This window comes from Taudactylus pleione, unplaced genomic scaffold, assembly GCF_031769625.1.
Source record: "Taudactylus pleione unplaced genomic scaffold, aTauple2 ptg000345l, whole genome shotgun sequence".
Taxonomy (NCBI): Eukaryota; Metazoa; Chordata; class Amphibia; order Anura; family Myobatrachidae; genus Taudactylus; species Taudactylus pleione.
Genome location: NW_028284746.1, coordinates 222,665 through 366,843, shown reverse-complemented (window position 1 = coordinate 366,843; position 144,179 = coordinate 222,665). Strand labels below are relative to the sequence as shown.

At 45.1% G+C, this 144,179-nt stretch overlaps 2 protein-coding genes and 1 pseudogene across 2 annotated transcripts; 1 reads left to right on the top strand and 2 right to left on the bottom strand.

Annotated features, from left to right (window-relative positions):
- The first annotated feature begins 11,514 nt into the window (after positions 1 to 11,514).
- LOC148508765 (uncharacterized) lies at positions 11,515 to 12,900 on the top strand (annotated as a pseudogene).
- Positions 12,901 to 22,295: 9,395 nt separating this feature from the next.
- LOC148508764 (G2/mitotic-specific cyclin-B1-like) lies at positions 22,296 to 31,512 on the bottom strand. Its single transcript, XM_088444020.1, has 9 exons — positions 31,423 to 31,512; positions 28,516 to 28,656; positions 28,362 to 28,436; positions 27,770 to 27,949; positions 27,247 to 27,405; positions 26,259 to 26,495; positions 24,916 to 25,056; positions 23,172 to 23,282; positions 22,296 to 22,475 (listed from the first exon to the last, which is right to left on the bottom strand). Exons 1-9 carry the CDS (start codon positions 31,441 to 31,443, stop codon positions 22,371 to 22,373), a joined length of 1,170 nt encoding a protein of 389 aa, XP_088300146.1. The 5' UTR covers positions 31,444 to 31,512; the 3' UTR covers positions 22,296 to 22,370.
- Positions 31,513 to 46,393: 14,881 nt separating this feature from the next.
- Positions 46,394 to 82,034, bottom strand: SLC30A5 (solute carrier family 30 member 5). The gene is made up of 16 exons (XM_088444038.1): positions 81,410 to 82,034; positions 75,532 to 75,654; positions 72,500 to 72,566; positions 69,065 to 69,150; positions 65,730 to 65,817; positions 65,314 to 65,401; positions 64,629 to 64,705; positions 61,670 to 61,840; positions 58,169 to 58,457; positions 55,754 to 55,962; positions 55,093 to 55,250; positions 52,861 to 52,990; positions 51,265 to 51,496; positions 50,912 to 51,138; positions 48,239 to 48,367; positions 46,394 to 47,482 (listed from the first exon to the last, which is right to left on the bottom strand). Exons 1-16 carry the CDS (start codon positions 81,478 to 81,480, stop codon positions 47,312 to 47,314), a joined length of 2,316 nt encoding a protein of 771 aa, XP_088300164.1. The 5' UTR covers positions 81,481 to 82,034; the 3' UTR covers positions 46,394 to 47,311.
- Between the last annotated feature and the right edge of the window lie 62,145 nt (positions 82,035 to 144,179).

Below are 144,179 nucleotides of genomic sequence, written 5' to 3'. Positions count from 1 at the left end.
AGAGAAAGGTGCCCATTGATTCGGGATAGGGTCCTTCATGTTTCCTCGTTGGTACCCCTAGGGGCGCCTGGGGCTGAAGGGATGTTACATGTTATTCATCTGTGTAGCATGCCAGAAGGATTAGAACACTGGGTCATAATCTGTGGGAGTGTTATAGAGACATTGGGAATACTGTATTGTCTTTTTAAGGACAGGGATAACAGGTCTCCAGAGTCTGATATATGAACCACATATAACTAAAGTTTGAGGGGTGTACTTGTGTAGTGGTATTACAGAAAACCAGATCATTTATAAGTCTTGATCTAATAGCTGTAATAAATCAGAGGATCCCTGTGGTATATAGGGTGTTAACATATTTGGCTACCAGGATAGATAAGGACTGGGCTGGACTAATAAATTAGCTAGCCAGTAATTTGTGCAGGGATAGTTCAGTAGTAGCCTGTCTAGTTATTAGGGGGTTGTCAGCTGATAGGTATTTGAAGCTGATAAGACAGGTACTGTTGTATGGTTACCCAGTAGGAACGCAGAATAAGTAGCGACTGTTCTTTTGAATAAAATAAAGATTCCTCAGGGGATTCAGACTAGGAGCTTAAAAAACCCACAATGGGGGCTCAGGGCAGTAAAGGCATGGTAAAAGAATTACCATGTGCTCCTGTGGATCTAGTCGAATCCAGGGAGGGGAAAAGTGCACTTAAAGATATTCAAAAGATACTACAGAAAGCAGGGATGCCCAGTGTGGGTTCCCTAGATCCTGTAAGATGGGAAACCTTTGCAAAAGAAAACAAGGCTTGGATAGAGTGTAAGAAAGTAGGCAAGCAAGTACAGGCTTGGTTAAAGGTAGCCAAAGAAATACATAAAGAACAGGAGGTAACACAAGACACCGAGTTTATGGAAGATTGTGGTCCAAATATTGCGAGGCCTGTCCCAGTGATCCCTTTTGTAAATCAACAGGCATCACCAACAGCCCCTGATTTAAGCCCAAAGTACCCAAGTTTGGCTCCATTTACCACACCAGTAAGGGATGGCAGGAAATGCCCAGGATGTGGTAAATGTGTACCTAATGCTAACACTAATTGTCCATTTTGTGGGAATCAAGTGCCCTGGCCAGGGGAACCCTGTGATCAACAAGGCTTAACCAGATCACCTCATTATCCATCACCTCCACACTTATCACCCGTTACACCACCAGCTCCTCCACTGCCTTATGCAGGAGGAAATTTCAGCCCCATTCCCATACAAGGGTGGGCAGGTACCTTAATGCCTTGGATGTTTAATAAAAACAGACACAGGACACGGGTGTGCAAGAAGCAAGCCACAGGCAATAATGATGAACCTTGCGGCTGTGAACACTGTGGGGGTGAACAGATGTATTTTCAGAAAGGGACAGGTCCACCCCCATACCAAAACACATTTGTAGAGGCTTATCCTGTAACTACAAATGAGTTGTTTGAACCAAATCCCCAGAATGCAGCAGTTATGATAAGAGTGAGAACCCAAAATCAGTATAGACCCTGGACAGCAGCAGAGATGAATGATATTGTAATTAAAGCCCCAGACACCAGAAAGAATCCAATGGCCCTCCACAGATATGTGGAGAGATTAGTAGCTATTTGGGGAGCTACTTGGGCAGATTTGGAGGAAATATGTAGGATGACAGTGGGAGCAGGCAGCCTGACAGAAATACTAGCTCTGCCAATAGGTGAAGCAGGAGTAGTGGGAGTCCCAGGTGCAGATAACAGAAAAACTCCTGAGTCAGGGACACTTTGTTACTAGGTTAAGGAGGTGGTGTGAGCAGCAACAGCAGCGTATGCCTGCTGTGCCTGAAGGCAGGCAGAGAATGGGACAGTCAGTAAAGGATTATTATGATCAAACACACCAGTCACACTTAGATAGGGGATTCCAAGATAATAATCCTACCCATGAGTGGTTGCTTAGAACTGCTTTTTTGGGAGGCTTACTTGAAAATTTGAGGGTGGAACTATACCAAAAGAGACCAGAAGCAGGTACTATGACACTTCCAGCTGTACTGGATGTATTAAGAGCTATAGAAGATCAGGAAGAAGAAAAGAAAAGGAAAGTAAGAGAGAGAGGTCAGGTTCCAAGAGTGATAGTTCATTTGATGCAGGATGGTCCCTATAATGAACCAAAGCCTAGACAGACTAGAGAAAATAGGAAAGTATCACCTGAAGAAGCAAAAAGGAGAGGGTTATGTTTCTTCTGTCATAAAGCAGGGCACATGAAAAGGGATTGTCAGAAATATAAAGAATGGGCAGAGAAAAGGGAGCAATTGGAGTAAGGGTTCAAACCGTGCACAGCCCATAGGAAATAGGCTGTCCAGTGTCAGGTCCCCCACAATCCATTATTAATACCTGGGGGGGGGAACAAATTGACTGTATAATAGACACTGGCGCAAGCCGTACCATTTTAAGGGCAGAAGATGTTCCCAAGAAATATGTAACAAATCAGACAATTCCTGGAACAGGACTAACAGGACATACTGTATCCTTACATGTTAGTAAGCTCATAAAAGTTGCAGTGGGGTCAGCAGAAATTAAAGTGCCTGTAGAATTCCTGACCTCCACATCCTGTCCAGTTAATTTGTTAGGAGCAGATATCCTTAATGAATTACAAGCTACCATTGAGTACAGGGATGGCAATGTAACACTGAAAGGAAGTACAGGGCAGGATCTTCAATGTCAGCTAGCAGCAGCAATATATTTGCTGCAACACCAGACACAGATAGAAGTGATGATCCCTGACTGGCTTTCAGGAGTTCCTGAAAAATTATGGTCTAAGGGTAAAACAGATGTGGGATTACTGGATGTACAACCGGTTACACTTACCTTAAAACCAGGTGTAGTGCCAGTAAAGATTAAACAATACCCACTGACCAGAGATCAGGAAAAGGCCATACAGCAGCAGATTGCTGCATATCAGAAAACAGGGATTATAAGAGAATGCAGGTCCCCATGGAGCACCCCTTTATTTCCAGTGAAAAAGAAGGTGGGGGCAGATGGTAAACAGGAATACTGGATGGTGCATGATCTAAGAGGCATGATCTAAGAGAGGTAAACAAACGGTTGGTGGTGGACGTACCTACAGTGCCTAATCCACACACCTTGCTAAACCAAATACCAGCAACAGCAACTCATTTCACAGTAATAGACTTAGCTAATGCATTTTTTTCTGTACCTCTTACATCAGAGTGTCAGCTCTACTTAGCTTTTACAAGTATGGGTAAACAGTATTGCTGGACAAGATTACCCCAAGGAGGGGCAACCTCTTCATCTGCATTTACAGAGGCTATGTCCATCATATTGCAAGGGTGGAAACCACAGTTTGAGACCACCCAGTTGTTGCAGTACGTGGATGATTTGCTCCTATGTGCAGATACAGAGGGACAGTGTCAAAGTGAAACTAAATCATTACTTATTTTTCTGTGTGAACAAAATTGCAGAGTGTCAAAAGTAAAATTGCAAACGGCTCAAACACAGGTTACCTTTTTAGGACATTGTATTTCTCAAGGTACAAGACATTTGACACAAGATAGGATATCAGCTATACAGAAAGTGCCAGAGCCCACTACCACACGGCAACTCAGAGCATTTCTAGGACTAACAGGGTATTGCAGGGAATGGATTGCCAATGCATTCCTCATAATGCAGCCCCTCTATGATGCGTTGACAGATACAAAAGACAAAACAGTAACGTTAACATCAGAACAGAAGAAAGCTTTTATGCAGATAAAAACTGCAGTTACCCAAGCACCAGCACTAGGATTACCCAGATATGACAGGCCTTTTATGTTATTCTGTCATGAAACACAAGGACATGCTCAAGGGGTATTAGTGCAGGAACATGGTGGTAAACAAAGGCCCCTGGCATATTATTCATTGCAGCTTGATAGTGTAATCAAAGGAGCACCCTCTTGTATAAAGGCAGTAGGAGCTGCAGCTATGCTTAAAGACAAGGCAGCAGATTTAGTTCAGGACCACTCATTGATAATACAGGTTCCCCACTCAGTAACAGAAATACTTAACCAGGCCAGAACTAAGCATCTTTCTGCAGCCAGGTTAACCAAGTATGAGGTAGCCCTACTAAGCCCTACCAATGTGACAATTAAGAGGTGCACAGTGTTGAATCCTGCTACATTGCTTCCAACACAGGATTCAAAAGAGGGGAATAGTGAGGGAGGCATACATACACCTGTTGATAACATATCAGGTAATGGCAATAAGGAACACAACAGTGAGAATGATGAGGGGGATAATGTACTGCAAATACAGTCACATAAAAATACAAATCAAAATTTTTCTGTCCATGATTGTCTTGAACTTATGAAAATGGAAATGAAGGAACTAGAGAATGTAACAGATGTTCCCTTATCTAATCCAGACTGGGAATTGTTTGTAGATGGCTCTAGATATTATCATGAAGGGTCCCCAAGAACAGGGTATGCAGTCACCACCTTAGATGAGGTATTGATTCAGCAACCACTCCCACCTTCCTGCTCAGCACAGGAAGCAGAGTTGAGGGCACTCACTGAGGCATGTATAATGGCTGAAAATCAGACAGCAAACATTTACACTGACTCCAGGTATGCCTGGGGTGTGGCCCATGATTTTGGGCCTATTTGGAAGAGTAGGGATTTTATGGGCTCGGCTGGTAAAACCATTAAGCATGCTGAGCTCATTAGATCGTTGTTTGCAGCCTTACAGCTTCCAAGTAGAGTAGCCATTTTAAAGGTGCAAGCACACACCAAGGAGAAAACAGCTGAGGCCAAGGGGAATGCCAAAGCAGATGCTGCGGCTAAGCAAGCTGCCCTGTTATCTATCCCAGGCCTCTATGGTATAGAAACAGACACAAAGAAAGACCCCTTGGACATACAGGCTTTACACCAGTTTCAAGAACAAGCCACCGAAGGCGAAAAGAGAGGCTGGGAAAAAGAGGGAGACACCTGTGTTAATATTAGGGGTGTGCACCGGCCACTTTTCGTGTTTTGGTTTTGGATCTGGATCTTTCTTCGTGTTTTGGATCTGGATTGGTTTTACCAAAACCACCCTTCCGTGTTTTGGGTTCTGGGTTTTGTGTTTTGGATCTGTATTTTTTTGAAAAAAAGCATAAAAACAGCTAAAATCACAGAATTTGTAGATTTTTCTGCTCCTATGCTATTATTAACCTCAATAACCTTAATTTCCACTAATTTCCAGTCTATTCTGAACACCTCACACCTCACAATAGTGTTTTTATGTCCAAAAGGTTGCACCGAGGTAGCTGGATGACTATGCTAAGCGACACGAGTGGGCGGCACAAACACGTGACCCATCTAGGCGTGATACTGCAGTGGCAGACAGGATGGCAGTTTGAAAAACTAGGCCCCAAACTGTACATAATGCAAAGAAAAAAAAAGAGGTGCAAGATGGAATTGTCCTTGGGCCCTCCCACCCACCCTTATGTTGTATAAACAGGACATGCACACTTTAACAAACCAATCATTTCAGCGCCAGGGTCTGCCACACAACTGTGGCTGAAATGATTGGTTCGTTTGGGCCCCCACAAAACAAGCTGGCAATTAATCTGTCCCTGCACAAACTGGCTCTACGGAGGCAAGATGTCATCCTTACCCTCTTCAGTGTGTACATCCTCATCCTCACAAAGTATTAACTCGTCCCCACTTGAATCCACCACCACAGGTCCCTCTGTACGTTCTGGAGGCTGGTCTCCCTGGAAGAGCTGATAATTCATTTTGATGAACATCATCTTCTCCACATTCTGTGGAAGCAACCTCCTACGCCTTTCGCTGACAAGGTTCCCGGCTGCACTAAACACTCTTTCGGAGTACACACTGGAGGGGGGGCAACTCAGGTAAAATAGAGCCAGTTTGTACAGGGGCCTCCAAATTGCCTCTTTTTCCTGCCAGTACAGGTATGGACTGTCTGACATGCCTACTTGGATGCTGTCACCGATGTAATCCTCCACCATTCTGTCAATGGTGACAGTATCATATGCAGTGACAGTAGACATGTCAGAAATTGTTGCCAGGTCCTTCAGTCCGGACCAGATGTCCAAACTTGGTCCTGCCTGCCCTGCATCACCGCCAGCGGGTTGCTTAGGATAGCTAAGTTTTTTCCTGGCAGCCCCAGTTGCGGGAGAAAATGAAGAAGGAGCTGTTGACGTGTCACGTTCCGCTTCAGCTGACAGTGTGTTCACCAGCAGGTCTTTGCACCTCTGCAGGCTTGTGTCGGCCGGAAAGAGAGACACCACATAGGCTTTAAACCTAGGATCGAGCACGGTGGCCAAAATGTAGTGGTCTGATTTCAACAGATTGACCACCCTGGAATCCTGGCAAAGCGAATGAAGGGCTTCATCCACAAGTCCCACATGCCGAGCGGAATCGCTCCGTCTTAGCTCCTCCTTCACTTTCTCCAACTGCTTCTGCAAAAGCCTGATGAGGGGAATGACCTGACTCAAGCTGGCAGTGTCTGAACTGACTTCAAGTGTGGCAAGTTCGAAGGGCTGGAGAACCTTGTACAACACGGAAATCATTCTCCACTGCGCTTGAGTCAGGTGCGTACCCCCTCCTTTGCCTATGTCATAGGTGGATGTATAGGCTTGAATGGCCTTTTGCTGCTCCTCCATCCTCTGAAGCATATAGAGGGTTGAGTTCCACCGCATCACAACCTCTTGCTTCAGGTGATGGCGGGGCAGGTTCAAGAGTGTTTGCTGGCGCTCCAGTCTTCGGCACGCAGTCGCTGAATGGCGAAAGTGGCCTGAAATTTTTCGGGCCACCCAAAGCGTCTCCTGCACGCCCCTGTCGCTTTTCAGAAAATTCTGCACCACCAAGTTTATTGTGTGAGCAAAACATGGGACGTGCTGGAATTTGCCCAGATGTAATGCCCGCACAATATTGGTGGCGTTGTCAGATATCACAAATCCCCAGGAGAGTCTAAGTGGGGTAAGCCACTGGGCGATGATTTCCCTCAGTTTCTCTAAGAGGTTGTCGGCGGTGTGCCTCTTACTGAAACCGGTGATACACAGCGTAGCCTGCCTTGGAACGAGCTGGCGTTTCTGAGATGCTGCGACTGGTGACACTGCTGCTGTTGCTGCGTAAGGTGATACATCTACCCAGTGGGCTGTCACAGTCATATAGTCCTTAGTCTGCCCTGTTCCACTTGTCCACATGTCCGTGGTTAAGTGGACATTGGGTACAACGGCATTTTTCAGGACACTGAGGACACTTTTTCTGACGTTTCTGTACAGTCTCGGTATCGCCTGCCTAGTGAAGTGGAATCTAGACGGGATTTGGAACTGGGGGACACACTACCTCCATCAATTGTCTAAATCCCACTGCACTAATGGCGGATACCGGACGCACGTCTAACACCAACATAGCAGTCAAGGCCTCAGTTATACGTTTTGCTTCAGGATGACTGCTGTCGTACTTCATCCTCCTCGCTAAGGACTGTTGGAGGGTCAATTGTTTAGTAAAAGTAGTGGTGTTCCTACTTCCTCTCTGGGATGATGAACGACTCCCAGCAGCAGCAACAGCAGCAGCGGCAGCAGGAGGCGTAGCAATGCAGGATCCTCCGGAGGAATCCCCGATAGGAGAGTCAGTCATGCCAGTGACATGGCCTGCAGGACTACTTCCGATCCTGACTAAGGAGGAAATTGACGAGGAGGGAGTTGACGGTGTGGTTTGCAGGCGCTTGGATACAACAGGACAACGGGATTTAGGTGTCCCTGGACTGCTTACGGTCTTAGCCAAAGTTTCTGAACTTGACAGTAACTTATTATGAACGCGCTGCAGGTGCCGTATAAGGGAGGATGTTCCTAGGTGGTTAACGTCCCTACCCCTACTTATTCCACCTTTACATAAGGTACATATGGCAAGACAGTTGTTGTCCGGATTTGGATAGAAATATTGCCAGACCAAAGAGGTGGAATGTTTGGTCTTCTGCCCAGGCATGACCGTGATGGGCTTTTTCATCCCACGGACAACTGTCTCCCCCGGAGCCTGATTTAAACATACCACATCACCATCAGAATCCTCCTCGCCAACTTCCTCCTCAGCGCCAGCTACACCAGTATCCTCATCCTGTTGTACTTCAACAGTGACATCTTCAATTTGCATATCAGCAAGTAGACTGTGGTTGCTCCTTTCAGCACTTGCAGGGGGCGTGCAAATGGTGGAAAGAGCCACCTCTTCCCGTCCAGTGCTGGGAAGGTCAGGCATCGCAACCACAACCACACTTGGACTCTCCTTGGGGATTTGTGATATCTTCTTAGAAAGCACAGTTCTTCGCTGTGCTTTTGCCAGCTTAACTCTTTTGATTTTTTTAGTGGGAGGAGGGCTTCCATCGTCATGTGAAGCTGAACCACTAGTCATGAACATACTAGGGATCGACCTTAGCCATTCCTTGCCACTCCGTGTCGTAAATGGCATATTGGCAAGTTTACGTTTCTCTTCAGCTGATTTAAATGTTTTTTCAAGGTCATTTTCCTGAATTTTGTCATTTGGGATTGTATGTGCCCTCTATTATGACATTGGGCATCGGCCTTGGCAGACGACGTTGATGGCATGTTATCGTCTATGTCATGACTAGTGGCAGCAGCTTCAGCACTAGAAGGAAGTGGTTCTTGATCTTTATCTATTTTATTTTTATCGGAGAAAGTTTGGTCCTCCATTTATGTTATATCGATTTGATATATACGTGCGGCTAAACACAGAAAATATTTTTTTATTTTTGCTGGAGAGTAGTGCACTTTGTGGGTTACACCACCCTTTAAGAAATGAGCCAGCCGGCTCTTTACTTATGGGACACAGGCGCACGCTTGGCGCTGCTCCTTTGTTAATGCACGTGCGGCTACTGCGCACACAATTCAAAACACAGAAAATAATTTTTTTTTTGGTTTGGACTGGAGTGTACTTTGGGGGTTACAGCACCCTTTAACGGTCAAGCCAGCTGGCCCTTTACTTATGACACAGGTGCACGCTTGGCACTACTTTGTTGATGCACGTGCGGCTACTGCGCACACAATTCACAAACACAGAAAATATATATTTTTTTGGTTTGGAGTGTACTTTGGGGGTTACAGCACCCTTTAACGGTCAAGCCAGCCGGCCCTTTACTTATGACACAGGCGCACGTTTGGCACTACTTTGTTGATGCACGTGCAGCTACTGCGCACACAATTCACAAACACAGAAAATATATATTTTTTTGGTTTGGACTGGAGTGTACTTTGGGGGTTACAGCACCCTTTAACGGTCAAGCCAGCCTGCCCTTTGCTTATGACACAGGCGCACGCTTGGCACTACTTTGTTGATGCACGTGCGGCTACTGCGCACACAATTCACAAACACAGAAAATATTATTTTTTTGGTTTGGAGTGTACTTTGGGGGTTACAGCACCCTTTAACGGTCAAGCCAGCCGGCCCTTTACTTATGACACAGGCGCACGCTTGGCACTACTTTGTTGATGCACGTGCGGCTACTGCGCACACAATTCACAAACACACAAAAAATATTATTTTTTTAGAACTTGGGGGGAGCACCCCTGATGGACAGAGCACCCCCTGGACAACACTACAGCACCCCTTTAGGACTGGGACACTGCACAGGACTTTGGAGTGGACACAGCCCCTATGGAGAACTGACTGCACAACACAGTCCAGCCAGCCCCTATGGACTTTGAAGTAGTGGACACAGCCCCTATTAACAACAGCAGCACAGCACAACACAGCCAGCCCCTATGGACTTTGAAGTAGTGGACAACAGCAGCACAGCATAGCACAACACTACTCTGCACTACACTACACAGCCCAGCCAGCCCTAACTCCCACCCTCCCTCTTCACTGTCCACATCCGAGTGAGAAAATGGCGCCGACGCGGGTACCTTATATAGGATCCAAAACCTGCGAGACTCGGAAGGCGGGATGATGACGTTTTGCCTCGATTTCAGATCCGAGTCAGGCGGGAAAAGTCGAGCCTGACTCGGATCTGCCTCGGATCGGGGAGGCTCGGGGGGGTTCGGATTTCAGAAATCCGAACCCGCTCACCCCTAGTTAATATGCATTGGGCTAAAGCCACCAGGTGGTGCCTCCCCAGGGCCTTATATCCCCTGATGACCCAGCTGGCCCACGGTCTAGTGCATAATTCAAAGGAGGCCATGGTAAACACGGTCCTCCAGCACTGGATAGCACCAGGCTTTAATGCAGCAGCTACAGCGTACGTAGCATCATGCCAGGTGTGTGGGAAACACAATCCAGGACAGACAGTAAAAGTACCACAGAAACATACACCAAAGCCATTATACCCATTTCAGAGACTGCAGATAGACTATATTCAGTTGCCTAGGGTGGGGACATATGAGTACGCCCTCGTTTGTACAGACCTCTTCTCTAATTGGCCAGAGGCCTGGCCAGTTGCTAAAGCCACTGCAAAAACAACAGCTAAGAAATTAATAAGTGAATTAATTTGCAGATATGGTATACCAGAAACTATAGAGTCTGATAGAGGGTCACACTTTACAGGAGAAATTATGCAGCATATCATGAAGGATATGGGCATTGAACAAGCCTTTCACACCCCTTATAGGCCTCAGGCCAGTGGGCATGTAGAGAGACTAAATGGTACCCTCAAACTAAAGATACAAAAGATGATGGCACAGACAGGCAAGACATAGGGGGACTTTATATTCAGTAAGAACCACCCCCAATAAGAAACATAAGTTGTCACCTTATGAGATATTATTCTTAGGACCTCCTAACACAGGGTGTTATTTCCCCCAACAGTTGCAGCACAATCATGCAGATTTAACAGACTATGTAGCTACTCTTTGTAGTCAAGTGAATAACATACATTCTTTAGTTTTCTCCTCCCTTCCAGACCCAGAAGCAGTACCTGGTGTAGATTCATTGGAACCGGGCGATTGGGTATACACTAAGAGACACGTCAGAAAGTCCCTGGAGCCAAGATTTGATGGTCCATATCAGGTTCTGTTGACTACTCCAACTTCAGTGAAAATTGGAGGAAAGAGCACGTGGATACACGCCTCACATTGCAAGAAGTTGACAGTCAAGATTGAACCACCATCATAAATCCTTTTTGTGTGATAATGTTGGCTATACTTATATTGCACACACACCAGGGGACAACAGGACAAATAGAGTACTCTAGGGTAGTCTATGGTAACCAGACTTACCAGTTACACAGATTTAATGTAACCTAGTCAGGAGGTTCGATATATGTAAAAAGTTTGGGACAATATAATATAAGGCATCTCTATTGGGCACCAAGGGAGCATGATAATATTACTATCATAAGTGGAATAAAAATTGTGTTGTACTGATTAGTTTATGGGCTATAAAGGATTTAAGAAAATGTGGGCACAGGGTATTCAATGTGTCAATAGTACGGACCTTGGTATACCCATAGGAAGCCCAACAACTATAGAAAGAGGTGTAGTGCTAAAACCATGCAATTACCAAATAATTCAGTAATAATGACAAGGATGTATGTCCTAAATAGCAAGCCCACTATAAGGAATGACTCACTAGTTAAAGTTCCCTCCACTTGTGTAAATGTGGGTACCCAAAGACAAACCACTATATTAAGATTTAATATCGCTTTCCCCCCAGATCCAAAATGCTATAGCAGAAAAAAGAGAGAATGGTATGATACATTGCTAGGAGCATCCGGTACAGGTATAGGGTTGCTTAATAGTATAGATATAGAAACTTTAGCCAGCAAAATGAGTAATGCAGGAGAAGATATGAGAAGATTAGTTACAATGCAAGCTACATGGATGCCTACAGTCTTTACCCCATTACAGGCCAGTATATCTTGGGATAATGAATATTTACAGGTGTTCAATAGCACATTGTTTAACACACTTTACCTGTCAACAAATGTTTCTGAACTGTTTAATTGGACTGAATGTTCCCTTAGTACCATGCATCAAAATATGTAAAAGGGTAAAGCACAAACACAGTTAATGACAGGTAACGAACAAGTATACAGAAGGATGTTTAATATATCTTCTTTGTTATGGATACAAGTTCAGGGAAAGAAGATGTTGTGTACTGACAACTTTTGCACGGGTGAAATTCATGTGTATAATGTCACACAGAAACAGGTTATGTGTAAGTACTTCATCTTACCAGTCCCCTTGTGGACAACTACTGGAGGGACTCAGTTGTGGACTCCCCAGATGAGAGGTACACACTTAGACACCAGTAATAGGACACATGACTTATCCCTATGTACTGATACTGATGATGGATTAGTATGTCCTCAACAGACACAGCTATATGAGCTTTGTAAGTTAGAACACCCAACCAGTGTATGCAACTGTGAATTGCATGATAAAAAGGTGGATATGTTTACAGAGGTAGAGCCTCAGGTTGTATGCCTAGTCATATATGATATGAATACAACTTCCCTCTATAATTTACCAAATCCTTTTTCTGGATGCTTATTTAACGTTACACACCTCAGGTGGAAGAACACTACTTATGTGTTCTATGCGAAGAGACAAGAAGATGTACAGTTTGAATTTCAGGTGACTGAGATACCTTCCCATAACCTTACAGTTAATCTCCAAAGTATCATTAATGCCATTAATAATACAGAAAAACTTGCTCACCACTTACAGAAAGTAAACTATTCTGCCCATCATGCACAAATGCAGACAATTGTAGAAGCAGAGAAATTGGTGGAAGTAGCCACACAATTAAAAGATAATTTACAATACCATTGGTGGGATGTGTTCACAGGTAACTCACCTTCAGTCAAAAGGATGTTTAGGGGTCTCATTCCTCCAGTAATTGTTATAATCATTGTATTAATTTTGCTCATTTTGTGGAATTGCTATCTTATAATTTTAGGAAAATGGTAAATAAAGCATCTGCACCGGTAGGGACTCTCTGTCACACATAAGAAGAGTGCCTCCGAGTGGGAAAAGTGTTCAGCGTGTGAAAGAATTACATTGATCACACCTGAGAACAAATGTGTTTTCTGTAGTACTGATGCTGGAAGAAACCCCTCTTTCTAGGGAAAGATGTGCTGGGATTCTTGGTATTCAGGTGATGAATGATGCTTGCATCTACTTGCATAGGGTGCCTATGGAAGTAATATAGTTACTATGAAAGCCATGACTCCAGTAAGGGAAAGATAGTATGTTTTAATAAAAAGAGGGGATTGTGAGAGTCTATAATAATTTATAGTGTTTATTTAAAACATACTGTATGATTTATCAGAAAAAGCCATTTTCCTTTACACAAATATCATGAGATTAAGCCAGCATTATACTGAACGAGCATGTTACAAGACAACAACAGCTGAAGGATCCCAGAATAGGATACCAAGTCTGGACACTGTGAAAAAAAAGACATACTGAAGATGCATTGATACATCCTATGTACTTGTGAAATCAATCATATGTATTCTTTTCTGTCAAACCATTTTTGGCAAATGTTTGAGACAGCAGTTTTCTGAACTTATAAAAGACAGCTCAAACGGGAGGTGCCTCTGAGAGCTGAGTGAATTCATCACAAGTGTATGTTGAGTTTTCATCATCTCCCCAGCCGGCTGGAAGGAAAATTAAGAACAGGAGTAGTGTTTTGCATACCGTGATCCAGGGGTAGGAAGCCTCATCACCCTAACAAATTCATCCTGCCATGTCACTGCCCCCACACTGTCAGGTACTGACCACAGTGATCGGGACATAGCAACAGCCGGAAGGAGGAGGTGGGGTGCCGCCAGCTGGGGGTTTGCTTCCAGCGGCTCCTGCTTTCATGGGGGTTAACGGTTGCCCTGTAGCAGCAGTGGGTGGGGGGGGTGGGGGGTGATGCCAGCTTCCCGATCACTGCTGGCCACAGCGATCAGGACACAACAGCAGCCGCGGCTACCAGGAGCCATGGCTGCTGCAACTTTTGAATTCATGGCTGCTCTGCAGCTGTGCTGGAAGAGGGGAGTGCTTCCGGCTTGTCAATCACTGTTGATTGAGGGGAGTGCTACCGACTGTCAGTCACGCTGTGAATAAATAGTAGCTGCGGGCGACTACGGTGATGGTCTGTGATGCATGCGCAGTGTGACTCTGAAGCATGCGTGGTTTACTGATCGCTCAACTGCGAAAAACATTGGCTTAGTGTACAACTCTGAATCAGGCCCTAAATACCCTATGGGGTGTGACATGTTATGTGACAGGATATGCTCTCTGGTAAGTGGCAGTCACGGTTCTATGTATATACTAGGGATGAGCTGGTTCAGATTTTCGAAATCCGAACCCCCCCGATCCGAGCCGGGAACCGAGTCCAGCTCGGGTATTCCCACCAGACTCGGTTCCCAAAACGAGGCAAAACATCATCATCCCGCTGTCAGTTTCTATAAAGGTCTTGTGATCGCCGCCATTTTTCTTTCTGGCTGTGGAGCATGCAGAGGGAGGGAGCTGGGAGCTGTTGGCTACTGTTGTGTCACTGTGTTAAACAAACTTAGAATAAAGAACTTATATTATATACATTACATGCTGGGCTGGCTGGCTACTGTGAAGATGGAGGGAGCTGGGAGCTGTTGCTGATGCTGACCATAGGGGCTGGCTGGCTACTGTTGTCCATATACATAGGGGCTGGCTGGCTACTGTTGCCCTTCATCCAAATAATTTTGGATGCCCTTTTACACTGCCCTTCATCCAAATAATTTTTACAGGGGCTGTTCTGTGTGGTGTAGGGGTACGCTGCCCTTCATCCAAATAATTTTTACAGGGGTTATTCACTCCATAAAAAGAATGCACTGCATAAACATAATGGAGGACAAAATAGGGAAAGATCAAGAACCACTTCCTCCTAGTGCTGAAGCTGCTGCCACTAGTCATGACATAGACGATGAAATGCCATCAACGTCGTCTGCCAAGACCGATGCCCACTGTCATAGTAGAGGGTATGTAAAATCCAAAAACCCAAAGTTCAGTAAAATGAGCCAATAAAATAAATTTAAATCATCTGAGGAGAAATGTAAATTTGCCAATATGCGATTTATGGCACGGAGTGGCAAGGAACGGGTAAGGTCCTGGCCTATGTTCATGACTAGTGGTTCAGCTTCACATGACAAGGAAGTCCTCCTTCTCCCGCTAGAAAAATGAAAAGATTTAAGCTGGCAAAAGCACAGCAAAGAACTGTGCATTCTAAGAAGATATCACAAATCCCCAAGAAGAGTCCAAGTGTGGCGGTGCTTGCGATGCCTGACCTTCCCAACACTGGACGGGAAGAGGTGGCTCATGCCACCATTTGCACGCCCTCTGCAAGTGCTGGAAGGAGCACCCACAGTCCAGTTGCTGATATTCAAATTGAAGATGTCAATGTCGAAGTACAACAGGAAGAGGATATTGATGTAGCTGGTGCTGAGGAAGTTGATGAGGAGGATTCTGATGGTGATGTGGTTTGTTTAAATCAGGCACCAAGGGAAAGAATTGTTGTCCATGGGATGAAAAAGCTCATCGACATGACTGCGCAGAAGACCAAGTCCTGTTGTATCCAAGTGCCTGTAAACCACCCAGTCAACTCCCTCCTCGTCAATTTCCTCCTCAATTAGGATCTGAAGTAGTCCTGCAGGCCTAGTCACTGGCATGACTGACTCCTCTCCTATCCGGGATTCCTCCGGAGGATCCTGCATTGCTACGCCTACTGCTGCCGCTGCTGCTGTTGGGAGTCGTTCATCATCCCAGAGAGGAAGTTGGAAAACCACTACTTCTTTTACTAAGCAATTGACCTTCCAACAGTCCTTAGCAAGGAGGATGAAGTACAACAACAGTCATCCTGTTGCAAAGCGGATAACTGAGGCCTTGACAGCTATGTTGGTGTTAGACGTGCGTCTGTTATTAGTGCAGTGGGATTTAGATAATTGATGGAAGTAGTGTGTCCCCGGTACCAAATCCCATCTAGATTCCACTTCACTAGGCAGGCGATACCAATCTTGTACAGAGACATGAGAAAAAGTGTCCTCACTGTCCTAAAAAATGCGGTTGTACCCAATGTCCACTTAACCACAGACATGTGGACAAGTAGAACAGGGCAGACTAAGGACTATATAACTGTGACAGCAGCATCACCAGTAGCAGCATCTCAGAAACTCTCAGAAACTCCAGCTCGTTCCAAGGCAGGCTACACTGTGTATCACCAGTTTCAGTAAGAGGCACACCGCTGACAACCCAATGTCTTACCCCACTTAGACTCTCCTGGGGATTTGTGATATCTGATAACTCCACCAATACTGTTCAGGCATTACATCTGGGCAAATTCCAGCACGTCCCATGATTTGCTCACACAATAAATTTGGTGGTGCAGAATTTTTTGAAAAACGTTAGGGGTGTGTAGGAGACTCTTTGGGTGGCCCGAAAAATGTTGGGCCACTGTCGCCATTCAGCGTCTGCATGCCGAAGACTGGAGCACCATGCGCTGCCATCACCTGAAGCAAGAGGTTGTAACGCGGTGGAACTCAATCGTCTATATGCTTCAGAGGATGGAGGAGCAGCAGAAGGCCATTCAAGCCTATACATCCACCTATGACATAGGCAAAGGAAGGGGTATGCACCTGACTCAAGAGCAGTGGAGATTGATTTCTGTGTTGTGCAAGGTTCTCCAGCCCTTCAAACTTGCCACATGTGAAGTCAGTTCAGACACTGCCAGCTTGAGTTCATTCCTCTCATCAACCTTTTGGCCTAAAAACAATATTGTGAGGTGTTTAGAATAGACTGGAAATTAGTGGAAATTAATGTTATTAAGAGCATAGAAACACACACAAAAAAAAAAATTCTGTGATTTTAGCTGTTTTTATGCTTTTTTCCCAAAAAAATACAGATCCAAAACCAAAACCCGGAAGGGTGGTTTTGGCAAAACCAATCCAGATTCAAAACACGAAGAAAGATCCAGATCCAAAACACGAAAAGTGGCCGGTGCACACCCCTAATTAAAACATTATTATTGTACAGTCGTTCCTTTTACCCTGCAGTGCCTACACTGAACGATATGTCATTCAGTGTAGGCATCCTCCCTCATCCCTGAATATGGTCAATCTGTCGTTATCGGCAGATTGACCAGCATGTTCAGGTGATGATTGATGTTGAAACGACCTGCAGGAGCGCGCATCGCTGGTCGTCTTCTACATTTTCATGCCCGATTCATGCACGATTAATGAGCGATTATGATATCGTTCAATCGCTCATTTTTTTCTGCAAGTGGATACGCGACTTTAAACAATGGAAAACAGACAAAAACAAATGTTGAAATTGGTTACATTCGTTAGATTTAACCAATTTGTCTGAACAACCATTTTGCCTGTTTTCTAGTGTTTGTGAGCAAATGGGCGATTGTCATTTGCTCCCATACATTACCAGAATTTCATTCCAATCAGCCAGATTGGACAGCTATCTGATAGATAATTATATAGTGTATGCCCAGTATAAGTAATGTGAATTGAGGACCTGATATAGCATAACTGAGTTACTAATGATTAAATCAGGGTCGTATTAAGAGAGGAGGGGACCCATGTTCACTCCCCGTCCGGGGCCTCCTCCTATCTCCCCGGCTGCTGTCAGCGAACTGACAGCAGTGGTAGACTCTGGGCACAGGTGTGTGCTCGGAGTCCACTGCGCATATCACTGGCAAAATGGCTGCGGTGGCCATTTTTCAGGTGTTTTCTGTAGCGCTACTCCATGGGACATCGGTAAAGTAAAAACAAAAAAAAGTATGGGTGCAGGGTGTGCGGTGCTGGTCCTCCCTGGACCCATCTGCACTGCACACCCTGTACCCATTATAATACACCCGTGGATCAAAGCTCTATCAGCTGGAGAGCTCAGTACACAATCAGCCAATCAGAAGTGACTAGCTGGTGCTGCTGGTTGTCACCATCATTGTGTATGGTTGTACCAGCACTCCGGCCACTGCAAGAGATACATCTCCAGGCAGGTGTATCTTCCTTCAGGTCTGAATCAGTCATAATTATGAGAACACGCCCCCTTTCCTTCCCTTCCTCATGTCACTACTCCACGGCCTAATAAATCATAAGTGTAAGAGGTGCAAAACTGTGAATACGGACATACTGTTTATGGTATGTAGATGCAATATGAAAAATGTGCATCTGACTCAAAACAATAAATGTACATCCAACACTACATGAGCCTCACTCTGTATATGTTTCCACAGATATGTTTAATACCTTAAATATAAATGTCTTTGGAACACCTATCTTGATATGGGAGTAGAAGTAATGGATAAGTCTGCCATCATCAAATCAGCATCAGACAGTTGGTATAACAAATCGGAACATTTAAAAGGTGAGCTTATGTTTACAGTGCCAGCCCAAGAGAAACTCTTATATTGCTGCACAGAGGAGGGTGTTGTACGTAGTAGAGCCATCCAGCTGGAAGCTCCATGAGTGTGGTGCCCTACTGGGTATGGAATGCACTGCAGATGCACTCATTATAATGGGCATTCCCAGGAGTCAACTGGGATGTAACAGGGCGCTAGCAAAACCGACGCATGTTACTGTTGCATATTATGGGAGTGTCACTGAAAGTGTCTGCGTGCAGAGACACATAGCAACCCACATAGGTGTGACAAAACGAGATCCCTTATCGCAAAACCATGCTGTACAAGGTTTAGCACAAGAATGAGCGACCATACTATTTATCCCTGGTCCCCATTACAGACTTTGATATACAGTAAATTAGAGTGTTTTATTGTATTCATTATATTTGGAAAATGTAGTTTATTTGGCTATACTGTGTTCAGTGTAAAATTGTTAATAGGAATAATTCTAGGCCAGAGGGTTTAACAGACAGGAAGTAAATAACAGCTGAAATCCATTGCACATCACAAGTGTGTAAGGGATTAAGGGGCCTATTCATCAACACTAAATTAATGTTTTTAAGGACATTTTTCTTAAATAACGTTATTTTAGTATTCATGAAGCCACTTAGCACAGGAGATATCAGTGATATCTCCTGTGCTAAGTCCCCCTGCATTAATTTCCACACTCCCCATCCATTAGTAGAACACAATAAAGATTAGAGGAAAAAAAAAAAAACTTTTTTTTTTTTTTCTAATTTGTACTGTAGTCTGCTGGGAGACCATGTGACAGACCATCAAGACGGAGCCAGAGGCTGCTGCGCGGACAGGTAAGTGCTGAAGGGGGGAGGGGGGGCAGGTGAGCGGAGGGGGGACACACAAACTTACCGCATGTGTAGGCAGTGCTGCGCATGCGCTGGGTTAACGAATTTAACAGCGCATGCGCAGCACTGTTTCCAGCTCTGGTAAGTTAGTGTAGAGAGGGATAACTATCTATTTCCTGAAAAGCTGTCATCGCAAAAATGACAGCTTTACGGAATAGATAGTTATAGGGAGGAGGAATGATGAATTCCTCTGGTAATTAGGTAGAACTCCATGCGAGTTCTAAACCTAATTACCTCCAGGGAAAGTTTAGTAATGATGAATAGGCCCCTAATTCTGGGTGTGACTGGGCACTACTCACTGCCACCATCTGGATGACCTAACCATCAGTGCCTATTGTTCTCCCCTAGGGGAAGCAGTCAGGAAGCCGGCGGTCGGGGAGGGTTAGGGGCTCCCGGGGGAGACTTAGGCTGTGGGGAAAGGGGGTGGGGGGGTTAGGTTTAGGTACTTAGAGGAAGGTTAGGCATCCCTAAGGGAGGGTTAGGGGGAATTAGGTTAGTTATACTTACCCTAAGGACGACTGGGATTTCCTCCTCTGTCGGGCTTAGAAACGCTGGCCATGCGTATGGCAGTAGATCATACTGATTCCACCCCTAGGACTGTACTAGACTTTGTGGCAGATGATCGTCAGGTGGGAACCTGGCCTCCCTCCTATTGCCATCACCTAGTCCCAGATCAGGCCCACTATAGCCTATACTCCTCCAAAAAGAAGAGTTCTAATTCATTGATTTTATTCGGAGGTCTCCTCTTATACCTTTTCTACTGCCACTTTTACACCGCTTCATTCCCTCTAACCTCTCCATCCCCATTTTCAGCAGTTTAGCCCAGTTTCCATTGTACAATCTGTTGCCCACTGCTTCAAAATTCATACCCCCAGTCCCTAGTTTAAAATCTCTTCCAGCCATCTCTCTCAGAACCATCCCCATTAAGTTGCAGCCTATGCTACTAGAGAGCATCATGAGAGGCAAGTCAGCCCTGTTTTACAAACAGCCCAGACCCTCCTGCCTACACCAGCTTCTCAGCAACTCACTAACCTCCCACTGAGCTTCAGGTGTAGAATGTGGCACAAGTCGTACATTTAAGGAAATAGTACATTGATTAAGTCAGTAAATAAGTTTTTGCACTTATTCTACCTCTAAGTGTTCCTTTTTTACCAATACATACCATGACTGCTGGGTCCTCCCTAGCCACTCTCAATGTCTTATCACCCCAATCAGTGCCTGCTTTTTTTTTTTTTTTTAAAAAGCCACCATTCATACCTTACACCTCAGTATTCACCCTCCCCCTAATAACGAGAAGTGCTATGCAGGCATACTAAACATTTGTGGTCCAGGGCTTTTTATTTTGGATGTTCCATTACAGCACCTTAAAGCAAATCATTACTCTGGAAAAAAAAAAGTCCATATATGGAAGCACATTGTATACATACCCCTTGTGCATTAACATGCAGCGTGTTGTAGATTTCCTCTTCACAGATATGACCAATGCACATCAATGCATTGCCATGGAGAGAAATGGAGCTCCCGAACACTGGTTTTTTTTTTTTTCTTCTGTTTCCTAGCTACAATGTGATTGCTGGAGTCAAAGTGTAAATGGTTGAAGGGATGGTACAATTTAGTTAACTATTATTCAGCTTCATGGCTGTAAGTGGAGTAGTTCACAGTGGCATTGGAGTAAAAGACATTCTGGATTACAAATAAACCCCCTATAACATCCTCCCCTTTTCTCTGTCAGGGTACCCCAAGCTTTGGTTTTTGTCCCTCGCTTCTCAGTAAAATGCTAAACAGCCTCACTTGGCAAACTCCAAACATAGTACTGTACAGGCCATACCACCTCTATGCAGACAGCGTTCAAACCCACCTTTTATCCCCTCAACTTCTCTCCCTCCTTCATATCACTTGTCCAACTGCTTCTCTGTCCAAACCTTACCCATTCTCTCCCGCCCCCTGAGGTCACTACCCCTTCCCATCTCTTCACTGTGTGCCACCCACCACTCCCTTCTCATCTTCACTTCAGTCAATACAAAACACCCACTCCTTTTACACCACTTGGAGCAGCGTTACCACCGTGTCAACCCAGGCCGTGGCTCAGTGTAAAAGGTGCCAGGGTTGGAGGCCCTGTTCAAGTGACCCAGCAATCCAAACCAGGTAGTTTGCAGTGTTTAACACGGGAACGACCCATGTAACCCTGCAGTGTAAATACATAACCCAGATCCCATTTACGGCATGGTGAGATCCAGATTTCCCAGTGCTTGGAGCAGTGATCTCCAAGCATTGGCAGGAGAACACAACTGCACCCATGTGCAGTGTAACAGAACCACTCTGGAAATAATCTGGGTCAGTGCCGCAGTGTGAAAGGGGTCTGTCCTGGTTTGGAACAATTTACCAAATCCTGGTCAGACCTGGGACTTTAGTTTAAAAGGGGTATTCCCTACAAGGCTCTTGCTCATACCCCCTTTTTTTACTGTTCCAAACCTGGGACAGATCCTTTTGCACTGCAGCACTCTGTATACAGAGAACATGACCCAGGTCACCCATTTACACTGCCCCACAACCCAGCTCCAACCCTTCTTGGCACCCATGTTGGAATCCCAGGACACTGGATCCGGGTTAACACGGCAATTACCTGGGTTTTTGCTGCAGTGTAAAAGGGTATAAATTTCCCCTATGAATAAATAGGACCTCATGAGATAACCCACTCCCGTTCTGCCTCTGACACCTGCATAAAGACATACCCTGCATCACTCCCTACCTTTGCTACTCCTTACCAGACTCTGACCTACAATCCTTCAAACAATAAATGGAGATGCTACTTTCCCTACATCCACCTTCACTTCACACCCAGTTATCCCCATAATCTAGTCACCCTCCCCCAATTTTTTTTTTTACACCTTGGTCTCTAACATTGTAAAAAAAAAATAAAAACAAAAAAAATGTCAAAGACTAAGTTTGGGCCATCATGCGAGGGAGAGGAGTCTGCTGGAATGTAGGCCAACACTGATTTACACTAGGGGACACTACATGGACAAATACATACATGCTGAAGAGTTGACTAGTTCAGACAATTGTGGTAAAACATTAAAAAAAAACTTTATTAAAAACAAATTTAAATTTAACTGAAGTCTGTAAGAGACTAAATTGGGAGATCAGTTCAAGACAGCACTAGCCAGCTTTAAGACGGTCTCCGACATCAGTTTTGGTTGACAGCTTATCTTCATGTATTGTCTGCTGGCGTACTTGTTCCTTACTGACTGCACAGAACACACAAGAGCAGACAAGATATAAAGGTCTATAATATTCATAAAAATAGGTTTCCAGTTTCTAGCTCTAACAAAATAAAAAGCAGAATTTTCAAAGTTGTACTTTATGGCCCTTAGACAATTAGGCTCTCATGTGAGGGCATTTATACAGCGCTTAAAAAATTGCCTTTGCTTTGCACACAGTAGATCATAGGTGGGGGCACCACAGTGTGCAAATAAAAAAAAAAAAAAAAAAAAAAAAAAAAACACCTCGACTGGAGAAAATACATTATGCAAACATTTACAAATCCAGCCTAACATGTTAAAGCTTCCCAATCCCATTAAAAATAGAATAAGGCCCAGATTTATCAATGAGTTACATTCTGGTTATCACCCGTTACTAATCTCAAACACATGACACAGTCAGTAGCTGATTAGTTGGAGCACCATTTAAGATTAGTCATGAGTGATAAGAATATAACTAGTTGATAAATCTGGGCCCAAATTCTGCTCCGTAGATGTACAGTACATAGTGATGGAAGTGTACTTTGCACAGCAACCAGTATTGTCTGTGCTGCCTTGTATGTGACCTCCAGGAGCTTCCAGGCAGAGAGACCAATTACAATTTAACTGTAGTGATTTAAAGCGTATACAATATAGTCTAGTAGCAGCATAGAAAAGTACAGTAATTTTTTATCATCTACTTACCATTTGCACAGTAAGTCTTTTATTCACCTTCACCACATTCTTAGCTATATGCTGCATAACTGGGAGAATGGAATCCGCTGTGTAAGCCGTGTAATATTGGAGAGTTGGAGTCTGAGGGACATCAGGGTGATAAGAGTCAACATTTGCTTTAAGAAAATTACTTCTGATATTTAGCTTGTTGGTAGTCCAGAAAAAGTTAACTAAAAAAAAAAAAAAAAAACACACACCCCTAAAACAAAACCAGAACCCAGTGTCTCAATGTACCTACAAATACCTACATGTGTGCTGTATAGATATTAGGTGGGAGAACATGTGCCATCCTGTCCCAATGCAGATATTTACATAGATTAGCCACTAGTTTTGCACAAACAATTGCTCAAATGCTTGCGCAGTGACAGAGGATTCAATCGCAGAGTGAGTGTTTGGGGGATATAACGGTTCAAGGCAAATGCAGGAGTGTCTGACCATTGACTGTTACATGGGCGTGCATATATTAGCCATTGCAATAACCTTCGCAGCATGAGAGCTCTCTGTATGTCAGGAGACAGTGTATTTAAGACAGGTCAGACTTGCCATATATGCTGCCCAATCTGCATAGTTACTGCTGGTGCATGAGAAGGCAGCAGTGGGAGTCCCTATGCTCAAGTAAGCTTTGGAAACATTAGCCAGAGACATGCAGTCAGGGTAGGCAGAGCCTCCCCTGTCATACTCAGATTGCAGAGTTTGACTATAAAAATTATTAGAATACCAAATAAGACATTTATAACTTATAAATATCTTTGTATTATGCTTTTTATAGGCAAAACTCACCAAAATTGCAGCACTCCCTGGAAATAGAAGGTGATACTGCCTCATCTCTAGTAAGAGCTCAGCCTCACCTCTGATAGCTCAGACAATGCCTGAAGTTGCCAATATAACAAAGGAAAAAAAAAAACCTAATAGAGGCATGCCTCCCTGTGAAGGGGTGTGCCTTGAGCTCTGATGGGCACCTCTGATGTTCAGGTGACCAGTCCAGGAAGTACTCAGGCATCAGAGCTCAGGAGCAGCACTGAGAGAAGGAAACTGAAATATGCAGACTGAGGAAACACAAAGGAGAAAGGTGAGGAGGGTCAGCTGCTAGGGGCAGATCTGAGTGTGTGAGGGAAATCTTGCGCTAGTGGGAGATGTGCGAGAGGGATCTGTGCTACAGGGAATCTGTTTGTGTGCAGGGAATCCGTGTGAGGGGGAAGATCTGTGGAAGTGTGGCAGGTTCATATAGCCAGTGCCTCCCCATCCATTGACCTCACTGCATGTCTGACATTAGCATAGCTTTGCAATTGCAAACCATGTGAAATTGCATTAGTGTACATCTCTGAATCAGCCCCTCAGTTTCTACTTAGGCAGCAGACCCCTAATTGAAAGTGGTTATGCGGAATGCTAGCAGACAAACCTAACTAGTTTAAGATGATGAAATCAGGGTGACAAGATCCCTGCTCCATTGCTGCCTCTGGCCTGGGGCGGGGTCATGTGGTATTCCCATAATCTGGGACAGGCTACAATTGATGGAAATTTCATAAACATAACATGACAGGCTGTATGGCAGCTCTCACCCAGGCTGGATTAATATCACTGTAAGTGTTCACATTATGTGTCACTATTCATCAAGTTAGCACTGGTGTGTGTAACATTATGGGTTTATGAAGCATGACCTGTGCATCAAGGGACACCTGCTACCTTGTCTCATTATTGGAAGAGTGACACTCACCCACTTCCCATCACCGAGAAGTTTCTGGGATAGGCAGAAGGCTGCCGCTGCCACCTGCGAGGGCGGATAGTGAACCATGTCATAGTCCACCATGACCAGCTCTATCAGGTACTTTGCCAAGGTATGCTGTGCAGAGTCAGCCTAATCCAGGTGAAGGAAACAAAAGTTTACTTTATAAACAAAACTTTGGCAATACAAATCACAGGATACAGAGGAGTATTCACTTTTGGGGGCACAGGATAACAAAAAAAAAAAAAAAAAAAAAAGACCAGCCAGTGGGACAGCTACTAATCTAATCAAAATCAAGAACTGTTCTAATGAGAAAACTAGATGAGATTCCTCAAGTGATTTCAGTAAATGCTTGAAGCATTAATCCCCATTTTTTCCTCTAAATCGCAAATACAGAACATTAAGCATGAATGTCTTAGCTGTACTTCTACAAGTCATCTTCTTTTCAAAGGCTCTCTGGAAAGGCATCCAGTATGGCTGCAAGGTAGACACACTGATCTCAGCATGTCACTTGAAGGCAGAGGGGGAAAGCTTATAATGCAGACAGATTTCAGAGGGGCTTTCTAAAGATGCTGCTCACATCAAGACTGTTGCCAGAATGGTCACTGCCATAACTTGCTTGCTCTCCCAGGATTTCCAGGAGACTCACAAGTTTGGGTGGGTTTTCCTGGGAGAGTAGATAACCCTCCTATATCAGATCAGTCTCCAGTGAAGTGTAGGCAAATCACATCATGGAAACAGCCCACACAGCACCACATCCCCGCCCCTCAAAAAAAACAAAAAAACACAACCATGCTTTACACTGTAGGATTATTAAACAGATATTTTTTTTTTAACCAGGATTACTGCTTTAAATATTTGATGGAGAAGGCTTGATCTTGGTAGTAGTGCATCCAAGACAGTAACAGGAGGAGATAGTTGCAGGTAATTGAGTGCAGTCCTACACTGCCTGAGGCCCATACTTATGAATTAGGTCAGTTCCAAAGATGGCCACTGATATCTTCTGCACATGCGGTGCACTCTCCTGTCCACTGTATGAGCACCACAGTACCGCACAACTGAGTACTGCTACCCATATACAGTCACTGACTGATTACCTGTATACCTCTCAAGTTCCGCTCCATGTGTGAACAGTGTATATGCATAACAGAGTATGGATGTACCAAACGCATTGCTGCTGAATCAACAACCACAATGGTTAAGTACTGAGATGTCTACTGACTAAGGGCATCCGCTTGTGTGTACAACTATCCTGCCATACCACTGCCAACAGACATACAAAGGTTATTGTAAATGCCACCCTCATTAACAAGCAAGTATATAATGTTCATTACCTCTCCAACTTTTGATACTCTCCTTAAGAAATGCAGGGGTAAGGGCCTCCCAATGTTAAATTTCAGTACAGTGAGGATCTGCATTTCCATGTTCCTGATCTGGGCCGTGGTGTATGCATTATCGGTCACATAAACAAAATCACATATCTCTGGTGGAAACAGCTCTTCATATTTACATGCAATAAACATGGACGTCACACCGACCAGTTGCAGGAGCTTCTTGGACACAGGGTTCACCTTGTAAAAGCACAGTGCATAATAGTCAGACAAAATGGTGAGAACATAAGGGAAGGACTTGCTGGAGATAGTGCTTCATATAATACTTTTAGTGGGACCCATTTTTCACCTCCATGGTGCACTTTGGCCGAAAAATGCTTTTCCTGGTACCCTATAAGGAATGTATTAAAAGACACACACACACGATGTCCCCTTTTCTCCCACTCTAAACAAATAAAAAAAAAAGCAAGCAGTATTAATAGTGGGTGGGGGGAAATCAAAGAGATTATATTTGAGTAGGGGGTTTGAGCTTTATGCCTTTGCGATTATGAAGCTTTTGTCTTCTCTGCATGTCGTAGTGGACTTTGCTCACATTGGTAGCTTCTGAGTGGACAGCAGGCATGTACCTGTACCCTCACATGTGCTGGATGGTGTGTCCCAGCACATTTCAAGCTACATACTTACTTGTTCACCGTCAGTGCAGTGAAACATCAGGGAGTATTGCAGTGTACATCAGGTGGTTTTGGTAAAGGACCTTCAGCACAACCACTGGGGATGTGTCTTCTTTAGGTGGAGCAGCACAGTCAGCAGTTAGTATAGCATAGCTTCCTCAATGCACTGGAGCCATAGATAACCATTTGTTACCAGAACATTACAAACCCATCCACTGTGCACTTTACCAATGATTCAGTTCATCCACACTTACAATAGAACTGCAGTTTGATGCTACTTTCGAGGCTTTCCAACTCAGTATTTAGAGACATTCACTTACTTGCAGGAACTGATCCATAAGAGCCACAGTCATGAACATTGTCTCCTGGAGAAGTTTGAACTTTAGATGGACCTGAACCAGCCAGTCTACCAAGACGGCCCTCATTTTCCCTGATATTGCTTGGCCTTTCAAGTAGTGTGGACTGATTGTTTGTTCTGCCTGCAAAAGGATATGGAGCATGCATTAAATTCAATATATACAATTGGAAAAGCAATTGTAGTTTTATACCCAACAGCAGAAGTTCCCAAATGTGGTAATCAAGGCACCCCAACAGTTCAGGTTTTAGAGATATCTATGGTTGATCACAGGTGGTTAAAGTAATTTGACTGAGGTACTTATTAAGCCACTGGTCAAGCATGGATATCCTAAAAACTTGGACTGTTAGGGTGCCTTGAGGACCGACCTTGGGAACCTCTGGCCTATGAGATTCGAACTCAGCACTGGCCTGTCCAAAACCAATGGTTCAGACCCACTAACCAGACGATTTTTCAGAGGCACAGAGATGGTCAATTCATATACTTACCTCCAATGTCCTCAGATAGGAGTAAATGTCAGTCACATAATCACTACACAGTATGGGATTATCAGCATCATCTGCATCCATATCCTTGACTGAAATAAGTACACTGGAAAACCCGAGGGCCAGTCCAACCTCTTGGGAGCAGACTGAGATCTCCATAGGGCTTAGCGACTCTTCTACAGGCTACAGGAGTAAGACACACGATAATGAATAGAACTGCCAGCATTCCAAACTACTGACATACTAGAAATGCAAACACCAAAATTCAACCAGTCGTCTAGAACTCTAAAGCCAGGTACACACTGAGTGATGTGTACCGGTACGATATGTCAGGCCGACATAGTACCTCGGGTACACATTAGACTGAGGTAATATGAACGATCCCTCATTCTGTCCTTTACCTGCAATGGGACCGCATGCGATATAGTCCGGTTGAACATGCAGTGCAGCAGACCGGACGATACCACATGCGACCGCGGGAGCACGCATATTGGCCTTACACACTGAGCAATGCGGAAGATGTGTCTTTCCGATCAGCCTGAAACATAGTGCAGACAGTCTCAGCAGTATTTAAGAAATCAGATTTCGACTTTACCTCTTTTGGTTCATGAACTTCATTCTTAACCAGTTTCTTTGTTCTTCCAGAGGGTTGCAGTGTAGGTTTCTTTTCCTAGGCAAAAAAAGTTTACTTAACAAGTTTAATAAAAAAAAAAAAAAAAAAAGCTAAATTACATTTTTTTTTTTAATACCTTTAGAGGAATTTCTGGTTTCTCTACTTTGTTCCCAATATCACCTAAAGCTCGTCGAGGTCTTAAATCAGGTCTTGACACAAAGCCATTCTTTCCAGCCATGGGCGGCACCATGTCGTTCTCAGAGCTCCTCATCTTACTCTGGTAAGAGTAGAAGATAAATAATAAAAAAATAAATAAATAAGAGTCCCCTCTGCAGTGGCACAGCATTACAGGTAACAGGGACAGAAAGTGCTGGTAGTCCCAGCTGTGACTGCTATACACTACACAGGTTCAGAGTAGATAAGGAGGGGGCACGAAGTCAAGCAAGAGAAGTACCCAGAAAGGCTGGATAGATATGGGGAGGTGGGAGTAGGGTACAGACGGCATTTTGCATGCTGTGGCCACTAAGTTCCCAAAATTTTGTCTAAAACTTATGCCACAGAAGAAAGAATGTGATTCAATTAAACAAATATTGGCCAGTGACTCCATGCTGTAGTATGAAGCATTTCCATCTTCACATATCACAGAAAACAGTTTTGTCTCATGTGGTGCATTTGCCAAGACATTTTTCCCGTATCAGTTTGGCAGGAGCCTCAGTCACCACTAAGCTGCTAGAGGACCAGGATCCATCTAGTTCCCCGGTCTGTGGCTTCTATCTTGCATATATTGCGCTCCTCACATACTGGTCCTCACTAATTATCAAAGTGGTGTTACTAATGTGGTCAGGAGATGACTGCACAGCACCGACTGCCATTATAGTCACACAAGAAATCCATCCCTCCAGTTTCAGAGTGTACATTGTATAAATAGTTAAGAGTTTGCATTCCTTTATGTACTCTTGGTCTCAGATCTGGCCAGGTCACCAGTGATATAACCTGAAAGACTTATGCCTGAAAACACACTAGACCTGCCTCTAATGGAATTGGTATGAAATACAGACTGCTGAATAGCTGCCGATTCTCATACCAATGCCGGAAGCCCGAAGGGAGGACATCCCAATAGCGGCTTGTAAGTATGCTAACCCTACCCTGTCCCCCCCCCTGGTGGTGCCTAGCCCTGAAACTTGGTGGTGCCTAAACCCCCTCTCTCCCCCGTAGCTACAACCCAACTTTCATCGGCTTTCCTTGTTCGGGATGCCGACCGTCAGGATTTCGCTGTGGGGCTAGAGATAAGTGTAGGCATTTAGACACCCATCTATAGTCCCGGGTCGGCCTTCCAAAGGCCGACATTCCGGGCGGTGGTAAATTAACCGCATCCCCCTCTAACACCAAGCCAATAAAACCCAAAAGGAGTCTTGTTACATTATTTGCAAACATAAGGGTTTAGGGGATTATGTGGGCGAAGACAAAACTTAGCTCCCTAAAAGAACATGGACACATCTTAAAAAAAAAAAAAAAAAAGTCTCATATTGTGCCGATAGAAGAATGCAATGGTGTATGCAGTGTATCACAGAATTATTGGCATCTACAGTATACTATACTGTTCTAACTCAATTTCCAGGAGTTTTCCATTTGATGATGTATATTCTGAATACCAGGTAACCAGTCTTTTGATACTATTTTAATAAAGATATTACAAAGCTTGAAGTTTATACTTAGAATTAATTTTAGGCCATTACTACAAGTAGTAGTTTTAGCCTATTCACTACACGATGAATGGACGATTGAACGATAACGACATAGTGATCGTTCATTATACTGTGCAGTGGATAATGTGCCCACACTGAATGATAGGTTGTTCAGTGCAGGCACTATCCCTCATCCCCCAACATGCAGAACCTGATGAGATAGTCAGGTTGGGCAGTATGTTCAGGCGACGACAGATGGCAACAACGGCCAACGGGAGCTCGCATCGCTGGCCGCTGCCGGCATATTCACTGCACGATTGCAATGTCGTTATAGTTCAATCGTCCATTTATATTGTGTAGTGGATATGCGCCACTACTTGGAGGTTGAGAGGGAAGAAGGGGGAAACACCCCCCCCCCCCCTTAAGCTGGTTACACAACTAGAGATCATATTTCCAACTAGCCAGCTGCCTGGACTGAAAATCTGGCTATGAATGGGAGCAAACAATAGCCCAGAGGTTCCCAAATGCAGTCCTCAAGGCACCCCAACAGTTCAGGTTTTCAAGAGATCCATGGTTGAGAATAGGTGGTTAAAAAAAAAATTGACTGAGGTACTAATTTATTCACCTGTGGTCAAGCATGGATATCCTTAAAACCTGGACTGTTAGGGTGCCTTGTGGACAGAGTTTGGAAAACTCTGCAATAGACAGTTTGTTTGCAAGATCTGGAAAATAGACAAAACAAGCTTTCAGACAAATTGGTTAAATCAAGTGGATTTAACCAACTTGTCTGAACAACTGGTTTCCAGTGTTTGGGAGCAAAAAAGACAGATCATTTACTCCCAGATTTTTATTCCAACCAGCCAACTAGTTGGAAAGAATCTTTAGGTGTATGGCCAGCTAACAAAGACATAGCAACAAACTTCTTTTAAAAGGAATTCAAACCAGGTAAATGAAACAGCAAATTAAAAAGGAGTAGTTTGAGAGCAGAACTCTGGATCTTGTTAGAATATCTGCTCTATAGAGGTCTATCTGCAAACCTACAACCAGGACAAGGTGATTGGAGAAAGTTCACATTGAGAATTGCTCATGAATCACGAAAATAAAACCGTGCCAGTTTTCATCCATTCTAAGATATTGATAAACCTGGTTAAAAGCTAACTATTATCATAATTTACACAAGAAAAAATAAGTAATCATAATACACTAAGGAAGGTTGTAGGATACTAATAAAACAATAACCCCCAACATAATTGTATGGTTTGTAATATATATGCCTGAATTAGGATAACCTCATATATACAATGGTGTTTCCCAGCCAGTATAAATCAAACCACTCCAAATATATAAGCAGACACTACCCTGGTCACATAAGACGCCATCACTGCTGTACTGTATCCCAAATTTCATATAAAGCTAACACCCTAGAAATTCTCTGGTTTAAATACCCACTCATCACTTTGATTGACCAGCATGCACTGCAGCAGTTTACCAATAATTAATTAACTGATCATCTCCTTTCAAGAATCCAGCAATTAATTAAACACAGTTTGGAAACACTGGTTTATAGGAACTGTGGTATTTACTGTACCTTGCAGAAAGAATGCAGCATCTTGAAGGTGAATTATGCTATAATACAGTCAGAATGTTTTCTGTGGCATACACTGGTTATCAATTAATAATATAGCATCAGCTGCCTTAAGGTGGCCATACATCTGCGACGGATCGTCGCGATGCAGGGATGCGATCGGAAATTTCTGATCACCCACCATCGATGTTTTGCGATCCGTCGCCGGATCACAGACATTTGCCATGTTAAATGTCATCAATTTGACAATAGCGATCATTTTTTGATCGCGATCGTCAAAATCCAACATGTTGGATTTCTGCGATCCCGCAGTGCCGGGTTGCAGTATCGCGGGATCACGGCAATCCTTCGCAGATGGATGGGGCCCATAATACATACCCTCCAACATGACCCCTTCCACCAGGTACAAAATGCTCTGCTCCTGGACTTCCCACTTGATTTATGATTGCAGACACCTGTGTTTAACTAGGTCATTGATGAGACAGGTGTTTCAACCCAGGTGGCTGCAATCATACATTAGGTGGGAAGTCCAGGAGCAGAGGATTATGTACCTGGTGGAACGGGTCATGTTGGAGGGTCTGCTTATATATTGTATAGCAATTAGTGAAATTTACAAGATATTCGCAAAGTTTTCAGGATTAGGGAAAGACATACACTACATTAAAGGGAAACTCCACTTTCATGGAGTTTTAGCAGTATTTTGCAAGTACAATCCACACTGGTAGCTTGTGTAAAGCACTCAATGTTTCAACCACCATAAGGGAGCCAGCCATTGTAAGTGATCTGTTTACAGCTCTTCCTTGTGCAGCAGTTTACAGCATACTTGCCAACTCTCCCTGATTGTAATGTATATAAAGAAGCATTCCTCACTTAACGACTGAGTTCCATTCCTACAATTCGGCCGTTAAATGAGGACATGAAGCAGCAGGACCCAGGCTGAGGGTGACACATACCTCTGTGTGCCCCACCTCCCCCGAGAGCGCACCGCATCCCTGTCCGTCCTTTCCCTCATGGCAGGCAATGTCTCCTGTGTGTCCCGCGCCGCCACAGCCATGGCCTCCTCGCAGACAGAGTTGTCTTTTTTTTTTTTTTTTTTTAGTTATCAGTGAAAGACACAGTTAGCTGGTTGGAGCACCGGTCGTAAGTCCGAACGGTCGCTAAACAGGTAGGTCGCTAAGTGAGGAATCTGGCCCTGATTCAGAGCCGGACGCTCTGACAGAGCGCTCGCTCTGAATCAGGGCCGTCCTTCCTGATTTTAGAGCGGCCTCCTGGCCGCTCGCATAGCTGTGGGTGACCACCGACAGCTATAGCGAGCGGCCAAAAAGATGGTCGCGATGGTCAAGACCATTGCGACCATCGGGCTTGCGACGAGACCCTTGTGGTAGGGTCTCGTCTGCCGCAAGCCCTGGAGTGCTTTTGGCTCTATCAGAGCCAAAAGCACTCCCACTGACATCACTTGTGATGTCAGTGGGACCGGCCCCAGACGGTAGGCGTTCCCATGGGAATGCCGCCGTCTGGCCAGCCACGCCCCCGGCACGCCAGAGCAAAGGGGGCGTGCTGTCACTCACCATCGACAGCATGCCCCCTTTGTAGCGAGACCGATAGCCCGTCGCTATCCGGGTCACGCGCATGCGCACAATGGAGCCGGCTCCCTCATGCGCATGCGCACTGGGCCAACATCGACCCGCTTGCAAGCACTCAGCGCTCGCGAGCGGGTCTGAATCAGGCCCTCTGTATCTGTTTGTTTTATATCGTTTTATTTTATATCCCTGATTGCACCATAATGGGGGGTAAGGTGCAATCAGGGAGATTACTAGACTCTTCAGGGGGTCAAGGTATACATTTCTGGAACAATGGGCCTGATTAAGCACGGATTGCGATTGCGATCGCTGCTGTGTAATCACACGTAATGCAGCTGTGAAAATATGCTAATGTCTGCCAGCGCTCAGCCAGCATAGAGACAACCACTACCGCTTTCTCATATCCGTAATACCTCGCAGTCCTGCGTATACATCGGTAACATCAAAGCACATCGGCCCTTTACGCACAATTACAGCAGCTCTGACCCATCGCAAAAACTGCAAGTCTCGTCACACGCAGTGAGTACTCAGGCTGCGTAGGCAATCGCAGTGGCTAATTATGCACGCCCATGTAACGGCATTCAAACAAACAGAAACACCTGCGTTTCTGCAACTACCCATCACCACCCTCAAATGTTCATGGACTGTCACTCACTCTGCAATGGATTCCTGTCTGCGTGTGTAATCGCAGTGCGATCGACACACACGTGCAGTGCGGCGCATATGTATGTGCAGTACGGAACAATTGGCTGATCTGCGTACGTGGTTGCAATTGCGATCCGTGCTGAATCAGGCCCTGTTACCGTTCCTTAACCTGGTAAATGGGTTCATTGTATAATAAAGTGGGTTCAGGTTCACAGTAACAGTGGTATTTGCAGGAGTTAACAGCAGTAATGGTATTGAGGTGTCAGCCTGGAGCACACAGGGGTTGCTGGGCATTGTGGTGCATCTGGTGAAGAATGCACCATCAGTTTCCTTTACTTATAGCTTGTGGAAGACAAGCTTGCACAGCAGCGCATACTGGAGGGGAGAGCTCCAAAGATAGCCGCAACAGGTTCTAGTGTGGGTAGACTAATACAAACAAGAGGGAGACAGACCAGAGTGCTGTTGATCTCCTTCCAACAATTCTCAAAGCCCAAGTAATATATTACAGATTGGGGCCCTCAGTTTTTTCATGTGCAACAGGAATATGAAAGCATTGACTTCATTTCCCCCAGCATATACTCATACAGGTAATAGGATGCAACCGATTTTGGTCTGAGGACCTGATTCAGAGCCGCTCGCTAGATGCATACTTTCGCACAATGTGTATACAAATTGCGTAGGCAGTGCTATCGCACAGCAATGCATTAGCACGCCCACTATTTCTTAGAGAGCGATCACATGGTGTATGTAGACACCCACCAGCCTGTTTTAAGACACCCACTTGTGCATGTATTGCCCAGGAATTGTATGCAACCATCGGAACATCGGATGCTATCGCAGCACTTGAGGTTGACCATACCCTGCCACAAACATTGCAAGCACTTCAGTGTAAAAACAAGCCAGGTGACGTGTACTATGATGCTGTCTTTTAATTATGCACACCTCTAAAACACAGTTGAGATGCTCAGGCACGACTGCATTTGCACCTCCACTCCCCCGTTTTTAATGGCCAGCCCCTGTTACCACCTACAAACGGCTTCCCCTGTCACTCACTCTGCTGGGCTGTCTATGCGCAGCGAGCGAATGCATTGTGAACTTTCACTAAGGTATGCGCACTGCAATGCATACACACTGCAAACCATCGGCAGCAGCGAGAGTATGCATCTTAGCGAGCGGGTCTGAATCAGGCCCTGAGGCCCTGATTCAGACCCACTCGCGAGCGGCTGTCCGCTCGTAAGTGGGTCGATGGTCTGCACTGCGCATGCGCACGACGGAGGGAGCTCCGTCGTGCGCATGCGCGAGACGCGACGAGCGAAGGACTTTCCTTCGCACGTAGTGTCTGATCAAAGGGGGCGTGCTGACGATGTTGATTGACAGCACGCCCCCTTTGGTGGGCGTGCCGGGGGCGTGCCCTGCCAGACAGAGGCGTTCCCAAGGAAACGCCTACCGTCAGAAGCCGGCCCCACTGACATCACTAGTGATGTCAGTGGGAGTGATTTTGGCTCTGATAGAGCCAAAATCACTCCTGGCCTTGCGGTTGAGAAACTCAACCGCAGGCTTCTGGCCCTCATTCAGAGCCGTATGCTCTGAGCAGAGCGCACGCTCTGAATGAGGGCCGCCCTCCATAAAAATGGAGCGTCCTCCTGGACGCTCGTATAGCTGTGGGTCACCACCCACAGCCTATACGAGCGTGCAGTTTGATGGCCGCGATGGTCGTGACCATCGCGACCATCGAAACTGCGAGCCGGAGCCTGCGGTTGAGGTTTTCAACCGCAAGCCCCGGAGTGATTTTGGCTCTATCAGAGCCAAAATCACTCCCACTGACATCACTAGTGATGTCAGTGGGCCGGCTTCTGACGGGAGGCGTTCCCGTGGGAACGCCCCCGTCAGGGAGGCACGCCCCCGGCACGCCCACCAAAGGGGGCGTGCTGTCAATCAACATCGACAGCACGCCCCCTTTGATCAGACACAACGAGCGAAGGAAAGTCCTTCGCTCGTTGCGTCTGGCGCATGCGCACGACGGAGCTCCCGCCGTCGTGCGCATGCGCAGAGCACAACATCGACCCACTTGCGAGCGGACATCCGCTTGCGAGTGGGTCTGAATCAGGCCCTCTGCTCGCAGTGGAGATGGTCGTGATGGTCAAGACCATCGCGACCATCATCCTGCACGCTCGTATATGCTGTGGGTGGTGACCCACAGCTATACGAGCGTCCAGGAGGACGCTCCATATTTATGGAGGTGGGCCCTGATTCAGAGCGAGCGCTCTGGTCAGAGCGTCCGGCTCTGAATCAGGGCCTGAGTTCCAAAGACCATTACAGAAACTAGCTGAATGCCTCAAAGCAGAAGCAGAATAGAGACAGTTACTGTATTTATCCACATAAAAATACCAGGCAAATCTGGAATTCATGAGATTGTAACTCTCTGGGTATAATACAAGTAGGATCTATGGCCATGTGTCTCAGCAATCTTGATTGTCCTGTCAAAGAACTTACTTTGTATCAAACACTGGCCCTCATTCAGAGCCGTACGCTCTGAGCAGAGCGCACGCTCTGAATGAGGGCCACCCTCCATGAAAATGGAGCGTCCTTCTGGACGCTCGTATAGCTGTGGGTCACCACCCACAGGCTATACGAGCGTGCAGTTTGATGGCCGCGATGGTCTTGACCATCGCGACCATCGAAACTGCGAGCCGGAGCCTGCGGTTGAGGTTTTCAACCGCAAGCTCCGGAGTGATTTTGGCTCTATCAGAGCCAAAATCACTCCCACTGACATCACTAGTGATGTCAGTGGGCCGGCTTCTGACGGGAGGCGTTCCCGTGGGAACGCCCCCGTCAGGGAGACACGTCCCCGGCACGCCTACCAAAGGGGGCGTGCTGTCAATCAACATCGACAGCACGCCCCCTTTGATCAGACACAACGAGCGAAGGACTTTCCTTCGCTCGTCGCGTCTGGCGCATGCGCACGACGGAGCTCCCTCCGTCGTGCGCATGCTCAGTGCACACCATCGACCCACTTGCGAGCGGACAGCCGCTTGCGAGTGGGTCTGAATCAGGCCCACTGTTCGCTACTGATCATGGGGCTGATTCACTACTGTATGCAACTGCGTATGCAATAACAATTACAAACACAGTTCAACTGTGATAGTATGCTAATCCATTGCGATCACAATGCCCTTGCAGCATAAAATAAGGACGCCCACTTTACTTAGCACACATCCATAATGTTTAGCAAGACTGTGAAACCATCGGTACAATCGAGTACCATCGCAGCCTCAAGCACAGTTGCACAAGCCCTGACCTTACTCTGGCCTCAGACTGCATAGGGTATTGCAGTGGATAATTTATGCACGCCCCTGCAACGGCGTTGAAACGCACTGGCACGCCTGCCTTCACCAGACCCCTCCCCCGTCACCAAATGGCACTTCCTGTCAATCACTCTGCGATGGGTCTGCGTAGTCATAATGATCGCAGTTCCTATCGCAATAGTTTGTTTGCACACGAGCAATGCGATGCACATGCATGCGCAGAACGCAACAATCGGCTGATTGCGTGTGTAATCGCAGTTGCGTACGGTAGTGAATTAGCTCCCATGTCATTAAAGGAGACCCCTCCTGGTTGGACAGATACTGAATGAGCCTTAATCTCTCCACCATCTTCTTATGCACTAAGCCCAGAGGTGAGCTATTAAACCTTGTAAGGCTCATCATACTATATCCACCATCAGCTCCTTGATAACCGTTTCCCATACAATGCTCCATTGCACATTATAGATTTTAGATTTCAATGCTTCTTCACTGGGACCAGGGCCGGACTGCGGGGACTGGAGTCCTGGGCCCGGAGAGGGGTGCCCGGGCTGCAGCAGGGCGGATTGCATCAGCAGCCAGGGAGAAAGTGAAACAGGGGCAGCGGCATTTCGTAATGGCCGCTCCTGCTTGGCTGCCCGTCCGCAAGCTGTGATTAGCTCCCGGCCAGCACCAAATTTGAAATACCGCTTGCGCTGTTACTCCATGCCTGTCTGGCTGCGCCAGCTGAAAAAAACAGGTATGTAGTTCCTGGGCCCCCCACCCCTAATCTAGCTAGCCTTCCCTGCCCTGTGCCCCTCCCACTAAATCCAGCCAGCCTTCCCTGCCATGTGCCCCCCCCCCAGGCCAGCCAGCCTTCCCTGTCCTGTGCCCCTGTCAGTCCAACCATCGCAGCCCTGTGCCCCCCCATTAATGTCCCGCCTTCCCTGCCCTGTGCCCCTCCCCCAAAATGTATAACCATCCATGTGCCCCAATAGATCCTGCTTTTTATGTAGGTCAGGCTTTTTCATTATATTTTATTTGGATCTGCCTATTTTAATGCATTTTATGTGGATGCAGCTTTTTCAGTGTTTTTCATGTGGATCCAGCAATTTCAGTGTGCTTTATGTGGATCCGGCTATTTCAATGTATTTTATGTGGATCTAGCTTTTCTTATACATATTTATGTAGAATCAACATTTATTTCCCTATATATTTAATATAGATTCTTGTTTTCTGTGTGTGTGTGTCTCCCTTGGTCAAAATTCTGCCCGGCGCACTCCACCGTGAGGTCTGACTGGGACCCCAACCAAGCAATAGACATCCCAGACCAATTGCCACCGCTCTGTGAAGTTTTTATCCAAACTATCCAGTGGAGGGCTCAGACCAGGCTCCCAGGGTCAAAGTTCTACCAGGCACACTCTGGCGTGAGGTCCGACCAGGGCCCCAACCACTCCTTTAGGCACCCCAGACTTATTGCCACCCTTCTGTGAAGTTTTCATCCAAATCCATCCAGTGGAAGGCCCAGAACTGGTTCCCCGGGTCAAAATCCTGCCTAGCATGCACCAACAGGATGTACGACCGGTTCCGGGACCTCAACCCCCTAGTAAGATTTCTGCGATCCAATGTTACCACTCTACAGGGACAGAACTATGGTAGACAATGGAGGCGTCTTCCACCCGGCTCCAGCTCTGAAGGGGCACCTCCTCCATTCTCCACAACATATTCGCTTAGGGCTGTAACTATATACCCGGAGTCACGGCCGTCCAATACATGGCACCCCTTCCCGGCACCAGAGAAGATACCATACATTAGTGGAGAACTCCATGCCAGACCATCAGCTGCTGCCTTTATCTATCTATAGCCTGTCTGCATGCAAATTGCTGACAGGGGGGGGGGGGGGCACCAAATGATAACTTGCCTCCGGGCATCTGGGGTGAACTTACACCACTGCAGAACAGGTTCCCCGGGTCAAAGTTCTACCCAGCGTACACCAAAAGGAGGTCCGACTGGGACCATAACCCCCCTTAAAACCTGGTCGGAATCCAACTCGACCACCTCGCATTGGTTTCATACCAATCGGTGGAGGATTGTCCGAATGCATAACCTGACAAACAAATAAACAAACAGACCAATGAATTTTATATATAAGATGATATACTGACATAATAACAACCACCTTCACAGACCAAACTTTGAGAATTTTTAAACTGGTTAACACACCAATTAATGCCCCACTCCGGATGTAGCTCTACCCATATTATCCACAGATCCGCCCCTTCCCCTGGGGGATATCCTGCCTATTTTGCCAATACCAGGGACCACAATTTCTGATGGCAGTCCTGGCTGGGAGAATGCTCACATGAGTCCTTAACTCTTCCCTGAAACCTGTTTACAATAAATCAGCCTCTATACCTAACCAACCAAGCCAGCATCCTGCTCAAATTCACCGGGCTAGTTGCTTTTGTGAGGCCCATTCATTGCCCAGCTTTCGGATCTTTCTCCCCACGCTCTAAACCTAAACCACATAAAGGCCTACATAAGGCAGGGTATTGCCTTTGTAAGATGCCCTGTAAAGATGTCATGTTCTGTACCAGCAGTTAGAAGCAAGTTTTTTTCTAGTATGAACCTTGTGCAAGTTTTGATCTTGTTTCCAGACCCTGGTGTTGTTCTCTGACCCTGAGGCATCATTATCTATGTATTCTTCCTGGAAATACAATGATACAGCTAACTAGATTTAGGGGGCAATTCAATGAGACGCGAAAACTTAACGTCGGAGAATAAATATTCGCACAATATTTTTGCGTCTTTTGTCTATAAGCATTCCTGTTTTTCTCACTATCCAATTACAAAAGACGCAAAAATTCATTTGCATGAAAACTGTTCTTGGAGTAATCAGTGGAAAGTACAGGTGAATTTGGGGAAAACTGTCTGTACCCCTTACGATAGGTACCTGACATAGGTAATTAATGTAGAAGTGTATTAGTGGCCCTAATAAAAGTATTTGGGGTTCTTAAATTGTGTCAAATGGCTGTATCATGCATATTTGCATAAGTGTGGAAAAATTATAAAAAGCTATTGCTTTTGGACAAAATAAATGCTGCAGTTAAATTGGGGGTACATTGAAATGGGTGTAAGTATATATATTTGAATAACATTTTAAAAATGTTAAAAATACACCTGGAGCAGCAACCTGCAATGTTTAAACACATGTCCCATCCATATAGCCCCAAAATACCTGACCCACTATTTTAAACCCATTTTCCACTACTTTAAATAAATTTTTCACCCCAAAATTCACATCATTATTGACCAAATGAAGGTAATTAATATTTTTTTTGCCTAATTTGTCATTAGGGGGGGAGGGGTGTCCAAGGGCTTCTGAACCTAGAGCCTGATCCAGCAACCGCGAATTTGCACGCACCTGGACGATGTTAGCGTTCTGCGCATGCATTGTGGGTGCACGAACCAGCTGCTGAGAACTTAGGGCCTGATTCAGACCCGGTCGCAAGCGCTGAGCGCTCGCAACCAGGTCGATGGTGGCCCAGAGCGCATGCGCGAGACCCAGATAGCGACGGGCAATCCGTCGCTCCGGGTCTCGTACCAAAGGGGGCGTGCTGTCGATGTTGAGTGACAGCACGCCCCCTTTGGTGGGTGGGCCGGGGGGGTGGCTGCCCAGACGGAGGCGTTCCCATGAGAACGCCTACCGTCTGGGGGCGGCCCCACTGACATCACAAGTGATGTCAGTGGAAAGATTCCGGCTGTTTGAGCAGAAAGCTCTCTGGGGCTTGCGGCCACGAGACCCTACCACAAGGGTCTCGTCGCAAGCCCGATGGTCGTGATGGTCTTGACCATCGCGAACATCATCATGGCCGCTAGCTATAGCTGTAGGTGGTCACCCACAGCTATGCGAGCGGCCAGGAGGCCTTTCTAAAAAAACAAAAACAAAAAAACAAAAAGACCGGTCCGGATTCAGAGCGAGCACTCTGTCAGGGCCTTAGAGCGATCGCAATGGGCACGCAGTCCCCTCATAAAGATTGACAGGAAGTGACCGTTTGGTGGTGGTGACGGGGGGTGGTCAGTGAAACGAACGCGTGCCAGTGCGTTTGAACACCGTTACAGGGGCGTGCATAATTAAGCCCCTGCGACGGAAGACGCAGCCAGAGCTCTAGATGCAGACAGGAAATGTCCCAAATCCTGAGTGAGTTCAGGTCAACCACTATTATGCTGATAGGTTTGATGGTTATTGTTGTTACCGATGTTTTCGCTGTCTAGCGAGGTATTGCGGATGTGACTAAAGGGAAGTGGGAGGCATTATGTAGTGGTGGGCGTCTGGATCTTGTGCTGAGGTGACATTGCGATTGGGTTCATTAGCATATTTTCACAGCGGCCGGGGGCTGCGTATGAACGACTTGAGTCCACACATTTTTAGCCACAAATAAGGATTTTGCACAATTTTTCACCTGCTCTGAGATGGTGAAAACAGTTTGCCCGTTTTTGTCTATGGAGAATTCTGCGAAAATTTCGACAATAGGATTGCACGATACGCATATTTGTGCAGAAGTTGGCATTGGCAAAAAAACTTTGACAAACTGGGTCTTTTCGTGGCTAATTGAATCCGGCCCTTACTATTAAAAACTAGGCTGGTTCAGCTTAAGTTCTTATGAATACAACAGCCAGAACCCCTGAGAAGGGTACCAGAACAGACAGTAGAAAGCAATAAACTTATTACACAACAAACAGTTTTAGAGCGTTGTGGGGGTGTGGTCTACACAGGGGGTGTGGTTGGCGCCTTCCTTCAATTGCACTCACCACTCTGTTTATATCAACAGCGTAATGTAATAGTCTACAAACAAAATTAAATACCCCTTGTTAACATGACAAAAAAAAAAGAAAAATGGCACTTAGTGATCACACGAATGTGGGTCAGTTAGTGATGTCATGAATGTGACAACTCTCTATATAAAAAGGAAATATTATTATTATTAATAGCTATACCAAGAATATATTAGATCTATACCCCATAGTGAGAGAAAAAAAAAAGTCACTAAGGGCCGTATTCAATACAACTCGCTGTTTGCCTTGTTGGGAATTGGTTAAGTCTGAGAATGACAATTCTCACGACTTAACCTGGGTGTTAAAGCGCGGTAACTGGCATTCTCTGACTAAAGTGCCAGGCGCGTGGCTGTTAGCGCCGTGCTAAGCCGGCAAACAGCTGCGCACCCGGCACTTTTGTCAGATCTCTCCTCGCATCCCCAGGGGGGTGCGAGAAGTCCTTTAGCCACCCAAACAGCGCAGTGTATTGAATAGCTGCAGGAGCTCCCTCCCGCAGCTATTCAACATCGCACTGAATTGAATTCGGCCCTAAGTGAAGCTTATACATGTATACATATATATGCACACACATACATTATGTGAAGATACTGCTATGGTACCGTCTTGTACTGGCCATCACTGTGCAGAGACTCCCTGCTACAGTCTTCTGACCGCAGCCCAGAACAAGTAAAATAAAAGAGAAACATAACTTAAACCTAAAGCAGCACTATAGAAGAGCCCCCACACTCATACAGTGTATCAGGAGGAGCAGCTAGAGAGGAGCTGGAATTTTATAGCTCATACTCCTCCAGCACCACTATTTGCAAGATTTGTTCCTAGTGTGCCCCAATTGGAGGACTAATACTGTACATCAAATTTACTGTGTGTTATATCACTGCAGCGCACTTGGTCATCCAATTATTGTGTATAGGTTTTTATTATTAAATAAATCACATACCCAATTTTGAACATATGCTGTATATAATAAATAAAATAATAAATAGGGATCGTTTATCATACTATAAACTGTAGAGAAATATATTAAATATCACTATATATCTATTATAGACAGTAATGCTGTTAGGTATATGTCTAACAGCTGCACAGTAAGGAGCTCTCACTAGCAGCAGCTCAGTCACCACAACCTCTCTCCCCCCCAGCTATCCGGCATCCCCCCACCTCATGGCTGTCAGACAGTGACTCCAGACAGAACACCCCCAGCCCCAAACCGTGATACACTGGCATTATGGATCCGAGACCAGACCAATAAATCAACTAGAACCAGTGCTCGAAGTGGAAATTTGGAGGTGGGGGTATGGAACTTTCAATCTTCAACCCCCCCCTCCCCCTCCATGTGTCAGCAGTGAGCGGTAAGCAGTGCACGTACTCACCCCACCTTGCACTGTCCCTGAAGCCTTATGTCACGCTGGGGGATTGAAAATCAGGCTTACCTATGTGAGCTGTGCGCTGACGCAGTCTAAGGAACAGCACTCGGCGACTCCCAACCGAGTGGAGGGAGATGTTTCCGCAGACAGAGCGGCATTTTAAAGCCGGCGCTGGCTGGCAGCCAATGAGAAGCTGCCACTTGGCAGCTTCTCATTGGCTGGCGGGCCGCGAGCCATGATTGGCTTGTGGCCGCCCCTTCTTTTAATCCGCGAACCAGGATTGGCTGGCGGCTGGAGCTAACTGATGTCAGTGTAGCTCCTGGCTGCCTCCATCCCAGCGCCGTCATCGAGATGTGTCCCCAGCGGGACACATCTCCATGCAATGCCGCTGCTGTTCCAGCATTGGGATCCCATATACGATCCCAATGCTGGTACCTTGTTTAATGTGGCAAAAAACTAAGCGGTGGCAGGAAGTGGCGGTATATCATACCGCCGTATACCGCCCCACTTCGAGCACTGACTAGAACCCAATATAGGGGAATCGGTATGACATATTGCCAGACTAAAGCCTGGCGGATGCAATACCGACGCCGGAAGGCAGAAGAATCAATATCCCGACAGGGTAAGTATTTAAGCTATTCCTAATCCTTCACCCCCCACCCCTAACCCTCACTCAGGGGTGCCTATCCCTAACCTCCCCCCCTGGTGCCTAACCCTAACCTCCCCCCCTAGTGCCTAAAACTAACTCTCTCGGGGGGGCCTAATCCCCCTTTCCCCTAGGCTAACCCTCCCGGGGGGTGCCTAACCCCAAGTCCCCCCAGGAGCCCCTAATACTGTAATACTAGCCCTCCTCCCGCTTACCTTTGTTCGGTATGCAGTGCGTCGGGATTTCGGCATATAGATGACAGGCGTCAGGATTTCAACACCTATCATTAGTCCCATGCCGGGATTTCACAGTCGGGAAACCTTCCTGACTGCATACCAATATAGGGCCTGATTCAGAGGTGTATGGAAACCCGATGGTTTGCGTACATCTCCGATGGCAGGAGAACTGCGCATCTGCAGAATGGGTCCTGTGTTGTTGCATGCAGTCCCCCTAAACCGTTTGGGGACAGGGTTATAGGGCAGCGCTGCCTGCATTTCCAGAAAAGGAGGCGCATCAGATCCGAGACGTCAGCAGAAGGCATAATTTTCCTTCGGACGCATCCAAAGACGCAGCTGCTGTGCAAAAGCGTCCATCTCTGAATCAGGCCAGAACTGATATATAGGGTTACATCGGAAAACGTACCACAGGTAAGATAGAATATAGAGTGGGAGGAGAGTGTAAAGAGATAGGGGGCAAGAGGAAGAGAGACATATGGAGGAACATGTGTACAAAGATAAAGAAAGGTGGAATGGGGGAAGAACCAGATAAGGCGCAGGATAGGAGGTGAGAGAGACACAGTGAGAGATGGGGGAAAAGGTGCCAGGCATGGGGCGTGTACAGAGAAAGGCTACCCCCCCTCCCCTCCCAAAGAAAAGAAAAAAATAAACGCTAGCCACAAGAAATTTATATAGATGTACTGAAGGAGTTAAACAAAAGCAAGAGAACAGGTAGTGTGGTGAGAACGAATATGAATATATATATATTTATATTTTAAAGGCGCAAAAAAAAACTAGCTGACACACCTATTACACAAGACAACCACCTAATTCTCAGTTGCATACAAATCAAATTTTTACCAAATCGTTGGCGCTTAGTCTGTTTCACATATACATACACACACACACACACATATATATATATATATATATATATATATATCTCTCCCCCAAATAAAAATAATAAAAGTCCATTAACTTAATTGTTTGTAGGTCTAGCTTCCATAGATCTCCAGCAATAATCCATATGTAAGAAAATAAAAATACAGACAATATATTGGTATTGTGTTGATATGCAAAATCTATATCACCCTTCGGTGTATTCCTGAGATTATGCTCCAAAAAATGTCTAGAGAAAATTCCTCCACCATACAAAATGACTTCTGACTCCCATGTATGCTTACATGTAACAAATGCATTATAAACCCATAAAGGTATCTTTAAACCATCACGGTGTCACCATGGAAAGATTCCACATCAAAAGAATGCTCACGTGTATGCCTACACAGGTAACGCTCGATGAAGCATAGAGGTTTCTTTATATCTCTAACGCTGGTGCAATTCTCATAAACCAAGTGACTTCTGTACTTAAGGATGCTTACACAAAGCTTACTTTTAACACTATTTCTACTAGCACATCAGGGTTTCTTTGTATGAGTGAATATAAGACCTCCAGAGCTGAAGCCAACTCCATATGTAAGAAAACATGAGTACAGAGCCGAAGGAGAACTACAATATCCCTGATCTGAATGGACATCCAATGGGTAACAGAAAGAACATACCCCTAATGGTGCATACACATGGTTAGATTTCCCTGGTCGATTTGAACGATAACGATATCCATATATCGTTATCGTTCAAATCGACCAGTTTCTGGCCCCTTCAAACGAACAAACGATGGTCAATGCATGGGCACGTAAGGTCGATATCGATATCCACCATCACCCGTGCATGCTGGCCAACCTGGTCGATATCAACCAGGTTAGCCTGGTTACTCTAGGGTCATCAAGGGTCGTTATCGTAGTTGAAGGGTTGGTGCATGTGCTGGATGTTCGATAACAATCATCCAGCACATGTAGGACAATCAGGCAACGATATCTGATCGTTGTCTGATCTGACCGTGTGTATGCACCATGAGTGGTAAGAGCAGACCACTGATTTTCTACCCCAGCTGCCGTCTTTCTCGAGGTCACCAATTGGTGTAGAAATGTGTTGGTCAGCGGATTAGATTAATGCTACGCTTAAATACAAGTGTTTATTTTTTTTGCTAATGTACCACAGTCAGTGCTTTATTGTAATCTGCAAATAGTATTTGATTAGACGTGAGCAGAGTATGCAACCTGCCGATCCATATTTGTAGCATCTAGTGAGATGAGAAAGATCTCTGGGAGAATAAATGATGCCGGTGTGTTTTATTGAACAATGATAGAAAAATAAAGCCTATTTTCTTGTGTCCTTTAAAGTCCAGCCTTATATATAAACAAGAACTCCAAAGTACGATATTGGTCCTTTCAACCTTCAAGAAGGTGTTTTATCACATGGTTATACTGGAGAATTGTCTAAGGAGTGACAGAAATAGGCCATTTTAATCTGTTTATTACAGACAATGCAAACTGGTAAAAATAGTTTCTTGTTCTTCCTATGTCCACACTTGCGTCGATAAATTTGTCACACTGTAAAAGGGAGTACACCTGGAGTAGGCAACCTGAAACGATGCTGAACCACAACTCCCAGCATGCTCCGGAAGCCATTGTGGATTGCAGTCCAAGAGAAGATTGACAGGTTTGAAAAAGTAAACCTGGCATAAACTATAGGTAGATTTGTGAATAATTTACAGATATTTACTGAAAGGCACAATGAAAAAAATAAAATATATTATATCCCATATATTAAACACATAAAATGTCCCAAATTCAGACCGGTCCTTTATATTAAAAATGTGTTCTCTAGTGTGCAATTCATAAGCACATACATTATCTGAGTGGCTCAATACAATGCATGTACACTTGCTATACATACAGTATACTTATACATGGAATGGTGGATTCAAGGTCAGCTCTTCTAGAACGACCAGTCACAATTTGTATATGATAACCGTAGAATACATCTTCTCCCCACGGTTACTCCAAGATAGGGAACTCATCGGTAAGTCGTCTTATAACATTGTATAAAAACTTCTTAATAGACAAGAATAAAGTTGATGTATAAAATCCAGATCTGTACATTTGATTTCTGTACAATTAGGTTCCAAGTCTTTGTTTTTTTTTCCCTTGCCGAACACGGGAAGAATACTGAGTGTAAAAGGCGATCACCGGTTACATGATGTAAGTCCCATCCTTGTAATATTTTATGGTGTCCGTGTGCTTGGTCATGACTAAGACATCATGGAAGCCTGTGCTAAGGCCAGACATGTGCTGGAAATAAGCCTCTTTTTCCACTTGTATCGTGAGATTATTAACTCCAGCATCTTTTAGTATTGATGTTACCTATAGAAAGAAGAGGCATGGTTAAAGCCAGGGGATATTGGATTAATAATAATAGGATGAACCATAGAACGATGAGCAAAACAGTAACAATGGGTTTCAATAACTAATATGTGCACCCAATTTATTTTTGTTAAGCTCTATCTTGGGGGTATTCAACCTGTGGCCGTCCAGCTGCATGCGGAACCACACATCTCCACATGCCCTGCTACAGTTGGCGCAGCTGTGGAGTGCCTCGGCTGGGCCTGCGCCCAGCGCAGCTGCAGAGGCCCTCGGCTGGGACCCGCGCCCGGCGCAGCTGCGGAGAGCCTCTGCTGGTACCCACGGCCGGCGCAGCTGCGGAGAGCCTCGGCTGGGACTCACGTCTGGCGCAGATGTGGAGAGCCTCTGCTGGGACTTGCGTCCGACGCAGCTGTGGAGGCCCTCAGCCGGGACTCGCGCCTGCCGCAGACTTGGAGGCTCAATTAACAACTTTATAATCCTCACATCTATCCCCTCTGCCTCCTCTTCAGCGAGAAACCCTGCTGGGGTAATACCACACATAAGCAACTGCATGCTTGACTCATGTTGTTAAAATGCCCACTCCTCTTATTTATATTAGAATAGGGAAGCAGAGAGCATTCACGACGCTGCAGGGTTTAGTTAAGAAAACAAGCCAACGAATCAATGGAGGGAATTGCCTAAAATCGTCCATCTCTCTCACCCACCAGCAGTTCTCTGCTCACAGTTAAACTTGAACAGGAGAATAATAAGAATTACCTGTTGGGTAATCCATTGTTCCACAACATCTGACATCACTTGAACATGTATAGTCCCTGCAATAACAGAGGCTGAGTGACGCCAAAAATGTGGGTCCCGATAAGAGATCAGGCCATCGATCTTAGAGATCTGTAAAGAGAAATATATACGAACATATATTATTCAACTTCATATAGATGTTTCCCAGGTAACGGTGTAGACATTAAATACAGATTTACATTGTGAGAGAGGGTCCTGAGCTACATTTGTGCACATTATATCTAGTACACACTCAGAAGTGGAAATGCAAATTCTCACCTTCCCATGTACTTAAAAATTATATTGTGCATAGTATAGGAACAGACGTTTAGAAGGGTATTTTATATAGACATTCAGAATGTTGACAAGCTGATAATGCTGACATGGTCATTATGTAGACATTGGGCATGTCGACACAGTGTTTGGGATCAGAGAACCTCTATTTACAACTTTTACTGTGTATTGAAGCAGTGGTTCCCAAAGTTTTTTGAATCACGGCGCCCTAGAGTATCAGCATTTTTTTCACGGCACCCCTAGGCCAAACGGTTGTTATTGAGAAATTCAGAAAAAAATGTAGTTAAGTAAATTGTGCTGACCTGTCATCTTTAGGCTCAGTTATGTGGTGCTGGACAGGTTTGCGCTTCTGTTTGTCCACATATTTACATTACATTGCCCATAAATAATTTTATTTTGTGCTAGACCACCAACCTGAGGCACCTCTGCAAGTGTCCTGAGGCACCCCAGGGTGCCACAGCGCACAGTTTGGGAACCACTGTATTGAAGTGTAACTGCTGCCATCTAGTGTCACATATAGAGATCAGGTATTGTACACATGTAAAGTGTAGTATCACCACCTAATGACTTATAATGGTCTATGATTATCTGCAGAAAAAGACAACTGGGTAAACTGGTTTAATTTGGAACCTCTACAGTGGCCTTAGACATGTGCCTTGATACACTTCTGGAACGCTGTGTATTGCCTGGGGTGACCTGCACTTGTACCCATTTCATAACCTGGAATGGGAGTAAACATTCTACTTCTTTAATCATAAAATAAAATTTATATATAGAATTTAGCTTATTGTCTCCCTGTTTTAATGAGAATCAGCCCTGGCTGTCTAGCACTGGGACTGACTGAGGAATGGCATGGTCGGACGTATTAATTCATTATTAAATAGTGTCATTTCAATAGAGTTCCTACAGGCTGGAAAACACACTGAAGTTAATTGGATATTGAATTGGGTGGCAAAAAGCTCTGTACTGCTTTAGTCCTGGGGGTATTCACAGACGTCCCCAGCGCATATGATCCGTATATAAGGTGCATGCACATCTAAGGCAGTTTGCAGTTGCATTTTCTTATTCAAACACAACTGTAGAGTGAAAATGATCCTTATAGAAAAAGTGACCACTGCTACCATAACTTCTGCACCCTCATCAGCGCACAACGATATCAGCTATTGGGTGATCTCACTCTGTAGTATGTTTGTTGGACACTTGGGGGTAAATCTACTAAGATGGGAGTTCTATTAAGAAGTGATGTTGCCCATAGCGACCAATCAGATTCCAGGTATCATCTTCTAGAAGGTGCTAGATAAATGAGAAGTAGAATCTGATTGGTTGCTATAGGCAACATCACTTCTTAATAGAACTCCCATCTTAGTAAATTTACCCCTAAATATAGAGAGGTGGATCAAACCAGGAAAATGCAGTGTGGTCTTTCTATTGTAGAGTACAGAAAGTAAAAAAAGAAAAAAAATATATGTACTGTATTAGATCAACAAATAGGTGAATTCTTTTTAAACAGCCACTGAATAAAAAACCCAACAAAATGTAAAAATAATTCTGCCATTAACCAACCCATGAATATTTTCAAATCATTGAAGGCACAAGGCCCATTGAAAAAAAAAATAGGTTATACAGTACGACAGGGGTGGGAAAAAAAACAAACAAAAAACCCCAACTTTTTTTTATTTACATTTTTTTTTTTTTTTTGCATCAATGTTTTAATAAAAAAAATGGAATCCTGCATATTATATTAATACTGTGAAACATTGCTATGTATTAGAAACCTTGATCAGCCATGGTTTAATGATTCCTAACCAGGATTGGAATTTTTTTATTTTTTCAATGTTTTTTCCAACCCTGCATCACAGAGTTCAACCAATGGAACAAGGCCAGATGCATCTGATGGTACCAAATGCCCAGCCACTACCCGTTACTAAATCTCATCACCAACACTAAATTACCTTTATCAGCACAACTCCGTCTTGCCAATCTCCATCATATAAATATATTCCCCATAACATCTGCTGTTAAGTGAATTCATGGCTCAATTACTAACAACGCTGCACCCCCCTCCCCAATCCGTATACTCTTCCAGGAAACATCAAAATAATCCCCTGCTCTCTAACTGTCACCCTTAGCAGCTCATCAATCTCTCTCCAGCAAGTAATGCATGTTCTCCTAATGAGCCTGCAGACAGCTTACACTTTACCCACATTATAAAATGTATCCTGCTGAACATACTGCAAAGTGCTGAGCCAGTGACGCATGCTGTGTATATGAAACATCAGTGCAAGAGAGGTCTGTAACACATAGCTCATATATATATATATATAACTATACAAAATAGATCCATAAACCCAGCAGCCTCACCTTCTCAAGGGCAATATTTATCCCCTTCTCTGTTTCAGGAGGCGTTCTCAGGAGGATCACCTGGTAGGCATCTTTCAGCAAGGGGATAACACTTCCAAAAATCAGTACGGCAATGAATAGGGAGCACAGAGGATCTGCTATGAGCCAGCCGAACTGCTGAATCAGTATGGTGGATACGATGACGCCCACGCTGCCCAGAGTGTCCGCCAGCACATGTAGAAACACACCTAGATGGACACGGAGTGGTCACTTCCATGTAGCACAAAGTCAGCTGCATCAGGAGAGGTTCGTGCACAATGGCGCAGGAGTTACACCATTATATCGCACTACTGGTCTCTTCCGCACACACTTACCGCGCATGTTTGCGTTCATCCCTCCTCCGCCGGACCCATGAGAGTGGCCATGAGCATGTCCATGGTCGCTGTGTGAATGGCCGTGACCATGTCCATGGCTGTGGCCATGTCCGTGGTGAGAGTGGCCGTGGTCATGAGATGGGCATCCTCCTCGTGAACCCCCGTGGGAGTGGGCATGACTAAAGGCACATATACCAACGAGGTTGACGAGAAGCCCTCCGACTGAGACCGGCTGGTACAAGAAAGAAGAAAACGGGAGTCAACACTGCAGGACATAAAGCACTTTACATGTAGTCACTGACAGCAGAGCGAAATATATATACACTATATATACCCCTGAGGAAGTCTGAGGGGTGAGACACTGCTGCATCTCGACAAAACACGTTGGGGGAACTTGCTGGATTCAGATAAGCAAATCTTTTTCTTTTACAATGTATGAGAAATCATGTTACTAGTATTTTATTCATTTAAATTGGGTTACACTATATATGTCTGTCTTTTATGGAGTCACAATAAATACGAAGACTTTCATTGCTTGGACCACGTGTGGAATAATTTCTCAAGCAAACCAGATAAGCCATATATTTATTCATCCCAGTACAGGTCCACTTATAGTCCCTTTATACACATAGGTGGACCTCATACAATATTACACTAGGAGGCGCTCTTCTTTTGAGAGATTACACTAATATATATATATATATATATATATATATATATATATATATATATATATACATATATACACACACACACACACACACACACACACACACACACGCACACCTAAATTGTCAGTGTTGCATAGCTGTGGACACCAGACAGAAGGAATCAGAGTCACTAATAGTAGTAGTGCACTGTAGAAAGGGATAATGCAGGCAGGGCACATAAGTGTGGAGGGCCCTGATCGTGAGAGCTTACAGACTAGGGGACAGTAAGATAAACTAGGACAATACAAAATCATTTATTACATACTTCATACTTACAGGTTTGTGAGCACCTCTACAAAAATTAATAATAGCAATTACAAATCATAAGTATTAAGTCATCTGGTTAAAGACTACAAAACAGGCACAAACAATACATATAATCGGGGCGTATTCAGGGAGCAGGATATATAACTTGAATGAATTTGGGATAATTATAGAATTATATTGCAGCACAAACAATATTTGACAGAATCATATTAATACATAAATAATCACATCATGCTTTATGAAATTAGCAGTGAGGCCTAATGGTATTTAATAATGGCGATATACAAGGGCATGTATTATACATAGACATTGCTTGTCCCCCCACGTCTGGTATCACAAACCATTTAATGATATCATTGTGAATTGGAACGGTTAATAAGGAGACCATGAATATTTCATCTCTAAAGTGGGACTGTGGGTGTTTATTAGTGCCATCACCCAAACACAAGACAGAAGTCAGTAAGAACTTGTTATAGCACATATTCAGATTCATCAGAACAAAACCGTGGGGTGGATTGAAATGATTTAGTACACCTCAGTCATAGCCATCGTGGGCACAAACCTGGTCTCATGTGTATCGGGTTCATTTCCACAATGATGAAATCACTTTTAAACTTACTGTTAACATATCGGTATTGATGTCTGGTGGATCAAATATTCTGGCCATAGCTTCTACAAACACGAAGAACGATATCACCATCAGGAAGAGCCCATTGATAAACCCAGACAGTATTTCCACTCGCCCATACCTACAATGATACATGACAAGAAACTGAAGACATTTCTTCCTCTTCCACCTTCATGTCCCATTTACAGTGAATTATTAATTCTTGTGAAAAATAAGTAATAGATTGGGGGCTCACATATATGGGAGATACACGGGGTATTCGCTCTGAGCTACTGTTTCTACGACATGAACGCGATGTCCGTTCACTTAGACGCTTAACCGAAATCTTGAAGGATCATGACCTCTGTCTGTTGCGTTACTGGTCTGTCAAACGCATGGGAACGTGTCTGCGTGTACCAATATCTCATCGCAATTCTTGGTGTACAATATAATGGGGACAGTCTCACTCAAATGTCATAACATCTCTTAAAATGGACCAAGTCATCATCCAACATAAAACTACACTTGAGCGTTCACAAATGTATAATATCCTATCAGCCATCAGATCTTGATTGGAGGTCATCACAGTTAAGCTAGGTACACACTATACAATTATCTGTCAGACTATCTGTCCAATCTGACTGGTGAATGACAATCTGGTAATGTATGGGGAACACATGACGATCGACCATTTGCTCCCAAACACTGGAAAATGGACAAAAACTATTGTTTAAATTAGTTAAATAAGTTTGATTTAACCAAATTGTCTGAACGACTGTTTCCGTCTGTTTTCCAGTGTTTGGGAGCAAATGGTCAATTGTGATTTGCTACCATATTATACCAGATTGTCATTCCAACCAGTCAGATTGGACAGATGGTCTGACAGATGATTGTATAGTGTGTACATAGTTTACTTTGCTTTAAGTAATGGGAGCTACAAAATAAAAATAAATCATGAGACGAGTACCAATATTTCATTGTGTGTGTGTCTTTATTTTGGATTTTTTGCAGGGAATAACTTGTTTGAGAGATATTTTATGTGTATAGGTCTCCTATGCACCTCCCTGGCCTGTTCTCCTAGAAGTAAATCCCCAGCCAGGCCACACAACTTGCCTTCATGATGTAGAAGTGATTAGCACATTAGTATTAGGAGTACAGAACATTTGGTTTAGAGACTGTTACAGCGATCAGTAAATCAGAAATAAAAGACACCACATACCCAGGTTATTACTGACAGCCAAGACCCATGGATGGTGTTACACACAGCGGGGTACGGTCACCGGCATATTTTTTTTAATATATTTTATTTTTTATTATTGAAACACCGTAAAAAAAAATTAATTTTTTTTTCCAAATTTCAAATTTACATTCAGTAACAAAATAAGATTCTCAGCAAAAACACATTGAATATCACAATAATAATACATGTTCAAATAAACACTTTCAAAACACCACCGATATTTAAATGGCATTAAAGGAATTTGGCAGGAAATCATCCGAAAAGAGACGTTTGGGGGGATACCTAGAAAAACTGGGATTTAATATGGGGGGACTGCAGCAGATATAAAATCTACCCCTGTCAAGTACCCTCCATAAGTTTCTATGGGGACTGCTAGTTTGTCATTGTACCAGGCTCTGGAATGCGAGGCCCCGATAAGCAACGCTATCTTTAGAGGACGTCAGCCATTATATCCTAAGGGCTATACATCCCAGCATTCCTTCCCGGTAATCCCACGTACACTTGCAGTCTGATGGCTACACAGGCGCTGTAACGCAGCCGGGACGGAACTCAGAAGTGATCGCATTAGAGATTCATTTACTTCTTACACATTGCAGGGACAACTTCCCTTCTGAGCCCGTCCCTGCATGTGAATATTTGTACATCCGTGTGACACTCAAATAATAAAGTATCGCCACCAATTCCGGATTAATTATGAATATGCCCCTTAATCTACAGTGTTCACAGATGTTTACAAGTGTCTGTATGGCAGATGGGGTTATATGGTATTTACTTACTTATTGCACTAGTGTCTAGCACTACATTATTTGAATATGGGTATCTTTACTGTTAGCAAACAAGGCTGGAAGAACTTATTGTATTAAATATAAGGTGCTGCAAAGCTAGTGAAGCTTAATAAATGTACGTACACACAGATACCTGACTGCATGGACTAGAGCACAGGGTGTGAGGCTGTATAATACCAGCTACAAATATAGTGTCTGCTCATTAAAGCACTTGCTTACCCGTAAGAGAATATGCGCGTTGCCTTCCATCGAGTCATTAGCGCAGCAATAAGCCCCATGACAAGAGCAGAGCAGTCGAACAACATGTGGAAGCCATCAGACAATAATCCCAGACTATTGGTCCACACTCCGTAGAACAGTTCCACAAATGTAAATGCCTAAAACCAGATGCAACATTCAGACAATGTAAGCACAATACATATTAGTGCATATACACCCTAGAGCTTTAAAGAAGACCTATTAACAACAAACAAAATGTATACTATATAACATGCATCTAATGTTTGCTAAAATAAATTATCATTCACTTTGAATTATATTATAGAAGCCTTTTGTGTGCAGTTATCAATATCCCTAAGTAAGCAGTCATTTCCCCCCTCCAGACAGAGGCCAGCACATGTCAGGGTAGGGGATCCTTTACTTAAGCCACGTTTTACTCCAGTTTGGCGGATCCGTGTTTGGTTCCAATACACAATTTAGGGTGAGAGCTTTGACTTCTGAAGCAATCACAGCAAGCAGAGTTAAACACCCCCTTTAGTAAATGACTCAGTAACTGAGTTTCTTGCAACATCGCTGGTAGAAACAAACACTTATGTACATATAAATGGCCCGGAGCTGCTCGGTACATTGTCTGTCACTAGTATAGAGCAGGGAAACGTACCAGATTTAGACACAGAAAGTAGAAGATTTGCCTGGAGTCGTGCTCTTCGAGGATTTGTTTCAGAGAATCTTTAATGAACCTGGGCATAGACGGAGAGGTGCTGTGCAGGGCGTCCCCCATGAAGTTATAGAGGGGGGTCCCCTCAGGAGAGTAACCCACAAGGGTGCCTTTCTGTCCCCTCCTGGATGTCATTGATAGGATGTTTGCAGCTGGAAAATGAGTAGGAATGGTGCACATGATAAATAGCTAGGTACTTACAGTATTTCACACATATGTTTAGTCCTAAAGAGCACCTGTGGGCTATGCATAGCTAGGGAAAGACATTTTGCTACCTTTTCATGAGAATGTTACCCATTAATCTGCTAGGAAACAGTGACAGGCCGGGTTCCTTTTGAATTGCCCACATCATGTCTGGTCCAGCCCACAAAACGTGTGCATCCTCTTCATGCCTCGGTGCTGCGATAGGCCTACTCTCTAATCGACTGATGTGTTGGATTGCCATCCGTATGATCAGCCAGCCAATAAAATGGCTGCTCCTACTTTGTATAAAGACTGGAGGATACGCATACATGCTTTCCTTATGGCTAGTGCCACACAAGTACATAAAGACAATCTCTTGGGTATTGTGTGTACTTTATGGTAAGCGCAGTGGATAGGAGGGATTCCTGTTCTGTTCAAACACTGTTGGAGCAAGAGCCAGGACCTCTCTCCGCTGGCCACTGAATCCTAATCTAATGGTTATTAGTTCCCAAGATAAACTGGTGCAGCTACATTACCTATACCAGACATATTTTACTCAGGGACATCTGTATGTAACAGCCGGGAGGGCAGATTATAAAGCGTGCACCACAAATCTCGTATTTGTTCTAGACGTTATATGACACACTGTGTATTAAATTGAAGTACTACAAAGCTTGCCATACATATATAAAAAGAATTATGTAAAAGGTTTTATAACACACTACATACAGATGTGTCCGCCGCCATGTCAGGTCCCGTACGACTTGGATTGTGCCCTTTTTGGCGCTCCAGGAAATGTACGACACTGATCGAGCCGAGCGTCTTTTTTTCCCCAAAAAATTAGTCTATGGCCCGTATTCAATTTGAGGCGAAAAGCCGGATTCTGCGGAAAAGTTTCGCCGATGACGTCATTTCGGCAGGCGGAAAAGTATCGCCGTTTTCAATTTTAAAGACTTTACGCCTAGGCGGAAAGTCAATGCAATGTAATAGGCGGAAAAGTTTCGCCTACAAATAGCAGGCGAAAAAAAGTGCAGAATTGGGGTTTTGGGGTGCAACGTAGCAGGAACCCCCGTGCAGCCTTCAGACAGTCCCCCAAAGGTAAACTGTGTCAAAAAAACACAAACACCTAACACCCCAAAAAAACAGTTTGCGTTTGGGGGTGAAAAAAAAAAAAAAATGTTGGAGGGACAAAGTTAAAAACTAGCGAACTTGACTCTGGGGGGGGGTCCCCAAGTATGCCCCAAATGTTTTTTTCGCTTGCAGCAGGTGGATTTTTCACGATTTTTTTAAACTTACCTTTAGCAACTTTAAAATATGCTGGCCCCCATTTTCAAGTACCCCAAATTTGCTGGGATAAGTTATTTTCTGCAAAAAAGCCTCCAGAATACTATTCTGCACCACTTATACAAAAACGCTATTTAGCAGCTATTCAGGCCGTTTGAAAACAACAAATACCTTCAGCAAGCCAAATCGGGGGGTACCATAGGGAACCCCCATGTCAGAGCATCATTTGTGGGGTGTCAGGCTGATTTCCCCAAATCTGACAGTACTTTCCGCTTGTTTTCGCGTACTTTCAAATTGAATAAGGGGATACGCGGGCACACGCGCGATACTTTTCCGCCTACAAAACATGCGATGTAGGCGAAAAGTATCGCGGGTCCGCTCAAATTGAATACGGGCCTTAGTCGCACACGGATGCGACACACAGATATACAAGTCTTGTGAAGCGTTTGTTGTGACCGTTAGTGTGTAATAAGACGCATTTTCAGGTGAAAAAGCAGAGTTTAGCGAGATCAGGCAGCCCACTCACACCACATGGTGTATTGAGGCTACGGGTGTATGAGGACATACAGTATCTGTACATACATACACGCACACAACCTCTACAGTGCCACCCAGTGGACAAATCATCATACAACGGCAGCAATCTTCGCAAATTAATACTTTAGTTGACTTATTTCTGGCAGCAAACGCGGTCATATGAAATATAACAGAGAAGGTCTTTCAGAACAAATGTAAAGAAACCACATAGCAACAAACCAGTAATTCGCTTTAGTTTATCTAGTACAAGACAGAAAATAAAGATCACACCGGTTGTTATGTGTTAAAACACATTTCAGCTGTTTTATAACTCACAGGGTCTCTTTAACAGCACCAACTTGATGCAATACTTACACAACATAAAGAAAATGGAGCTCACCACCACACCCCCTGAGAGCACGTGTTCGGTGCTGGGCTGGTGAGCCGGCTTATTCATGGCCCGCAGTTGGTCAGTTATGGGATGAGTCCAGAAATTCCCCAGCAGCAGAGCGCTGAGCACGGTGACGAGAGAACCATAGCGTGCGCACTTAGACACTTCCATCTTAAGAGAGCAGACGGATTCTACGTAGAAATCCAGGATCATGACAGAGCAAATGACGGTGATGAAAGGCATTATTAGAGAGGACCAGGACTCCACTTTACTCTGTAACAGACATGGAACTCAGTCAGGATTTACTTTTGGTTGGAGAGGCCAGAAACAGACACAAAACTGTATTAGCTGCCTGCCGTATGCACTAGCTGCCTGCCCTATGTACGACACATTAAGCATTTCACGCTCAGTGATTCATATATTAAAGAATGCAGAACAGAGCAATTTAATGCAAAACCTCTTGTGAGTCGGAGCAGGGTATAGAGGGCCTAATTCAGACCCGCTTGCGAGATCTGAGCGCTCGCAAGCGGGTCGATGTTGGCCCAGTGCGCATGCGCACGACGGAGGCGGCTCCGTCTTGCGCATGCGTGAAACCCGGATAGCGACGGGAAAGCCGTCACTCCGGGTCTCGCTACAAAGGGGGCGTGCTGTCGATGGTGAGTGACAGCACGCCCCCTTTGGTGGGCGTGCCTGCCCAGATGGAGGCGTTCCCATGGGAACGCCTACCGTCTGGGGCCGGCCCCACTGACATTACAAGTGATGTCAGTGGGAGTGCTCTCGGCTCTGATAGAGTCCAAAGCACTCCAGGGCTTTTCGGCAACGAGACCCTACCACAAGGGTCTCGTCGCAAGCCCGATGGTCGCGATGGTCTTGACCATCGCGACCATCTTCCTGGCCGCTCGCTATAGCTGTGGGTGGTCACCCACAGCTATACGAGCGGCCAGGAGGCCGCTCTAAAAATGAAGAAGGATGGCCCTGATTCAGAGCGAGCGCTCTGTCAGAGCGTCCGGCTCTGAATCAGGGTCTTAATACTTTCTAATGTTCACTTTCTTAATCCTTATGCTATAGGTATTTCTAATCTATGTAAATATAAAGAACATATACATTACCGTTCCACAGTATCTATGAGTGTTAAATAGAAAACGGTTTTGTCAGTGCTCTTGGAAGACAAATGAAAAGACAATAATATTTACATCTAGACAAACCTTTAATTTACCACTCCAAGGCACCAGTGTATGTGGGAGATTAGGTATAAAAGTTACTGGTTCAGCTATGTGTTCTCAAATACACACGTTGACAAATTTCTTGGTAGCCTTCACAGAAAAAAGAAGAACTCATATTGTTCTTTGAAATAACTTGAAAGATACAAAAGTAAATTGGACTCAGTCATTGTTTATTCCATACTTTAGAAATCAGATGACGTGTTTGGTTTCGGATTCAATAGACTATTTTAAATAATAAAACAAATGAAAATGGCATGGACTAAAATGATGAGACCCATAACCTAATATTTTGTTGCACAACCTTTAGAAACAATCACTGCAATCAAGCAATTTCTGTAGCTCTTAAATGAGACTTCTGCACCTGTCAAAGGGTAGTTTGACCCACTCATCCTGAGCAAACTGATCCAGCTGTCACAGGCATGATGAGCGAGTTCTCCAGACTGCGTGTTTCTGCTATTTCTGTAGATGTTTGATAGGATTCAGATCAAGGCTCACAAAAAGCAATTTTGGAAAAGTCTAATGCTTTGTTCTTATCCATGCTTGTTTCTTTTAGCTGTGTGTATTGGGTCATTATCCTACTGGTAGACCCATGACTGAGACAGAGCTATCTGACACTGTCCAGTAAGTTTCACTCATTCACTTGACAGTCTTGAGATTTCATTGTGCCCTGCACAGACTTAAGGCACGGCATGCCAGGTGCAGCAAAGCATCCCCAAAACATAACCGGGCCTCCTCCATGTTTCCCAGTAGGTATGGTGCTCTTTTATTTGAAGGTTTAAATTTTTTCATCTGTGAACATAGAGCTGACTTCTCCCAGAAGCATTGTGACTTGTCAATATACCGTGTAGCAAATTCCAAACTGGCTGTTTTATTTTGTTTTTTTCCTGGGTCTATGGAGACCACTGATGCTCAAAAAGTGTTGGATGATGCGATCAGAGACTGACGTATCTCAACTGTAGAGTTCAGCTTGTATCCCTTTCCAAGTTTTCCTTGGCTCTTTTTCTACCATTCTCACTACCCTGTTCAATCGAGGATCAATTTTCTACTTGTGGCCACATCCAGGGAGGTTAGATACAGTCCCATGGACTTTAAACTTCCTAATAATATTTGCAACTGTAGTAACAGGAAGATCAAGCTGCTTAGAGATGGTCCTATAGCCTTTATGGGCCTATAGCCATTATCTTTAGCATGCTTGTCTATAATCTTCTTCTGCTCTCCTCATACAAGTCTCTCCTTTGCTCCCTCTGGTCCATGCTCCGTGTGGGGCACACGATGCCAACAATCAGCTGAATGACTACTTTTCTCCATTTAAATAGGCTGAATGACTGATTGGAGGATTAAATACAAGTCTGATGCTAATTCAAGAAAACAATTATTTGGAAATATCGCTATATTCCAATTGTTTATGATCTTTTCTAAGAGGTACCAACAAATCTGTCCAGGCCATTTTAGAATATAATTTGAGTTTAAGAAATAATTTATCTATTTTCACAGTTTCTTTGCTTTATTCTATGACACACCAAATACATGCAGGTGTACAGGAGACAGAAGCTTTTAACTGCATCACTTTTTAGGAGGAATGAAGCATTGCTTCAATGAGCTGTAAGGGTACCAACAAACGTGTCCACGCCTGCCTACGTACTGACATCCTCTTACTGGGATAGTCTGGGTGGCTCTGTTGCCATGTACGTAACCTCGGCAATCAGCCTTACATCCCTAATAGTGGTTGCAAAATCTGTATCTGAAATAGATCACAAATCTTACTAGTCATACTTTAGCCTCCTAAGTAGTGAGGTGAGTGTACGAGATTGTAGCTGCAAGTCAGTGACGCCTGAAGCAAAGATGTGAGTGTAGGGACTCACAAAACACGAGGACTCCTGACGATGTGCTGCAAGTTTACATGTTTTGCTCAAAATATAAAGTTATAGATACAAAGTTACATTTTTTGACAATTTACTTTCAGATTTGATGCAAACTGCTTGTTCCTGCTATCTGACCATATTGCCAGTCATATACCAGAAATAGGTGTTATTACAATTACATGGGGGTAGGATTGCAGAATGCTGCTTGCAAATCAAATCTAAGTATATGCCAGGTCTTCAATACAAAGCACAATAAGTCTGAGGCTGAACTCCGATAACAGATAGAGACAGCTCTGCTCATTCTCTCCTGCACTTATCATAATGTAATATTTCCACAGCCAATGTAATCTGGACAGTTGTATAATACATGACTGGTCTACAGATGGAGATGTGAGATTACCTCAGTAGTTGCAGTGAGCACGATGACCCATGGGCACAGTAATATGACAGAGACAAGGTGAGACAATGTCTGCAGACGCTTGGCTCCACCAATATCTAAAGAGAGCTTTCTGGAAGCTGTGTGGAAACCAACATTGAAACATAAAGCCAACACAAGCAACAGTACTCCTCCCTGCAACCAACAAGAAAACAGATGCACTTCAATTAATAATTAGTAATATAGAAAAGGTCACAAACAAAAACAAAAAAAAAAGTTAAATATAAAATGAAGATGGCAAAAAAAACAAAAAAAACACAGGGATCTAACGACATCATTCACAGACATATCGCGTCGGCTGTGCAGATATATTGGTGCATCGTGCTGTGTGTATGGTCAGTCAGCCGACCGCCCGTAAACTTGCTGCAGAGGCCTCCGGTGGCTGACAGCTCAACTGGGCGGGCACATGTAAATGGCCGCCCAGTTGTGACTCCATAACACCTCAGGCCGACGATTGGTAAGTGTGTATGCACTTACCAATCGTCAGACAGAACGGCGGATCGGCCAATCAGACGTCCTAGTGTACACCTAGCATTAGATCTAGTTGTTCAAACGACACCCAAATGGAGGCCTCTGTTCTATTTGCTTCAGAACATGTGGCTTAAATAATGCACCAATCTGCTCATTACGTGTTTAGGCCAAGCATTACCTATTGGATGTGTTCTGCATGTAAACTGCACAATGATAAGTTTATGTTGTGGATTTAATGAGAAGACAAAATAGAAATTGCACGCCAAGCTGAATGCTGAACCCCTGGTGTACACATAAAGTAATAAAGCATTATGGCAGAACGCAGGTTGTTTTTTTCCCTTTAATTACTGGACTGTGGTTAAAGATCCCATTGTATATCGTTCATCAGGAACTAGTCTATGTAAAGCGAGCCCTGTTTTATTGTGGACCTTGAGAATAGTTGAGGTAAGTTTCTGTTCCATCTTATCTGGTTCCATTTAGCCACTTCCTTACATACAGTATGCTGAACAGGAAGCCTCAATGCAGCAGGTCATGCAAAGGGGTCAATTCAATTGGAAGCAATCTTACATTGTTCTGGCGCAATGTATGGGAGACGTGCATTGTGCAGGAATCCCATATATCCGGTTGGCTTACATTGTGCAGTTTTCATGCTCACTCCTATGGGGCTACAAGGTAAAATGCATAACGTAGGGGCGATGTAAGCGTTCAAACGCCATCACAAAAGCACATCGCTAGCATCACTTGTACATCACTTTTAATTAAATTGTACCCAATGAGTAGTCTCAGTTACATAATAATAAGTTATTTATATAGCAATTTTCTCCCAATAGGACTCAGAGTGCTTCACATTTGCATTTAAAAAACACAAGACACATACATATAAGCTTAACAGAAAATGGAACTAAAAAAAAAAAAAAAGGGAATACTGATACTTTGAATCCAGTCTACACAACTATCTTATTGATTGCTACACCTCCTGCTTTGAAGTTGAGCCACCGCAGCAGACAGTGAGACCTTTCCAGCTTTTAACCAAGAACTTTCTTCAGCGCGCAGTGAGACTGCACTGAATGACACACGCTCATAAGGTAACATCCCACGAGCGGGATCCACGCTATTTCCGGCCCGGCACTTCTCTTCTAAACATCTTTTAAATCAAGAGTGAGCTGGGTAATTTTTCCCGGGATTTATTGTCTACATAAATACCATCTTTACTATTTGCTACTACTGATTGCTGCATCAGCATAGACTGTGACTCGTACTAATTACTACCACTGGAGTGGAACATTTATTTATTATCTTCATTCTCAGGAGGAGCTATTATGACTTCACTTATGCCAGCATTGGTATACTGATTCTGAGGTTTCAAAACCCCTTTTCTGGATACAATATCACTCTGAGCTGACATTCAAATGAAGTGATTTACTACTATGTTTATTACATGTCACAAATGTAATGTATTGTGTGAGACAATTTATTTAGCCTCATAATTGCTTTTATATGTATCTTAATTGATCTTAAAAAATTGTGATATTGAATATACCTGATTTTGTAATCCACATTTAAGCGCTCCCTATAGGTGAACCATATGTTGATTCACCTTTTCCATTTCTAGAAAATAGAACTATGCGTTTGGGTTTAATTTTTTAGGAACTAAAAGGGACATTAGTGAAATGCTGAGTAAACAGGAGCCTTGAGTCTGTTTTTGAAGTATTACAGGGTAGAGGCCTCTCACACTGCAGGGAAGGGAGTTCCATAGGATCCCGCAAAGCTAAAAGCTCAACCCCCAGATGAATTCAGAGAGATTCTGGGTACTGCTAATAGTCCTTCTACAGATTGCAGTCAGCAAGGGGGCAGTAAGGAGTCAGAAGCCTCTTCAGGTACCTCGGGTCCAGGTTTAGTAGGTCAGTGGTCCTCAAACTCGGTCCTCAGGACCACACACAGGTCACATTTTCTAGGTCACACAGCAGGAACACAGGTGTACTCATTACTCACTGAAGATCCACAGGTGGGGCTAATTATTTCACTTGTGATTCTGTGAGGAGACCTTGAAAACATGCACTGTCTAGGGTCCTGAGGACCAAGTTTGAGAACCTGTACAGTAGGGCAATGACAGTAAATAAGTAAGCCAATCTTGGGTGGGCATAGAGAATGGGTGTGATGTGGCTGCAATGAGGCTGGTTAGTTAATAGCCTGACAGATGCATTTTGTACCAGCTGCAAGTGGTGCAATTTTGCTTGGAGACCCAGGTCGGGGGCATTATAGTAATCTAAGTGTGATGATACCATTGCATGGGTGATTTAGCTCCCAAAGTCATCTAACAGGGGAGCAGAAATCACCTTTCATTAATGCTGACGTTAGGAGAAATTAAATACAAGGAGCGTTGTGAGTTGGACAATGGGTCAGTGGACATGACCTGACCTCTCTGTAAGCGGCATCGGAGGAGAACTCTTACCTTGTGATCAGCAACACCAAGCAGGGAGAATGCCGTGTACAGGAAGTGTGTGAGCGCACTGTCATGATGTCCTTCAGCTGATCCAGGGGAGTTAAGGGAAAGATTTACAAACATGGAGACCACTAACTACTAAAAACGCCACCAAGTCAGAAGTCGCTGCAGAGGGAACAAGCTCTCCCCTTTCTTACAGACGTAAAATGATGTTACCATGATGACATTATGTGCCAAGTCTATGTTTCTCTATATGAAAGGCACTACAGCATCACAGCGACTTGCTGACATCTCTGGCCCCAGCACAGAAGCAAAGCGCTAAGAGTTTCTGCTTTCTTACTTACACAGATAAAGGGCCGCAAAGTATACATTAGAGGCATGACCGATATACTGTAATACAAACCTTCCTGTAACAGGTTAACAAGCGATAACAGAAGGGGTTTGACAATCATCATCAATTTATATATCAAGTTAACAATTCTTACATCTGTCATATTTAGATGTATTCTATCTCTATGCTGGATTCTGCCAGATACATCCGCCAATCATTTTATTGCTAAAAAGTCATCATCCAATTAAAGCTGTGACCTGCAGCACATGGAGAGGGGAGTGAGGCATTTTCAGCACAAGGTCCACTCTACGCACTGGAATCCACGTACCCCCCGTACTCCTCAGCAGCCTGAGTAAAGGATACGGTGCTCAGCAATTTTGGCCATTAGATCGTCATTGTCAAAGAGAAGTAAGCAGATAACAGCAATGATAAAGAACACAGCCCCCCGAGTCTGGGAAGGACAACAAAAAGAAGGGACAGGAGTTAGTTTGTCTGTGTTACGTCAATGGGAAGAGGTACAGCAGCAGTGTAGGAACAGGAGATTATAATAGCATCAACAATTGCAATCATTAGACAAGCATTTACATTCACATAAAACAGCTAAAAAGATTATGGGTCTCTATTCATAGTACTTATAGCAAATGAGTGAGAATGGATAGTCTATACACACGATTATCATAACATATGTCCATACATATTACATAACATTTACCGGTAAGTAATCTCAATTTATAACCCCAATTGCTGCGCCCTCTGCTTAAGAGACCTTGAATATATACCTTAGACGGCACCCCGCTGGAACCGGTGAAAAGTACCGTCAGCAATGTTAGAACGACGATATCACTATGTTCAAACAGCAGCAAGGTCCTGGAAAACAAAGATAAAGTCTTACAACCAATTACAATTAAATACAGATAGAATCATGTTTAAATGTAATTAATAAAAGTAGCAGCATATTTTTTTGTTTAAAACATGTTGAAGGTGTCTGGACTCGGTACCACCAGTGTAAGCATATTTCTGTTGTGTGTTCCTGCACTCCCACTGCCTACTGTAGTCATAGGATACTTGTCTATCGCCAGAGACTAGGGAGCATACTTACTAAAATACAGGTTTATAGAAGTGGAGATGTTGGCGATAGCAGCCAATCAGATTCTATATATTATCTTCTAGAATGTGCTGGATAAACGATAAGTACAATTGGATTGGTTGCTATGGAAAACTCTTCCACTTCTATAATCTCCTAGGAGGCGTACATTAGCAGAGTGCTGTGTAATGCTGGTGCTATAGGAGGCATACATTAGCAGAGTGCTGTGTAATGCTGGTGCTATAGGAGGCATACATTAGCAGAGTGCTGTGTAATGCTGGTGCTATAGGAGGCATATATTAGCAGAGTGCTGTGTAATGCTGGTGCTATAGGAGGCGTACATTAGCAGAGTGCTGTGTAATGCTGGTGCTATAGGAGGCGTACATTAGCAGAGTGCTGTGTAATGCTGGTGCTATAGGAGGCGTACATTAGCAGAGTGCTGTGTAATGCTGGTGCTATAGGAGGCGTACATTAGCAGAGTGCTGTGTAATGCTGGTGCTATAGGAGGCATACATTAGCAGAGTGCTGTGTAATGCTGGTGCTATAGGAGGCGTACATTAGCAGAGTGCTGTGTAATGCTGGTGCTATAGGAGGCGTACATTAGCAGAGTGCTGTGTAATGCTGGTGCTATAGGAGGCATACATTAGCAGAGTGCTGTGTAATGCTGGTGCTATAGGAGGCATACATTAGCAGAGTGCTGTGTAATGCTGGTGCTATAGGAGGCATACATTAGCAGAGTGTTGTGTAATGCTGGTGCTATAGGAGGCATACATTAGCAGAGTGCTGTGTAATGCTGGTGCTATAGGAGGCGTACATTAGCAGAGTGCTGTGTAATGCTGGTGCTATAGGAGGCGTACATTAGCAGAGTGCTGTGTAATGCTGGTGCTATAGGAGGCATACATTAGCAGAGTGCTGTGTAATGCTGGTGCTATAGGAGGCATACATTAGCAGAGTGTTGTGTAATGCTGGTGCTATAGGAGGCATACATTAGCAGAGTGCTGTGTAATGCTGGTGCTATAGGAGGCGTACATTAGCAGAGTGCTGTGTAATGCTGGTGCTATAGGAGGCATACATTAGCAGAGTGCTGTGTAATGCTGGTGCTATAGGAGGCGTACATTAGCAGAGTGCTGTGTAATGCTGGTGCTATAGGAGGCATATATTAGCAGAGTGCTGTGTAATGCTGGTGCTATAGGAGGCGTACATTAGCAGAGCGCTGTGTAATGCTGGTGCTATAGGAGGCATATATTAGCAGAGCGCTGTGTAATGCTGGTGCTATAGGAGGCGTACATTAGCAGAGTGCTGTGTAATGCTGGTGCTATAGGAGGCATACATTAGCAGAGTGCTGTGTAATGCTGGTGCTATAGGAGGCATACATTAGCAGAGTGCTGTGTAATGCTGGTGCTATAGGAGGCGTACATTAGCAGAGTGCTGTGTAATGCTGGTGCTATAGGAGGCGTACATTAGCAGAGTGCTGTGTAATGCTGGTGCTATAGGAGGCGTACATTAGCAGAGTGCTGTGTAATGCTGGTGCTATAGGAGGCGTACATTAGCAGAGTGCTGTGTAATGCTGGTGCTATAGGAGGCGTACATTAGCAGAGTGCTGTGTAATGCTGGTGCTATAGGAGGCATATATTAGCAGAGTGCTGTGTAATGCTGGTGCTATAGGAGGCATATATTAGCAGAGTGCTGTGTAATGCTGGTGCTATAGGAGGCATATATTAGCAGAGTGCTGTGTAATGTTGGTGCTATAGAAATTACTGTTAATAAATATATTAGGAACTGTGTGGGTCCTGAACACTGTTCTTGTGGGTGAGAGGAAAGCAGTAACTTAAATATAAATCGGACATAATCTACTGTGCAGCTATACATGAATATAGTTCAAAATGAACTCTGCAATCTCCCCATTTGCTAATTTTTTTTTTTATGTATATTATATTCGGAGGGCGAATCTCTCTCCCCTCTATGGGGATAATTCAATATGACCTAGTGTGCTGCTGGGCATTGCCGCAATTCCCGACCGTGCACACATCAGACACTTATGTGCAAGGGAAAAGTTGGGACGCCGGCATGATGCACTATGTTGTTCTGGAACAGTACATCGCATCAATGTCGGGAATTGAATTCCCCCTATGTGTGTTCGCATGTATATGTATTAGGAGTAAAAACAACAAATGACTTGCATTACCTAAACACAGCATGAGCTGTATAACAAATTGGTCTGAATTAACGGACATTACTATCTGTGAATGGCTGCTGTATATTGCTTTGCCCTAAATGTAATGTAATCAGTATAGAAGCAATGACACAACGTGTGCAGTGCTGTAGATACAGTGACTATCAGGCAGCTGTAATGATAAGCTTACTGAGCAAGGTTACTCTGGCCGACAAGTAAAACGGTTCTAATTAGACATCATTTGTTGCTATATCCTTCTGAGAACGGTTTCCTCTGGCAGAAAGGGACGACCATGTTAATTACAGATATGTCCTCACACCATCATTGCTGAGGTCGCATCAGACAGCCCTTCTCAGCGTGCCAGCTCCCGTGCCGAGCCTCTTTTCTGTGACGGAGTCTGAGGGGGTTATGTAATAGGCGCCGATTTCAAAGAGCCGTCTGTTTTTCTGCGAGAGTGCAGCTAAATTTAAAGAAGCAATCAATTATACGGCTGGTTCAGGCAGCACCTATTACATAACCCCCTGAACCGGTATACAAAGTGCTAAGACAATCACCCCGGCAAATGGGACCCTAAATATTTACGTCTGCAAACGCTTTCATTCCTAAACAGGTACAGGGCTTATTAGAGAGCAGCGTGGAAGTGGTTACGGCTACATCATAGTGAGGTGCATGGCTGTAAAACACCTGTATCTTGTGTGGCGTCTCCAGGGATATGGCCGCTGTATTGCCCCTAAGGAACTCAACTTTGTAAATACTCCCTGTACTACATTACACAAAATGAAGGATTTTTTTTTTTTTTTTTTTTTAAGCGCGAAAGATAAAAACCCCCCACATAAATGGATAAAAAATGCAATTACCTTAACGGTCCGCAAAGAGTGAGGCCAAAGAACCACAGGAGTGAGATAATACAGCCAACAAAAGCATGTTTCACAATACTGATCCACTAGAAAGAGACACAAATAATGTATATGTATTTTTTTCTATTAAATACATTCAACAGCAGTCATCTTCCCCATTCAATCCGGTCACTGCTGAGAGTTTTTATTTTTCTTTAAAAAGGAATCTACAGTTTTTCACGCAGTGATCGCAAAATACACGCTAAAGCGCGTACTTACGCACTATGGGCAATGAGGGACTCACTTTTTAAAAATGAGTGGGTTCTGCAGGATGCACTGTGTGCGAGCCGCAGCAGCCGGCCCAGCACCTTCCCAAACCAATCAGCTTCGGGCGGCAGCGTCTCCTCGTCCAATGAGGAGGACGCCCGACAAGTCCCCGGCTTGTCGCCCACTAGCTATCGGAGGACACAACATGCAGGGCCGGGATTGTACAGCACACACCAGCCGTCACCACAGAATGGGAGGACTGTCACTGTGCATGAGCAACCTGGAGCCGACCCAGAGAGACGAAACCTGGAGCATGTGCTCCCCGGCACTGCACCTCTGAGGACTGCTCCTCCGATATCCTCCCATCCCCTCCCCAGTACAGGCAGCACCTGCACCTCCAATCTCCCCACAGTACAGGCAGCATCTCCGATCCTCCGCCAGTACAGGCACTGGCAGCACCTACAAACCCCCCCCCCATTACAAGAGGCACCTCCTATTCCCCCCGCACAGGCACTGGCAGCACCTGCACCCTGGACAACAAGTACAAGTGGCACCTCCGATCCACCCCCAGTACATGTGGCACCTGCACCACCGCTCCAAGCAGCAGAAGCAGGTGTCAGGGGAGGCGTGTGTCCTGCAGCCCATTTCCAGTCACCGGCATCTGCACTCTCCCGGCGGCCACAGACCGAGGGCTCTGCACAGGGGCACTCTGCCCAGGACCCAGGGAAGAGATGGCAGGGTGCCCTGGGCTGGGGGCTGCTAGGGTGAAAACTGACTTAAAGTAGTGTGGGCAGGGGGAAGCTCACCTCCAGATCTTTTACGCTCTCATGGATGACGTGTGACATGGAGGATGTGAGGGGAAGGGGGATGGTGTGGTGTGTGTACACAGCAGCTGCCGCCCCAGAATCTTCCCTATCCAATCAGCTTTAGGCGGCAGCCTCTCCTTGTCCAATGAGGGGGTGGGACGTATAATGTGTTGGGGTTGTACTGACCAGGGGAAAGCCGGAGTAGTGGCGACGGGTCTCCCTGTCTTAATTGGTACCGACAGTGTGTGGTGGGACACTTTTGTGCAATGTCAGTGAAAGTCCATAACCCCTCCTTGACCCCCAGTACTGCACCAGCTATCTACCTTTGCCACCTCCCAACCCCAGCACTGCTGTAACTACTGTCTGCTCTTACCCCCAGCACTGCCTGTCCTTACTCCCCTCTAGATCTACCCCAACTTCTCCCTGCCTTTACCCCCAGCACTACCCCAACTGCTGCTTGCACTTATCCCCCTCTACCCCACCTGCTACCTGTCCCCAGCACTGTCCCAACTGCTGCCTGTCCTCACCCCCATAATGTGTGTTGGGACACAGAAACAGTGGAGTAGGACCCCAATTTTTTAAAGTGATGGGTCCCTGGGACCCACAATTTTTTTATATTACATGCGGTGCTGCTGCATATGTTACGGGGGATGTGGGCAGTGTGGAAAGCAGTGAGGCTGGACATTGACATACTTAACTAAACTATACTGAAATACAATTACTATTTAAAAGGACAGAACTACCATCTGTAGAATGTAAGCTCTCACGAGCAGGGCCCTCTTTCCTCACATGCTTCTCCTTCCCTTACTCATATGATCATCTACTCCAAACTCCCCACAAGGGCACATAACACTTGGTTGCTGACGCCCTGCTGCTTTTGAGTGTTATGATCGCTATTGCAGCAATGTTTATAAACTATATCCTCGTCCTGCATTGTTTTGTACTGTAAGTCACTATTTTCTTGTTTGCTCATTTGTTTATGTACTTTGTGAGGCGCAGCGGAACCCATGAGGCGCCATATAAATAATAGGGATGTGCAGGCTCGAATAGGTTCGAATTTGCACGCCGAGTTCGGATTTTTCCCTCCAAAAAACGGGACTCAGAAAGAGGCAAAACGTTATCTTATGTGGACAAACATCATTATTCCTGGACAAAAATCTAGGAATGATGATGTTTGTCCACGCAAGATGACATTTTGCCTCTTTCTGAGTCCCGTTTTTTGGAGGGAAAAATCCGAACTCGGCGTGCAAATTTGAACCTATTCGAGCCTGCACATCCCTAATAAATAAAGGATAATATTAATTAAAAATGACATACTTACAAACAAAGCATCACAAAGTTAACAGCACGAGATTACTGTTGTTTCTCTCATTATTAATTATTATTATTAATCCTTCCCTGCTTCAGCTGCCTAAACAAACTATCAGTATCGCTTTGTGTGTACCCAGTATTAATTTCCTATTTTACTTGCTCAACAAGTTGCTCCCAGGGGCTGATTCAAATGTGGGCGAGAATTTCAGCCTCGGTAATTTCAACAGGAATTAACGCTGTTTATTTCTCACCACCCCAAAGCAGGTGGAAAGGCAGGGAAAATCCCTATTTTAAGTAAAAAATGTCAGAACTTGCTTCAGAACCCCTTGGACACCTCCTCTAATGACTAATTAGGCAATTGGAAATTTCCATTTAGCTTAAGTCCAATAATTACAGAAAAAAAGGGATATTCCCTCCAGCACACTGCTGCAATATCAACGAAATCCTACATAATAGAAATTCAGAGGTATTCGTTACATACATTTGCAAATACATGAATAAGCGCCAGGCCAGCATCAATGCTCCTCTATACTGGCCAGTATTGAGGAGCCTTGATGCTGGCCTGGCGCTTATTCATATATTTGCAAATGTATGTAACGAATACCTCTGAATTTCTATTATCATGTAGGATTCAAGTATTTTTGTTGATATTGCAGCAGTGTGCTGGAGGGAATAACCCTTTTTTTCTGTGGTTCAGTGTAAACCCTTTACAAGCACCTGTGCAATGTCATTAAGCTGATGTGAGCGACCACCATACTTTTTGTTTGCAAGTCCAATAAATACATGTCATTATTGAGGTGGACAAAAAAATTGCCTTAAATTACCCCAAAATCAACTTTTTTTGGTTTCTTCATACACCTCAAATTTAATTGAAGTATTTAAATGAAAAATGGTCACGAAGGCCACTGCAATTTTTGCCACAAAACCTTGCGGCTAATTGGATATGCCCCAATGGGGTAAAGAAAATGTTTTACAGTGATTTTCTAAGTCCATCATGTCTAATAAATAGTAGCTTAGCTAAAGGGAGTATTGCCTAACATGTCTGAGACTTACCACTAACTGGTCAACTTACTTGGCGTTTTGTAACCGACTTCCCGGAAGAAAATGGCTTTTGAAACAAAACCATAAAAAATGCAGAGCTGCGGAAAGAGAAGAGAATTAGGGTTAGCGCAAGACTCTCATTTCTATATAGTTCATTCTAGCACCCTGCACCTGTCACAACCCGTGCAGTTCCTGTTTCCTGCCTGAGGTGGCGCTCTCTGCTCTGATGCTTCTCACATACACAGCTGATGTAACAAATTGCTGAAATACAGTCCAGAGTGTGCCAGAAGCACCAGAGCAGAGAGCGACACCCCTGGCAGGAAAGAGGAAATGCACGTGTTGTGACAGGTGCAGGCTGCTAGAATGGACACTATCTATACTTATTATTCATCTAGCACACAGACACACCATTGTGCTCTGCGACTGTTATAGAGCTACAAAACCCCACATACCGTCAGCCAGAGGTTTAGACTTGTACTTCCAGCTAGAGTGGCGCTGCCATGATCTAGAACAAGTTTAACGCATGTAATCCCAAAAATAAACAATCACGGCCAAACTCTTTGTGCCGCTCCAAGAGATCATAGTGTAGATAATACAGGTAATACAGGTTATAGAACGTCTTATGTCAGCCCTTGGACAAGTGTGCAGAATGCAATACACTACAGGAACATCATGGCCATAAAAGCTTTTACCATTCACCTATGACACTTAATATAGCTATATGTTCCTATAAATACATTTCATTAAGTATTCATTAATTAAGTGGTTAATTGCAAGTCTTGTTTTTATCGGACAAGGAAATAATCTCCTTCATTGCAGATTTCAGCAGACCTTGTTTTCAGACATAAGGAAGTGAGAAATTGCCACCTACAATTGGCTCCTGATTTATTAAGAGTATGTTCAAATTCTTACTCTCAGTTACATAGCTGAAATAAAGCCAAAGCCATAGGAAGCACTCACATATAGTTTTTTTCAGTCCCATTACATCTCTGCCATTCATTACTGTTCATTATTTACAAAGTGCCAACACGTTACACAGCACATTATGGGAATCATGTTCCAAATGATACCCCTTTCACACCAGAGCTAAAATCTGGGTTATTGCTGGGTCTATCCAGGTCACAGCTCAGTGCAATAGGGTTCCTGAAAAATAACTAGGGTCAAGTGACCAGCAATCCAACCCAGGTAGCTACCAGGGTCGGATACAGGATGGACCTGGATAATGGTGTAGCGTAAATGGCACAACCCGTGTTAACCGACCAGGGTCATGCCTAAAATGAGCTGATTGGTGGTTGTGGAGCAGTCACCTCCCACTTTTTCTGACCTCACAAGTTTAGTAGGGCAGACCCGGGTTCAGTGTGAAAAGAGCTGACCTGAGAATAACCCAGATCGATGGTGCTGTGTAAATAGTGTCTCACCTGGGTTGGAACCATGTCGGACCAGGGTTTTTGGTGGAAAAGAGGTATTAGTTATATACCATGGTAAGCCATAAGCTTGCAAACTTCAGTTAAAGAGGAAGACTTGAGATACGTTAATGGGGGTAGTCCATGATGGATTCAGAAAAGTACACAAGCCACTTAAAGGAATAGATGTATTCTGTGGTTAAATCCTACAGAACAGTTTTTGTAGGCTGGGGGAGTATGACCGGATATAGGGCCTGACGCCAAGATCTACGTAAACGCAATATTTACGTAAATCTCCAATGTTTTTAGATCTGCACATGCGCAGTGTAGATCTCATCTTGCCATTGACATGCTGCTGGCATTTCGGGGCGGCGAGGGAGAGCGTTCCAGAAAATGGGGGCATACTGACCCCATTTTCTGGGCGTGCCGAAGCCAGTGGTTACCCAGACTGGCGATGTTCACACAGCTGATCTGATGCTGCATCGTCGGATGCAGACTTAAGAATCCCGCTGCAGCATATTTTAGCATTCCCGCTGCGTACAAAGATGCAGCAGCTTTGCTTGTCCATAAATCTCTGAATAATACTCTGCAGACTCAGGAGCAGTGCGAGGATGTGCACAGAGAGAGAGGTTAGGAAAGGGCAGAGTTACATAGGTGCTGGGAGGAGAGCAACTCGCAACTGATAGCGCTAAGTGATGAGGTCAGAAATGTACACATCACAATTATTGAGTGAGTTTTAAGCAGGTGACAGCACATACATAGCAGCTGCTTTCAAAGTACCAGCATGAGGGGGAGGCTTGATGGGACCTTTAGTTCTCCTGTAAAGGACATTATTTATTCTATTTTCACACAATCAATCCAGCACCCACTGACCAGGGGTGCCGGGGATAGCCCTGGGCTATCAGTTCAGGCCTGTGATGCCCTGGAGATGGGGGACCTATTTATTGGGGGAGTCCCCACCTCCCCAGGGATCCCCGGCCTGGGCAGACTAGCGTGGGGTTATAATGTTTAGGCCGGGGGACCCCGTGAAGCGGGTGCCACGGCTGTGGCATTACAGCTCCCCTACTCATTTTGTCCCCCGTATTTCCACAACCAGGACTGGCTCACTGAGCCTGGTGATGGTTGCTGAAAATACGGGGGGCTCCTACGTCTTTCCCCCCCCATATTTTCACAATCGGGACCGGCTCAGAAAAGCCCCCACGTAATTTTTCTTTACACTTTTCTAGCTTTTTTCATACAGTAACATGTACGGCTCTCACTGATCTGTGTAACTCGCACCTGCCCAGGCTATACACGCTAGCCTGTAGCAGGTGTATTATTTTGCGAGTTTTAGCTAAGTAATAGTGTGCGAGTTAAAACTCGCACTCTATTTAATTGGCCGAGTTGTAGGTTGCCATGGGAAAACATCTGGATGCAAGTTTCGGCAGTGCAAGTTGCAGGGGTGTGGGAAACATGCGAGGTTGCATGTTCTCGCACCCTATTACATAGGGCGAGTTCTAAAAATATGAGCGTATAGTGCTATACTCACACAGTTCCTGAACTCGGACCCCATTACATTTAGCCCAATAAATTAAGTTGTGTCCAGGCAAAAACAAAATGGATATCAGTTTATAAATTCACAATAGCAAAACAGTCCTTACATGAAACTAATGACACTTACCCTAATTTTAATATAAAGATAAACTGTACAATATGAACTACTTTCAGAAGATCGTACGACTCAAAGATTCCAAGAGCCTTCAAGAACTTTGTGAAGCAAAGAAGTACAAGGTATCTGGTCAGCCTGCAAGGGAAACACAAAATACTTTGGAATACAATATTCACAGTTCTCTGTGTAGCATACCAGATAGCACAAAATGATTAGAGACCAATACGGATTTAAAAACCAGCATTTATTTAATTCCCTTTAGCAATATTTATATTTGAATCTCTCAATGTTTTCACCGGTATCTCAAATGTTGTGTATTAGAGTTGTGTATTAGAGTTGTGTATTAGAGTTGACTAATAACTAAGCGAAAAGGCAAGATAAATATTTACTACAGAGGGGGTGGGGCAGTTTTAATTGTAATAATAAAAAACGATAAAACAGCAGCATCCGCAATACTCATAGTAGGGAGGAAGTTCTGTAACTAAGCAGGCAGAGTTTGATTGACAGCTTTGCTGAAATGCACTGTGTTAATTGGTGGATTCATAAACAGGGGTGGGACCAGTGAGGTCATATAAAATGACAGAATTCTCAGCATTTTGACCTGTATGCTTCTCAGCTGCCTGTAGTTGAGGAGATGGGTAATACTTCACTTTGTAACCAAGTTGGGAGTGGAGTGCCAGACGGAGCAATGTATTTCATTTTCATAGCTTATGCCAGAGCATATCACTTTGGGAGTTTAGTGGTCCCTTAATAATATAGATGAAAGGCGAAATATTGTTAGGCAGTACTGTGAGGTAGCCGGGTGGGAGTGGGGACAGCAGGAGGGGGTATTGGGGGGGGTGGATGGACCGAACTTTATCACAGGAGGTAAGAAGCAGCCCATCCGTGCATCCTCCCCTCTGGCATCTCACTTACTGTTTGGAGGGCTCCGAGTATTAAGAGGGGGAGGCTGCGTGGCTGCATTGCTAGTCTCCAGTGCCGGGTGGGCCACGGTCAAGGAGGGGACGACGGGATCCTCCTTTCGGCTGGGGGGGCTCCGAGCAGTGAGCTGCACTGTGACACAGCGTGACTTTTGGCTGCATCACAGTGCCAGGCGGCAGGGGAATTTTGCCAGGCAGACCAGCCAAAAAATATGGCGTGGGGAGAACACTGCTTAGGGTTATTTTATCATTTCAGCATGAATAATATTAGTGCAGCAATAAGACACACTATTGAATAAAATCCAACTATATACTCATGTTTGAAGCAATTTTCCGTTTCAATAAGTTTTCAATAGAACTCTAGTGATTATAACACATGGACAAAACGCTTCTCAAATGCCTATCGTATATTTTTTTTTTTTTAATGTAAGCCCAGCTAGAGTTGCCAGGCTCCTGGTCAAGGCAATATATTTGAAAAAAAAAAAATAGATAACAGGAAAAATATACCCAGAGTGAGACAAGAGAAACTGCCTGGATAAAAATAACCAAAAACGTGTCACTGCACATTCAAAGGAAATAGCACATACCAAGGAGGAAATCATAGTGCTTCACAATAGCACCAACATGTAAAATGAATAAATCATATACATATCATGAAACTGGTGGATAACTGATCGAGGTCTAAGCTTTAGAATGTTCAGATTCACCACTACAGTCTTTACTCACTTAGGGGGCGATGTTACTAATCCTTGGATAGTGATAAAGTGGAGAGAGATAAAGTACTAACCAATCAGCGCCTAACTGTCAAACACAACCAGTAAAGTGACAGTTGGTTGGTACTTTCTCTCTCTTCAAGGCTTAGTACATCTCCCCCTCATATAGAGGTGTCCTCGCTCATCAGCGCAATATGCCTTGCAACAGTGAGCTGTCAGTTCCCGTGCAACTATGCTAGCGTTGGGCATCTTTTTTTCTGCTTAATATGTATCTAAGTCGCAATGCAATGTTACTAGGATGCACCAGCATACTGTGCTAATTAATTTGATATGTGATACTTGTATATCTGTGTGCTACTGAGACTGTAAACTGAATTTGGCATGGAAAAAAGCTGCGGCCACTGAATCGTAGCACTTCGCAAGTTGATTGAGAGACTCAGTTGCACACAGATATACAAGTGTCACATATCAAATTAATCAGCACAGTCTCCTAGTGCATCCTAGTTGCAACGCATTGCGTCTTATGCTGGGTACACACTGGCCGATATATTGGCCGATCAATTGAACATACCAATATATCTGGTGCCCGTCGGCCAGTGTGTACAGACGATGGGCCAAATGTAATAGGGTGAGAATTTAGAAAAGTCAGAGTTTCTGACACTTTTTAAACTTTGCCAATGTAATATAGTCCAAAAACAAAGTAACAGAGCGAACTTGCATGTTTTTTTAGACTTAAAAAACTGTCACGATTTAAAATCTCATTCAGATGTTTTCCTATTTTGAAGATAAAACTCAACCAATGTGAGAGTTTACTGCTAAACTCTCACATTTTCTAAACTCTCACCCTATTACATTTGGCCCGATATGTCTGAACGACGTTCACAGACATACCGCATTGGCTGTGCTGCACAGCCAATGAACAGATACAGTATATCTGCATACATATCTGTCCATCAGCAAGTGTGTACGGGTGGTCTGCAGACAGCCAGAACACATGCTGCGGCAGCCGCAGGGAAGGGGCGGACCCGTCCCAACCAGCCAGCGGGACCAGCGGCTGCCAGATAGATGATGGCCTTTCAGTGTATATGAACGACCATCATCTACAGATATATCTGCAGATCACTCTATCTGCAGATATATGTCAGGTGTGTACCCACCTGTAGATGCATTCTGGTAAAAAAAAGACAAAAGACAAGCAGAGACTCACGGGACCTGGTGCACCAAGAGGGGCTGTTTGGTGCGACTGCAGCAGAGAGGAGTGAGGACACATCTGTAAGTGATGGAATGGTACCCGAAAAGAATGTAAAAACCACTCCATAGTGCAGAGGTGACCAAACTCTGCCATTGCAGGCCAGATTTTAAAGTACATCCAAGTTTGAGTCCATGGTTAAATCAAATTGACTGAGGTACTAATTAAGTCACCTGTGCTCAAGCATGGATAACCTTAAAACTTGGACTGTAATGGCGGAGATTGGGAATCTCTGCCATAGTGTATTTGCTAGGGTTTCCTACTTATATACCAAAAACAATAACATCTGGACATGCCCTAAACGGTAGTCAATATACACTTTAGTGATCGCACTGACACCTGTACAGGCATCTACTGCATGGCGCCTTACAAGTTACAGACACTCCTCTTTGCACAGAATACTCACCAAAAAATACTAATATATTAATATTTTAACTCCACTGCCTTGCTGCCAATCAAAACTATCTCTTTCTGCACCATCTACTGGCATGTTGTCTCCCGGCCAGCTCCTTATCTTTGCAACACCAAGCACTCCTGACCTACGCTAAACTAGCCCACCACCTGTCTTCAACTCCCCCTCCATGACCAGTAGGGCTGCTGCTAGTAATAGTGATTAGTGTTCATTCTAAACTACCAGTGGAGCAGGGCGCCTATATGGGACAATGGCACTTTTGTGGATGCCCATAAAAGGGGAGTGGTCTTGAGACACTCCCCTTTATCATCACTGTAGGGGGCATGCCCAGATTTTCCCACAGTGTGAACAGATCCCGTATGCATGCGCACAGCATCTGTTCACTCGATGGTGATTGTTTTACCACAACTTTTCCTCCCAACGGGACACTACGGCCAATGGGAGGGGATGTCACCCAGTAGGCTGTTTCAGCGTAGCATATCCATAAGGGCAGGGCGCATTTTAGAGTTTTAAAACCGGGCAGGGCGCGGCACCCCGCTGAAACAGCCTAGTATGAACACTAGTGATTACTGAATTTATTATTCCTATTTACACAATCCTTATTCTTATTTCTATAGCACCTTCATCTACCAGTCATGTCTCTGCTAATTACTCCCATTTTTTGCAGGCATACAGCTATGGCCAAAAGTTAAGAATGTCACAAGTATTGGTTGTCACAAAGTTTGCCGCTTCAGTGTTTTTAGACCTTTTTGTCAGAGGTTACTGTGGTATACTGAAATAAAATTACAAGCATTTCATAAGTGTCAAAGGCTTTTATTGACAATTACATTAAGTTTATGCAAAGAGTGAATATTTGCAGTGTGGACCCTTCTTTTTCAAGACCTCTGCAATTCGCCCTGGCATACTGTCAATCAACTTCTGGGCCACATACTCACTGATGGCCGCCCATTCTTGCCTAATCAATGCTTGGAGTTTGTCAGAATTTGTGGGTTTTTGTTTGTCCACTCGCTTCTTGAGGATTGACCACAAGTTCTCAATGGGATTAAGGTCTGGGGAGTTTCCTGGCCATGGACGCAAAATGTCGATGTTTCGTTCCCCCGAGCCACTTAGTTATCACTTTTGCCTTATGGCAAGGTGCTCCATCATGCTGGAAAGTGCATTGTTTCTCACCAAACTGTTCTTGGATGGTTGGGAGAAGTTGCTCTTGGAGGATGTTTTGGTACCATTCTTTATTATTGGTCTGTGTTTTTAGGCAAAATTGTGTGTGAGCCCACTCCCTTGGCCGAGAAGCAACCCCACACATGAATGGTCTCAGGATGCTTTACTGTTGGCATGACACAGGACTGATGGTAGCGCTCACCTTTCCTTCTCCGAACAAGCGTTTTTCCAGATGCCCCAAACAATCTGAAAGGGGATTCATCAGAGAAAATAACTTTACCCCAGTCCTTAGCATTCCAATCCCTGTACCTTTTGCAGAATATCAGTCTGTCGCTGATGTTTTTCCTGGAAAGAAGTGGCTTCTTTGATGCCCTTCTTAACACCAGGCTATCCTCCAAAAGTCTTCGCCTCACTGTACATGAAGATGCACTCACACCTGCCTGCTGAAATTCCTGAGCAAGCTCTGCACTGGTGGCGTCCCGATCCCACAGCTGAATCAACTTTAGGAGATGGTCCTGGTGCTTGCTGGACGTTCTTGGGTGCCCTGAAGCCTTCTTCACAACTATTGAACCTCTCTCTTTGAAGTTCTTGATGATCCCATAAATGCTTGTATTTAGGTGCAGTCTTACTAGCAGCAATATCATTGCCTGTGAAGCCCTTTTTGTGCAAAGTAATTATGACTGCACGTGTTTCCTTGCAGGTAACCATGGTTAACAGAGGAAGAACAATGATTGCAGCAGACTTTGTGAAAACCAATTCTTGTGTCATTCGCTAAACTTTTGGCCATGGCTGTACACTTCTTTTGATGCCGTAGAGGGACATACACTTCTTATGTAAATGTGACATGCATTAACTACATGTGCACGTATTTGAACTGTCCCAGCAGGTGGAGGATATAGAGATGTGTCCACATACACCCTTGCGACTTAGTCGTGCCAAACATCCCGCCAGCAACTTTATTAGAGTCTTATTCACATCACTAATGTGTCAAAAGTACAATGCAGGGGTACGCTGACTACTGGCACTATTTCACGCTGCTTCTGTGTGCGACAGTCGCTAATCTGAATAAATAGACAGAGGTCCAATACCAGCGACACAGGCCGTGCCTTGCGCCACCTATCATTATGCTTCATCTGTAACTTTATACCAATTCCTTTGCAGCAAAAGTACTAATCTAGCATACCAGGTGCAATGAGCGACTCTGCGTGCAGCTACAATGAATTGCTATCCCTGGCAGAGTGTCTGAGCCGCGCCAATCACCTCGTGCCATATGGTACAAGGACCCTAGGTGAATGAGGACACATCTGTAGCAGGTCTTAGTTACATGGAAAGCTGTTATCAGAAGCATCAAGTGGTGCACTTACATAAGCACGTAGATGAACTACAAGTCCCAGCATGCATGGGATAGCCATATTGGCACACATATAGTCTCTCATACCTGGACTCTGGGGCATCCACAGGACCTAGCCTGCCGGTACTCATCACATTGCTGCTGTACTTCTCCTCCATAGCGGCTGCTGCAACCCAGACTCTTCCCCCCTAGAGCCTCATCTAGGAGCGCCTGGGTCCACTAAGAGGAATCAGCACCTCTGCTCTTCTCCAGGCCCCTCTCCGGCTGCTTGAAGTGCCTGCAGCCACGCACGGGAGACATATTCCGTGTACACAGCCTCCGGCACTGCCAGCTAGCCGGCCAGCGCTGATGATGGAGCAGGGAGCGTCAGCCAGTGCGTGATGTCAGCAGCAGCAGTCTACGGGAGGCCGGCGGGAACAATCTTCCTCTTCCTAACACCGGCTGCTTCCTCCTCCTGCCAGTACAATGCTACAGGGAGCCTACAGGGACAGAATTCCTCACAGACGAGCACGATTCGCGTCTTCTCATACACAGTCACAGTGCCACTGTGGTGACTGGCTGCTGATACAATCAAACGGCACCTATGACCTGCATCATGCCCAGTATCATAGTAATACAGTAATAGTAATTTTACCCTTGTATTAATGTCGTTTTTATCACCATGAGATCAATGAAAGCAAACTATGTTTTAACTACAAATCCCATAATTCCTAGTATACTGACTCCACCTGAGATAATGTAAACTGTTGGTCACACGATCGAGAGTAGCAGTTCAATTCAGGTCATGTGATGATATCACATGATCGGAGTAAATTATATGCCCATCATTATACAGACAAGTTAGACTGTGAATCACGTGATGGCATGTGACTATACGTCACGCATGGAGCCGCTTTCCGATCACGTGATAGAGACACGTGATCAGGCTACGGATTGCTGCAGATTGAGACATCGAGGGGTACTAAGGCAGTGGTCGAAGTGGGGCGGTGTACGGCGGTATGACATACCGCCACTTCCCGACCCCACTTCATTTTAGCCGCAGAAAAGAATCCACCAGTGCTGGGATGCAGTATGGCATCCCAGCGCTAGAACAGCGGCGGAAATGTGTAGAGATGTGTCCCGCAGGGGACACATTTCGATCGGCGGCAGCGGACACGCTGGCATGTAGGCGGGGACAAAGCATCCGGTCCCGGCTACAGTCAGCACACACTGGCCGCCAGCCAATCGCAAGGCTCGCGGCCGCAAGCCAATCACAGGGCTCGCGGCAGCCAGCCAATCACAGGGCTCGCGGCCGCCAGCCAATGAGAAGCTGCCAAGTGGCAGCTTCTCATTGGCTCGCACAACTGCACCAGCAACGTGGGACCCGGTGCTCTTGAGTCCTTGCAGCTCCGTTCCAGCAGCGCACTGAGTGCAGGACAGAGGTAAGTAGTGAGAGGGAATAGAGAGAGGGGAGGATGTGAGAGGGAATAGAGAGAGGGGCAGACAGAGGGAGGCAGGCAGTTAGCATTGTAGGGGGTGACAGAGAGGGAATTAGTGAGAAGGGCAGGGTGTGAGAGAGGGGGGGAGGTGAGACGTACAATGGGGTGATATGGAAGCAGGGGCCCAAGGGGAGGGGGGGGGGAAGAGATTCATTCGCCATACCCCCACCTCTAAATTCCCACTTCTGAGCTGCTAATTGTCCTCTCCACTATCCCCGCTTAGGGGATACTTATCTGAAAAGCCGTGATTGGCTTTTGATTAGAAGATACTCTCTGTAGCCGGGTTTTTGTTTACATCACGTGACCTAATGCCGGGAAACCGGAAGTCACGAATAAAATGGTCCGGAATAATGGTATACTACTTTTTCTTATTTAAACATTTTTAAAATAGGTCTGCCTCCTAAACATATTAAATATTTTATGTATAGCAATGTTTATATGTTTTTATTTTCTGAAATAAGTTAATTGCTTGTATTTGGCACTGTAAAATTGAATACAGGTGCTAATCAATCACCCTTGTTTGGAGGGGTATAAAAGCACCATTTTGGATATACAATGGATACCTTTGATAAAGCTGCGCTTGAATGCAGCGAAATGCGTCAGTATTTTACCAGGATCATCACCCCGTGTTTATTTACCTCAATTGGTCCTACCTACTTGGATTTATACCATTGCCCTAATCCAACATCTGGGAACGAACAATTTAAAGAACTGCCAGTCATTGGTTACAGCCAAGCATTTGCTATCTGTGGACACCGCATACTGTGAGGACCCAATTACCTATACGGATCCATATAATTGGAAGGGACATTCCTCTAGCGGATACCAGGAATTATCTCCAAGACAGGCACCTATACCAGAGCGAGACTGCTATTGTTCCCCTATAGTGGCTATATGGAAAATTTGACCCATAAGGACTTGAGGTTGTGGGTGAGATCCTACATGCATATTTACCCATTGATGTTTTTTAATATGTCATAGTTCATGTTTTAGTGGAAGAATATTCTCACATTTTGATCAATTTATTTTATTTTTTATCTTACACAATAAATGTGGATGGAATCCAATGATCAATTTTAATTAATAACATATGTTTATTATTGTTAGCGCTACCTTCATCTTTTGTGATACTACTTTTGTGTTAGGGAGTGACTGCCCCGAATATTGGTAGCTGCTAGAGAGGCAACCCTTTCCAGCGCTTATTTATACCTTTCAGGTTTTCCTTTTTTTGTTTTCATCAACATGTAGGATATTTCTAACTGCTTCGGGATTTGTTTTGTCGAAGCTGAATAATTGGCTGAGACAAGATCAGCTTAAAATTAGATCGTAACGACGCCAAGACGCCATCTTGTAAATCAGATCGGAAAATGCCATTTTGCGAATGGCCGCCCAGCGCCATTTTAGTTAAACTCACACTTAAGTACATATGGCGATGTTACTATTAGCATCATGCGATTGCATCTTACACCATTTCTCATACACACATAAATACGCACAATTGCGCTGTTAACTAGTCGCACTTTAGCGAATGCATAAGATCTTGTATGAAAATGCTGTTTATTAGCCTCATGCGCACGCATCTGCCCTGTTAACTAGCGTCTTTCTATTAAACCCCACATACTTATACATTACATATTTACATACAAGATTCCATAAGCTTTAAAGTATAAGATTCAAGTTTGTTCATTTATTATAATTGCTGTGAAATAAAGGTTATTTAGTAGCTCAGGTTTAATACATGATAAGTATGCCGTGCTTGGTATTATACTGATCTGCACCCTGTCCACAGCTTCCCGGTATCATCGGTGGGAAGATCGCAACATGCATTCTCAACTTATGGACCGCAGAGACTTAAAGCACTGAAATGTACATTATATGACCAACTGTTAGGATATGCATGAGGCAGGAAACCAGAGACAACCAGTTGTTAGAGGGTGGACTGTGTCTATTTGAATCAACCTGTTAAATGCTGTGCAACAGATGCATCCTCCTTGGGAACCAATGGCATCAGCAACAAGCCTCTCTATTGTGTTGTCTATTTCTGGGGGGGTATAAATATGTGTGCTCTGACCCTGGGTGGCTAGTCTTCTTGCTGAATGCTGATTGACGGGGGTTTCTTGCTGATGCCTACATCTGGTCCAGAGCGCTGTGTATGTATAACTGTACTTGGGTCTGTATAATTCTTTGCGCTAAATTGTACTTAGATCATAGCGTGTAACTGACCGTACTGTTACTTGAAATATCACTTTGTGCTTTGGAACCACAGGTTCAAGGTCTGGAGTCTTTATTTACTATATGACTGCGTACGCAAAATAGCGTCATCCTTAGAGGTTTATAGGCAGGATATTAGAAGGTATAGGCAGGAGTGTATAGAGGTTCTAAGTCAATATCGTTAGTTGGGGGCTCATAGTGAAGTCACATACCTAATCACACGATATATACATGGATATCTATATCTCAGCAAAGGGTGGATAGTGGCCACATGCAGGGTATACGTACTTCCGGTTGTGGGAGCCACGCAAACAATAGAGATGTTAGGCAATGATGTGCTGCTAATGGAAGTGCCACTTGGATCGGCCCATCGTATTATGCACACTAAGTACGGTACTTATGCAATAAGGTATTGTGATGTATGGTTTAAAATTACGATGAAGAGTGTTAGACCGTTTCCCAGAATTGGTAGTTTTGCTAAAGATGTATTAGATAATGTCCGGGATCACATCAGTCTGATGCGCTCCCGAGAGAAAAAGGTAAAATATTACGAATGTTTAAAGTTGTGGCAGCATGAAGGGGATGCGTGGCTTAAAAATGCGCAAGTGCCACAACATTGCCAGAGAATACATCCGCGACGCTGAATTGCAATGCGGGCGAGCCGCAAACTGGCGCGCATGTGCGGCAAGGTAGCGTTGCGGAAGGTATTGCCAGCAGTTCACGCGCACCACCTCTACCTTATGTGGATGGAGGTGCAAGTACAGTTATCAAAAATACCCATAAAAATGTAACAAGCAATTTGTACCCTCTCTTAAGCAACCATAAAGAAAATGTTCATGATGTGGATGATGAGCCTATTGTAATGTCTGCCATTTCCCATGCTGTACAAGTGATAGATGCTGCACCACGACAGTCACGAGTGGTGCCGCCATCTCCATCGGTAACAGCAAGGGAAGTGCTAACACCCTCTGCACCCGTAGAGGAAGTTGTTAATACCATACCTAGCAGCAACAGATTAAACCCCCAGCCAGGTAACAAGGTCAAAGGTAGCAGCGCTGCTGGTCTGCATCCCATTCGACCAATAACTGTTCCGAATGGAAATGCAGATGCGAACGGTGTAGTGCCCACGAGGGAAGTGGTAATGCATTGTCCTTGGACAAGAGCAGAACTAAATTCCATCATAAATGATTTCCCCGATCCCAAAAAGGAACTAGCCAAATGTCAAAGATTTTTGAGGAATTTGGGTAATTCTCGTGAGCCAACTAATAAAGATTGGCGTGTGATGTTAAGGGCCTGTCTACCACGCAATACCGACGTGACAAAATTTATCACGGATTGTGTATTGGATGGTGACGTTCCCTTAACACACCAAGTAAACCAAGGTAACATTTCCCGCATTGTAACTCAATTGGGTATATATTTTCCAGTAGTAGTTAACTGGAACAAAATTTTTACCATAAAGCAAAAGAGAGTGAATCTGCAGAAGATTATTGCGACCGGGCTCTGCAGGCTATCACCCAGTACACTGGGTTAGAGGATATAGCACTCACCACAGGGGATTTATAGTCTTAAAGAGAACTTAAAGACCCGGGTTCAGACCTCACAACCTGGCTGGAGGGGAGTCACAATAGATACACTCATAGAATCTGCCATAGAACATGATAAGAACATCTCAAAGAAGAGAGAGACCCAGAGCGAAAAACTAATGGCTGTCAGTATCCAGGCTCTGGAAGGAATGACGGTAACATCACAGCCAACAGACACACTTGCATCTACACACACACTTACACCTGAGCAGGTATACGCCCTCACTAATCCCACGCAACAGCAAACACAGCTCTATTCTACTAACCCTACACAACCACAGGTCCCATACTACTCACAAACTTCATATCCACCACAATACCCTTATCCTCCATATCCCTACCCATATCCACCACCTTTTCCCCCTGCTCAAACCTCACAACAACCCGTGTCTTCATCCGATCCATGAACATGTTTTAATTGTAACCAGCCAGGACATTTAAGTAGAACCTGCAGAGTAAAAAGGGTAGGACCCCCAAACCAGAGAGTACCTGGATATCCCCATAAGGGATATGCACAGAGACCAGCAAATGTCCAGCAGGCACCAGCTCCAATTGTGGCCGTTAATGCTTTATTGGAGAATGGTAGCCAACGCTAGGGGTCAGGTCATACCTGTAGTCTACAGATAGTCAGGTTAACGGGAAGTACTAGGGAAGAACTGGTCATGATGGTTGATGTAGCTGGTACTAAATATCCTTTTCTTGTAGACACAGGGGCGATGAGGTCAGTGATAACATCTCCTGTTAATTTACAGGTGACCAACGAGACAGTACCAACAATGGGTGTAACAGGTAAAGTGGAACATTATCCTTTAACAAAATCCACAGGGGTTACTATTGGGCCGCTGCATACCAGGCATTCTTTCCTTCTGACTGCTGCGGCTCCTACTAACCTGCTGGGTAGAGATTTGTTATGTAAGATGGGATGTGTCATATATTGCACCCCTGATGGTGTATTTCTAGATATCCCAGAGAGAGTTGCGCACGAGGTGCAGGATATGTTGGACACTCCCCAAAGGATAATGTATCACTCTACCAGTTTAAATGAAAAGCCATCTCAGGTAGATCAAATGTTGTCCCAAATTCCAGATTCCCTTTGGACTAAGGATGGACAGGACACTGGATTAATGGCAAACGTAAGCCCCGTAATGGTAAATATAAAAGGCGGTAGGCAAGCTCCAAAAATTCCCCAGTACCCACTAAAACAGGAGGTAGAATTAGAGGTTTTTCCAATAATTGAGCGATTATTGCAACAGGGAATTTTAGTTCGTACAGCTAGTGTAGCCAACAGTCCCATCTTTCCGGTGAAGAAGAGTGGTGGGAGGGGTTATAGGCTGGGAGAAGACCTTAGAGGTGTTAATAAGGTAGTAGAGAGCCAATTCCCCGTACTGCCAAATCCAGCTGTCATTCTTATGCAGATCCCACCAAATGCAACCCATTTCACTGTCATTGACCTCTGTTCTGCTTTCTTCTCTGTGCCTCTCCACCCTGACTGTCAGTATTTATTCGCATTTACATATAGAGGTGTACAATATACATGGACATGGTTTCCCCAAGGTTTCATAGACAGCCCCAGTATCTTTTCCCAGGCATTGCACGACTGTTTACAATCTTTTCAACCTGCCAATGGATCTGTTCTAATTCAATATGTGGATGATTTATTGCTATGTTCTGATTAGTTTATGTCATGTTTGATTGATACTAAACTTTTGTTGCCTCATCTCTCGCACACAGGACACAAGGTGGCTAAGGACAAACTACAGCCGTGCCAATCCAGAGTAAAATATTTGGGACACTGCCTAACCCAGGGGTTATGACATCTCACAAATGATAGAATCCAGGCTATACAGAACATGACACTGATGCAGAATCAACAGCAAATTCGTTTCTTCTTGGGAATGTGTGGATACTGTAGAATGTGGATCCCAGGTTTTTCTATTTTGGCCTTGCCTTTGCAGGACTTAGTCTCTTCCTCAAAGCCCGATCGTGTCATACACACAGAGGAATCAGAGCAGGCTTTCTTTAATCTTAAGGATATTCTGACAAAAGCACCTGCATTGGGAATACCTGATTATGAAAAACCTTTTGATTTGTATTGTACGGAAACTGGTGGTTGTGCTGCAGGTGTCCTCACACAAAAACATGGTGATGCCAGTAGGCCCGTAGCATACTACAGTGCCCAATTGGACACTGTGGCAAGATCACTCCCCACTTGTTTGAGAAGTGTAGCAGCTACCGCGCTATTGGTGAGTAAAAGTGAGGACATAGTATTGGGTCATGATATGATTGTCTACACTTCCCACGCTGTATCTGCTCTGCTGAACTCTGCTCAAACCAGACATGTCTCTTCGGCTAGGTTTACCAAATGGGAACTAACTCTAATCGCACCTGCAAACATCACTGTTAAATGTTGCAGTATGCTGAATCCAGCAACGTATTTACCATATGTACAACATGATGTATAAAGGGTGGAAGAAGACGAGTTGCTGGCGGGGGGTTAGTTCAGTGGACATAATGATGCACATGATTGTATGGAATGTCTAAATCAGACTTTTACTGCTAGACCTGACATACGTGACACACCTTTAGAGAATGTAGATGTGACTTTTTACACGGATGGGAGTTGTCATAGACAAACAGACACAGGTGAGTTATGTACAGGTTGTGCTGTTGTAAATGACACAGACATCATAGAAGCTGAACCTCTTGGTCCTCCTCACTCAGCCCAGGTGGCAGAGTTAGTAGCACTAACAAGAGCGTGTGGATTGGCAGCAGGCAAGTCTACTAACATTTACACTGACTCTAGGTATGCGTTCGGGGTGGTGTACGATTTCGGGGCTCTATGGCGTCTGAGAAATTTTATGACAGCTGCAGGCACAACAGTTGCACATTCCCGACACATAAAACATCTTTTAGAAGCAATCCAACTGCCCAAAGCGGTGGCAGTAATTAAGTGTAAAGCCCATACATGTGAGGATGATCCGGTGTCACTGGGCAACAACAGAGCCGATGAAGCTGCAAAATGGGCAGCAGGGTTAAAAATGTTTTCTCCAACTGATAAAATTATGTCTTTCCAAACAATTGATATGCTGAAATTAATTGAGATGCAAAATTTGTGTTCAATTCAGGAAAAATCCATCTGGAAGTCCAAGGGATGTGGGCAAGAGTCCTCCGGGCTCTGGAAGGACGGACAAGGTAAGCCAGTAGCCCCCAAGGCAAATTACCCCAGCCTGGCTGAGGCAGCACGTGGTCTGACTCATCTGGGAAAGCAAGGTATGTGCAAGTTGGTGAGAGCATACTGGTGCGCCCCAGGTTTTTCTGTACTGTCTGACCTGCTTGAGGAAGAACATAGGTAAAGCGATCCCTACCAAACCGTCCCACATTCCACCGACTGATGGACCTTTCCAGGTGATACAAATTGATTTCATCCAATTACCACCCTGCAGGAACCTTAAGTATGTGTTAGTGTGCACTGACGTATTTTCCAACTGGGTTGAGGCCTACCCAGTGGCCACTAATACTGCTGCGTTTACTGCCAAGAAAATAGTTCAGGAATTTGTATGCAGGTACGGTATCCCTAAAATCATCGAGGGTGACAGGGGTACTCATTTCACAGGTGATGTTTTTCAAAATATGTGTAAGCTGATGGGTATTAATAGCCGACTTCACACCCCCTACCGACCGCAAGCCAGCACCAAGGTAGAGAGGATGAACGGGACTATTAAAAATATGTGAAGTAAAATCATGGCAGAGACTGGACTAGGTTGGCCAGAAGCGTTACCATTGGTTCTACATAGTATAAGGACCACTCCTAGACCCCCTCTAAATCTGTCCCCCTTTGAAATACTGTTCGATAGACAACCTCATTTGATTATAAGTCCACAGGAAGACTTGAAGGGTAACAACGGGGTAACTGTAAGGTATCTTATATCAATGAGTAAGCAGTTAAAACAACAGTAGCAGAAACTGAAATTGTTGTCCAATGATATGCCTGAAACTAACTATCATGATGTTGAACCAGGAGAATATGTTATGATCAGAAATTTATTGCGTTCAGGTTGTTTAACTGATCGGTGGGAAGGTCCGTACCAGGTGCTGCTGACAAGTACTACATCTTTGAAGGTGTCTGAGAGAGATACCTGGGTCCATTCTACTCATTGCAAAAAGGTCAACCGGTGGAGAAACAAGTCGGAGACAAGGCTGATAACGTGGACCTGTCTATCGCGAGCTTGTTCCGGGAGGATTGAAAAGGTTGTAGTGAGATACCTGAACTAAAAGAAATTTGCAGGTCTTTGTTGTGACAATGGACTGGCCTGCTGTGTTCATTTTCATATTCTTTTCCAGAGTTTTCACCATTCTGGTTGGCTCGGGGATATCCGGTTTCTGTGATGGGGGACCAATTGAGGAGATGGGAGCTGATGGCAGTGCTGATGGAGTGGAGTCAGGAGGAGTGCAATGCCAATCGGGAGTGTCTGACCAATCTTAGTACTGTTATTGTTAAGAGAGCTATAATTCCGGATACTCTGGGACGGTGTGGAGGTTTATCGTCTGAAGATTCCTGTATTTGTGAACTTTGTGGGTCCCTAGTTGATGAGAACTGTATTCAACGGTGCCAGCCTAAATATAACCCGTATTGGGGTGGGTATCCTTTAGAGGATTATCATATCATGGTAGGCAAAGTGTTAAACCAAACTGATTGCTGGGTGTGTTCACATATGCCACAGGGACAGCATAACGTGGGGTTGGTGCCTTTTCCGCTGAATACCACGGAAATTTTAGGATTACAGAAAGGGAAAACATTGGATGGAAAATTCCTCTCATCCAAACCACCTCATTTCAAACTCTATCAATTCCAAATAGATAGATCACTTTTGTGTTTAAACATAACCAACCCCAATAAACCCGGGAGTTGGGAAGTGACAGGGAATAATTAGACGATGACCTCACAGAGAGCTGATAATGAGTCCATAAATCATGATCTGTTACGCTCAATTAAATCTAGTGGGAAACATTTTAGGTACCAGTACACATTGAGTTCCACCAAAGAAATTATTGGTAAGGTACCAGATGGTTATTGTGCTAAAATAATACAACCAGAGACTTGCATGTACCAGATGGAAGATCCTGAGATAGGATTGTTTGCAAGGGAAATGTGTTTAATGATGCATACTATTCCTTATGTTCTCCCCCCGATAATGTGTATTTTATATGTGGAAGAAAGGTGTATAAGTGGCTCTCCCCGAGTTCCGAAGGTTTGTGTTACCTGGGAAGAGTAGTCCCAGAAGTTATGACCCTCACACATGTTGAAATGCTCGGTATCCATAAAAACACACCATCACCATATCTTCACACGCAGTATGAACACAGAGGCAAACTAAATATGATACCTGGTGACGTGCATAAAGCCACTCAGTTAATTAGTGAGACAACTGGCTTCCAAGTTTTAGTCGCACTGGATCCCACCAGAATCGCTCGGGGTACATTAAATTTTAGATATATTTAGAAACTTGCTAAATTGATAGATAATATCACCGAGATGTATGATGACACATTCAGGTATACAGGGAGAGAATTGCAAGCATACAAGAAAGAACTGGTGCAACACAGACGTGTTAAATTATTTAACTGCTGTTACTGGAGGGTATTGCGTAACATTGGCCACTCAATTTGGAGTAAAGTGTTGCACCTATGTCACCAATGATACCAGTGACCCCAAGGAGGTGATAGACCGGAAGATGGATGAAATCCTGCAGCTAAAATGGGAGTTTCGTAAGAACCATAATGCTTCAGTGGCTGAAGTAGGGGAGAAGATAGAAGGATGGGTTTCATGGCTGAACCCAGTGAAATGGTTCTCAGGTCTAGGAGAATGGGACCAGGAAGTAATCGTCAGCATAGGCAAATTCTTCATCCTTATACTGATTGTCATCATAATAATTGGCATATGTGTCCGGTGTTTTCCTATTGTGTTGAAGTGTGGAAAATGTAAAAATAAAGTAAAACGAAAGAACGAAATTATGACGGTGGTCAGTAATGACAATATGAATACTGAGGTAAATATACACAGTAGAACTGCATTACAACCCTGAACTAGGAAATACCATCATTTAATGTATTATATTTAGACATGCATAGAATGTATTATTGAAATGTTATTTTTAAAACACTTTAGATAATGTAAAGTCTCAAATTCCCCTTCAAGACTGCCTTTATAGGACTGGTGTATCCCCACACTTTTCACATGATCTTCCAAGATCCTTGGTGTGCGTATAAAAGTAGTTTTATGTCCCCACTCAGAGACACATTATTGATGGAATAAGAACCACCTTGTGCCATCCCATAATAACACTAAATAATATATAAATGTAAGCCTAAATTAATTTTTTAAATCAGATTGTGGTAGCATGTTGTTCGCTATCAAAGGGTGGACTGTCGAAGCTGGATAATTGGCTGAGACAAGATTAGCTTAAAATTAGATCGTAACGATGCCATCTTGCGACTGGCCGCAAGACGCCATCTTGTAAATCAGATCACAAAACGCCATTTTGCGAATGGCCGCCCAGCGCCATTTTAGCTAAACTCACACTTAAGTACATATGGCGATGTTACTATTAGCATCATGCGATTGCATCTTACACCATTTCTCATACACACATAAATACGCACAATTGCACTGTTAACTAGTCCGCCTTTAGCGAATGCATAAGATCTTGTATGAAAATGCTGTTTCTTAGCCTCATGCGCACGCATCTGCCCCAAGTTAACTAGCGTCTTTCTATCAAACCCCACATACTTATACATTACAAATTTACATACAAGGGCCCTCATTCAGAGCCGCTCGTTAGCGGCAGTACGCTCGTTCCGAGCGATGTTTGCACATCTGCGCATGCGTACGGTTTTTAGTACGCATGCGCGAACCAGTCAGTGCGGCCGAAAATCGTTGGTACGCAATATAGCGAGGGCCTGCTATTTTGAGTGACAGAATGAGGCGTATGTGGGTGGTAACAGGGGAAGGAGCTTGAAAATGGGGAGTGGAGATCCGAACGCAGGCGTGCTTAAAGGTCAAAACGGGCGTTTTATGGGTGTGTATATTTAAAACAGCAGCGTCATTGACCACGTCACTGGGTTATTTTATGGCCAGAACTGCTCGCAAATTTGTGGTAGCAAACACCAACCACAAGAATAGCGAGCAGTTCATACGCTGGTCGATGTACTCGATTAATCTAATAAATAGCGGACATGACGTAGGATGCGAGCGGCCAGGGGGCGTTTTTAACAAATAAACGAGCGTATGTTTTGCTCGCTCGTTCAGACTTAGAGGTGTGAACAGACTGCAATGTGCGTACGGATCATTTGAATAGCCACCCCTTGTTTTTAAACGAACGACCACAAATAGCGAACGGCTCTGAATCAGGCCCAAGGTTCCATAAGCTTTATAGTATAAGATTCAAGTTTGTTCATTTATTATAATTGCTGTCAAATAAAGGTTATTTAGTAGCTCAGGTTTAATACATGATAAGTATGCCGTGCTTGGTATTATACTGATCTGCACCCTGTCCACAGCTTCCCGGTATCATCGGTGGGAAGATCGCAACATGCATTCTCAACTTATGGACCGCAGAGACTTAAAGCACCTAAATCTACATTATGTGACCAACTGTTAGGATGTGCATGAGGCAGGAAACCAGAGACAACCAGTTGTTAGAGGCTGGACTGTGTCTATTTGAATCAACCTGTTAATGCTCTGCAACAGATGCATCCTCCTTGGGAACCAATGGCATCAGCAACAAACCTCTCTATTTTGTTGTCTATTTCTGGGGGGTATAAATATGTGTGCTCTGACCCTGGGTGGCTAGTCTTCTTGCTAAATGCTAATTGATGGGGGTTTCTTGCTGATGCCTACATCTGGTCCAGAGCACTGCGTATGTATAACTGTACTTGGGTCTATATCATTCTTTGCACTAAATTGTACTTAGATCATAACGTGTAACTGACCGTACTTTTACTTGAAATATCACTTTGTGCTTTGGAACCACAGGTTCAAGGTCTGGAGTCTTTATTTACTATATGACTGCGTACGCAAAATAGCGTCATCCTTAGAGGTTTATAGGCAGGATATTAGAAGGTATAGGCAGGAGTGTATAGAGGTTTTAAGTCAATATCGTTAGTTTACATTTGAATGATCGTTGGGCGCAGCTAAGACCATATCCCACTTGGAGGGGTCACTGGTAAAAACCACCTATCTAGTCCTGCTAAAGGGATTTTCCTGAGTGAGCAAGCCACCCTCTCAATTGTTCTCAGACTCCCCAGTTTCCTATCACCCTTAAACCTGTACACCTAACTACTTTCCATCGACTATTGGAACAGTTATAAGGCCTCACCAAATTTTTTCAGAGTTTTTTGATGTTTCCCCTGACTCAACTGAGACTTCTGCTCTATGTCGCGAGTCTGATGTGGCTTCTGTCTCGAACTTCCAAAGAACTAAGGGCCTGATTCAGAGCCGCTTGTAAGCGGCCGCTCGTTCGTTCCGAGCGATGTTTGCACAACTGTGCATGCGTACGGATCGTAATACGCATGTGCGAACCAGTCAGTGCGGCCGAAAATCGTTTGTTTGCTAAAGGGCGAATGCCTGTTACTTTGAGTGACAGGAGGAGGCGTATGTGGGTGGTAACAGGGGAAGGTGCTTGAAAATGGGGAGTGGAGATCAGAACACAAGTGTGCTTAAAGGTCAAAACGGGCGTTTTATGGGTGTGCATAATTAATACAGCAGCGTCATTGACCACGTCACTGGGTTATTTTATAGTCAGAACTGCTCGCAAGATTGCGGTAGGAAAAACCAACCACAAGAATAGCGAGCAGTTCATTTGCCTTTCGATGTACTCGATTAATCTAATAAATAGCGGATGTGACATAGGATGCGAGCGGCCAGGGGGCGTAGTTTTCCAAAAAACTACCGCAAGTTTTTTTCGCTTGTTCAGACATAGAGGCGTGAACAGACCGGAAAGAGCGAACGGTTCATTTGAATAGCCACCCCTTTTTTCTGGACGAGCGAGCACAAATAGCGTCCGGCTCTGAATCAGGCCCTAAGTGCCTGATTCAGACCCGGTCGCAACCGCTGAGCGCTCGCAACCAGGTCGATGGTAGCCCACAGCGCATGCGCATGACGGAGCCGGCTCCGTCATGCGCATGCGCGAGACCTGGCTAGCGGCGGGCAATCCGTCGCTCCGGGTCTGGCACCAAAGGGGGCGAGCTGTCGATGTTGAGTGTCGGTGCCATTCCCATGAGAACGCCTGCCGTTTGGGGGCGGCCCCACTGACATCACGGGTGATGTCAGTGGAGAGATTCTGGCTCTGTTAGAGCCGAAATCTCTCTGGGGCTTGCGGCTACGAGACCCTACCACAAGGGTCTCATTGCAAGCCCGATGGTTGCGATGGTCTTGACCATCGCGACCATCATCATGGTCACTCGCAATAGCTGTGGGTGGTCACCCACAGCTATGCAAGTGGCCAAGAGGCCGATCCAAAAAAAAAAAATGCGCGGCCCTGATTCAGAGCGATCGCTCTGTCAGACCGAGCGGCTCTGAATCAGGCCCTAAGACTTCTTCCATGCAAAGTAAAGTGTGACACCGGAGTTACCCATGCCCCAAGCTCTCTGAGGCTGCATGCCAGCGGCACAAGGAATTATATCTCTGTCTCTGTTACGTATTCCTAGGCTGTTCCGTGTAAACCCCTAGAACCCAGGTTAGCTGTCACGTTCGGTGGGGATGGAAGCTGAGGTCCCTGGATAAGATATTAACCGTAGGCGTGGGGCCTGGATATATGACCTTCTCATCCATGAGTATCAAACGTTGGCAAGACCTGTCCAAAGGCGCAGAGTCTAACCAACTGGGAGGTGTTCACCAGTGACCCCTCCAAGCGGGATGTGGGTATTTATGCTGCACCCAGCTGGCAGGTCGTGGCCCTTTGGACTGGTGTGTGATTCTGTGGGAATGGAGACAAATAACAGGTGGCCCTGAAGGTATACTTCTACAAGATGTACAGAAAACTAGTACTTGTATAGGTAAGGGGTAAATGCTTGAGGCACTGTCTGGACACAGAGTGGTACTAGCAGCTAACACTGGAGGAGTGGTGAGAGACGCACAATTGCGTCAGCAGGTGGTAGAACAACGCACACAGGCGAGGTTTTAGGACGCACTATTGCACAAGGAGTTGGCACTTGATTCGCACACAGGCAAGCTGTTAGGATGCACTGTAGCACAAGGAGTTGGTACTTGAATCGCACACAGGCAAGATGTTAGGACGCACTGTAGCACAAGGAGTTGGTACTTGATTCTCGAGGAGATCACGAAGGGAACCTGGAACGGGGTATCAGCAATACACAGGGTAGTGACACCGTTGCACAGGCAACTTCCTTCTGTCCAGAGACTGGCTTTATACCCTAAGGTAGCAGGTTATTGGTAGACAGCGTCAGCTGACCGACACCATGCTACCATTGGGTCAAGGGCAGTCAGGTGATGTGAACTGTCATGGCTGTGTCCATTACGGTTACCCTAGCAACCAAGGCACAGCACAGCACACGGATGTCCACATGGCTCTAGGTATAATACTCAGCGCGTCACACACCAACACACCTGGCGTCTGACCACCCAAGGGATCAGGGGAAACCGGCGCCAAGGTAACGGCTGATCCTAGGCCGCAACTTGACACTAGCGTGGTCTTCCACCACTAACAGCCACCCGCTGGTCCCTTAGAACTAGAAGACGTTCAAGAATAGCGGGAGATACTGGCAACTGGAGAAAAGTTAGTACGGCTAAGAAGCCGATGGTGCGGCTTTGTACGCCGATGGTGCATCCAAAGCCGATAGCACAATTTGAAGGGTTGATTCAGTGACTTGGAGGCCAGTGATGCGGCTTTGAGAGCTGATGGTATGGCTTTGTACCCCGATGGTTCGGCTAGAGCCAGTAGAACAATTAGAAGAGTTTATGCAGTGATTTGGAGGCCAGTAATGCGGCTTTGAGAGCTGATGGTGCGGCTAAAGCCAGTAGTATGGTTTGAAAAGTTGATGAAGCGGCTTGGAAGCCAGTGATGCGGCTTTGAGAGCCAATGGTGTGGCTTTGTATGCCGATGGTGTGGCTAAAGCCGGTAGTACAATTTGCAGAGTTGATGCAGTGGCTTGGAAGTCAGTGATGCGGCTTTGAGAGCCAGTAGCAGCTTGGAGGCTGACTGAGCGGCTGGAGAGACGATGGAGTGGCTTGGAAGCCGCAAGCAGCTTGGAGGCTGACGGAGCGGCTGGAGAGACGGTGGAGCAGCTTGGGAGCCGGAAGCAGCTTGGAGGTTGACAGAGCGGCTAGAGAGCCGGTGGAGCAGCTTGAACTACAATCAGGAGAGATGAGAACGCTGACCATGCGGCAGAGCCGAGAAATCCACAAGGAATGCTATAGTCGGCAAGGCGGCAAAAGGCCAGCGTGCACAAATAAGAGGAGGAACCAATTATGCTGCATTGTGGAAACCACGTGACACCCTGCTGTGTCCGGATCACCTGGCAACCAATGGATCTGAAACAATACTGCCGGAAGGAGGTAAATTGTTGGAGAGGAACAAATCATGACCAACTTGTAACAGTTTGTACTGTGGGAATTCAGACCACTTCATTAAAGACTGTGCCCTTCGCAAATCAAGCAGAGATGACAAGAGTCAGCGTCACAGTGTCTGTGTCTTCACTTCTTCCCAGCAGTCATCTGCCGTTCCAGTTTCTTCAGCCCTGGGCAAGTGAGTAATGTCTGCCATGCAAAAGAAAGTTTATGATTGGTGATTGGGGCCCCGTAACAAGACGTTCCTACTCTATATTTGGGAACCAAGGGAGAATGTCCAAATCTCTCATAGCCAGAGAGTCACCTGATTTACCAGTCTCAGGAGAGACATCTGATTTGCCTACCACAGGAGGGGTCTCCTCTGCCTGTTCTGGACCGGTCTCAGCTCAGATTCTGTCCATTCCGGTGCCAGCCTGGATTCTGCCTGTTCCGGTCCCAGCCCGGATTCTACCTATTCCGGACGCCACCTGGATTCTTTCTGTTCTGGTTCTAGTCCTGATTCTGTCCGTTCCAGTAAAGAACTCCAGTCTGCCCCCCCAGGTGGGTCATTTGACTCCGCAACCCCAGAATGGGTGTCTGTTTTGTTAGCCTCAGAAGAAGAATCAGATGTTTTAACCCTAGGTGGGTTATCAGATGTTCCAGAAGAGGCATCCAAGCCTTTGGTTCCAGAAGAGAAATTTGATCTGCCAGCCCCAGCAGGGGTACTTAGGGCTCGAATCAGACCCGCTCGCTAAGAAGCATTCGCACGCAGACTGCCGATGTTTGCATTGTGCGCATGCATATGCATCGCAGTGCGTGTGCGAAAACCAGTTTGAGCGGTTGGGAAGCATACGCTCGCTGCGCATAGACTGTTCAGCTGTGTGAGTGACAGGAGAAGCCGTTTGTGGGTGGTGACAGGGGTTGGTCTATGAAAATGGGGAAGTGGAGGTGCGAACGCAGGCGGGCCTGAGCGTCTCAACGCCATTTCAGAGGCGTGCATAATTAAGTTGCAGCATCATAGTACACATCACCTGGCTGAATTTTACACTGAAGTGCTCACAGTGCTTGCGGTAGGTTACGGTCAACCACAAGCGCTGCATTTGCTTGGTACCCAATGGTAACGATGGTTGCATACACATCCTGGAGATGACGTGCACAAGTGGGCATCTTAAGACAGGCTGGTGGGCGTCTGCTTACACAGAGCGATCGCACGCCAAGACATAGTGGGTGTGCTTATGCCTTGCCGTGCGATCGCCTGCCTTGCTATCACATTGCCGAATTTGCATACGCATCTAGCGAGCGGGTCTGAATCGAGCCCTTAGTACCAAGATTCCAGGTGAGATTCATAGTGCCATGGAGGCAGTCATGGACTCCTATCAACCACTTCCTGAGAGTGCCACCATGTTGACTACCAACATGGTTCAGGTCCAAGAAGGACCATCTGAACATTTGGATTCCACCACTTCCGGTTCTAGCTAGATTCAGCCTCCTTTGGTTTCAACTGATTCAACTTCCTCTGGACTCCATCCAAAGTCGCCTCCAGTTCTAGCCGGTCCAAGAAACTCTGATTCCAAGTTTGTGCAATTCCGGTCGGTTCCTACTGATTCAAGCATCTCCTTGCCCAATCCGTTTTCACTTGGTGGTCCAAGTAGCCCAGAAGGGGCATTAGAGTCTTCAACTTCCAGAAAAAAAATCTGACCTAGTAATCCCAGAGAGGGTCTCCAGAGCCTCAGCCTCAGGAGGGGCCTTCAGTGCCATAGATTCAGATATCGATTCCTGTCTATCATCTCCTGAGAATATCATCTCAGTAGACGACAGTCTTTGTAACACTTTTTTGACTCTGTCTTTGGATTCTACCCATTATGATACCAGCCAGAGTCCGCCTCCTTCAGTTCCAACAGGCTCAACTGTTCCCAGACTTAATCCGACTCCCACCAGCCAGTTCAAGGGTTTCCACGGTTGTAAGCGGCTCCAGTTCCTCTGGTCCCTATTCGGTCCCATCTGTTGGTTCCAGTAAAGGACATCAGTCAGTTTCAGTCATTACATCTTCTCACCAGTCTGAGGTTCCTCACTTCAATTCCATTCCTGCTCCTGAGTATGCTTCACTAGCTTCAATCACCCAGAACTTCTCTGGTGCTTCAGCGCCCATTTACTTTTGGCACAAGATTTTGCATTAATTAAGCAATACTAATTTATCATGTGGTATGACTACTGCCAATATTGTTAAAATTCTTCTCTTATCCTTCACAGGTGAGGCTTTAATATGGGCTAGTCCACTCATGGGGTTTGATCCAGTTAGGTGCGAATTGCAAGTAGTGTATTTGTTTCTTTAAACTCGCACACATTGCCGCGAAGTGCACTGACAAGAATTCTCCAATCCAATTAAAAATGCCTATTCGTACTACTCGCAGCAGAAATGAGATTTGCGAGAAATGCATGAAAATGTGGGGAGATCATGCTGGACCCCCCAAAATGGATAATTTTGTTAGCAGGACCATATAGAAGGCTGTTTGGGGGCATTAGGAAGGTACTGTAGGTTTTGAAATGGTGTCAAATGGCTGATTTGTGCTTTTTTTTAAATGGAAGAATGCAAAAAAAAAGTAGAAAAAAGGGTGCTTTGAGGGCACCTCCTCCATTCCTTTGCAGTCTGAGCAAAATTAAGCTTTAAAGGGCCAGTGTACTAAGTACTTCCAAGCCTCCAAGTAAAGCAGCACTTCAGAATCTGCACCCATGGACATGAGACTCAGGTACACTTCTTTGTCTCCTTCCTACAGCAGTTCCGAGCAAGATCAATACATTGGGAACAGGAATACTCTAAAAACAGTTCAAAGACAACAGCCTGTAGATCTCAGAGTTGGCTATCTTTCCTTCTGCTCATCTTCTGATTCCTTTGGGTATGCAAGTCATATGGACACTTCATCCAATTTAGCCTCTGCTGTTTCAGGGAAAAAGTATCCAATACTTTCTTGGGATATGGACTCTGATTCTGATACTGTTCATGATAATACTCCCTTTTCTGATGCTCCCATATTTCCTGACCCTATTTTGCCTAGTCATGTATTTTCCCCAGAATTGCCAGTGAGATCTACGGGTTTCCAGAAGAAAGGTCCATATTGCCATACAAGATATCAATTGAAAATTCCTGGGTCTACAGTTTCACATACCAAACCTCTTTGTACCTCAGTCCCAGGGAAGCATCCATATGCTGTTGACACAATGGACTTTCTAAATGAAGAAAATTCCGTTTACAGTGATGGTGAATGGTCCACTTGTTCCAAAGACAAAGGTCTATTCTCTGTATATAAAAGCTGGGAAGATATTTGAAAGGGTCAATCAAGAACTAGAGAGTTTTATCAGATTGTTTGTATCCTCTTCGCAGAATGATTGGATCGACCTGCTGCCATGGGCAGAATTGGCTCATGATTACTGTTATCCTACCTCCACAAATTCTGCTCCTTGCTTGGCTGTCTTTGGTAAGCATCCTCGTGTCCTGGAGTTTCAAGTTAATACCACCGTTAGAAGTATCAGCTGTCTCTGGTCTTCTTGAGTCTTATGGTGCGTACACACTGGGCGATTAAAGTGGACGACTGAACGATAACAATATCATTATCATTCAATCGTCCACTTTATCGTCCATTTTTAACACAAAAACCCGTTCATCGGGTTAACATGCAGGCCAACCTGACGATGTCGTCAGGTTGCTGCATGTTATGAATGGGGGAGAGTGTGGATAAAGCCATCTGATGTTCATGCTCCACCGCTTATTTGTGCTTTTCACAAGAAGTTTCCTATTAAACCTTCAAGGTATCCGGAGTCCACCCTAAAAAGAGGGGGTACTGTCAGGATTCGGCCTGGGATCGGCCATTACTCACCGCAGCGCTGGCTTCCCCTGATCAGCCTTGCAGTCAGACGTCAGGTGCAGTGGTGGGTGACACGCTGAGTTCTCCCAAGGGCCCAGTGAAGACTTCTATGCGATTCTCCATTGCAGAGTTCCCACGGCTGCAGTCATGGGCGCAGCCATGTTGTCTTTCTCACCTGACCAGACTTTCCTCCAATGGTAGCCTTGCGGTCTCTCAGCTGACTCTCTCGTCCAATGACCAGCTACCTAAGGGTATAAAGCTGGACTCCAGGAACAGGAAGTTGTCTAAACAACTTCTCTATTTCCAGTTGCTGCTTCGCTGAAGTGCTGTTCCAGTTTCCACGCTGTTCTTATCTCCAGTGCTCTTTCACTAGACTGATATTCTCTAGTGTGTTTTTCATCAGTCTCAGTTGATATTCTCTAGTGTGTTTCTCATCTGTCTTAGCTGATATTCTCTAGTTTGTATTTCATCAGTCTCAGCTGATATTCTCCAGTGATACTTCAATTGGTATTCTCCAGTGTTCTACATCGGTCACTACCGATATTCTCCAGTGTTACCAGCATCGGTCACTTCCGATATTCTCCAGTGTGCTACATCGGTCACTACCAATATCCTCCAGTGTGCGACATCGGTCACTACCTTTATTCCCCAGTGTTATTAGTATCGGTCACTGCTGATACTCTGTATTGTTATTCAACATCGGTCACTATTGATATTCTCTAATGTTATTTAACATCGGTCACTACCGATATTCTCCAGTGACATTCAACATTGGTTACTACTGATATTCGCCAGTGCTTTTCAACATCAGTCACTACCGATATTATCCAGAATTATCCTACTTCGGCTCCCACCGATATTCTCCGGTGTTATCCAATATTGGTTATTACCGATATTCTCTAGTGTTAATCTACAGCCTCTCAGTTGTCTTCCTGTCTGTTGCTAATTCCTGGGTCCCTGACCAGGCGACCGCAACCACTTGGAGGGGTCACTGGTAAAAACCACAAAGGAGTTAGACCCCACGCCTCTGATCAGGTCTTGTCAACACCAAGAAATAGCCGATGAGGAAGTCTTATATACTTCCTCCTCATTTACTGCTGCCTCCCCATCTAGTCCCCTCGACTCCCAGTCCTCGTTTACTGCTGCTTACCCTGAACTCCCAGTCCCCTGACTGGAAATCTCAGGGGCCAGGTCTTGACAATTTCCATTTCAGTAGGCTCCTCAGGTGTCTGAGCAGCTCTGCTTCACAACTGGGAGTACAGCTTCAGGCAAGGAGAATGTGTGGGGGCAGGGCTTAGAGCACCAGGCAGGATGGGCGGAGCTTCAGGTAAGGGGGGTGAATAGGCAGAGCTTCATGAGGACAGAGGGGTTGGGCTGTGCTTAGCAAGACTGGAGATGGTGCTTCTGACAGCTTCAGATGAGTAGGCGGGGCTATGGTTGACTGGGGGTGGGGCTTCAGACAGCCGCTGGTGTGGGCGAGACTTCGGGAACCAGCGGAGCAGGTCAGTGATTCTCTGCAATTGAATCGACTGGGCTGCCGTGTGTGAATGTGGCAGAGGCTGCAGTGTGGGGTGGGGGAGGGAGAGAGCTACAGAGCCGAATGCCACAAGGCATTCCAGTCACCCTAGGCATTTGCTTAGAATTACTATGCCTAGGGCCGGCTCTGTGATATGTGCTATATTACTGAAATGTAGTTTTAATTGCAATGTTTAAACAAAGAAAAGGTGTAGACACAGGCGCTTAGAAGGGATTACAATAAGAATTTTAAGTGTATCTGTATATATAAAAACACAAATATAAAACACCACACTGCTGTTTAAAATGGATTGTTTGCCAAAAAGAACAGAAATATTCCGAAGCAAAACAGCGCTGTATTTTTAAAAGATCATGAAATGTACCAAAAAATTAATAAAATATTAGACATTTTTTATATCATAAAATAACACAACAATGTAAACAACCTTCAAATAGAGAGAGGTATAAGCTATTAAGAGTACACTATAATACAATAATGCATACTAATTTTAAGAAGTCCTAATAACATCAGTCAATGCAGTATATTTTAAAACCAAAACTTTGTAATAGAAAGTTTTTACAATCTATCAGATGAGGAAATATTCATGGGTTTCCTTTAGAACATTTCACAAAGTATCCACTACAGAATTATATGAGCATTTGACAAAGTCTATAAGGAATATGGAATAGACAGCCCTAGCTGCACACTTGGAGTCCCCAGGCAGTGTGATATCTTAGTAGAAGAAAGTACTTGTATACTTGTAAAGGTATGCCTAACAGCCGCGTCCGGCTGCAGGAAAGAAAAAATGTTTCTCACCTCATTACCTCAATAGGAAGAGGTGGATGTCTGCTTTCAGGTTTAGTGTAGCTGCGTCCCTTGTGTTTGGTGGGCATAGACAAGTGGCTGCCGAAGCGGTGTGCTCAGCGCGCTGCCCTGTATCCAACTTCGTGAGCGCTGGCTTATGGGTCCTCCACAGCCGTAGTCAATGCATGCAGCGTCTCATGTGAAGGTGCTGGTTTTCAGGATCTCTAATTCAAAGTGACAGTGAAACTGGAAAGGGAAACCTCTTGCTGGTGCAGAGAAATCGAACAAGCAGATGTAATAGTATTCTCCCTAACGCGGTTTTCCCAATATGGATTTCTTTAGTGGGGTGTGTCCAAATGGAGGTATTACCACCTTAATATACAGTACCTGACTTAATTATTCAATAAAACACCTGTGAAATTCAAACAGTGTAATGGTCTGTGAGTTCATTACACAGTAGGACTACAAGTCCCAGAATGCCTGCCCTTTGGCACTTTCCAGGGGTGCAAGGAAAAGCCCCAGGCTTCAGCCCAGAACTGGGTTGCTCAGGAGAGGGGGTACTCCTTTATTGGTGGGGCGACCTCCCCTGGGATCCTCGTCCTGGGCTGACTAGCTTGGGATGTTGATGCTTTGGCCGGGGTACCTGATAAAAGGGTCCCCTAGCTGCATCACTACCCCCCGGCTAGTGGAGCCCAGTGCTGGTTTTAAAAATATGGGGAACCCACTCCATGTTTTCCTCGTATTTTTAAAACCAGGACCGGCTCACAGAGGGCCTGATTCAGACCCGCCCGCGAGCGCTGAGTGCTAGCAAGCAGGTCGATGTTGCCCAAGTGCGCATGCGCACGAGGGAGCCAGCTCCGTCGTGCACATGCGCGAGACCCGAATAACGACGGCCAAGCCGTCATGGGTCTCGCAGCAAAGGGGCGTGCTGTCGATGGTGATTGACAGCACGCCCCCTTTGGTGGGCATGCCGGGGGCGTGGCTGCCCAGACGGAGGCGTTCCCATGGGAACGCCTACCGTCTGGGGCCGGTCCCACTGACATCACTAGTGATGTCAGTGGGAGTGCTTTTGGCTCTGATAGAGCCAAAAGCACTCCAGGGCTTGCGGCAGCGAGACCCTACCACAAGGGTCTCGTCACAAGCCCGATGGTCGCGATGGTCTTGACCATCGCGACCATCATTTTGGCCGCTCGCTATAGCTGTGGGTGGTCACCCACAGCTATGCGAGCGGCCAGGAGGCCGCTCCAAAAGGTAGGAGGGACGGCCCTGATTCAGAGTGAGCGCTCTGTCAGAGCGTCCGGCTCTGAATCAGGGCCAGAATCCAGTGCTGGTTCATCAAATATGGAGGACACCTACACATTTTGTCCCCTTATGAAGGGCTCCTCCTCTCCACTGCACCCCAGGCCTGGGCTTATAGCCCGGGGCTATCCCCTAACCCTACACTCCCGGAGCCTAACCGTAACCCTCCACCTGCAGCCTATCCCTAACCCTCCCCTCCAACAGCCTAACCCTAACCCCCCTAGTAAGAACCCTAACCACTAAACCAAACCCTAACACTAACCATCTGGATCGCAGCTGCTGGGATTCTGGAGCTGGGATCCTGACTCCTGTTGGGTTCTGGCGCTGGGATTCTGAGCTCCGTGTGCAGGATGCCAACAACATCCCGTCTGTATCATTCATGGCTATTCCCGTCACCATCCTATAAAGGAATTTCTGGGTATTACCATACCGCAGGTGGCCTAGCTGCCTGTTCCACGGCTCCATAGGTTGACTTGAATTATAGGTTGCCATCACATAACACTGTTCTGTGTCTATGAGGTATAGTTGCTGGCACCAGGTTGCTGTTGCTATCACAGTCCCTCTTTTATTTTTCATAACACACTTGCCCTCAAATTGACCTTGGATCCTTTGTCTTCTAGGACACTTATGGCTAAGAGGATGGTCCCCAAATCTGGTATGAATAACACATCCTGGATGTCTGTGACTATGGTTTCTCCTTTAATTCTCAGATGCACCATGATTTTCCCAACTTTTGTAGCTGTAAGGACTTTCTCTCCAATCTCTGACTATTATAGGGTCATTCTTAATTACAACTGTGGCAATTAATGCTGACCTGATCCTGCTTACCTTTCTCTCCCGATGTGGCCCACTGTCCCCATACACTAGTATGGGGACCGAAATTGACGATACAATATTTTCGGAGCTTGACTGCGGGAATATTCGCCATCTTCAGATGGCATTTGCTCCCGCACACCTGCTCCTTCCCTATGGGATGCAGTCCTGGGTTGCGAAGAATGATCTTTTTGGATGCCTCCGGCCTTGTCTGGCTCCTTCCGCTGGATTCAGGGGCTTTGGGCGCCTACGTGAACTCTAGTTCACACAGGCGGAATTGCACTGCTCCAAAAGGAGCAGTAAAAACATTCGGGGAGACACCTGATTTTTGGATCAGCTGTCTCCACACAGGAGCAATGATGAATTGCTTTGGCGCTCGCTGCAAATCAGTATGTTAATTATCGGAGTCCGCCCGGATCCCAATAATTAACATAAAGTTGCAGTTTTTTCTTTTCCATTAGATGAGTAACTTAAAAATAGAAGAAAAAAATAAAAAACAGACCAATGGCTTGGGCGAAATGGAGCTGTAGCCACACCTCCGGTGGGTGTTTTTTTTTTTAGTCTAAGTTTTAATACACAGCATGCAGGCGCACCAAGAGCGACGCCGGGCCCAGGTGAAGGGGGCATGGTCTAATTGCGGGAGGCTTGGCCACACCCCTTAGGGAAAAAATAAATAAAATATTGCTCACACATACATACACGCTGAGGAGGGGGGCGCTGTGAGCCCCCTGAGCCCGGCGCATAGCCAGTGGGGGGCGTGATCAGTGTGATCGCTCCCCCCACAGGCATAGGAGACTGCTGCAGCTGCTACTTAGCAGCCGCGAGCAGTTTCTTAGTGCAGCCCAGCACACAGCAGCACGTGCAGGGCTGCTGTAATGAAAGATGGAGGAGGCGGCGCCGGACCCGGGCCCCTGCAGGAAGCAGGTAATTAGTGCCCAATCCCACCCCCTTCTTGGCGCCCCTGATAGCGTGCAGCAGTGCAAAACTCCACAAGCGCCTGCCAATCAGTATGTATGTTCTGGTCGCTGGACCAGGGGACCTTCTTTCAAAATCTGGACTGTCCCCGCAAATTATCTGGACGGTTTGGAGATATGAGGTACTATGTACTATGGGATTGTGGTGCTGTTAAATCTGATTATGCAAACGGTGTTTACTGTAAAACAATTTGCAGCACAGTTGCAGCCTGCCATATTTTTTAAGACATACTGCATAATACTATAATTACATTCTTTACACTGTAATTTTCTTAAAGTTATTAATACAAATATTTTGTGTTGGCTTTCACAATACATTAATTATGCTGTTTTCAATAATAAAATCCATATGTGTGTGGGGTATAAGCAGGTGTTTCATACTGTGACAGTGTGCTACATTTTAAATTACATTTTCCCTGCTCACAGTCAGGGAATGGTCTCTGGAGCTCTGGTATCTATCTATACCTAGTAACAAGTGACAGAAGCAGCAGCCAATAGAAACTGGTCTATGACATCATGCTACTGTTCTATTGGCTACATGCTCTGTCGCTGGGCTTCCATTCTGCCAGCAACAGGCTCCTACTGTATTATGAATACTAACATTTTATCTTTATTTAGAAATTTGTGTCTGACAAAAAGTGCCTCATTGCCGGAGCTTACAGTGTCAATTTTTTAAAAACTATTTTTTTTATTTTTTATAACATTGTCTTTACCACACAATGGTTACTACTACTACCACTACTACTAATATATAAAGGTGCCTACACACAACTTTCATGAATTGGCCGATTCCGACGCATCGGAATGACAAATCTTGTAGTGTCCACGAACAATAACGATCCAGATGCACGGTCCCGCGGGTCCTTTGTCGTATCCTCAGATCTTACCTATATGCAGTAATATCTGCCAATCTCGTTGCCAATGCACTGGAAATCGTTAAGGACGCACGATAGGTCGTTGGTCAGATTGCACAGTTTGAAGCATGATATCGTATGTCCGGGAGTGCCGAGGAGCTGCTGGGGAGCTCAAGGGAAATCGTTGAAGACATTGCATGGTTTCCGAGTCGTCTAGTGTGTAGGCACCTTTAGTTGCTAAAATGTATTTCCCTGACATACGCAGGGAGAGCCAGGCAGACACCTGCCTTTCCCCACACATCCCCCTCCCCCAGCTCACGCCTTCCCCTGGTACCAGGGATATACAGCTCTTGAGATTACATTCCTAGGTTTGCAGGAACTACATCTAAAGCAGGAACCCAAGTGGAGCGACAGGGTCATCTCCTCCTCCCTGCCCTGTCAGACAGCCACCTGTGCCAAAACAGCATGTACCTGCAATCCACCCTGCTCACTTCACCTGAGCCCTGTAGCTTCAGCACTGCCAACTCTGCCTGTCCTTCCCCTTCTTCCTCCACCACCATGGGCACATCATGTGGCAAGGGCATAACTAGCAAAAAGAATGTCGACCAACTCAGCCCGGACTACCAACAGATGAAGAAAAGGAACTGCAAAGTGATGAGAAAGAGCAGACACAAGGCAAAGAAGTGCAACATGGATATGTAGCAGTAGCTCCAGCTGCCTCTCCAAGCTCAGCAGCCAGAGAGAGATGGGGAAAGAGGAAAAGAGGGAGGTTCTGCTTGGTGCTGGTGCCAGATGAACAGCGGGTTGCAGATGGCCCATGCAAGCAGCTGCATACTGAAGGAAGGTAGCACATAGGGGACTGGGCCATCCAATAACCCGAAGCATGGCAATACGGAGTACTGGGAAGATGCTAATTGCAGCTGTATTCACTGCAAGGTGCCTGCCTGTAGCATCCAAAGGACACTACGGACAGCACTGCTGCAGCATTACTGGCACCCTGCTAGCCAGAAGCAATTGCCATGGGGCAGTTTTGGGGCTGGCCACAGAGCCCTGCCCTCTATGCCGTGGCACCGATCGCACACCCCCCTGCTTCGAGGAGTAGGTAAACATCGTGACAATGGTCCCGTAACAAGTCATATTTTTAGGGAGTGGGCAATGACTAAGAATATAGAGGACAGAGGGGTCTATGTACCTAAGCCTTGAAGAGAGTTAAAGTACCAACCAATCAGCTCCTAACTGCCCATTTATCCATGAGTGTTATCATACGCAACAAGTTTTAAAACTCGTTGCATATGATAAAGGGTGCTCCAGCCAATCAGCTCCTAACTGTCATTTTTCAGACAGATGACAGTTGGGAGCCGATTGGCTGGAGCACCATTTGGAACTCATTGCATGTAATAAAGCTCATTGAAAAATGACAGTTAGGAGCTGACTGGTATCTCCGTCCACTTTATCTCTCTCCAAGGCTAAGTACGTAGACTCCAGAGTGAAGGAGGGAGGGGGCCGGAGGGGGGATACAGATGTACTAATGCTCTTGAAAGTGATAAGTTGGAGAGCTATAAACTACCAACCAATCAGCTGAGTGGCTGGTAGTTTATCGCTCTCCAATTTATCACTTTCCATAGCTTAGTACATCTCCCCGGGAAGAGAGAAAAGAAGGGAAGACAGAAAAAGGGTGGTGAGACAGAAAGACAAGAAGGGGTAAAAAGAGGGGGAGACAAAGTTAATTGAGGGGAAGAGAGACACAGAAAGGGGGGGGGGGGAGACTGGGAGATAAAGGACAGAAAGGGAGAAAAGGAAAGAAAGAAATGCTGGGAAAGAGGAGGAGAGAGATGAGAAGTTGGGGAAGAGAGAGAAAAAAACCTGAGCAAGTGCGGGTACATCAGCTAGTTACCTGTGAATGACAAGTCAAATACACTAGTTTTTTATATTGGTTAATACAATACAGTAATTATTGCTTACAGACCATTTGTGTGTTAAAAGATGTTTCATATTGTGATGGTGTGCTAGATGTTAAAAGACATTGTGCCTGATCACAGTCAGGGAATGGTCTCTGGAGCTCATCTATACCTGGTAACAAGTGACAGAAGCAGCAGCCAATAAAAACTGGTCTATGACATCATGCTACCGCCCTATTGTCTACATGCTCAGATGTCGTGTTTCAATTCAGCCAGCAACAGTCTGAAATAATGGATCCTGCAGTATTACATTTTACAAACTCGAGTCTCACAATAGTGCCTCAGTGACAAGTCTTATAATAGTGCCTCATACCCCTTTCAGACATACAACCCGGGAAATTTCCTGCTCAGACCCGGGAATTTCTCCTGTGCAAATTCCCGGGTATTTGGTCGAGACCCCCCTTTCACACTGCAGTGTCTACCCGGGAAATTCCCAGGTAGACCCCTTTCAGACATAAGCCAGGTTTTTTAATAGTAGTCCCCTCCGCCCTATGCAGTGCCCCTAGTAGTAGTCCCCCCCCTTGTAGTGCCCCCAGTAATAGTAGTCCCCCCCTTGTAGTGCCCCCAGTAGTAGTAGTCCCCCCCCCTTGTAGTGCCCCCAGTAGTAATCCACCCCCCTGGTAGTGCCCCCAGTAGTAATCCCCCCCTGGTAGTGCCCCATGGTAGTGCCCCCAGTAGTAATCCACCCCCCTGGTAGTGCCCCCAGTAGTAATCCCCCCCTGGTAGTGCCCCCATAGTAATCCCCCCCCTGGTAGTGCCCCCAGTAGTCCCTCCCCCCCCCAGTAGAGAGAGACGTAATAAAAAAAAAAAAATCACTTACCTGAAACTCCCGCTCCTGGTCCCGCCGCTAACAGCTCCTCCGGCCGCTTTGCATGGGAGAGACGTCATTACTCATGACGTCTCTCCCATTACCCACTGCTGGAGCCAGAAGATGGCTCCCGCAGTGGGAGCAGCAACAGCCGATGAGAGTCTACAGACTCTCAGCGGCTGCTGATTACAGCAAACACACAGCTGCCGGCTCCGGCGGCTGTGTGTTTGTGCTGTGTAGCACTGACCGAACTGATCTGATCGAGCAGGAAGCTCCCCACTGACATCACTGATGATGTCAGTGCGGCCGCCCACAAAATGGTAGGCGTTCCTTAAGGAACGCCTCCATTTTGGAAACCGCCCCCCCCCCGACCCGCCTACAAAAAGGGGCGAGCTGTCGATCAACATCACAGCCGCCCCTTTTGTAGCGAGCTCCGGAGCGAGAGAGTTTCTCTCTCGGTCCGGGGCTTGCGCACGCGCAGTGTGGCCGCTGCGCATGCACAGGGCTACCCATCGACCCGGTTGCGAGCACATCGGTGCTTGCGACCGGATCTGAATGACCCCCTCTGTGTGCACACACCGTGGGATACATGCACTGCGTGACTTTTTAGCTACTTAGATGTATGTGCAGTTGAAAAACACCAACCATTGGCGCTATTATCGGCATTGCGTCTCAGTCAGAATCGGAATGGGATTGTTTTAGCTGCCGGTTCAAATCCTGACAGGGAGAGCCCGGCAGGACAGAATGCTGACAGCGCAGGTAAGTCAGTCTAACCCTCCCCTCTCCCCCCTAACCCTAACCCACCTTTAGGGGTGCCTAACACTACCCTCCCCACACTAGTGCTTAAACCTAACCCCCCTCCCCCCTCCCTAAACCTAACCCTCCCATGGGGGTGCCTAACCATAACCCCCCCCTTCCCCTAGCCTAGCCCTAACCTTCCTGGGGGGATGCCTAACCCTAAGTCTCCCCGGGGTGCCCTAAACCTAACCCACCCCCCCTTGCGCCCAAACTTACCTCGATCGGGCCCGCATCGTTCTACTTTCCGGTGTCGGAATTATGACAGGCGTCGGTATCTTGATGCCTGTCATAACTCCTTAGCCGGCGTTCCGGCATCGGGACTGTGACCTTGTGGCCGCCGGTCACTTAACTACATCTCGTCAGAATCAGGCCCACAATCTGAATTATTCACCAAGTTTTCGTTTTTTCCATAGGTATACAATGGGCATACACCCCAAAATGAGAGATTAGAATCAACTGATGAAACATCGGAACATAAATGGTTTTCAATCAATGTTTGAGCCCAATTGATGTTTCGTGACTGATTTTAAAATCATCAGTACCATCAATGGTCTCTTTCCATGTCCCATTTCTACAGTCTGGAGCTCAGGAATCTACACTTGGTAACAAGTGACAGAGGCAGCAGCCAATAGAAAGTGGTCCATGACATCATGCTATCATCCTATTGGCGATGCTCTGATGCTGTGCTTCCATCCTGCCAGCAACAATATTAAATACTGTTACTGTATTATCTATAGTAACTGTTTACCTTTATTTACAAACTGACAGAAGTCTCTCAGTGTCCAGGCTTACTATGGCCCTCATTCAGAGCCGCTCGTTAGCGGCAGTACGCTCGTTCCGAGCGATGTTTGCACATCTGCGCATGCGTACGCTTTTTAGTACGCATGCGCGAACCAGTCAGTGCGGCCGAAAATCCTTTGTACGCTATATAGCGAGTGCCTGCTATTTTGAGTGACAGAATGAGGCGTATGTGGGTGGTAACAGGGGAAGGTGCTTGAAAATGGGGAGTGGAGATCCGAACGCAGGCGTGCTTAAAGGTCAAAACGGGCGTTTTATGGGTGTGTATATTTAAAACAGCAGCGTCATTGACCACGTCACTGGGTTATTTTATAGCCAGAACTGCACGCAAATTTGTGGTAGCAAACACCAACCACAAGAATAGCGAGCAGTTCATACGCTGGTCGATGTACTCGATTAATCTAATAAATAGCGGACATGACGTAGGATGCGTGCGGCCAGGGGGCGTTTTTAACAAATAAACGAGCGTATGTTTTGCTCGTTCGTTCAGACTTAGAGGTGTGAACAGACTGCAATGTGCGTACGGATCATTTGAATAGCCACCCCTTGTTTTTAAACGAACGACCGCAAATAGCGTCCGGCTCTGAATGAGGGCCCATGTGTCCAGGCTTACTATGTATTTTTTTTTTAATTAAAGCTGCTGTTTTTTTGTTTTTTTTAAAATACCTTTTTACCAAGTATAAGTATCCATCACTAGTACTACTAATACTACCACTTCTAAAAATATTTTATATTGGCTAAAACAATTTAGCAATTATTGCTTGCAATTTTGCAGTAATAAGAAAACATTTGTGTGTGGGATTTAAGCAGATGTGACGGTGTGCTGGATTTTAAAGGACATTTTCCCTGATCCAAGGAATGGTATTGCATTGGAATGTATACCTGGTAACAAGTGACAGAAGCTGCAGCCAATAGAAAGCGGTCTATGACATCATGCTACTGTCCTATTGGCTATATGCTCTGTCGCTATGCTCCCATTCTGCAAGCAACAGTATTTTATTATCTGCCATGTAACACCTCAGCCTGGGCATTGTCTAAGGGGACTGTTCTGCATCTATAACGCTGCCAATATGGGCGAACAATGACCGTAATATATATGAATATTGTGCTATTCCAATCTGTACACCGTGCAGCTTCATTTACTGTATAGGGGACTATGCATTCAACTCACAGTACCAATAAAATCCATCTAGATTCTTTTGTAGGCAGAACAGAATTTGTCAGCCGTTTAGTCTAACCAGCACCAGGTTAAGATAGTTACCTCTTGGCACCTTGGAGTCATATATACCAAGCAGTCAGCTGTTTTATGTAAAGAATTAACCCCAGCAGAAGTATTAATACATAAAAATGTAAATACTGTTTTTCTTTCATAATGTTTGCCTTTGTTTTTTAGGGACCTATTCATTATCGGGGTCCGGACGGACACTGATAATTAACATTCTAACTCGTGGTGAGCGCCAGAACAATTCATCATTGCTCCGGCGCAGAGACAGTTGATCCGAAAATTAGCTGTCTCCCCGAATGCTTTCACTGCTCCTTTAACTCGGACATGGGCGGAGGGATCCAAAATGACCCCTCCTTGCAACCTGGGACTCCTTCCCATATGGAAGGAGCGGATGTGCGGGAGCAAACGCCATCTGAAGATGGCGAATGCTCCCGCAGTCAAGCTCAGAAAATATAGTATTTTCTTGATGAATTTAGGTCCCCCATACTATTATATAGGGACAGCGGGCCCACATCGATAAGAAAGGTGAGCAGGAGATACTGTATCTGTGATATGATGAATGGCCACAAAACTTAATTTCTCCAAAAATAGATAAAAATATTAATTTTCATCTGCTTTTGTAGAAATTATGTGATAATGAATAGATCACTTAGCATCTTAATGTAGCTTATGCAGTTAACTTTTTTGCCATTAGATGGCAATCTTCTCCACTAAGTGTAATAAGTCCCTCGCTACAAAAGCTATCTTCCCTACAGCATATATTGAGCAGTCATTTATGTTTCTTGTGTCACACTGTAAGACTAAAATAAATTACTACATTTCAATGCAAACACCTTGTATGACCTTTTTTTAAATGCATTTAAATTACTGAATGAAAAATGTTGGTTTTCCTCACATAAACTGTTATATATATATCTGTATTTCAGTATGTCTTCAAGGCTAATGCTTTTAAAAGAAAATATCCAATTTTTAAGTATCTTATATTAAATTCAGATGTATTACTGCCCTGGGCTGCTTATGTTTCTATATACTAAGAAGTATGATGGTAGGGTTTTAATTTTAAATGGAGTTTTTAATGGAAGTTTACAACCTTAGCACTGAACAGTGAGAGGTGTCAGTGACCGTTTTATACGTTAAGGAAATATGTAAATAAAATATATTTTTGTATAAGTCTAAATTTATTTAAATATAGAAATGTATTTAACTTAAAAATACATTATTATTATTATTATTATTAATCATAATAAATAATGTGCTAGAGGCCACACTGCTCTACATCACGGTGGTTAAAAGAACATATATAGAAGTGATACCTGTATATAAGGTTTAAAACAAAATGATTCTTTGGAAGCAAAGAGCAGAAGGAGAGAAAGAGTTTACAATCTAATGGGAAAAATGTGCAGCTTAGACTAGAGCAGTGTTTGTTGCCTAGAGTGCAGATTGGGGCAGTTGTGAGGCAACTGTGCTTTTGCTGTCTAATCACTGCTTGCCAATTGACTATTTTTACTAACGTTACTTAAGCTGGCCATACACGCTACAATTATCGGGGCGATCCGCCCGATATCCGCGGATCGCCCCGATAATTGTAGAGTGTGTGCGGGCGACCGAGGGTTTAATATTGCTCGGTCGGGCATGCCGGATTGTTTATGAGGTAAACTGTCGGCCGCATCGGACAGTGTATACCCAGCCACGGCCGACAGACAGATATTTCCTGTGTTTCCTCCCGTGGAAGGAACAGGGAAATGTCTCCTCCCCCGGGGGCGGAGCGCACACGTCGGGACTAATACACTGTGAGATATCTCACAGTGTATGCCGCGGACATCTGCGGCTGGCATGCTGCCAGATAAAATGTCTGTCAGTCTGACAGGCATTTTATCTGAAGATGTATGCCCAGCTTAAGTAGAAACTAGGGATGTGCGCCGGACCATTTTTGCCGGATTTGGATTTGGTTCTAATTCGTCGTCCAGCTTTGGATTTGCCAAACTGCGGTGACTGGCTTCGGATTTGGATTTTTTTACAAAAATATACAAAAAAACCCCTAAAATGATATAAATTGGGCTTTTTTTTTCTTCCTAGAGTATTATTAACCTCAATAACCTTAATTTCCAGTCATTTACAGTCAATTTAGACCACCTCACAGTTTAAATGATAGTTTTCACCATTATTGACCAAAGGTTGGAGTGAGCTGACTGGTTACCAAGCGATAAAGCAGCGTCACAGACACCACAGTTTAAAGCACATCATTGACACATTGCCACACAGCAGTGGCAGAAATTAAAAGTAGTGCACCTACCCAGTGGGGTACGGCCAGCAGAATCACAGTACTTGGGGCCTGATTCAGAGCCGCTCGTAAGCAGCCACTCGTTCGCTCCGAGCGATGTTCGCACATCTGCGCATGCGCATGGGTTTTTAGTACGCATGCGCGAACCAGTCAGTGCGGCCGAAAATCATGTGCTCGCAAAATAGCGAATGCCTGCTAATTTGAGTGACAGGATGAGGCGTTTGTGGGTGGTAACAGGGGAAGGTGCTTGAAAACGGGGAGCGGAGATCCGAACGCAGGCGTGCCAAAAGGTCAAAATGGGCGATTTAAGGGTGTGCATAATTAACAAAGCAGCGTCATCGACCACGTCACTTAGTTGTTTCTTAGCCTGAACTGTTCGCATGATTACGGTAGGAAAATCCAACCACAAGCACTGCGAGCAGTTCAGACCCCTTTCGATGTACTCGATTAATCTAATAAATAGCGGAGATGACGTATGATGCGAGCGGCTAGGGGGCATTATTTACAAAAAAACGTCGGCATGTTTTGTTCGCTCGTTCAGACATAGAGGCGTCAACAGACCGCAAAGAGCGAACGGTCAATTTAAATAGCCAGCCCCTTTTGCTGGACGAGCGAGCGCAAATAGCGTCCGGCTATGAATCAGGCCCTTGGTTACAAAGTGGGCTACCGCCCTAGGAGTCACAGTGCACAATCTTATTCACATTACAACGCACATAGGCCCTCATTCAGAGCCGCTCGTTAGCGGCAGTACGCTCGTTCCGAGCGATGTTTGCACATCTGCGCATGCGTACGGTTTTTAGTACGCATGCGCGAACCAGTCAGTGCGGCCGAAAATCGTTGGTACGCAATATAGCGAGGGCCTGCTATTTTGAGTGACAGAATGAGGCGTATGTGGGTGGTAACAGGGGAAGGAGCTTGAAAATGGGGAGTGGAGATCCGAACGCAGGCGTGCTTAAAGGTCAAAACGGGCGTTTTATGGGTGTGTATATTTAAAACAGCAGCGTCATTGACCACGTCACTGGGTTATTTTATAGCCAGAACTGCTCGCAAATTTGTGGTAGCAAACACCAACCACAAGAATAGCGAGCAGTTCATACGCTGGTCGATGTACTCGATTAATCTAATAAATAGCGGACATGACGTAGGATGCGAGCGGCCAGGGGGCGTTTTTAACAAATAAACGAGCGTATGTTTTGCTCGCTCGTTCAGACTTAGAGGTGTGAACAGACTGCAATGTGCGTACGGATCATTTGAATAGCCACCCCTTGTTTTTAAACGAACGACCACAAATAGCGAACGGCTCTGAATCAGGCCCATAGTGTCCCTGATTACACCATAAAGTAGTGTCTTTTATTTGTGTTATGACACACAGTAGTGCCCTTTTACACAATGCCCATAGTAGTGACCCTTTTACACAATGCCCACAGTAGTGACGCTTATACACAAAGCCCACAGTAGTAATGCCCCTTATATACAATGCCCACAGTAGTAGTGCCACTTATACAATGCCCCCAGCTGTGGTGTCCCTTACACAATGCCCCCAGTAGTGGTGCCCCCTATTCAGTCCCCTTAGTAGTAGGGCCCCCTATGCAGTGCCTCCAGTAGTAGTGCCCCCATTAGCATGCCCCCAGTAGTAGTATGCCCCCCAGTAGCAGTGCCCCCATTAGCATGCCCCAAGTAGTATGCCCCCCTGTAGCAGTGCCCCCATTAGCATGCCCCCCGTAGCAGGCACCCAGTAGTAGTACCCCCATTAGCATGCCCCCCAGTAGTATGCTCCCCAGTAGCAGTGCCCCCCAGAAGTATGCCCACCAGTAGCAGTGCCCCCAGTAGTATGCCCCCCAGTAGTATGCCCCCCAGTAGCAGTGCCCCCATTAGCATGCCCCAGTAGTATGCCCCCCAGTAGCATGCCCCCAGTAGTATGCCCCCCAGTAGTATGCCCCCCAGTAGCAGTGCCCCCATTAGCATGCCCCCAGTAGTATGCCCCCAAGTAGAATGCACCCGTAGCAGGCACCCAGTAGTAGTGCCCCCATTAGCATGCCCCCAGTAGTATGACCCCCAGTAGTATGCCCCCGTAGCAGGCACCCAGTAACAGTGCCCCCATTAGCATGCCCCCAGTAGTATGCCCCCCAGTAGCAGTGCCCCCATTAGCATGCCCCCAGTAGTATGCCCCCCAGTAGTATGCCCCCATAGCATGCCCCCATTAGCATGCCCCCAGTAGTATGCCCCCCAGTAGTATGCCCCCATAGCAGGCACCCAGTAGCAGTGCCCCCATTAGCATGCCCCCAGTAGTATGCCCCCCAGTAGTATGCCCCCCAGTAGTATGCCCCCCAGTAGTATGCCCCCATTAGCATGCCCCCCAGTAGCAGTGCCCCCATTAGCATGCCCCCAGTAGTATGCCCCCCAGTAGCAGTGCCTCCATTAGCATGCCCCCAGTAGCGCCCCCTTAAAAACACAAATAAAAAAAGAAAAAAAAACTTACCTGAATCCCCGCTCCCGCCGCCGTCCCACTCTGCTGCTCTATTATGCGCTGAGTGAGCCGGAAGACGGAGCTCATGAGTGAGCTCCAACTGGCTCCCTCCGTGCAGCAGCCAATGAGAGTCTGCCTGACTTTCATTGGCTGCTATTACAAATACACAGCTGCCGCTGGCAGCTGTGTGTTTGTGTCTGTGTCTGTGTAGGGCAGACCGCTATCACAGCGTTCTGCCATACACTAGAGGAGCCCTGACGTCGGATTCTCTCGCGAGAATCCGATATCAGGAGGCCGCTGTTCGGCCCCGAACTGGGATCCGAGTAAGACGGGGAACACCCGAACAGGGTTTGGGTAGACTCGGATCCCCTATGTTCGGAGCTCATCTCTAGTAGTAACGATTATGGGGGTCATTCAGACCCACTCGCGAGCGGTGGTACGCTCGCAAGTGGGTCGATGTTCCCCACTGCGCATGCGCATGACGGAGGGAGCTCCATCGTGCGCATGCGTGAGACCCGGCGAGCGACGGGCTTTCCATCGCTCGGGGTCTCGCGCCCAAGGGGGCGTGCTGTCGCCTACCGTCTGAAGCCGGCCCCACTGACATCACTAGTGATGTCAATGGGAGTGATTTTGGCTCTGATAGAGCCAAAATCACTCCTGGCCTTGCGGCTGGGAAACCCGACCGCAGGGTTTCCCTCGCAAGTCTGATGGTCGCGATGGTCAAGACCATCGCGACCATCTTTTTGCACGCTCGTATATGCTGTGGGTGGTGACCCACAGCTATACGAGCGTCCAGGAGGACGCTCCATTTTAATGGAGGAGGGCCCTGATTCTGGTCAGAGCATCCGGCTCTGAATCAGGGCCTATGTGCAATATTGTTTGTTGGTGCTAATACATGTGCAATGATTTCTATATGCCACCTGTGATTTACATGTTTTTATATTAAACAGATTTAAGTAAACATATTTTAAATCAGCAGCTGAGAGTGAACGCCCTTATTATTTTTTCTAGTTTAGTTGTGAGGGTGTACTAGGGTGTACTAATGTGAGTAGTATATCTCAAAACTGTCCCAATTTTGCGGGGACAGTCCTGCGTAGCTGCAAAATGGGTCGCTAGGGGTGGAGTTTGGGCGAATCGAGAAATGGGTTTATGTTTGTAAATATCGGCAGGTATGGTGGTCGTGAGTTGGATTAAAGATTTGAATGCTGTGGGAGAGTCTGATCAAGTGTTGTAGAGAACTTCATAAGTATTTGAAGGATACCACTGCATTGCTACTTAAACTTACAGAGTTGGGCACATTAGCACCAGAGGCTACTATGCAGTGCTGATGTAACCAGCTTGTACACCTGTATCCCACACAGTGATGGAATCCAGGCTGTACAAGAACTGATTACAGATAATCCAGCATATAAGGGCCCGCCAGTCCCATTCTTTATTAAATTATTAGAATTGGTACTGATGAGGAATTACTTTATTTAGGATAATCGGTTCTACCTACAGAGAGCTGGCTGTGCTATGGGGTCCAATGTGGCCCCGTCGTATGCCAATACTTATATGGTGAAGGTAGAGGAACAATTTATATATTTATATTCTGAGGTATATAGCCGATTGCCCCTGTATACACAATTTATTGATGGCCTCAGTTAGAACTTGAGGAGCTCTTTATTAAACACAATGCCACTGGACATGCTGTCCAATTTACCTACAATATGAGTACAACTAGGGTAAATTTCCTGGATGTAGCTATCAGTGTAAAAGATAATAACTTGAATACCTCACTTTTCGTGAAAGACACTGATCGCAACACCATTCTGAAGCATGACAGCTTCCATCCATTATCTTTGAGAAAGGGATATGCCTTCTCCCAATTCCTGAGGGTCCGATGTATTATCAGTGACCCCAGTGAGTTGGAAATACAGATGAGATTATGTTGAAAAAATTAATGGGAAGAGGCTATAAAGAGACAGAGTTGGTAAGAACAAGAAAACAAGGTACTGCATATGAGTAGGGAGAAGACGTTCAGTTCTGTGTGGAACGAACTAGTTACCCCCCAAAACATCATACCCTGGGTTAATAGATTTAACACAAATAGTAACCATAGTACTAAATCAGTTAAACAATATTGGCCATTGATCAATACAGACAATGAGAGAACCAGGGTTGAGAAACTCACGAGTCATGCCATGTTATACCAGGAGCAGTAATTTGAAAGATCGATTAGTCAAACTTGATGTAGCCAAATTAAAAATGAAGAATAAACCGGAACACTTTTTGACCCAGACCAAGGGCTATCACAGATGCCTAGGCTGCATTACTTGTAGACCAATAATGACAGGTGACAGTTTCCATCACCCATATACAGGGAGGAAATACTGTCACTTGTACCACCACATTTGTGATCTACCTTCTGTCTTGCCCATGTGGCTTACACTATGTGGGCAAGGCAGATAGGCAGTTTAAGGAGCGAATGGCACTACATAGATTTGCCATTAGAGGTGCAATCAATACGGGTCGTAGTGACCAGCCTGTAGCCCGACACTGCCTTGAGGCTAGACATGCAGTGTCTGATATTCGGTCAAGAATTATCAATCATATACCAGCTAGTGTACGTGGGGGCAATCGCTCTAAACAGCTGTTACAATTGGAGTATCGCTGGATTGATAGACTAAATACTATGTCACCTTGGGGCCTTAATGAGACATTAGGCGTCCAATGCTTCATATAAGTATACAACTTAGTTCTTTAGAGTAATTCTTTAATGTCTGCAATCTTTGTGTCCCTACTCGATGTGATCAGTCATGCTACAGCATGATATTTAACTTAAATATAATGAGTGCTTTTGATACTAAAATTAGTGTATATTGTTAAATCTTTATACCACATTTAGATTGGATGTTTTTTTCCTTTATTGTTTTTTTCTTTTCCTTGTATTTATATATTTCACTGTTAGCATTTATTATTGTTTATACCAGGTAACCATGGCCACCGAGGGAGTGTTTAGATGATGTACTCCCTGGACAGCGCGGCATGATGACGTCACTGGGACCGCGCCGTGGAGTGTGTGACGCGAACCTCCGTGTATGGTCGGATGGCAGTGCGTGTCCAGGTGAGTGCACATGGGACGAGGTGTTTACCTGATTATTGTACCTATATATGTTTTAAAAAAGTTATGTACAAATTATCCCTGATGAGCAGTGGCTCGAAACGTTGGATGAATAAATACTAATTTTTATTACCAGTGAGCAAGCCGTACTGAGGGCCTGATTCAGACCCGGTCGCGAGCGCTGAGCACTCGTAACCGGGTCGATGGTGGCCCAGAGCGCATGCGCATGATGGAGCCGGCTCTGTCGTGCGCATGCGCGAGATCCGGATAGCGACGGGCAATCCGCTGCTCGGGGTCTCGCACCAAAGGGGGCGTGCTGTCGATGTTGAGTGACAGCACGCCCCTTTTGGTAGGCGGGCAGGGGGGGTGGCTGCCCAGATGGAGGCGTTCCCATGAGAACGCCTACCGTCTGGGGGCGGCCCCACTGGCAAGTGATGTCAGTGGGAGAGCTTTCGGCTCTGTTTGAGCTGAAAGCTCTCTGGGGCTTGCGATCACGAGACCCTACCACAAGGGTCGCAAGCCTGATGGTCGCGATGGTCTTTACCATTGCGACCATCATCCTGGCCGCTCGCATTAGCTGTGGGTGGCAACGCTGGTGGGAGGGGCAATGGCTGCTGGGAGATGTATTTCTCCCAGCGCCCATTCCGGGGGCCACACAAACACTGCGGGGGTACACTGACAGCGGGACACACACACACTCTCATACACACTTACATACACCACACGCACTGACATACTCACCACTGCTGCAGAAGAGCCAGCGCTGCAGAAGGTAAGCAATTAAGGACTAATTAAGCTAATTGGATACTTCCAATTGCTTAATTAGTCCTCAGGGGGGGTGCCGCGGGGTTGTCAGAGCAAGTCCCGGTGATTTTACCTAAAATTGATTTTAGGAGAAATCACGCTTGCTCAGGAGGTGCGTGAAAAAAAACCTCCTGGTGCGTGTTTTAAAAAAAACCACGCACCTCATAGCATAGCAAAAAATCTCGCAGGTGCGGGATTTTTGCTATTCTCACAGCCTATTGAATCTATATAAAATTGATACAGTTCTTTTACATACCTCCCAACATGACCCTCTCCAGGAGGGACACAATGCTCTGGTCCTGGACTTCCCTGGTAATTTATGATTGGTGGCGGCTCCAGAGGAGGGGCTGCAGTACAGTCCAAAATTCAAATAGGGGAGTCACACCAACTGCCAGTGAGTCCCAGCCAGTGATGTTTGGCAGTGTGTGAAATGACAGTTGGTGTGGCTCCCCTATTTGACTTTTGAACTGTGCTGCAGCCCCACCTCTTACCAGGGAAGTCCAGGACCAAAGCATTGTGGGCCTCATTCAGAGGCGGTCGGAGGATGCAAGCGGTCGCTCAGAAACTGGGCGGCCGCTTGCATCCTGACCGCCCGCCTCTGTTTCGGTCGTTAGGCTGTGGATTTACACCCACAGCTCTAACGACCGCTAGGGTGATGGTCGCGATGGACAGAGACCATCGCGACCATCGGGGCTTACGACGAGACCCTAGGGTAGGGTCTCACTTGTCGTAAGCCCCGGAGAGCTTCTGGCTCTGTCAGAGCCGGAAGCTGTCCACTGACATCACTAGTGATGTCAGTGGGGCCTCCCCCAAACAGTAGGCGTTCCCATGGGAACGCCTCCGTTTGGGCCGACAACCCCCGGCCCGCCTTCCAAACGGGGCGAGCTGTCAATCAACATCGACAGCTCGCCCCCTTTGGAAAGAGACAGCGCCAGTCATAGCGGGTCTCACACATGCGCACGAAGGAGCCGGCTCCCTCGTGCGCATGCGCACTTGACAAACATCGAGGCGGCCGTGCGGCCGTAGACCGTACGGCCGCCTCTGTTGAGAGGCCTGTGTCCCTCCTGGAGAGGGTCATGTTGGGAGGTATGCTAGATGTGCTGTAAAAGCCCTAGTTAGTTACTTCACTTGTGTCTACCTCTGAATTAGTCCCCGATGCTGCTTCAATGGAGACATCCACTCCATAGCTAATTAGGTGAGTTCCTGTTTATAAGTAAAACACAAGAATTGTTACCACATGTGATTTTAAAAGTCAACTGTGCAAATGCACATTTGCCCTCAAAAAGTAATGCTTCGTTTTATTCTATTTGTTAGTCCAAAATCCTGCCCAAATTATTATTTTTTTTTAATGATTATTTCGTTTTGTGCAAAATCAAACCAATGGTTTATTTTTTTGGGGGGGGGGTTAAGCACTTCTCCAAGCATTAGACGATAAACGGCTTACAACTCTCCTGCAATGGTTGGGATCGGGAGGTTGCATCTTATGAGAAATGTCTGCTCGCAGGCGGCTGACTGGGTCAAGCCGGGGATACAGCATTCGGCTGATCAGGTGCGTTTACAGCAGAGTGATCGAATAGGTATGTACCCAGCTTTAATCTTAAAATATACAAAATTTGAAAAAAGGGAATACACAAACAGGGCGCTTATTAAATTATATGTAGGAATCAAATATACGTTCCTCAGATGATGTTAGATCTTCCACTTGAGTCTTCCTATGTGATTTCTTGTCTCGCTATAGCCACTCTCTTCTGTAGAGCATCAACAACATATGAAAGAAAAATATCCGTGTATAAATAATCTTATTAATCTTATAAAAATAAATCCGTCAGTGTTAAAGTATACAGAAAACCATTATGCAAAGCATCATACCTCATAGAAAAATGAAGAATCGCACCTCCTTATCTGTCAAAGGTGCGATTCTTCATTCTTCATGGAATTTTCTTCTACCTCATAAAATCTACTTTAAAAAATGTTTTTTATATATTGGATTTTACATTCTGCATACAGTACAGTTTTTGGACTTGTGGAATATTTTTTGAATTGTATTTTGCGATACTGGAATAACAAATAATTTTTACTAAAAACTTGCCTGGTGTACATTGAAACATCTTTGGGTCTTGGGAATAATCCCACCTTGACGTATTGGAACTAATAAGATCAAGAAACTGTGATGTGAGAGATCATCCTGAATATTGTGTGAGTTTCGGCACGCTTGTTCCTCATGAAATATACAAAGATACTTTTATGAGTATTTATCTATTTACCACCAAGTGAGTGATAGTACGCAGCACCTTGATTTAATGTTGAGTGCACATATGTGCATGAAGGATCATCCTAAAGATACCTTTTGAGGAACACACATTCTGTCCTTTTTGTGAGTGGGGTACGTCTTCCTTACACGTGGGTCTTTGGGACTGCATGCTAAATCTCTTTCTGTCTCCATGGGGATGTGAATTTAAATTATTTATACACGGATATTTTTCTTTCATATGTTGTTGATGCTCTACGGAGGAGAGTGACTATAGCGACAAGAAATCACATAGGAAGACTCAAGTGGAAGATCTAACATCATCTGAGGAGCGTATATTTGATTCCTACATGTTAATTAATAAGCGCCCTGTTTGTGTATTCCCTTTTTCATATTTTGTATATGTATAGTGTTGATATTGGATGTGGTGATATCCAAACAGAATTAGGGACTCCTTAGGGGCAGCTGTGCGCAGATAGGTTGACGTCCACTACATTTCAGTTTTTTAATCTTAAAATGTGTGGGTTATTTTAAGAAATAAAGAGGAAAACAAATATAATGTACACTGTATGAGTCCAAAAAAATACACTCAATATGATACAGTATATTCTCACCGATTCTTGAATGTAATCGAGCCTTGGGTAATATTGCACCATTACCCACCACTGATTGCACGGGTGGCTTTCAAACCTTCTGATAGGTGTTCCTCAGGATACTCAGATTTACAGAAAAAAAACAACCTACAGTAGTATCTACCATCGCTTATGATGGATTGGTCCAAATAAATCCTTCAAGATTGTACTCACCCTTTATAAATGTTTTATTAATCTGGGACATTCATTTATAATCCCGATGTCCGTCAGTTTAATACGTAGTAATGGAATAAAATCCTGCTATTTTATTACAGATAGCTATAAAGATTTAATCTAGTGTGCTAGGTTGTTCCTAGAAAAAATAATATCTAGTTAGGGATGGTCTTCCCAATTTAGGATGATACAAACAATATATTTAAAATTTTTTACTATTTATTAAAAAAACCTACAGAAAAGTCTACTTTTCAAAGTGTATCAAAAGAAATAATAATTGCAATTAAAATTAAAATATCAGTATTAAAATAAGAACACAATTACTAAAAGCAAAAAATAAAATATTATGTAATAGAAAATAACACATGCAGGGGTGAATGGGAAAATAGTAAACTCAAAATAGTTCCAACGTATATTGCAGATCTTTGTCTGCTTCCCCTGGCATCCAGTGTGTGGACATTTTCACTCCGTACTAAAACATACAGATCTAAACCTCTTCTCAATTTCCTCGTAGTAACTATTGTAAGTCACTTGGTGGAAATGTTTTTGTATGAAATGTTTTTGGAAAAGCCCGGGACAATTATTTTCCCATATATTCTGATAGTTTTTCCAATAAGATATGTTTTTTTAGGAAATAAAATATATATTAATAACCATAGGAGCAGAATAAACTAGTATAGTATATTATAATTAGAGATGTGCACCGGTTTTGGATCTGTATCTCCCCCGGTTTTGGATCTGAATTGGTTATGCCAAAACCGCCCTTCCGTGTTTTGTTTTGGGGTTTTGGTCTTGGATCTGTATTTTTTTAAAACAAATTTATAAAAATAGCTAAAATCACATAATTTGGGCCTGTTTTTTGTTAACCTCAATAACATTTATTTCCACTCATTTCCAGTAAATTTTGACCACCTCACAGCTCACTCCAGTTTAGGCCCAAAATGTGCACCAAGCTAATTGGCTGACTAAGCTAAGCGGCAGCAGTGGGCGGCACAACATGTGGCAGTTCAACTTCCAACATGGCACATCAGGAAACAAATGTTTTTATTATTCAAGAGTGGCCTGAGGGAGTTGGAGTATGTATGTAGTTGAAGGCAGGGACAGGAAGGGTTGATGGGTAGTACATTTTATTTTATTTATTGATTCCGAAGTAAATTTAAGAGGGAGAAGGGGAGGGGAGGCATTTACAAAAAAATATTTGACTCATTCACATCGGTCCTTGTCCCAGAAGAATCCATGAGTGCCATGCCTGCTGCTGCTGGGAGTGGATTTTTTCATCTCTTGTGCTTTCCAAAACAATTGACTGTTAAATAATCCTTTGCAAAGCTTCCACATGAAAAAGCATTTCCCAACCTGTACAGGGACATTAAAAAAACATAGTTAATTAGTGGCCTCCAAACTGCCACATAAAGTCTTACGTTGTGTCTTTCTTGAGAATCCTGTGCCTGCTTCTGCTACTAGGAGTGGATTTTCATCCCAGAAGGGGACCAGGAAGAGTGCTTTCCAAAACAATTGACTAAAATAATCCTTTGCAAAGCTTCCAAATGAACATTTCCTAACCTGTACAGGGACATTAATAAATATATAGTTAGTTAGTGGCCTTCAAACTGCCATTGTACCTACTGTCCACTTAACCAGAGCAGATATGTGGACAAGCGGAACAGAGCAGCAATTGCAAAATTTCAGATTTAAGGTTTAAGTCTTACGTTGTGTCTTTCTTGAGAATTCTTGAGCGCCATGCCTGCTGTTGGGAGTGAAGACATGAAGACATTGTTTTGTCTTCCCAATGGACACAGATCTAAAGAGTTTTAAATAACTACTGGCAGGAAAAAGAGGCAATTTGGAGGCCCTTACACAAAATGCCTTTGCTTTACTTGAGCTGCCCACCTTCCAGTGTGTACTCAGAAAGTTTTCAGCACAGCCGGGAACCTTGTAAGTGTCAGTGATCGGCCTGGGACTACTTCCCCAAAATGTGGAAAAGATGATGTCCATCAAAATGAACTACAAAGATCTTTACCGTCAATTACGTGCGAAAATTACAGAGGCACCTGTAATGGTGGATTCCAGCATGTTCAAATTAATATTGTGTAAAGAAGATGATGTATACATCACCCCAGATTATACCATCACCCAAGCCTATATCGTCATCCCATCGTGCATTGTGTATAAATTACAGCTGTGCTCCCTGTTAGATTGGGGATTCATTGTCCACTTTAGTGGATCTGAGCTCCATTTTAGTCCATATCACCACACCCCCTACACATCTTCTGACCTGGGCTACAGGAGGAGCAGCTGCACGCTGAAATACGGTTGCATGGAGTTGCCCCTCTGACTCACTGAAATTCAGCTTTAGCTGCTTTATTCAAATTTTTAAAGCATATCCTCTATTTTCACCTTGTGAATCTCAACTGAGGCGTTTGTGATGTCATGGCTAACGTGCGCACACACAGAAAAAAAACACTTTTATTGATTGATTGATTCATTCATTTTTTTGGGCACTTGGGGGAAAGCACCCCTGAATGAGGCAGCAGCCCCTTGATAAACGACACAGACAGCACCCCTGCGCAGCTCCGTTGCTGGTGATATGTGTGGATAATGCGCACACACACACAGATAAAAACACTTTTATTGATTGATTAATTCTTTTTTTTTGGCACTTGGGGGGAGAGCACCCCTGAATGAGGCAGCAGCCCCTTGATAAACAACACAGGCAGCATCCCTGTGCAGCTACATTGCTGGTGATAAGTGTGGCTAACGCACACACACAGAAATAAAACACTTTTATTGATTCATTTTTTTGGGCACTTGGGGGGGAGAGCACTCCTGAATGAGGCAGCATCCCCTTGATAAACGACATAGGCAGTACCCCTGCACAGCTACATTGCTGGTGATAAGTGTGGCTAACGTGCACACACACACACAGAAAAAAAATATTTTGATTGATTAATTTTTTTTTTTGCACTTGGGGGGGAGAGCACCCCTGAACGAGGAAGCAGCCCCTTGATAAATGATACAGGCAGCACCCCTGTGCAGCTACGTTGCTGGTGATAAGTGTGGCTAACGCACGCACACACACACACAGAGAAAAAAACACTTTTATTGATTGATTGATTAATTTTTTTCAGCACTTGGGGGGAGGAGAGCACCCCTGAACGAGGCAGCAGCCCCTTCATAAACGACACAGGCAGCACCCCTGCACAGCTACATTGCTGGTATTAAGTGTGGCTAATGCACACACACATAGACAAAAAAACAATTTGATTGATTGATTATTATTTTTTTGGCACTTGGGGGGGTGAGAGCACCCCTGAATGAAGCAGCAGCCCCTTGATAAATGACACAGACTTCACCCCTGCGCAGCTATGTTGCTAGTGATAAGTGTGGCAAACGTGCACACACACACACAGAAAAAAAAACACTTTTATTGATTGATTTTTTTTTTTGACACTTGCCAGGGAGAGCACCCCTGAATGAGGCAGCAGCCCCTTGATAAATGACACAAGCAGCACCCCTGCACAGCTACGTTGCTGGTAATAAGTGTGGCTAACGCGCACACACACACAGAGAAAAAAACACTTTTATTGATTGATTCATTCATTTTTTTTTTGGCACTTGGGAGGGGAGAGCACCCCTGAATGAGGCAGCAGCCCCTTGATAAATGACACTGCATCCCTGATAATGCCATCTGAAGGTGGCGTAATTATCACAGGCCTTCCCCAGTATTTTTTCACAATATATTTTTAGTAAATCTGGACAAATCACATTTCCCATTACAAGTATAGGAAATGTGATGTGCTTACTAAAAATATGTGAATTGAAGGGATTGGAATAATTTTTCAAGAAAACTACTCCAATTGCCCTCTAATACATCATAAGATATTGTCAAAAAGGTGTGAAAACACTAGTTTTCACATTATTTTAGTAAAAATAATGTTAATAAATATGCCTCTTAATATTATTCTTGTTTTAAATTCCGCGGCCAAAACTGCCGACAAGTGGTGTCTTTGAAAAGCCGCAGCTTAGTAAATATTCCCCCCTATTGTTTGCAGAGTAAATGCTTTATTTGTGGACTGTATTCATCTTGCTGCTATGTTCATTAGTACAGAAATTGTGAGAAGAGAAGACGTTTAAGGCTGGGTACACACGTGAAGATTTTCTGTCCAACCATCCAACTAGTTGATTGGTTGGAATGAAAATCTGGTAACGTATGACAGCAAATGACAATCAGCAATTTGCTCCCAAACGCCGAAAAATGGACAAAAACTGTTGTTTGAACAAATTGTTTAGATCAAATATTTAACAAACTGGTCTGACCGACCAGTTTCATCTGTTTTCTGGCATTTAGGAGCAAATTGCTGATCATCAGTTACTCCCATACATTACCAGATTTTCATTCCAACCAATCAAATAGTTGGATGATTGGACAGAAAATCTTTACGTGTGTATGCAGCTTAAGAAGTTTATTTGGAAATTAATTTTACAACTGGACGGTAAATAGACCTACAGAAATATCCACTTCAGTAGATCTTAGTACCTATAAGGGATGTAGTCGGCATCCCGGCGTGCGGGATGCCGACGGTCTAAATACCAATGCCGAAATCCGGACAGGTCAGGATCCCGGCAACAGTATCCCGACCGCCGGCATCCCGAAGGTAAGTATCGTGGTGTTGCATCCCGAAGGGGGGGGGGTTTAGGGTGCGGGGGGGAGGCTTGGTTTAGGCACTAGGGGGGGGATGTTAGGTTTAGGCACCGGGAAGGGGGTGTTAGGTTTAGGGTTCCGGGAGGGGGAGGTTAGGCTTAGGCACCAGGGGGGGTTAGGGTTAGGCACCGGGGAGGGAGTTTAGGGTAGGGGTTGAGAAAATACTTACCATCCGTTCTTATTGGTGTCGGGATTCTGGCTGTCAGGATGCCGCTGCCGGTATTCTGACCAGTGGCATCCCGACAGCCGGAATTTCATATCCATTCCCCTATATGTACTGCACCTACAGTCACAAATATTAAAACATTCAACGTAAATAAACTATTTAAAAGAAAAACAAAATCGTTCCAAACTTGGACTAGTTTTTTACCATATCCGAGGGCCCAAACTTAAGTCAGATCCACTGACTAACCACCATGGTTCCTGATTAATACAAATACAACAGCAACCTGTTTGTCAGAGATATTAATTAGCTAAAGTTGCATGGAATGTTGGTATGCATCAGATTAGAGAAAATGCCCTATAGCTAAATTGCTTTTCTAATATACATGTATTAGTAAACACAGCAGAATGGAATATCTGGCAGCACCTGATCAGGTGCTATAATTTCACTGTATGATACTATTGTTTTGTTGTACGTCTCAATGTCACTGTTATGCTGTTTATATTTCATGAAATGTCAATAATTATAACATAATAAACTCATGACCACATTTTCCATTGTGCTCTCTTGCAGGTTCTATTCTGTCCGAATTCTCTAGTCAGTCCTCTTGGCTGATACAACACAAGAGAAAGTAAAGTAAAATAAAATGATCAACTTGAATTTCTTCCTTTCTGCCCCTCTAAACTGTTCATCCATAAATAAGACTTCTACAGTTTCTACATATATATATATATCATTATTATCAATGGGGACTACGATCTGACCCCTATGTACTAAACTCCAAAAGGTGAAGCTTTTGGGAGTTTAGCCCCAGTAGACATCTACAATATTTGCCAGGAATATAACTCGCAGGGACATCGGTTACTGCAACCACTGGGCCTGATTCAGACCCGCTCGCGAGCGCACAGCGCTCGCAAGCGGATCGATGGTCCCCCACTGCGCATGCGCGAGACGCGGCCAGCGACGGGTGCTCAGTCACTACGGGTCTCGCACCAAAACGGGGCGGCTGTCGATTGTGATTGACAGCTCACCCTGTTTTTCAGGTGGGCAGGGGGGTGGCTGGCCAAACGGAGGTGTTCCCGAATGAACGCCTGCCGTTTGGGGGCGGTCTCAGTAGTGAGCTTCCGGCTCTATTAGAGCTGGAAGCTCACTGGGGCTTGCGATGGACGAGACCCTACCACAAGGGTCTCATCGCAAGCCCGAAGGTCGCGATGGTCGCACCTGGCCGCTCGCAAAAGCGTTGGGTGGTCACCCACAGCTTAGCGAGTGCCAGGAGGCTGGCTCTCAAAAAAAAAAAATGCCACCCTGATTCAGAGCGAGCGCTCTGAAAGAGCGTCCGGCTCTGAATCAGGCCCACTGTCCCTGCGAGTTGCCCTTTGTACAAAGTGGGGATATTTTCATTAAAAATGAAAATATCCCTGGCTATATGGATAGATAATAAGCGTGGCTGGTCCGCGATTATTAATAAATAGACCCCCTGGTCTGAAAACATAATCACACCAATTGTTCCTACTTTCCAAGTACCAAGGTTTATACATTTGTCCAGCATCCTAGCGATATTGCCACCAACGTTGTGTATGGTAAGCTGGGACATTCAAATCTGGTGACCTTGGTGGGTGACGTCATCTCTCTGCTGCCTTGGGTCCTCTTCATGCTTCTTTGGTTCTATAAGCTGAATGGTGGTAATAGTTGGAGATTCTCCTGAGCTGAAAACAGAGGAGCTCATTCAGACCTGCTTGCTAGTTGCGTTCGCTCACACCCAGTGTATGCAAATCCTGCGCACACCCAGCAAGGCAAGCGATCGCGCAGCAAGGCATAAGCACACCCACTATGTCTTGGCATGCGATCACTTTGTGTTTCTGTACCCACCAGCCTGTCTTAAGACGCCCACTTGCACACATCATCTCCGGGAAGAGACACTCACCGCTCAATGGGGCTGATTCTGAGTCGGCTGGATCTCTGTACATGGAAACAAATGGCGAGTTTTTGTACTATTGGACTCTTACGGGTGGCAACTCGGCAGCACAAGTGCATGTAACTGCCCTGACTTGTGGGAGAGCCATGTGAGTGCGGTGGGCATGTATCAAAAGCTCTATGCAATTCTGGGTCCTGCGTACGGGAAAGGGAAGCCTGTCTTTGACGGATTCCTTGCACCTAGCATGGAGCTGGTGAAAGTGCTGATACTATTGATGACGATTGAGTTGGTTGACGTAAGATCAGTGGGCAGTGCAGGTTTTTGCTTGCGGACACCCGAGCCCCCACATTAATCCTACAGATTTTCATATTGGCACAAAGTAGCAAATCAGGTTTCTGCGACTGCCCGTAACTTGGAAATTTGGTACTCCAATGCTGGAAACTGTGCAGTGCCGACATTGGGCCTGGTTCAGAGATGGATGCTATACACACAGCAGCTCCATCAGTTTGGACACAGCTGCTGGGTGCATATATACTAATACTGCAGGAGGTGTTTGACGGAAAAAGACGCCTCCAACCTCTCAGATTCGATGCCTGCATCTAAAAAAGCAGGGTCTGATCAAGATCAGGACCATCTGGGTAGCCTAAGGCTTGAGATTGGTTGCCTCATCTGCGCTGATGAGGCCAGTAAATCTGCGTAGGTAGACACAGACACTCTACGAAAGCGGGGACAAAATGCCCACATTTTTGGGAACGCTGCCCACCGCCGCCCCAAATGGCCACAGCCTGCCAATCAGGCTGCAGCTGCCAGCAATCTTGCAGGACCTGTTCTGCACATGCGCAGTCCACCAACCATCGGTGATTATTATTATTATCCTTTATTTATATGGCGCCAAAAGTGTTCCCCAGCGCCTTACATAGTACATGTAAGGGGCAGACAGACAGGCGTGACACAGAAGGGGAAGATAGGGAGGAAAGAGCATGAGGTGGGTTAGGATCAGAGCTGGAAGGCCTTGATGAAGTAGTGGGTCTTGAGAGCCGGTTTGAAGATTTGTAGAAAGGTGGACAGCCTGATAGGGAGAGGGAGAGCATTCCAAAGGTAGGGAGCAGAACGGGCAAAATCTTGGAGGCGGGAGTGGGAGGAAGTAATCAGTTGGCAAGAGAGGCGGCATGCATTTGTTGAGCGAAGTGGATGGGCGGGAGTGTGAAGGGAGAGAAGGTCAGAAATGTATGTGGGAGAGGATTTGGTGAGGGCTTTGTAGGCGAGTGTAAGAACCTTGAATTGGCATCTGAAGGGGAAAGGGAGCCAGTGTAGGGCTTGAAGGAGAGGGGAAGCAGATGTAGAACGTCTGGAGAGGAAGATGAGCCGAGCAGCAGCATTGAGAACTGATTGTAGTGGAGAGAGGTGAGAGACTGGGAGGCCAGCTAGGAGAAGGTTACAGTAGTCCAATCTGGAAATGACCAGTGAGTGGATGAGGGTTTTAGTGGCATCCTGGGTGAGGAAGGGTCTAATCCTGGAGATATTTTTTAGGTGGAAATGGCAGGACTGTGAGAGGTGCTGAATGTATGGTTTAAATGAGAGGAAAGAGTCTAGGATAACTCCAAGACAGCGCACTTTGGGGCTAGAGGCAATAGTTGTGCCATCAATAGATAATGAAATTGTAGGAAGTGAGGTAGTGGAAGAGAGTGGAAAGATGATCAGCTCAGACATGTTAAGTTTAAGAAAGCGCTGGGACATCCATGAAGAGACAACAGAGAGACAGTTGGAGATACGGGTAAGGAGCGAGGGGGAGAGCTCATCTCTATGCTGAGCTCATCTCAGCATAGAGATGATATTGGAGGTCAAAGGAGTCAAAGCAAACCACCTGGTTTACGTGAATCTCTGATTCAGCCCCATGGCCCCATAGATCAAGGAAATTACCACCTGTTTTGCTGTAATCACGATGATTCAAGTCTATTTATATTGAGAATCTCTCCATGAGTCTGTGGGGTGTAGGCTAGACCACAAACATGTTATGAAGGGCAAAGTAAAGGAAAGGCATTTCAAAGACACTATAAAACACATAGTGAAAACAAAGGATTAGAAATTCCTGTTGACTGTCCGGAAGAAATTTTATTTGCACAGTAAAATAGAAATAGTTTGTAAGGAAGAGTAAAATGTTTACACAGATTAAACTGTTGTACCATGTTACCCACAGAAGCAGGAAAACATGGAATTCATGTGAAACTGTTTATTGGCCAACTGAATAGATTTAAATGACAAACTTTCAATACTACCGTATCTGGTTCTCTTCTTCAGACATGGGACCTGATCCCGAGATTTACAGAAAGACGATATATTTACACAGATTGAGCGATTGTTAGTCATGCGCGAATGCCGCACTCTACACGTGCAGCGTTTGTATTGCGATTACGCTCTCACAGGGATTCACTCGCAAAGTGAGTGACTGTTTAAACTACAGATAAATGGTTTGGTTTTACTCGGTTATGTTCGGATCTCAAAAACGGTACCTAATTGACTGTCCGGCTCTCACATGTTTTGGATAGCCAATAAATGAAATCCGAACTTGCGCTAATTTGGCGAAAAAACGAGTCACAACCGAACCGCTTATCGCTAGTTTAAACTTAATTTTATAGGCGTGCATTAATTAGCGATTGTGATGTCCATCGTAGCATGAGAGCACTCTGAGTTTCAGGAGAGCCGCAGTGTTTGGAGCAGGTCAGACTTGACTTACTGTACAGTACATGCTGCATGGCTGCACGATCTGCATCGATCTTACCGATGTTTATTCTGTTGTTCCTTGTTGGACTTATATGAGATGGCAGCAGTGGGCATCCCAATGCTCGGCTAAGCTTTGGAAGGTACTAGTATATTTTAGCAACTGCGATCAGTAAGAGCTAGAAGTTGCCATTGCATGAACATAAATATCGTCCCATGATACGATACTGAATCTGCAATAACACATATTTATGCACACAAGTACAAAGCAATGGAATTGTTATCTCTTTGACATGTGATGTAAAATATCTCAGAAATATGAATACACAGATAATGATCAGCAGATCAGTCAAGGGACTGATATGTGACCCAGAGATGCAACTTCCTGCTTCAGCTCATACATACCTGTGAAGTGAGGGCATCTTATGATGGCAAAGTGCTTTGAAATGTTAAATAGTCTTTTATCCGATGTTTAGAAGGGGGGCAGATCTTCAAGCTCTATAAAGATAACACTGCACTTAATAAAACCCATAATGGTTAAAAAATGTCAGCCACGGTGCAGTGCATTAAATGTTTCCATTCATTTGTATTCCCATTTCTTCCTCTCTGTTCAGGTAGCTTTTACACATGGATAGCCAATTCTGTAATAGGGCAGCAGTGCGCCCTGTGCCTTCCCGCCCCACTGAGTGCATGATGTCACACCAAGGGGGTGGGGCCACCAGCACCGGGAAGTACAGCACTGCCCCAAGCCTCCTCAGGGCAGCTGTACGGATGCAGGGTGCTTGACCAGAGTGTACAAAGGATGCTCCAGACAGCACTGCAGCAGCGATACTGGCCGCAGAATGCCCTGGGTGATAGCATCACTCACACAACCCCAGTTACGGCCCTGTGGGTGGCATCGATTCATGCTGTGATCACCGCTACACAAATATGCTCCCATAGTAGCATTTGTTTTGCTATTATCTATAGCGAATCAGTGTATTTGTATTTGTGGCGATATGTTTGCCCTGTAACGGGTAGATTTTACACAGGGATAGCCAGTCCTGTAATAGGGCAACAGTGCACATTGGGGCATATTTACCACAAACTGGTTGCAGTGTGAAAATATTGCCCCAACTCGCAATGCTGTAAATGAATTATCACTAGCATTTACCAATGTTTGGGCTCCTGGACAGAGCTTCCGAGAATGGTTGGGAGCAAAGCTATACCTACTGTATTGCTATCATTCTGCTTCCGGGATTGGACACGTCAAGCCTGCTGAACATGCGGAGCTGACGGGCTGTGATACTTCTCAGGTAACAAATACAAAACAGAAGCCCATAGGCCATCTGAAGATTTTGTGGGGATACCCCGAAAATGGATGTTTTCTTGGTATGTACCTCAAAATAACTTTGGTAAATAATTATATACACTCAATTGGTGGATTTGCAGGAAAATGAACCCTGAATATGGATTTGGTACCCTGCCAGTGGTGTAGATGTGTATTGTGTACAGGTTTCTGCAGACAGAGAGATGAGCCATGTCCCTGGGTCAGAGAACCCCACACTAAGGAGCTGATAACAAGGTGAGTGTACCATTGTTTGCTGAGATTACCTTGCATGAATTTGCTCTGTGCATGCCCTGGAGATTGGAATGCGTAATAGCGGCAATGCAGAGCAGGGTATATTTACTAAAGTGAGGGTTTTTAGAAGTGGAGATATTGCCCATAGCAACCAATCAGATTGTAGCGATTATCTTCTAGAAGGTGCTAGATAAATGTTAAGTAGAATCTGATTGGTTGCTATGGGCAACATCAACACTTCTAAATGGAATCGGTATGGAATCCCGGCTGCCGCATTGCCGGCAGTTCGATTCCCAGTAGCGGCAGCCCTACCGATCAGCAGAGCCCGGCAGCGGAAGCCCGACAGTGCTAGAAATACTGATCGTCCCTAAGGTAAGTATAAACTAACCTAACCCCCTAACCCTAACCCTCCTTAGGGGTGCCTAACCCTAACCTCCCCCCCAAGTGCCTAACCCTAATCCCCCCTCTAAGTGCCTAACCTTAACCCCCACTTCCCCGCTGCCTAAACCTAAGTCCCCCGGTGGGTGCCTAACCCTAACCTCCCCACGGTGCCTAACCCTAACCCCCCCTTCCCCTAGCCTAACCCTAACCCTCCCATGGGGGTGTCTAACCCTAAGTCCCCCCCGGGTGCCCTAAACCTAACCCTCCACCCCCGCGGCTGTCCGCTCGCGTCACCCAGCATCCATTCGATCGGGTAAATGACAGGTGTCTAGATATAGACACCGGTCATTTATCCCACGCCGGGATAAAGCAGCCGGGAAGCCGGCCGTCGGTATTAAGGCAGCCGGTTTCCCGACTGCATACCTTCTAAACACCTGCACTTTAGTAAATATACCCCCTAGTATTTACATTTACACCTGAAGATGCGTTACTAGATTGTGCAATGTCATTTGTCGACGGAGCTGCAGGCTATGCAGACTTGGACATCAGAGAAATGTCTCAACTAGATATAATATACCATCAAAATAGTTGTTAGTTGCCAGTAAATCTGGAGTCCTTTGCATATACAGGTAGTCGCCCATATGCTGAGTTGTATGTATGCCGTGATGCATCTTATGTTTTTACAGTTTTTGTTTATGGATTTTGTAAGGAGCTGCCTGCCCCTTGCGGTGTAATTAAAGGATAATAATAATAATAATGCTATAACTGTAACATACATCATACATCAAAAGACACTTTTACAATCTGTAGCAGTTCTTAGTTTGATTTCATCCAGCCTCCCACACCTCAGCGAGAACAAAGCCTGACCTACACCACATCGATGTCCTTGCAATGACTGAAAGGTGTGTATAAGCCTGATAGCTTTTTCATATGACAGGTGCATTACAGTAAAATGATTGTGGCACGTCTCACCAATTAAATGTATTGCACCCATAAAACCTATCTAAAATAACTTATTTCATTGAAAATGGCAGCTATAAATAAACATTTAATACATATTCACTTAGATTTTTTTTTTTTTAGCTTCATACACATCATTTAGTATTTGTGATGGATAATGGCCCTGATTTATCACGGATCACAACTGCAACAGCGCACGCAGAATGATCAATGATGCGTACAGCGCATGCGTGTGCATCGCAGTGCGCGTGCGTGAGTTAGCATTGCGATCGCTCTGCAATCACTCACGCAGAAAGAAAGCCATTGCAGAGTGAGTGACAGGGGGTCAGCGTATGGGGGCGGTAATGTGGGAGTGGTCAGAGAAACGCAGGCGTGTCAGTCCGTTTGAGCACCCTTGCATGGGCGTGCATAAATTAGCCACTGCGATGGCATACGCAGCTTGAGTACTCACTGCGAGCCATGAAGTTTGCAATTTCTGAGTAAGGTCAGACCTGCTGTAAATGTGAGTATAGCAATCCGTAGTGAATCAGCCCCAATATCCACTGCTTGAATGCTAGATACAATAGCGATCAATAAACTACCAGGGTAAATGATCTTGCTGTATTCTTCGCACTTTCTGCAATTGCCGAATGGAGCATAAACGGAAATTCTTGTATTTGTGATCTGTTCTGCTTTTGGTAATGCTGCGGTGAGTGTGTTTATGATTCTTATCTACTGTATAACTCGCTGTTGTAGCTTGTGTTCAAGGACTGCAAAACACATGGATTGTCTTTTAAAAAGTGCCCTGATACCCAGAAGCATGCCTACTCACCTCTCTTGGTAGGTGGATGTGAAAACTAGATGTGTACCTAGGTTTCTGAGGAAGGGAATAGTTGTCAATGGACACAGGGCCTGATTCAGGTTGGATTGCAATGCTGCGTTCGCACGCAACCGGCCACTGCGAAAATATGCTAATGAATGCATTCGCACTGCCGTCGCAGCACAAGATGCAGACCCCCAGCACTACATAATGCCGCCCCCTTACCCTTTTCTCACATCCGAACTAATGTGCAAGTATGCCAAATCATCGCTAACATCGAGTAACATCGGAGCTGTACACACACTTGTGGTTGACATGACCCTGCCGCAGAATTTGCTAAACTTCCTGCACGCAGTGAGTATTCAGGCTGCGTATGGGTTGGCTGTGAATAATTTATGCACACCCCTGCAACGGCGTTTGAACGCACTGACATGCCTGCGTTCGCATGACCACACCCCCGTCACCACCCACAAATGGCACTTCCTGTCAATCACCGAGTGGTGGGTCTGCGTACTGCCTGCGATCACATTCCCGATCACAGCGGTTCGCGTACGCGCACTTTGTCTTATACACATGCGCAGATTGCAAACATCGGCCGTCTGCGTGCGAACGCTGCATTGTGATCCAACCTGAATCAGGCCCACAGTGCAAAAGTGTAAATGTTACATCCAGGTGCGGTTTAAGAGAAGTGTGGTCTGTGTGCAGCGACCATTTGACCCCCCCTCTCTAACCAGCGCATGCACCGACCAAATTCTGTCTCTGTGCCAGAGTCTACTGCACATGCGCCGATCTCCGGAAACATAACCCTCATTAAGGGCCGTAACTAGGGGTATACAAGCAGTGTTGTCGGTCAGAGCACAGAGCCCTGGGGGGCACAATCAGAATGGCATCCTGCAGTCAGTATTGTTGCTGCAGTCAGGGCCGTACAGAGCTGGTCCAGACCCAGGGGTCGTGACCTAATAGAGGGAGGCGTATCCACAACCCCTCAGAAAAAAACTTTTTGTGCCGGGGAAGGGGAGCACTGTGAGCCCCTTTGCCAGATTCGTGCCCCCGCCGGGCCCCTCCAGCAAGCCCGGGCCCGTGTATTTAGTACCTGCTCCCCCCCCCTCTCGTCGCCCCTGAACAGTGTAGCGGCTCATTACGTTCTTTTCTGTGAACACACTGTTCACAGAATAGAGTGTAATGAGCTATTCTTTGAGCTATAAGCAGCTGTGTATATAATCCCATGGGAATCTCATACAATAAAGGCACCAAATTAATGTAGGTAGGTAGGTTCCCCTGAGCATTGGAGAATCCAGAGACCACCCTAGTTATGGCTATCTAACTGGGACCTAATAACTACTTTTGAACTTCATCTTGATCTACACTTATTAATTTATGTATTTATGCCTTAGGCCAGAGGTTCCCAAATGCTGTCCTCAAGTCTCCCCAGCAGTTCAGGTTTTAGAGCTATCCATGGTTGAGCACAGGTGACTTAATTGGTACGTAAGTCAATTTGATTTAACCACCTGTGCACAACCATGGATATCTCTAAAACCTGAACTGATGGGGTGCCTTGAGGACCGTGTTTGGGAACCTCTGCCTTAAGCTGGCCACACACTAGACCAGTGATTCCCAACCTCGGTCCTCAAGGCACACTAACAGTCCTGGTTTTGGTGATATCCAGGCTTGTGCACAGATGGTTAAATCAAAATAACTGAGGTACTAATTAAGTCACCTGTGCTCTAGTATGGCTATCCTCAAAACCTGGACTGTTAGTGTGCCTTGAGGACCGTGGTTGGGAACCCCTGCACTAGACCAACTTACATCCAACCAGCCAACTAGTTGATTGGTTGGAATGAAAATCTGGTAAGGGATGAAAGCAAATGACAATCAGCAAAAATGGATTAAATCGCCGGAAAATGGACTAAAAACTGCTGTTTGAACAAATTGTTTTGATCAAACATTTAACAAACTTGTCTGACGACCATTTTCATCTGTTTTCTGGCATTTAGTAGCAAATTGCTGATCATCATTACTCCCAGACATTACCAGATTTTCATTCCAACCAATCAACTAGTTGGCTGGTTGGATGAAAGTTGGTCTAGTGTGTGGCCAGCTTTAGACCATAGGTTCCCAAACTTGGTCCTCAGTGATGCCAAACAGGGCATTTCCAGGTCTCCTCACAGAATAACAAGCAAAATAATTAGCATCACCTGTGGATATTTGAACATGTGTCAGTGAGTAATGAATGCACCTGCTAGGTGACCTGGACAATGTGAACTGTTTGGGGTCCTTAGGACCCAGTTTTAGAACCATTTCCATTTTGCACTTTATTGGAGGAATTCAAGTTCTACAAGTGTTCATAAAGTGCCTCTGAAACGGTAGGACGAAGGTACATTGCGACCAGTAACTTCGCCAGATTTTTATAGCAGCAAATAGAGGCACACAGGAAGACTGACCAAATACCCTTATACAGGACCGGATTATAGGCAGGGCGGCAGGGGCGGTCGTCCAGGGGCCCCCACACACACAGGGCCCCCACAACTAGAACAAAAAAAAAACGGAGCATTTAACTGTGTGCACTCAGGTCCTCCTCGGCGGCTGCTCACCTGCTTCCTAACAGCAGCCGCCGACAAGGACCGGCATTGTATTACAGCTCAGCAGTACAGCTAGGAAGCTCCTCTGAGGAGCTTCACTGTACTGCAGTGGTCCTGAGTGAGCAGCAGTCAAAGTCTCGCGAGATGATGACGTTACATCTCGCGAGACTTTGACTGCTCACTCAGAATATGAGCTGGGGCTGTAACTAACCGATGTAACCAACTCACAGAGCACTGCAGGGGAGACTCAGAGAAGAAGCAGACGTCCAAGCCAATTTCCCGTGTGTGGTTGTGAGCTGAGCTAGACAGCTGACAAGCAGGTACCACACATTTCTACACATATATAATAGGCACACATTATAGGTCAAATCCAATAAAGGTTATACACATACATATATAAAATCTGTGTGCATATATATATATATATATATTATATATATATATATGTGTATGTATATATATATGTATCTATATGCATGTGTATATATATATATATGTATAAATATATATTGATATGTAGATACATGTGTGTATATGTGTGTGTATATATGTATCTATATGTATGTGTATATATGTATCTATATGTATATATATATTAGGGGTGAGCGGGTTCGGATTTCTGAAATCCGAACCCCCCCGAGCCCCCCCGATCCGAGTCCGATCCGAGTGAGGCTCGACTTTTCCCGCCTGACTCGGATCTGACATCGAGGCAAAACGTCATCATCCCGCCTTCCGAGTCTCGCGGGTTTTGGATCCTATATAAGGTACCCGCGTCGGCGCCATTTTCTCACTCGGCTGTGGACAGTGAAGAGGGAGGGTGGGAGTTAGTGCTGTGTAGTGTAGTGTAGTGTAGTGCTGCTGTTGTCCACTACTTCAAAGTCCATAGGGGCTGGCTGTGTTGTGCTGTGCTGCTGTTGTTAATAGGGGCTGTGTCCACTACTTCAAAGTCCATAGGGGCTGGCTGGACTGTGTTGTGCAGTCAGTTCTCCATAGGGGCTGTGTCCACTCCAAAGTCCTGTGCAGTGTCCCAGTCCTAAAGGGGTGCTGTAGTGTTGTCCAGGGGGTGCTCTGTCCATCAGGGGTGCTCCCCCCAAGTGCTAAAAAAATAATATATTTTCTGTGTTTGTGAATTGTGTGCGCAGTAGCCGCACGTGCATCAACAAAGTAGTGCCAAGCGTGCGCCTGTGTCATAAGTAAAGGGCCGGCTGGCTTGACCGTTAAAGGGTGCTGTAACCCCCGAAAGTACACTCCAGTCCAAACCAAAAAAAAATTATTTTCTGTGTTTGTGAATTGTGTGCGCAGTAGCCGCACGTGCATCAACAAAGTAGTGCCAAGCGTGCGCCTGTGTCATAAGTAAAGGGCCGGCTGGCTTGACCGTTAAAGGGTGCTGTAACCCCCGAAAGTACACTCCAGTCCAAACCAAAAAAAAATTATTTTCTGTGTTTGTGAATTGTGTGCGCAGTAGCCGCACGTGCATCAACAAAGTAGTGCCAAGCGTGCGCCTGTGTCATAAGTAAAGGGCCGGCTGGCTTGATCGTTAAGGGTGCTGTAACCCCCGAAAGTACACTCCAGTCCAAACCAAAAAAAAAATTATTTTCTGTGTTTGTGAATTGTGTGCGCAGTAGCCGCACGTGCATCAACAAAGTAGTGCCAAACGTGCGCCTGTGTCATAAGTAAAGGGCCGGCTGGCTTGACCGTTAAGGGTGCTGTAACCCCCGAAAGTACACTCCAGTCCAAACCAAAAAAAAAATTATTTTCTGTGTTTGTGAATTGTGTGCGCAGTAGCCGCACGTGCATCAACAAAGTAGTGCCAAGCGTGCGCCTGTGTCATAAGTAAAGGGCCGGCTGGCTTGACCGTTAAAGGGTGCTGTAACCCCCGAAAGTACACTCCAGTCCAAACCAAAAAAAAATTATTTTCTGTGTTTGTGAATTGTGTGCGCAGTAGCCGCACGTGCATCAACAAAGTAGTGCCAAGCGTGCGCCTGTGTCATAAGTAAAGGGCCGGCTGGCTTGATCGTTAAGGGTGCTGTAACCCCCGAAAGTACACTCCAGTCCAAACCAAAAAAAAAATTATTTTCTGTGTTTGTGAATTGTGTGCGCAGTAGCCGCACGTGCATCAACAAAGTAGTGCCAAACGTGCGCCTGTGTCATAAGTAAAGGGCCGGCTGGCTTGACCGTTAAGGGTGCTGTAACCCCCGAAAGTACACTCCAGTCCAAACCAAAAAAAAAATTATTTTCTGTGTTTGTGAATTGTGTGCGCAGTAGCCGCACGTGCATCAACAAAGTAGTGCCAAGCGTGCGCCTGTGTCATAAGTAAAGGGCCGGCTGGCTTGACCGTTAAAGGGTGCTGTAACCCCCGAAAGTACACTCCAGTCCAAACCAAAAAAAAATTATTTTCTGTGTTTGTGAATTGTGTGCGCAGTAGCCGCACGTGCATCAACAAAGTAGTGCCAAGCGTGCGCCTGTGTCATAAGTAAAGGGCCGGCTGGCTTGACCGTTAAAGGGTGCTGTAACCCCCGAAAGTACACTCCAGTCCAAACCAAAAAAAAATTATTTTCTGTGTTTGTGAATTGTGTGCGCAGTAGCCGCACGTGCATCAACAAAGTAGTGCCAAGCGTGCGCCTGTGTCATAAGTAAAGGGCCGGCTGGCTTGACCGTTAAAGGGTGCTGTAACCCCCGAAAGTACACTCCAGTCCAAACCAAAAAAAAATTATTTTCTGTGTTTGTGAATTGTGTGCGCAGTAGCCGCACGTGCATCAACAAAGTAGTGCCAAGCGTGCGCCTGTGTCATAAGTAAAGGGCCGGCTGGCTTGACCGTTAAAGGGTGC

What these genes read in the sequence shown, in the direction of transcription:
- LOC148508764 (XM_088444020.1), bottom strand. Translation starts at nt 31,443, where the DNA reads ATGGCGTCTTATGTGACCAGG. An exon ending in AACCAGAAATTCCTCTAAAG is followed by an intron (nt 28,437 to 28,515) that starts GTATTAAAAAAA and finishes TTTTTTGCCTAG; the next exon opens with GAAAAGAAACCTACACTGCA. An exon ending in TTATGGATCAGTTCCTGCAA is followed by an intron (nt 26,496 to 27,246) that starts GTAAGTGAATGT and finishes TGCTTTTACAAG; the next exon opens with GTGAACCCTGTGTCCAAGAA.
- SLC30A5 (XM_088444038.1), bottom strand. Translation starts at nt 81,480, where the DNA reads ATGGAGGAGAAGTACAGCAGCAATGTGATGAGTACCGGCAGGCTAGGT. An exon ending in ACGCGCATATTCTCTTACGG is followed by an intron (nt 52,991 to 55,092) that starts GTAAGCAAGTGC and finishes GTATCATTGTAG; the next exon opens with GTATGGGCGAGTGGAAATAC. An exon ending in TCAATACCGATATGTTAACA is followed by an intron (nt 51,497 to 52,860) that starts GTAAGTTTAAAA and finishes TTCTTGTACCAG; the next exon opens with CCGGTCTCAGTCGGAGGGCT.